Source organism: Ylistrum balloti, unplaced genomic scaffold (genome assembly GCF_031769215.1).
Source record: "Ylistrum balloti isolate Yb309-2 unplaced genomic scaffold, AGI_CSIRO_Ybal_v1 Utg370964, whole genome shotgun sequence".
Lineage (NCBI taxonomy): Eukaryota > Metazoa > Mollusca > Bivalvia > Pectinida > Pectinidae > Ylistrum > Ylistrum balloti.
The window spans coordinates 284,897-429,075 of NW_026782542.1; the positions used below are offsets into that span (position 1 = coordinate 284,897).

The 144,179-nt window shown below is 34.7% G+C and overlaps 7 protein-coding genes across 7 annotated transcripts in view; 6 read left to right on the forward strand and 1 right to left on the reverse strand.

Moving 5' to 3' along the window:
• Window positions 1–8,239: 8,239 nt before the first annotated feature.
• Window positions 8,240–29,837, reverse strand: LOC132559753 (uncharacterized). Its single transcript, XM_060224376.1, has 11 exons — window positions 29,775–29,837; window positions 19,517–19,606; window positions 16,012–16,302; window positions 15,254–15,508; window positions 14,900–15,036; window positions 13,384–13,495; window positions 12,464–12,554; window positions 11,228–11,437; window positions 10,962–11,098; window positions 10,378–10,498; window positions 8,240–9,242 (listed from the first exon to the last, which is right to left on the reverse strand). The coding sequence occupies exons 2-11, from the start codon at window positions 19,556–19,558 to the stop codon at window positions 9,115–9,117; spliced, it is 1,524 nt and encodes a 507-aa protein (XP_060080359.1). The 5' UTR covers window positions 19,559–19,606; window positions 29,775–29,837; the 3' UTR covers window positions 8,240–9,114.
• Window positions 29,838–35,316: 5,479 nt separating this feature from the next.
• On the forward strand, window positions 35,317–46,035 carry LOC132559780 (uncharacterized). The gene is made up of 8 exons (XM_060224407.1): window positions 35,317–35,382; window positions 36,554–36,705; window positions 38,266–38,380; window positions 40,523–40,607; window positions 41,777–41,974; window positions 44,556–44,692; window positions 45,068–45,203; window positions 45,923–46,035. Exons 1-8 carry the CDS (start codon window positions 35,317–35,319, stop codon window positions 46,033–46,035), a joined length of 1,002 nt encoding a protein of 333 aa, XP_060080390.1.
• Window positions 46,036–60,432: 14,397 nt separating this feature from the next.
• On the forward strand, window positions 60,433–70,774 carry LOC132559782 (uncharacterized). The gene is made up of 11 exons (XM_060224408.1): window positions 60,433–60,477; window positions 61,331–61,447; window positions 61,682–61,879; window positions 62,187–62,312; window positions 62,611–62,765; window positions 64,105–64,219; window positions 64,527–64,617; window positions 65,874–66,059; window positions 66,973–67,118; window positions 69,639–69,753; window positions 70,528–70,774. Exons 1-11 carry the CDS (start codon window positions 60,445–60,447, stop codon window positions 70,656–70,658), a joined length of 1,413 nt encoding a protein of 470 aa, XP_060080391.1. The 5' UTR covers window positions 60,433–60,444; the 3' UTR covers window positions 70,659–70,774.
• A 17,318-nt stretch (window positions 70,775–88,092) lies between these two features.
• Window positions 88,093–91,583, forward strand: LOC132559756 (uncharacterized). The gene is made up of 2 exons (XM_060224381.1): window positions 88,093–88,506; window positions 91,524–91,583. Exons 1-2 carry the CDS (start codon window positions 88,093–88,095, stop codon window positions 91,581–91,583), a joined length of 474 nt encoding a protein of 157 aa, XP_060080364.1.
• An 8,720-nt stretch (window positions 91,584–100,303) lies between these two features.
• On the forward strand, window positions 100,304–107,195 carry LOC132559793 (kyphoscoliosis peptidase-like). Its single transcript, XM_060224419.1, has 4 exons — window positions 100,304–100,714; window positions 104,066–104,181; window positions 105,373–105,489; window positions 105,893–107,195. The coding sequence occupies exons 1-4, from the start codon at window positions 100,304–100,306 to the stop codon at window positions 107,193–107,195; spliced, it is 1,947 nt and encodes a 648-aa protein (XP_060080402.1).
• A 13,246-nt stretch (window positions 107,196–120,441) lies between these two features.
• LOC132559783 (uncharacterized) lies at window positions 120,442–121,926 on the forward strand. The gene has a single exon (XM_060224409.1). It carries the CDS (start codon window positions 120,442–120,444, stop codon window positions 121,924–121,926), a length of 1,485 nt encoding a protein of 494 aa, XP_060080392.1.
• A 5,676-nt stretch (window positions 121,927–127,602) lies between these two features.
• LOC132559784 (sodium-dependent multivitamin transporter-like) overlaps window positions 127,603–144,179 on the forward strand; it is a gene marked incomplete at its 5' end in the record, with an annotated part of 18,505 nt that continues 1,928 nt past the window's right edge. Inside the window, 15 exons of the mRNA XM_060224410.1 lie at window positions 127,603–127,633; window positions 130,111–130,421; window positions 131,109–131,177; window positions 131,670–131,721; window positions 132,152–132,219; window positions 133,186–133,266; window positions 134,939–135,012; window positions 135,139–135,276; window positions 135,990–136,125; window positions 137,588–137,676; window positions 139,890–140,002; window positions 140,383–140,456; window positions 142,809–142,895; window positions 143,131–143,363; window positions 143,568–143,668. Of these exons, the coding sequence (XP_060080393.1) occupies window positions 127,603–127,633; window positions 130,111–130,421; window positions 131,109–131,177; window positions 131,670–131,721; window positions 132,152–132,219; window positions 133,186–133,266; window positions 134,939–135,012; window positions 135,139–135,276; window positions 135,990–136,125; window positions 137,588–137,676; window positions 139,890–140,002; window positions 140,383–140,456; window positions 142,809–142,895; window positions 143,131–143,363; window positions 143,568–143,668 (1,657 nt within the window). The remainder of the gene's footprint in view (window positions 127,634–130,110; window positions 130,422–131,108; window positions 131,178–131,669; window positions 131,722–132,151; window positions 132,220–133,185; window positions 133,267–134,938; window positions 135,013–135,138; window positions 135,277–135,989; window positions 136,126–137,587; window positions 137,677–139,889; window positions 140,003–140,382; window positions 140,457–142,808; window positions 142,896–143,130; window positions 143,364–143,567; window positions 143,669–144,179) is intronic.

Genomic DNA, 144,179 nt, shown 5'->3' on the forward strand with positions numbered 1-144,179 from the left:
CTTTTGTGCTTTATCGGTGTTACCTTCATCCTTTATCGGTGTTACCTTCATCCTTTATCGGTGTTACCTTCATCCTTTATCGGTGTTACCTTCATCCTTTATCGGTGTTACCTTCATCCTTTATCGGTGTTACCTTCATCCTTTATCGGTGTTACCTTCTTTATCGGTGTTACCTTCATCCTTTATCGGTGTTAATCCTTTAAATCCTTTATCGGTGTTACCTTACTTTACATCCTTTAAATCCTTTACAGGTGTTACCTTCATCCTTTACAGGTGTTACCTGAATCTTTTACCGGTCAGGGGCGTAGCTTCCATAGAAAGAAAAAGCCCGGGCTTACACATAAAAAAATCCGTGCATAGAGAATGTCGGACAAAGTTACAAAACTAAGGTTAAAAATAAACATCAGGGGTTGAAGTGTGTTGTTAAGTCAATTAAAAACTGTCTCAGAAAACGATTCAAAACATCTTTGAAATTCAGACCCCTCGCCTGGACTTACACATTTCTGCTGGACTAGCTACGCCCCTGCCGGTGTTACTTTCATCGTTCACTGGTGTTACCTTCATCCTTTATCAGTGTTACCTTCATCCTTCACTGATGTTACTTTCATCCTTTATCAGTGTTACCTTCATCCTTCACTGATGTTACTTTCATCCTTTATCAGTGTTACCTTCATCCTTTATCAGTGTTACTTAAACTCCAACTAGGGTAACCTTAACTTATAATCAGTGTAAGCTTCATGCTTTATCATCTATTTTTATTTCGGGTATCTCTATTTGGGGTATACATGTTTGCGGTGGTAAATTTTTGCGCTTGTGTATAAATGAGTACCACAGTATTCTGGCAAATGATAAATATAAAAAAGTTTGCGGGGTATTTCGTGTTACCTTTAACAGCCGCAAATAGAACGAAATTAAATCCTCTGTGAATAATACCAACTACACAATATATATAAAAACCTCTTCCATCTGAAAACAACCAAATTGTAATAAGTCATCTGTCTCAAATACCTCTTGTCTTTATTTCTAGGGTGCAAAACATTAGATAACCACTCTTTTTACAATGTTCAGTAATTACATAAGGTATCAATAATATTTTCCATGTACATGTAAAACAATGAGACACATAGACAAAACCAGAACTTACAAAGATCGTGCATCACTAGATTCCGGACATACCAATATCGTCTATCGACTTGGGGAAGTCAAAACATCTTATGGCTGGCGTAAAGTGCGCGGTTTTATAGCTTCTTACTCGCACAAACGCTTGAAAAGCATCTGAGTGACCCAGTTTTTGCAGCTATAAAGCCCTGTTCATTAAGCGGTCAGAACGAATCGTTCAAACATGCATCTATGTACTGAAAGCATATGGCTTAACTGATGATGGTGACTATAGCAAATACAGATTTTGCATTTTATTGTTATCGTCCATTATATTCGATAATAAAACAATAAGGCATATCCACATTTCATAAACCCGGGTTTAACAGGCAAAATCAAATGGAATTCAACGTGAGGCTACATGTTTAAGTGAGGATTTGATTTGTGTCCGAGTGTCCCTCACGGTGTAAAGTTACACCAGAGACATCTCTGTTTACGCTTTCATTGAATATGGTGTTATGTAATCACTCCTTACGGTGTTAGGTAACACATCTAAATGTGTTTTGTTGTAAAGGCTTAACATGTAAAGTAACACTTCTCAGAGACGATTTGGTGTAAAGACAGTCCTGCGCGGCCGTAAGATAACACTTCTCGGTGACGTTTCAGTACTGATTTGGTGAAAAAGTCATTCTCTTACTGTTTCAAGTAACACTTTTAGGTGAGAATCTGGTGTAAAGCCACCACCTTACGGTGTAAAGTAAAACTTTTAGGTGAGATTCTGGTGTAAAGTCACTCTCTTACGGTGTAAAGTAACACTTTTAGGTGAGATTCTGGTGTAAAGTCACTCTCTTACGGTGTAAAGTAACACTTTTAGGTGAGATTCTGGTGTAAAGTCACCCATTACAATGTAAAGTAACACTTTGAGGTGAGATTCTGGTGTAAAGTCACTCTCTTACGGTGTAAAGTAACACTTTTAGGTGAGATTGTGGTTTAAAGTCACCCATTACGGTGTAAAGTAACACTTTTAGGTGAGATTCTGGTGTAAAGTCACTCTCTTACGGTGTAAAGTAACACTTTTAGGTGAGATTCTGGTGTAAAGTCACCCATTACGGTGTAAAGTAACACTTTCAGGTAAGATTCTGGTGTAAAGTCTCTCTTTAACGGTGTAAAGTAACACTTTTAGGTGAGATTCTGGAGTAAAGTCACTCTCTTACGGCGTAAAGTAACACTTTTAGCTGAGATTCTGGTGTAAAGTCTCTATTACGGTGTAAAGAAACACTTTTAGGTAACATTCTGGTGTAAAGTCTCCCTCCAACGGTATAAAGTAACACTTTTAGGTGAGATTCTGGTGTAAAGTCTCCCTCCAACGGTGTAAAGTAACACTTTTAGGTGAGATTCTGGTGTAAAGTCTCTCTCCTACAGTGTAAAGTAACACTTTTAGGTGAGATTCTGGTGTGAAGTCTCTCTCTTACGGTGTAAAGTAACACTTTTAGGTGAGATTCTGGTGTAAAGTCACTCTCTTACGGTGTAAAGTAACACATTTAGGTGAGACTCTGGTGTAGAGTCACTCTCTTACGGTGTAAAGTAACACTATTAGGTGAGATTCTGGTGTAAAGTGACTCTCTTACGGTGTAAAGTAACACTTTTAGGTAACATTCTGGCGTAAAGTCTCTCTCTTACGGTGTAAAGTAACACTTTTCGGCGAGATTCTGGTGTAAAGTCTCCCTCCAACGGTATAAAGTAACACTTTTAGGTGAGATTCTGGTGTAAAGTCTCTCTCTAACGGTATACCGTAACACTTTTAGCTAAGATTCTGGTGTAAAGTCTCTCTCTAACAGTGTAACGTAACACTTTTAGGTGAGATTCTGGTGTAAAGTCTCTCTCCTGCAGTGTAAAGTAACAATTTTAGGTGAGATTCTGGTGTAAAGTCTCTCTCTAACGGTGTAAAGTAACACTTTTAGGTGAGATTCTGGTGTAAAGTCACTCTCTTACGGCGTGAAGTAACACTTTTAGGTGAGATTCTGGTGTAAAGTCTCTCTCCTACAGTGTAAAGTAACACTTTAGGTGAGATTCTGGTGTAAAGTCTCTCTCTAACGGTGTAAAGTAACACTTTGAGGTGAGATTCTGGTGTAAAGTCTCTCTCCTTCAGTGTAAAGTAACACTTCGAGGTGAGATTCTGGTGTAAAGTCACTCTCTTACGGTGTAAAGTAACACTTTTAGGTGAGATTCTGGTGTAAAGTCTCTCTCTTACGGTGTAAAGTAACACTTTTAGGTAAGATTCTGGTGTAAAGTCACCACCTTACGGTGTAAAGTAACACTTTTAGGTGAGATTCTGGTGTAAAGTCACTCTTTTACAGTGTAAAGTAACACTTTTAGGTGAGATTCTGGTGTAAAGTCAGCACCTTACGGTGTAAAGTAACACTTTTAGGTGAGATTCTGGTGTAAAGTCACTCTCTTACGGTGTAAAGTAACACTTTTAGGTGAGATTCTGGTGTAAAGTCACTCTCTTACGGTGTAAAGTAACACTTTTAGGTGAGATTCTGGTGTAAAGTCACACTCTTACGGTGTAAAGTAACACTTTTAGGTGAGATTATGGTGTAAAGTCACTCTCTAACGGTGTAAAGTAACACTTTTAGGTGAGATTCTGGTGTAAAGTCTCTCTCTTACGGTGTAAAGTAACACTTTTAGGTGAGATTCTGGTGTAAAGTCACCACCTTACGGTGTAAAGTAACACTTTTAGGTGAGATTCTGGTGTAAAGTCACTCTCTTACGGTGTAAAGTAACACTTTTAGGTGAGATTCTGGTGTAAAGTCTCTCTCTAACGGTGTAAAGTAACACTTTTAGGTGAGATTCTGGTGTAAAGTCACCACCTTACGGTGTAAAGTAACACTTTTAGGGGAGATTGTGGTGTAATGTTATCACCTTACGGTGTAAAGTAACACTTTTAGGTGAGATTCTGGTGTAAAGTCACCACCTTACGGTGTAAAGTAACACTTTTAGGTGAGATTCTGGTGTAAAGTCTCTCTCTAACGGTGTACCGTAACACTTTTAGCTGAGATTCTGGTGTAAAGTCTCTCTCTAACGGTGTCAAGTAATACTTTTAGATGAGATTCTGGTGTAAAGGCTCTTTCCTACAGTGTAAAGTAACACTTTTAGATGAGATTCTGGTGTAAAGTCACTCTCTTACGGCGTGAAGTAACAATTTTAGGTGAGATTCTGGTGTAAAGTCACTCTCTTACGGCGTAAAGTAACACTTTTAGGTGAGATTCTGGTGTAAAGTCTCTCTCTAACGGTGTAAAGAAACACTTTTAGGTGAGAATCTGGTGTAAAGTCTCCCTCTAACGGTGTAAAGTAACACTTTTAGGTGAGATTCTGGTGTAAAGTCACCACCTTACGGTGTAAAGTAACACTTTGAGGTGAGATTCTGGTGTAAAGTCTCTCTCCTACAGTGTAAAGTAACACTTTTAGGTGAGATTCTGGTGTAAAGTCACCACCTTACGGTGTAAAGTAACACTTTTAGGTGAGATTCTGGTGTAAAGTCACTCTCTTACGGCGTGAAGTAACACTTTTAGGTGAGATTCTGGTGTAAAGTCTCTCTCTTACGGTGTAAAGTAACACTTTTAGGTGAGATTCTGGTGTAAAGTCACCACCTTACGGTGTAAAGTAACACTTTTAGGTGAGATTCTGGTGTAAAGTCACTCTCTTACGGTGTAAAGTAACACTTTTAGGTGAGATTCTGGTGTAAAGTCACTCTCTTACGGTGTAAAGTAACACTTTTAGGTGAGACTCTGGTGTAAAGTCACCCATTACGATGTAAAGTAACACTTTTAGGTGAGATTCTGGTGTAAAGTCACCCATTACGATGTAAAGTAACACTTTTTGGTGAGAATCTGGTGTAAAGCCACCACCTTACGGTGTAAAGTAACACTTTTAGGTGAGATTCTGGTGTGAAGTCTCTCTCTTACGGTGTAAAGTAACACTTTTAGGTGAGAATCTACATCAGAAATGGTGGTACCATAAATCGTACACCAAAATAGGAGTGAATTTACACGTTAAAACACCATATATGGATGAACGCAACACTAAAAGTTTATAGTGCAGGACTTGGTCCATGTCCTGTTACACAGCTTCCAGGTAATCCAGGAACATTAGTACATTTCTTTGTAAACTTTAATCTCGAGCTGACTTTTACATTTCTTTGACCTGGGTTTGACCTTTTAACGTCATCAAATTTAGCATAATCAGACAACTAAGTAGTCATTATGACTAGTAAATAATACTACATTAGCATCTGACTAAAGAATGACTCCACGAGCAAGTCATTATTCTTAATATAAACATCAGTTATAAAGAAAACCAGAAGATGATAATGAAATTCAATATTTTATTAGGGAATGCATCCCAACATATTGAGACATAATTTACATTATCATTCTTATCAGACTAGTACTAGTTTTCACACTTCACTTTACTTTCTCATAACAACTATGAATATTTATACATAACAATACAATTGCTTCTACTTCTATTATTAATACTTTCTAGATAAACCCAAGTCTTTCTGTAGACACAGTGGAAAACACTGCAGTTGTATTAATTGTATAAATAACTTCCTCAAGTGTGCACACAGTGACACGTCATTTCCGGTAAAAACACAGCAAGGCACAACATAAACATCATCATTTTCTTCAATCACGACGGATAACAGCTATCAAGAAGCGTTTACACATCTTTAAGAAAGATTAAGATATTAAATTTGTATGTCGTTTACAGCCAAAATTCATCACCAAAAGCGTAATAAAAAGTAATACCGGGTGACAATCCTTCAGTTTTCTTTCAAATTTGCGATTTCTGCCGATCAAATGATCGATATTAATTCTGTTCCTTTCTATTCTTACCGCACATTTTGTCTCTCTCAAAACTTGACCTAATCTTAACTAAGCTGAAGCAGGTCATTATTTGATAGAGATAGACATTACCGGTCAGTCACAATATCGTAAATTTTCAATGTTTGATAATTTTTCAGAATGTCAAGGACGTGTATAAGTGTGCTACTATTCCTATGTCCACCAGCAGTATATACAACAGTTACCTTCCAGGCGAATTTTCAAGAGACTCACAAGTAGCATTTTAGTATTAGTTACAGTGTATGTCAAACGAAGTAAAGTACATCGTTCAGCTATTGCGACACTGCAACAAACGACTTTGAAGCACATGTAATTGTAATCGAATAACAATATACAATTTGTAAATACAAACCCCCGCCCACATGCTGCCACACCCCCACGCCCACATGTAACTTAAATGAAATATACCCATGCCCCCCCCCGCCCACATGTAACTTAAATGAAATATACAATTTATAAATACAAACGGCTGCCCACCCCCACGCCCACATGTAACTTAAATGAAATATACAATTTATAAATACAAACGGCATGCCCACCCCGCGCCCACATGTAACTGTAATGGAATATACAATTTATAAATACAAACGGCTGCCACACCCCCACGCCCACATGTAACTGTAATGGAATATACTATTTATAAATACAAACGGCTGCCACACCCCCACGCCCACATGTAACTGTAATAAAATATACAATTTATAAATACAAACGGCTGCCACACCCCCACGCCCACATGTAACTAATGAAATATACAATTGGTAAATAGGTGACCATAACGACTGCATATATGATCATTAACGATACTGTATATGCACTCTAAATACGTGTGAACATGGGGGATTGAAGTCAACCACTGAAGGTATAATATGATCAGACAGCAAACCTTCTGTTATTACTACGTAGGAAGACGTGTTATTGTCTCACAACCACATTCATTCATATTTCCAGTAAAAAAATAAAATAAATTGAATAATGCTATGTATATCAATCAATTATATGTACACACGGATTTAACTGCATCTTGAACAGAATTCGATAGTGATTTATTAGTTAAAGAATATTGAAACCAGCTTGAAATCGGACATCCATACACAGCGAAACTCCGATACAATTTCTGTGACAGTTCGCTATAAACACCACATCGGTCACGCTTTCATAGTGCTTGACTTAAAAATTGTAAATGAAAGAACGAGACTACTGTGGGTTACCATGGATGCAGTAAATTTAAAATATGATAATTTCAAACATGCAATATGATTATCTAAAAGAAAACCACACACACAAGGCATACAAGGTGGGACTGTGACGAGGGAATTTTCGAAGTTTCGCTGTAAACGACATTGATAAAACAGTAATTAAAAAGCTTTATTTAAGAAAATAAAAATGTTGTGTCGGTATTTTCGAAGTTTCGCTGTAAACGACATTGATAAAACAGTAATTAAAAAGCTTTATTTAAGAAAATAAAAATGTTGTGTCGGTTACAATATGGTCTTTAATAATCACCATATGCAGCCAATCGTAGATTGTCTTACGACCATCGAATTTCATTAACTTAGCATACTCTACAATCTATATCCAATATATTTCAGTAAAACTTATCCATCCTTGCTTTTGTGTGTACATATTCAACTTCTGTGACAGTTCGCTATAAACACCACATCGGTCACGCTTTCATAGTGCTTGACTTAAAAATTGTAAATGAAAGAACGAGACTACTGTGTGTTACCATGGATGCAGTAAATTTAAAATATGATAATTTCAAACATGCAATATGATTATCTAAAAGAAAACCACACACACAAGGCATACAAGGTGGGACTGTGACGAGGGAATTTTCGAAGTTTCGCTGTAAACGACATTGATAAAACAGTAATTAAAAAGCTTTATTTAAGAAAATAAAAATGTTGTGTCGGTATTTTCGAAGTTTCGCTGTAAACGACATTGATAAAACAGTAATTAAAAAGCTTTATTTAAGAAAATAAAAATGTTGTGTCGGTTACAATATGGTCTTTAATAATCACCATATGCAGCCAATCGTAGATTGTCTTACGACCATCGAATTTCATTAACTTAGCATACTCTACAATCTATATCCAATATATTTCAGTAAAACTTATCCATCCTTGCTTTTGTGTGTACATATTCAACTTGTGCAAGTTATAGGTAAAATAATTAATTTCATTTTCATGAACCACACAATACATTTTTTATTTCATTTTCACGAACCACACAATTCATTTAATGAACAAACACACATATACATGTAGTATAAATATCATTTTTTATAAGAAGTTTTCAATGAAAATCAATTTTGACAAATGCACAAATAGAAGGTTTCAAAAGATCTACATTTGAGGTTGATAAATACTCAAGTTGATGAAAAATATCAAATAAGTTACGTAAGTATAATTATTTCAATAGATTGAGAAACAAAGCTGACTTTACACATACTGTATCAGTTGTATCAACACAATAACAACAATGCGATGTTTGAAATAAACCGTAAGTCATTTTCTGTTTAATTATAATTTCATCTTTCCATTAAATCATTGTAGAAAATTACTTTGTCTTCATAAATGCAATTTCAGTTTCATTTAATGAAAGTTTAACTTTCATAGATTATTTTTACTGAAAATCCTAAAACAAAACGTGGGTAAAACTTTTTAAATTTCCATTCCGTGCACTGAACAGTAAAACGGTTTCAGATCAATTGAAACATAATTAAAATCTGAGATGGTATTACTTTGAATAAGTCTGTCGTATTTCATTACAAAAATAAGTCATGAAAACAACCACTTGAACGACGGCGACAAAATAATTCTATGACAGCCATATTACAAGGCTAATGACGGCTAATCTAATATTTGTAATACTGCCACTGATCGACGAGTCAGTAAGTCGTCATAGATCTGGGTAGATTATATATCCTGTCAGACGAAGGAACGGCAGACAGATCGAGGAACATAATGTCTAGATTTAATGTTGTCACGTCCTGCCATGAACAAAAATAGCTGCAGAACGTTTTCCTCCACGGCTATGACTTAACACTTCAATTCACGACTTAACATTCCAACTTACAGAACATGGAGCTATTGGGATAGTGTATTCAGTGCAAGTCACTTAACGTATAAATAGAAAACAGGAGATCTGATTGTCCTCCTCGTAGATTTTTGACATCCTCCACTCTTTTAATATCCATGGTTGTCTCTCTAGTATTCCATCGCAGGAACCAACCTGCATTGAATCGTTTACACTGATGGTAAAACAACTGACAATTGCTCAAGCAAAGGCAACAATCTCTTGGCCAATATTTCAGCAAGTTATTTACATTGCTAAAAATACACCATCAAAGAATATGTTATGTTAGTATTTTCTCAATATAATGTAATAGATATTCACCTGTTTATATGTAGGTCAGAATAAAAAAATAAATAACATGACGTCATATTTCAATACAAACAACATATATCAAATCAAAGTTTCGGTACTGGATTTTTGGCAATTTTAAAATGAAACGATTCTGACTACATTTTACATGTGTGAAAATAATTTTGCTAGTTCCCGTAACACTGCTATATAAGGGCGAGTGCCTAGGTAAACACCGGCAGTCTGGGTCATCTTAGGATGGGTGTCTAAGGATAAGTGCTATGGTCACATGAGGGCGAGTGTCTAAGGGAGATGCCAAAAGCCAGGGTCATCTAAAGACGGTATCTAAGGAACACTAACAGCCAGTATAAAATTTGAACAGATGTCAAGGGAGATATCCACAGCCAGGGTAACATAAGGAGGGGTGTCTCAAGAGTCATCAACAACCAGGGTCACACGAGGACAAGTGTCTGCAAAGACAGCTACATCCTAGCTATCATATTTCAATTTACTTATTATAAATCATCTCTATCAAATTTCACCCTTGCTATTATACATGCATCTTGTGTTTTATAATTCACGCTGACTGTCATACCAGTGTTTCAATTTACGTATTATGATAACACTCGACATCATATTTTAGCTTACGTATTACATTTCATCAACATGTCATATTGATTTATATCATTCATCATAATAAGTATATATCATCTAATGAATAAGAATCTATGCCATTTTAAAACAATTATATTGAGTTTATATAATTGATCTTCTTATAAACACTTACTTTTCCGGAACACCTGGTCTCATTCTCCTTGTTTTCTCATAAATGTCTTCATAAAAGCTTTCTTTTGTTTGTGTTATGCCCTAGTTTTCTAGACTTTAAGTGTAAGTTATGATGATGTTGAGATGTTGATGTTTTGCTGCTTTATCGTATCATAGTTGGTCCTAATCATTAGAATTCATATAATGTATGAAACGTTTTACTGCCTATCATACAAACCTTCATGATTAAGTGACTCAAGGTAAAAATCACATTCCCGCTGCTTGAATGGGTGGCTGATAAACATTTGGGGAAGTGGACCCGTTATGGAAGTCCTGTGTGGCCCAACTTCTTCGTTTCCCTGTAATTTAGTTTTAGTGTTAAACAAAGAAAATCGGGGAACGTTTGTTTCAATTTAGATGGAGATTGAAACAAAGGGAGCGGACGACCATTATCAAGAAACAAAGTTTTAAAAGGAGGATTAGATCAAGTATGTCACTACTGAAGACGATTTCTGTATTATTCACATTCATCCTAAAATCCTAGAAATGCATGATCTCAACGTGAGAATTTGTAAGGTTAGAACATAATGACAAAACCATGAGACTTCTGGTTTCTGCGTATTCACATTTTATGTGTACCACATAGAGTACATGACTTGTGAGTGATATTCATAAAATTTTAGTACAAAAGATTGATAACAGTTTGCTTGTTTTTTCATTCAGTTCTGACTAACATTGATTGTTTAGATATATTTTAGACTGCTTTCCCTCGCGGCAAATACCAATAAAATTTCCCAGCACAAGAAAAACGTCGTAACGTACCTTTAACTGTACATTGCCTTTCGTTCCAACAGAGATGAACTTATATGTGTCTTCGGACACGAGTGTAATTAGATACAGTCCATTATTGTTGTGCCCTTGCCTTCGAAAGCCGTGATATATGCATCTAGTGAACTGGACTACAAATTAACAAACATAAACTATTAACATTCTGTGTAGATATTTTCTTACGATACATAAAGAATTGTCGAGAGGTGAACATTTATCGTGCGTAGGTCACATTAAGAACATTAAAAAAATATACTGACATTTTGGTTCGTTGAAGCTTGGTAAGTTTTCCAGAGTTAAACTCCCAGACTGGCCATCCTTCGGACACAGGTACATTTTTCTACTGTTGGTGAAGTGCGATATCCAACACTTCTCCTTTCCATTATATTCCAGGTTATAAATTATCCGAAAACTTCGGAAAACTCTTGCAAGTAATCTGGTAGATATACCTATGGACTGCCCATTCTCACCTATAAAGAAAATATATCTGATCAATGACTTTATAACGACAGTACTGATAAGTGAATTATCAAATTTTCGAGGCAATCGACCACTTTATCAAGACGCAAATATTGCATAAATTACATCACATTTATGATACAGAAGAGATACAAAGGTATAAACTAATATAGCATCAAAAATGTTTTATATAAATCTCGGTATGTTGTACAATGTAGCCACTGAGCGTATATGTGATCGCCGCAAGTATATATAAGTAATGTTGCATACATGATAGAAAACACGCATTAATATATCATATTTATGCCCAACACTTATAAATAAATAATTCATCATTTATAGCAGATACATCTTATCATTTCAAAATTATACCGTAATAAATACATTTATAAAGAGTGATGATTTTTTGGTTTATTTAATGATTTAAATGGAGGAGGCCTTTTCCGGATCAAATTTCCTGCATATTGCTGTATATTGAATATGTTATTCAAGGAAGAGATACATTTACATCAAATAATAAATGCTTGTAATAGATCTATATCAGACCCATTTAATGTACTTTAGGATATACTGTAAAATCTTGTGTTTTCCATGTTAGCAACATGAGGAGCAGACGAAAATTGACGTGGATTAAAGGAGAAATTATCACTAGACTGTGATCTTTATACAAAACCAAGCGCCAATTAAAATCCAAAGTCTTTGTATAACCAAATAATTTGAACCCAACCAAAATATATAATTTTAAAGTATATTTCTGTATCAAATTTCTTTTGTGTTATTTGTTTATTAATTACACTACTAAATTTGAAAATGAAATAGTCATAAAATAATAGTAAATATTTATGTAATATATCTGTAAATTAAAAACGAAATAAATTTTCTTTCCAATAAAGGCAAAATATTTGTGATATTAGAATCATTCTTTCGTATCGAGTTTTCTGTTTATATTGCTATATCAATTCTAGAAGGAAATACAGATCATTTCAAACAATGATTAATCTTTTGTAATCGGTCTAAATATGAAAATATGTACTCACCATCTTCTTCAAGGAGTTCTATCTTGACTTCAAATGTTAGAATCTCAAACGTTTCATCATCCTCTTCATGATGTCGATGTATCTCTATCATCTACAGATACAGAACAATATAGATACAACCGGAAGCTTGATTTATTTTTTAACAATTGCAAAACAAGTTTTCCAACTTATAATCACTGTTGTTGGCCCGCACTGAAGCGCTGTCTTACTGTGGGAGTACATGTGGGTACCCAGCGAAGTTTTTCCACGTGTGATCAGGGAATCGAACCCTGGATGTCTAGGTGAAAGTCAATAGCGCTAACACAATGCATTCGGTCATCCGTGGACATGCAGTTTGTAATTATCTCGAGTCAAAATCTTCCAAAATTTTCTTTTAAAACTAACGCATTATCATATTACGGAATCAACATTTCGCGATTTTGATGTGAAAGACATCAATTTCACATGTGAGTCATTTATTCACGGATGAAACTTTCACGATTATCTCCATGGAAACAACCAGCTATACGAAACTAAATTGGTTTGAGGAGAAATATGACTAACTCTTACTAATGCAAACAAAAAACATCCTAATCAATGAACTGAACAAATCTAACATACATTTTACATATATTCTGAAACTTAGTTGTTAGTTAGTTGTTAAAATTAATATCAAAACCAGGCAGATTATTCCAAAATTGTCAATAAATGGAGAATCACGTGGAAAAGTAAACCAAACATTGGCACAAATATATTTGAAAAAAGTAGATAACTGTAAACAAAATGAAATGTCAAAATCAACGAAGAGTTAATTAAAATTGAAATATATATATACATATGAATTGATTAATAAATAGTTCGTTAACAAGCGATCACGATCTATCGTAATAAATTTACTATAGTGCACATATTTTTATGTTGCATATGAAGTAGACATTTACCATTGATTGATTCGTGTCCATCTGTATAAAGTTATACAATAATCTGACTACTTCCTGATGATGTAGGTTGCCTGTATCAGTCTCGTTGACGCTTATTAAGCGATCACCAGACCTGAAAAAGTAAATGATAAGTAGTAAAGCGATCTATTTATGTTGATTACGCCTGTTGGTTCCGGTGTCGTATACCTTTTTTCTCACTTAAGAACGTGAAATTACGTGCGAAGGCTGAACAAGATTCACACGGTGGTATCGCCGATTAAGCTCTCCAGCAACACATGTCTTATTTTCCTTGTACGTTTTCAAGAGTCTCAGTGTCAGTATTTTTTGTTTATATTTTGCTCTAGTTTTATTGAATTGTGTTAGGATTATGATTATGTTGACATGTTGGTATTTCCTAGTTTTATTGAATTGTGTTAGGATTATGATTATGTTGACAGGTTGGTATTTCCTAGTTTTATTGAATTGTGTTAGGATTATGATTATGTTGACAGGTTGGTATTTCCTAGTTTTATTGAATTGTGTTAGGATTATGATTATGTTGACAGGTTGGTATTTCCTAGTTTTATTGAATTGTGTTAGGATTATGATTATGTTGACAGGTTGGTATTTCCTAGTTTTATTGAATTGTGTTAGGATTATGATTATGTTGACAGGTTGGTATTTCCTAGTTTTATTGAATTGTGTTAGGATTATGATTATGTTGACAGGTTGGTATTTCCTAGTTTTATTGAATTTGTGTTAGGATTATGATTATGTTGACAGGTTGGTATTTCCTAGTTTTATTGAATTTAAGCTAAGATTATAATTTTGTTGACAGGTTGGTATTTCCTAGTTTTATTGAATTTGTGTTAGGATTATGATTATGTTGACAGGTTGGTATTTCCTAGTTTTATTGAATTGTGTTACGATTATGATTATGTTGACAGGTTGGTATTTCCTAGTTTTATTGAATTGTGTTAGGATTATGATTATGTTGACATGTTGGTATTTCCTAGTTTTATTGAATTGTGTTAGGATTATGATTATGGTGACAGATTGGTATTTCCTAGTTTTATTGAATTTAAGTTAAGATTATAATTATGTTGACATCTTGGTAATTATTTTTTTCACTTTACTCAGCAATACACTAAATAGTGTACAGGTTCAAACTGACCGCGAATTCCAATTACATCTCAACTCGTATAAAAATATCACACGATGAAATAACTAGACATATATAAATTAGAAATATCTAAAATGTTGATTTATATGAATTTAACACGTGTCTCGATCAATTAGACAGCATATTCAACCACTGTTATTGTCCGCATTTAGATTAAATTGAATGTTTTTATGGTCCATCATATACAGATAAACTTTGACCCGACAGGGACTTGTTGCGTCAGTCAAGTAGGTACAATGTACAAAGTATCCTTATTCTTCCTCCTTTAAATCATGTTGACAGGCTTCAAATATAGCTCAACTTTGTAAACACACTTTGAAAACGTTAATGAAGTAGTTTTAGAAGAAAACTCACTTAAAATACGGGAACTCTTGTGAACACTCTGATATAAAATGACCATCTGGTTGTGAATCAATCTGGAGCCATCCTTTATTCGAGTTCTTCCGTTTTATCTGGGACGTCTGTGTTGTAGGCAAGCGTTTTTGGTAACACTGACAATGAAGAACCATGTTGTCGATAAATGAAAGTACAGTGAAAGTACTAAAACAAGCATTAAGACAGGCATAGGGTGGCACGTCGTAAACTTACAAAAGTTACAATATTAAGCCGAATTATACATTCTATTCCATATTTGCTTTGGTGTAAACATATTAGAAATCAAAGTAAATTTAAATATATATACATAACTCCACCAAGAACGTATCTTACCTTACGCTCACTACGTGTTTCTTCCCTGACGATGTTGTCATAATAAGCACAATTTAGTCTCCTTACGCCGTCGGGTAAATCTAATTCGTCGAATGAAGGCGCTCTCTCTTCAACTGTATCAATACTGTCGCATCTGTTTTCGTCATGAGAGCAAGGTTTTTGTTCACGGCAAGACTCCTGTATCGGTAAGGTTTTCATGAGCTTGGTGGGACTAGGCATTGATTTATGATCTTCAATGGCAGGTTCCATGCGATCCTATGTCAATATATAAACATATATGTTGTCGTAGAAAATTTAATGAGAAATTTTCATTTTTCGTGAATATCGCAGATTTTCCTCGTAACACAGGGTTTCCAAAGATGCAGGTTGGTGAAAATTATAGGGATGTTTAACGGTCGTCATAATGATAAGATTGAGAAATTTCTTTGTGCGGTATGAAGGTGGAAGTATTTAATGATCGTTAGTTTGCCTGTTGGTTATGTTGTTGTATATATAGTTCTCATTTGAGTACGTGACATTACTTACTTGGATTGGCAAACGTTAATATGGCGGATGGCGTCGACGAATCATAAGACGATTAATTCTACTTGTACTTTTCCGTGTAAATTTGTCATTTTTTCATATGTTACCTTGTTTTACAGAATTAGGATGTTTTCTTTATGTTGATAGGGTGGTATACTATTGTTGTTTTTTCATCTCTTTTATCAATGATTTATGTTGTAAACAATTATGTTGCACGATTCGGAAACAAACCTTACCACTTGCTTCGTTGTAACAGTAAGCTTTCGTTTACAGCATTTGTTTCCGATCTGACGCAATTTCGTACTTTCATCAGTGTGTTCAATCCTGACATTACTGATGTCAGATACACAGCAGGCCTCATCACTGGTTTGGGGGAACTGTTCTTCCGAAGACATTGAGTCAAAATCAGTTGAATGATCTAACGATGAGTTTGTTGAGTTTGTTGTTTGTCGCACACTTTCATATCCGGATTCAAGTGATGAGCTCGACGTCATCGAAAAAAAGTCGTTTTTATATTCATTTGGGGACTGAAAATATAACAGAAATATCATGTATAATTCAATTCTAAACATATCGCAAACTATATCTGTAATTATGCCCTTGCTATGATAAAATCGATGAAAACAAACGCCGCAGATTATGCACCTACCTCACAGCAGAAAGCCATGGCGCCTAGCAAAGTCGGTACGTATTTAGGGTTTTAGCTTCTCAAGACCGCTTATATATATGAAAATATCTACTTCCGTATGTTTTGTTTCCCTGTGTATTCCGCAAAATCACAAGGTCAAAACTATATATGAAACATTAAAAACAGGAAGTTGTCAGTGTAAATCAAAATTGAGAATGAAAAACTTTTAAAATTGAAATATTATTATATTATATTATTATTATAATTCTATCAAAAATAATAATAGTACCTTTGAATGGTAATTATAAGGAAAAGAGTCGTTGGACACAAAGATAATGATCATTCTGTCATAGGGCTTATTAATCTCGAAAGATAAAATAAGATATTTTCAAACCTTATGTGTACTCCTTATGCCATTAGAACTTATATCATTGTTTCCACTTGTAAACTCCCAATAAAGAAAATTTGTCAGAGTTTGAAAAAAACTGGCACATGAACACTAATAAACAGAAAAAATATGTTATTTTACAGTGAAAGGGAATGTACATATTCATTTCTATATGAAATCGTCTGTATATACTGGAAGCGATATTTCTGGTTAAATATAATTTTCCATGTAGCAGTTGTGAACTTTGAAGACTCTTAATTTCAACAACATACCAAAACTTACTATTGCATAATCATTTAAAAAAAGGTTTAATTTCACTGGAAGAAGTCCTGGATCAGATGGTTTCATCGTAGAACTTTTCAATTTTTTCTGGAATCAACTGGATAGTTTTGTGGTATGGTCTCTAAATTCGTGGTATTTACAAGGGGAGTTATCAGTTACTCAGAGACAAGCTATAATCACCTGTGCACATAAAGGGAACAAACCAAAACACTTTCTGAAAAACTGGCGTCCAATCTCTCTACTAAATATTACATACAAATTAGCATCCGGAGTAATCTCTAGTAGAATAGCAGTAGTATTATACAAATGAATTAATAAGGACCAAACAGGATTTGTATCGCGGCAGTAAATCGGAGAAAACACAAGGCTACTATATGACTTGCTGTAATAAATAGAAGAACATGATATACCAGGTATGATTTTATATGGAAGAGATTGAAAAAGCATTTGATTCAGTCTCGAAGTTTTTTTTATTTATTTTGAATTTAAATATGATATCATTTCTTGATTAAAACTCTACATAAGAATATATCCGCTGCAATCAATCAGGGAGGCAATATATCTACTTTTTTTCGATATAAAATGAGGTTGTAGACAAGGCGACCCGATCGCACCATATATTTTATCATCTATGCTAAAGTGTTAGCTATCAGAGTACGAAATGACAATAAAATAAATTAATGGTATTAAAGCAGATGAGCTTCATATCCTTTTGTCTCAATATGCCGATGACACCCTTTTCATGTTAGATTGGACTGGTATGAACAGTCATTATCTGAATCTTTGAAAGAACTAAATACTTATGCAAGCATCTTTAGACTTGATCTAAACATTGATAAGACTCGGATCATATGGATAAGGACTAAGAGATATAACCATGAAAACGTTTATGCCAGAATTGATTCTGCAGCTGGGGCGGGAAAGATTAAATCTCCTTGGGATAGAATTTAACGTCAATCTTCATGTTATGCCAAAAATTAATTATGACAAGAATATAGTAAAACTAAGAGCAGTTATGAATACTTGGAAAAGAAGAAATCTTACACCAATAGGACAAATACACATGATCAAATCCCTTTTGATTTCATAGCTCAATCACCTCGTCATAGATTTACCAAATCAAGATGAAAAGACTTCTAACAAAATTGAGACCATTACATTTGAATTCTTGTGGAAAAGTAAAGTAGAGAACATTAAGAGAAATACTGGTGTGCAAGCTTATGTAAATAGTGGATTAAAAATGGTCAATTTAGGGGTTTTGCAGATGCATTGAAACTGAGTTGGGCTAGAGGACACCAGGGAAGTAATCCTCAATATAGTAAACATTGATGTCCTACTAAATGATGGAGGTGAGTATGTAAAACAAATGTCTAAATGGTTGTAACGATAAATTCTGGAAAGAGTGTGGTATAATTACAGATTTCAAAAGAAACGAGTATTAGAATGGAGAAGTCAGTGTTGGAAATACCCGACACTTACACCTTGGTCAATCTAAGAAATTAATGGCATGTTCTCAAATGAGGACAAAGTATACAACAACGGGACTAACAGGCAAACCAACTAGCATGAAATACGTCCAGCTTAATGTCGCACAATAAATTGAATATTGAAGTGAATTCTATACTCAATAAACAAATGGAATAAATAACGAGGCTCTATTATTTCAATGACTTGAAGACATTTGCAAGGTATCGCTTTTCGAAAGATTATGCAACTGACACAAGTAATTGCCAGTTTACAATACAGAACTAAAACTTCAAAACAAATCGTCTCCATAGTGAATCAATTGCATCGTACAACTGTCAGAGGTGCGAGCTGAGTGTTGAAAATCAATATATGTAAATATATATGTTTGGATTTGTACTAACCCAGTAATTTCTCAACTATCGCAATTTGTAAGATTAGATTATTAAAACACGTCTAGTACATACTGTGCGTACTGTCTGCAATTACAGATATAAAACCTGGCATATGAGGGTGCAGAGACTACTTGCAAAAATCGAACAGAATGGACACATTCGAACCAGCTGTCTCGCAACGCTTTTCAATTATTCAGTTTAATAGTAGTGAGAGTGGATAGATACGTCTGTAATTGAGATATTGCCTTCCTTTTCAAGATTCCCCTCCCCCCCCCCAAAAAAAACACAAGAAAATACCAATTTGTGAATATAATCATAACCCAAACTCAAATTGAATAAAGATGGGACAAAAGTGGCAAAGAAAAGTCAAATCTCGACGGAAGATGCGAGACTTTGATTGAAGAAATTTCGTAAATTTTATATATCAGAGGATTACCATCCATATCGATACAACAAATGTATTATACTGCATTAGAGATGTAACACTACTGGTAATTAAAAGGGATCAAATCGAAAGTGCTTACTCTCAAGATTGATAAACTGGTATATGAATTATTTTGTTTACCATAAAAAATGCTATTTACCAGATCAATGTCCATCACTCCGAGTTTTGTGAATGCCTCCATTTTCGAAATACGTCCCGTTCAGCATAAGAATTGAATCAAGTCTTGTTGCTGCAAAGTAAAGGAAAGTAGATCGAGTTAGTAGTCAACAGCTGATACACGAACCATCATACCTCAGATCGCTTAGACACAACAATTAAACAACGTGATATGTATTGTCATGTTTTTACTAGACCGGATGGACGATGTATCTTCCGGGTTATATTCGCAACGTTGTCGGATTCAGACAGGAGACAGTAAATGCCAATTCAGTGTATTACAGGACGCGATGTGATAGTGCTTAAGTATTAGATGGGAAAGATTATCAGTAAATATTTGTTTAGTGTTTTAATATTAGAAAAGAGAGATTATCACTTGATATTTATTCAGTGTATCGTAGGACGCGATGTGATGCTGGTTTGGTATGAAATTGGCGAGATCATATGACTGCTTTTTAACTGATTACGGTTACCAGTTAAATTTGTTCGCTCTCTCTTAGGTCGTGATCTGTGAATATTAGAACGCAATCAGTAATACATTTGGTTTTATATTAAAGAGATGCTTGGCATCCTGTCTATCGTTGTGGTTGTAGTATTGTCACGGCGTTTTATGATTTCTTCAACTGGAATGATTTTCAAAGGGAAAGTATTTATTTAAATAAAGTTAGACATAGAACTGTCGGTTTTTTTGTTTGTTTTTCCCAATTGCTTTTTTGTCTCATAACACTAGAATGTATTCATAATACTAGACATACCTCTGAGTAGTTGATGAATGGTTAGTGGTTATTCTTACTCTCTCGAATTGAATACGTCATAGGTGACGTCATAACAAAGCAAAATTACGAGAGAAACTGCAGACATCGTAACATTGTGTGATAATAATGCACATATATACATTTGTATGATACTTAATTTGTTTTAAGAGGATTTAATGAATTAGTCAAATAAACTGCAATCCTTAAGCAATATAGGTGTGAAACGAGGGACATATTTATCGCAATGCTATGGATAAATAGAAAAACGCGCACGGCATTGTATAATTTATGATATACATAATGAACAATACAGGATTTCCATTGGCTAATGTCCCATGATACTTTCTACAGTTTTACATCAATGCCTAGGTATTTGTAATAACTTATTGTCAAATTGTAGTTGTCTCCTGAACAAGGAATGGTCATGTTGAACACCCATTCCTCTTGCACGTGTTTCCTGGAACAGTCACTGAAAGCGAATTACTCCAAAAATGGACTATGCACTCGAAACCTTGACACCAGTTTATGGTTTGTTAACGGTATTTCGTTTGATGTATATTTATTTCTAAAGCAATCTCAGTATTTACTGAGCTTTTCATGTTTGGAATCCGGCACACACAAAAAAACACAAAGTAACAAAACGGAAAAACACCCCCCTTCTAACAAAATCCCACAATTGTGTATCATATATCACTCATCATAACTGTAATTTTTATATTGGTCCTATCCGTAATCAGGAGACGAGTATACTATCATCACTTCTTTAATTTATTATAGAGCAATTCCCTGCGACCATGCTGCCGTGCCTTTTGTATAATTTTTTTTATATTAAGAATACGTGAAAGCTGCCTGCTGTCTACCTAAAAATAAAGATGCTGAATAAATCAGCGTTTTAAAAATTTCCTCCTCTGAAGTGTGTTCAATCCTTTATCTTATATCATATACTACAACTGATGATATAGAAATTTTGCCCGACTGTTTATTTCCTGTTATGATTGTATTGGAGATCATTGATATTTAACAACAGCGAAAATGAAAGATTGCAAAAGGCAACGAAACAAAAACAAGAGATAAACTAGAAGTCATAAATTAAGGTTTCGGTACCTTTACTGCCAATGAAAACCGTTGACCATTGAAAACGCGTGACGGAGAGGACATGGTTATGTGTAATTATACCTAAGTATCTTGTCTGTGAATTTACCTTGTTGTTAGTTTAAACAATATGTCACATGTTCATACGATTGGAAAGTGAAATGCAAGTTTGTAGTTTCATATATTAATTATGATCAGCTGACAGTATTTAACTTCCGTATCCATTTTTCCAGCATGGTCAGCTAAACTATAACTTAACTAAATGTTTAGCCAAAAAACGTGATAAAAAATTGACCGAAAAGAAAAATAAGAGAAAAGGTTTGTATTAATATATAAAATTGCACTATAAACAAATGCATATCGCTCGTTTTCAGATTTTTCAAAATTTTTCATGAGCTTTTGAATCATTGCGTTAAGATAACAAAGTCTGAATGTTTGATTGATGTGTAAAACCGAAACAGTTTTACAATAAGGCCCTTTAAACTAAAGTTCCTTGCAGAATGTGTTAGCGACCTGGACGTTTAATTTCAGCCTTGTTAACCTACTAACGTTGTGTATATCCGGTGCTTCAAATATTTACATTCAAAGCAGGACAATATTCCTGCAAGGAGTGTAGAGAGCAAGTGATTGTAGACCCTGGAATATCGAGGTTGCATCAAGCACTGAAGATTCCATACAGGTACACTGTACTTTGAAAATTTACTGTTGTGAACACAGAGTAAGTCTATAATATGCTGTGAACAATAGGTGTAATGTATGATTACACTATACCAGACTGAAAATATGTACACTAGGGCGAGTTAGCATGACCGAGTTTACCGAGGACTAGCACTTACATTCACAACAGTATCAACGGTGACGAGTTGACATGAGTCAATTTAATAAGGGCAGTCAATTCGTCCCCTTCTTCAACAACAGTATATATGTGGATGTTCCTCTTCATACGTCATAACAAAAAATTTAGTTCAAATAATTTGATAATCTTTTTGTAAGACTTTTATATGATGATATATGTATAACGAAGTCCTGGTGAATTGCTAACCACAATCCGAAATAACTAATGTTACTCCTTGCTCTCTGATCTACTTTCACTGATTATATCTAAGCTAACGTCACACCCGCACTGTCACCTGGATGAATGACCAGTTATTGAACACCTGCACAACATTGTCTATTCCACATAACAGAAAACACAGAATAGGGAACACCTGTTCCACATAACAATTAACACAGAATAGAGAACACCTGTTCCACATAACAGATAACACAGAATAGCGAACACCTGTTCCACATAACAGATAACACAGAATAGCGAACACCTGTTCCACATAACAGAAAACACAGAATAGCGAACATCCGTTCTACATAACAGATAACACAGAATAGCGAACACCTGTTCCACATAACAGAAAACACAGAATAGCGAACACCTGTTCCACATAACAGAAAACACAGAATAGCGAACATCCGTTCTACATAACAGATAACACAGAATAGCGAACACCTGTTCCACATAACAGATAACACAGAATAGCGAACACCAGTTCCACATAACAGATAACACAGAATAGCGAACACCTGTTCCACATAACAGAAAACACAGAATAGCGAACATCCGTTCTACATAACAGATAACACAGAATAGCGAACACCTGTTCCACATAACAGATAACACAGAATAGCGAACACCTGTTCCACATAACAGATAACAGAGAATAGCGAACACCTGTTCCACATAACAGATAACACAGAATAGCAAACACCCGTTCCACATAGTCTAACCGACAACTCTGATAAACAAACACGTGCTCATCATAGTCTAACTGATCACATCGATCAGCGAACACTTGATCAACAGTCTGTCAGATTACACTGATCAGCGAACACTTGATCAACAGTCTGTCAGATTACACTGATCAGCGAACACGTGCTCCACAACGTCTACTAGATTACACGGATCAGCGAACACTTGATCAACAGTCTGTCAGATTACACGGATCAGCGAACACTTGATCAACAGTCTGTCAGATTACACTGATCAGCGAACACTTGATCAACAGTCTGTCAGATTACACTGATCAGCGAACACTTGATCAACAGTCTGTCAGATTACACTGATCAGCGAACACGTGCTCCACAACGTCTACTAGATTACACGGATCAGCGAACGATTGATCAACAGTCTGTCAGATTACACTGATCAGCGAACACTTGATCAACAGTCTGTCAGATTACACTGATCAGCGAACACGTGCTCCACAACGTCTACTAGATTACACGGATCAGCGAACAATTGATCAACAGTCTGTCAGATTACACTGATCAGCGAACAATTGATCAACACAGTCTGTCAGATTACATTGATGAGCGAACACCTGTTCCATGAAGCCTAATCGACGAAACCGATTAACAACCACTAACTAGGTCCACATTGTGTAACATTTTACACTGATTATTGAACACTTGCTTACAATTTACACTAACTAGCGAAAAATCAATATATCATTTCTAAAGAAAAATCTAAAAATTACTAAAACATTTTATATTAGTAAAATTTCAAATAAAATGTTTAAAAATATGAACATATGATACATGCAGTGAGATTTCTTCAGAAAATCAATGCTATTTAATCGTTAATATCTATTTCTCTAAGTTACAACACTAGCGACACCTGGTGTATGTATATAACACGTGAATAGAGTCACAGCGAGTAGTTTATTGTCAATACTTAAACAACATGGGGATTTTCAATACGTCACGGTATATTTTATGTCAATTAGTAGGTCTGTACTACGATTTCTTACTTGTGATATTGCCGCGTGACTCGATATCCTATGTAAATGTTCACAATGTTTTATTCACAAAGTAATGACATAAATTGCGTATTAGTCATTGTCGCTTGTACCGATGACTGGCTTAGCCAAGAAATTCTACAACTGTCTAACTGTTGCGCGACCACGGCATTCTAAGGAAGAACAACTGCCTAACTATTGCACCATCACGGCATTCTAAGGAAGAACAACTGCCTAACTATTGCACCACCACGGCATTCTAAGGAAGAACAACTGCCTAACTATTGCACCACCATGGCATTCTAAGGAAGAACAACTGCCTAACTATTGCACCATCACGACATTCTAAGGAAGAACAACTGCCTAACTATTGCACCAACACGGCATTCTAAGGAAGAACAACTGCCTAACTATTGCACCAACACGGCATTCTAAGGAAGAACAACTGCCTAACTATTGCACCATCACGACATTCTAAGGAAGAACAACTGCCTAACTATTGCACCATCACGGCATTCTAAGGAAGAACAACTGCCTGACTATTGCATAAATATTATTTAAGTCTAATTCATTATAAAGTTACCATGATTTAATACATGTGAAAAAGTAGACAAGGTTTGGACAATGTGAAACAATCAATCAATTTTCAATAAGATTCAGCCTAGTCACTGTTACGTCCAAGACGCACCATTGGGTTCAGATCCAATAGCAAAAACAAGTACAACGGTATGATATTTCAAAACGTGGTGTCTTCACTGCAAACAATCCGAGACGTGTACCCACACTCGATAGAAGAACAACTCCACAAAGAATCTATAGACCTGCCGCTGCAATAGAAACTAGATCAATAGGTGCGTTTGGGATCGGTTTTACTTTATACACACACACATATGTGTGTTTTTTAAAAAATATTGCTAACATACGGAGCCCGTTAACTGACATGCTTCATACTTATTTTATTTCGTTTTATCGAAATATTATTTCGTTTATTAGAAATATTAATTCGTTTTTTCGAAATAATAATTCGTTTTATCGAAATAATATTTTATTTCGTTTTTTCGAAATATTATTTCGTTTTTTCGAAATAAAATAAGTATGGAGCATGTCAGTTAACGGGCTCCGTACTAACACATTCATATACACATTATTTTTATTGTAAACCCGGATGAAATTCAATTGCTCAATAAATATAGAAGAGCTTATGTGTCGAACACGCACGAGTCGGATACATCGGATGAGTCGAACGTACAAACAATTCCATGTTTGTGTCGAACATTCAGATGCCACGTTGTCTCGGGTAAATTTTCCTGGTCGGTAACGAGTGTGATCGGTCAGCCGTAACGGTGGCAACAGGCCTACGTGCGCAATGTAACTTCACGGTATCGACCATCTAATCATTTTGTTTATACAGGTGCACTGGTAATTATCTCATTTAACCAAGAACTATGCGATCAAACAGCCATTGAAATAAAACATCTCATGTTTACTTTTTGCCCGTGAGTTGTTTTATTTCCAAATACTATAAATGTGAGTACAATATGTGTACATGTATATCTTTAAGTATTGTTTTCACGAAGTACCCAGTGTAACGTGCGTCTTTTGTTCAATCTTGTATGCATTATCCACGTGTTTGTGACTATGATGAATACAGTAAATGTCCTTAACCTACGATTTATTTGTATTTTGATAAAAAAAATATTGTTATTATAAAAAAGAGATGTTGTCTTGTTCTTTTCATCAATACCTTGCTATCAGACACGATCGTCGAAAATAGGGTCAGTTTAAATATACGATGTCTCGATTACAGGCGATAGACCAAAAACACGGTTGAGTCGAACCATCTGATAAGTCGAATATTTTACTTGGTCCCATCCACTTCGACTTATCCGACGTTTACTGTATATGTTACGTCACATTCTGTTGATCTCTCGTACATAATGACTATCGTGGTTATCCTGTTCGCATTCTTTAATAGACCAATAACACAATTATTCACATGGAATTATTCATTGACTGACTACAGGTTAATTAACCCGAAACAAAGCGAAATTATTTATGGAGACCCGGAGTAGACTTCATGTTGAATTAGAAACCGATGATGTTTTCATAATATATCGATATGTAAGCAAAATTAAAATCCATATTCGACATAAACAGGGCAAAATATTAACAGACTGAATTCTCGATTTTTTAGTTAAAATAAGACCAGAATATCCAGAAGGATAAGCGTCCTGGTCTTTGCTAATCAAAGTAGGTAAATTCACGTTCCCACATAGAACAATGGAACCAACAGGAACACTTAGGAGCACCAAACACGACCAACTCCGTATAATAAAAAAAAATAATTTCCCAACGACTGCGATCTTTAGGACGTCTGTAAAACTCTCTATATACCGTGTTTAATCTTCACAAGTATATGCAACTTCTATCACAGCACAAAATAAATTATAAAATGTAAAAGCGGTTTAAACTCAAGCCTAATTGAAGTGTTAAAAGTAAATGGCATTGAGGTAACAATCTATTAGGAATCATCAATGGTGACACGTGTGAAGTGTGATACCATATGACAACTTGGATGTTTGGAGCAATGTGACAAGAGGTGTAATGTATTATAACAAAGTACATATTTGGAACCATATGACAACAGGTGTAATGTCATATGACAATTTACATGTTTGGAGCTATGTAAGAACAGTTGTAATGTCATATGACTGTACACTTGTTTGAAGCCGTATAACAACAAGTGTGATAGGATTTGACAGCATACATGTTTGAGCCATGTGTCAACAGATGTAATATCATATGACAACAGATGTGATATCATATGATAATATTACAATGTTGAAGACATGTGTCAACAGATGTGATATCATATGATAACATTACAATGTTTGAAGACATGTGACAACAGATGTGATATGATATGATAACATTACAATGTTTGAAGACATGTGTCAACAGATGTGATATCACATGATAACTTTACAATGTTTGAAGACATGTGTCAACAGATGTGATATCACATGATAACATTACAATGTTTGAAGACATGTGTCAACAGATGTGATATCATATGATAACATTACAATGTTTGAAGACATGTGACAACAGATGTGATATGATTTGATAACATTACAATATTTGAAGACATGTGTCAACAGATGTGATATGATATGACAACAGATGTGATATGATATGATAACATTACAATGTTTGAAGACATGTGACAACAGATGTGATATGATAACATGACAATGTTTGAAGACATGTGTCGACAGATGTGATATGATATGACAACTGATGTGATACGATATAATAACATTACAATGTTTGAAGACATGTGACAACAGATGTGATATGATATGACAACAGATGTGATATCATATGATAATATTACAATGTTGAAGGCATGTGACAACAGATGTGATATCATATGACAACATTACAATGTTGAAGGCACGTGACAACAAGTGTGATATGATAACATTACAATGTTGAAGACATGTGTCAACAGATGTGATATCATATGATAACTTTACAATGTTTGAAGACATGTGTCAACAGATGTGATATCATATGATAACATTACAATGTTTGAAGACATGTGTCAACAGATGTGATATCACATGATAACATTACAATGTTGAAGACATGTGACAACAGATGTGATATGATATGACAACAGATGTGATATCATATGATAACATAACAATATTTGAAGACATGTGTCAACAGATGTGATATCATATGATAACTTTACAATGTTGAAGACATATGACAACAGATGTGATATGATATGATAACATTACAATGTTTGAAGACATGTGACAACAGATGTGATATGATATAACAACAGATGTGATATGATATAATAACATTACAATGTTTGAAGACATGTGACAACAGATGTGATATGATATAACAACAGATGTGATATGATATAATAACATTACAATGTTTGAAGACATGTGACAACAGATGTGATATGATATGATAACAGATGTGATATGATATAATAACATTACAATGTTTGAAGACATGTGTCAACAGATGTGATATCACATGATAACTTTACAATGTTTGAAGACATGTGTCAACAGATGTGATATCACACGATAACATTACAATGTTTGAAGACATGTGTCAACAGATGTGATATCATATGATAACATTACAATGTTTGAAGACATGTGACAACAGATGTGATATGATTTGATAACATTACAATATTTGAAGACATGTGTCAACAGATGTGATATGATATGACAACAGATGTGATATGATATAACATTACAATGTTTGAAGACATGTGACAACAGATGTGATATGATAACATGACAATGTTTGAAGACATGTGTCAACAGATGTGATATGATATGACAACTGATGTGATACGATATGATAACATTACAATGTTTGAAGACATGTGACAACAGATGTGATATGATATGACAACAGATGTGATATCATATGATAATATTACAATGTTGAAGGCATGTGACAACAGATGTGATATCATATGACAACATTACAATGTTGAAGGCACGTGACAACAAGTGTGATATGATAACATTACAATGTTGAAGACATGTGTCAACAGATGTGATATCATATGATAACTTTACAATGTTTGAAGACATGTGTCAACAGATGTGATATCATATGATAACATTACAATGTTTGAAGACATGTGTCAACAGACGTGATATCACATGATAACATTACAATGTTGAAGACATGTGACAACAGATGTGATATGATATGACAACAGATGTTATATCATATGATAACATAACAATATTTGAAGACATGTGTCAACAGATGTGATATCATATGATAACTTTACAATGTTGAAGACATATGACAACAGATGTGATATGATATGATAACATTACAATGTTTGAAGACATGTGACAACAGATGTGATATCATATGACAACAGATGTGATATGATATGATAACATTACAATGTTGAAGACATGTGACAACGAGTGTGATACCAGTTAACAACATAAATGTCTGGAGTCATGTGACAGTAGGTGTGATGCCAAAAAAAGAGGTCGAGAGGAGGTTAGGTCTTTTTCTCATCAGATTTACCCATTATTATAAACATGACATGAGTCCTCTTTGAAAGTAAAAAGATAGGGCGGGGTTTGAGGGGGGGTACTTTTTGGGCCGGGAGAGAAGGGGGGTGGGGTAGGGGGATTCGGGAGGGTGCCTCCAGAACCAAGGAACCTCCCTTATATTCGAGCCTGTAGGACGAACGGCATTCATTACTGGGTTCTGTTGTAAAAGTATTAGGTTAACATATCCCGTCACGTAATTTAATACATTAATAAATCTAGGAGACTATATATCGTCTGGTGTCGACCGAAAACAACCCACAACCCATGCCCTAGCACGATATCAACACATGAGTCATCACGGAATCAAATAGCCTCCATTTCTACCGTACATAGGTTAACAGGCCTATAATTACATAATCTTCTCTCTAACACTTACTGTTAATAGTGGCTATTTACAACATGGACATGCTTAATAGGATTTGTACGATTTCCGATCTAAGAAATAAGTTTTCTCTTGTATATAACTTTAAACTTACCAAGCGTGGATGTAAAATCCTTGGAGTGTCCCTAAAAGTGCTACAGTCATACTGATTCTATTTATAGACCTGTGTGATTTCCAAATCCCTCTGCACATATTTACAAAGTATGTTTGTGTATGTGTGCGACTTTTATCGATCGTGTTAGAGCACTTATGTTGTGAATGTCATCTTCCGTCATAAGTAAACATTTTACAACACTACACATAAGTATCTATAAGTATACTGACACATTGTGTTAACTTATATCAAATGATTTCTCTTCCTCTCCTTCGTACACCAGCGAATATTTATGATCTAGATAAAACGTCAGTTTAAAAAATGGACGTATATTTATATATTTTTTTTATTTTCAGAAGATTTACATGGAATACCTGATGACTGATTTTATATTAAACATATTTGTCAATATCTTGTGACTTGTATGGACCTTATAACATATTTATTTGACTCAGCGAGGTCAAGGCTATACAGTTCGCAAAATAAATATAACGAACAATGCAATAATAATAATAATTAATTATTATAAGACTCTTTTATATACGGGTATGTACGAGGGTTTTACCATATTTTGTGACCCTCGGAGGTGGAATATCCCTATCCTACATACACACATAATGAAAGAGTCTTTTTCTCTCATATCTTTACCAAAAGTTTGGGAAAAGGACTGTCGGACGGCCATTATCTTCATTTTTTTTTATTTTTTTTAAATCCAAGTTTTTTTTTTATAAAAAACGAACTGGATATTCTTAACGATCATACCCATATTTTACAAACTTTTAGTTTGCTGTCAAATTTCAAACCATTTTTCGGTATATTGCAGGATGAATATATTATTCGTAGATGAAAAAAAAACCAAAAATGATCTCTGTGTGATTATATAGTATGTGTACGTAAACATCCGCGAAAAGAAATTGCTCCGCCAAATACTTCAAAGAAATCAACAAGGAACGGATTTTTATAATTGAACATATAGGTTTATCATCAACAATAACATATTTGATCATTTTAAGAAATATATCAATGTATCTTTTTACTGTTTTAACATTTTTTCAAAATATTGTGACGCTGACATGACGTCACCATAGTCACAGGAATTCCATTCATAAATTCAAGGCGTGACGTCACACGATCTTCTATTCCGAGTCGCTGTCGCTCTCGATCACCATGATTCGACGACGTTTGGGTGGTGGAACATTTGTGGTGATATTTACGGTGATTTGGCAATTTTCAATGTGAGAACCAGCAAACAAGGATTCGATGCGAGTTTCAGATTGTTTCTGTGACACAGGATTTTAGGTGTTAAACGTGTTTTCTTGTTGTGATGACAATGGTAAACACACTGTGACATCATACGTAGGCCTAGTAACTGTTGAAGTTGATGAAATGGTGGCAGAGAATGGTGTTCGGTTTGAGGGAATTAATTCGGAGCGTTTTGTGTTTGACAACATATTGGAAATCATGTACTTCTGTCTGTCATTCAGTGTCCTGTAATTATTCAGCGACTGTGTGTTTTTATGACCCGTGACGCTGTAAGAGTTGTTTCCCCTGAACACAGTTACTCCGCGCACGTGTTTGCCCATGTAAGATAGAATTTTCTTACATAGCTATCTTATATGGGCAAACTCTATCCAATATGGCGGGATATGAGAGAAAGAACTATCCTATGTATTTCTATTAGGTTTCCATTTGCCTTTTGACTTCTTCGTTTTTTGCTAATAACAATTTTTTCTACCAAAAAAAAATTTTGATGGCATTTATGAGGACATTAAGATTCAAGGATTTGTAAGACATCTACATTTGTTGTGCTTGATAATTATTAATTATTATTATTCACATAGCTACAACGTTTTGAGAATATTCCAAAAAGAAAGGAATTCTTATTTAAGCAAACGGAATTAAAAATAAATAAAACACGCTTACAAATCTCTGAAGATAAGCTTGACCCTCCCTACATTCCCATAGACAATAGTTTCAATTTCCACATTGCAAAAAGTACCTAGTGGGTTAGGGTGTAGTTATACTTTATATAGAAATGTATTGGTATCCAACATATGATGTATTATTCTAACTTGGAACCACTGTAACTTAGAATTAATGGTTATTGTATAAGGTATATTTTTATCACTTTCCATATTGATATCAAACTCTTGGTTCCATTGTCTTGTTCCAGTAGATATTGACAGTGGTGTAATAAATACAGTTATAAAAATCTTTGGAACCTCTTCTTTTCTTGAAAAAAATATTTCAAAAATAAGCAGTATAATGTGTTGTGAATGTTTTTCTAAATGAAATTCTAATTTTCCTGAAACCTTGTCACTAGCCCATGTTAATGAAGAAAGTTGGTATTAATTTGGAAATGGTGCAGCAAATCGTCAAATGTATGAACATCTCCAGCCCTAGACCAGTTTGGATAAAAAAAAACCAAACGAATTATTAAACTGGATTTCTTTGTTATACAAAAGAGCTATTTTCAGGATAGAACTTTGTTGAGCAATTCTCATGGATTCAGAGTTGTTCAGAATACTCCAAAGATTTAAAAACATTTTTCCAAAATAAGTTGCGACAGTACATTCCACATAAACTGATATATTCTTTCCCACAGTTAAACATCAATAGTTGACCTAAGAATCAGATTCCATTAACCAGATGACTGAACTATTCTTCTCACCCAAACGTGCTAAGGTGAATGAATGCATGTAAATCAACCATTTTAAAACCAGCATCTGTATAGTTTTGAATAATAACATCACTTATTATTTCAAGGAATTTACTATTTCATATGAAGTCGATTAATAGAGTTGGCTTGCTAAATCAAGGTATCTTTCAATTGTAAAATTGTGATTTCATGACATTGATTTTACCTATTTGAGTTAAACTCAGTCTTTCCATGTATTAAGAAGTGCTTTCACTTTATTGCTCGTCATATCGATATCGACGAGTCTAGAACAACAATGATCTCCCTTTATTGGCCGAACAACTTTTATAATCAAATTACTGATGCAAAAGACAGTTTTGGAAATGAGAATACTTTATAACCGTAAATTTGAATGAATTTATAATGAATCCGAATATTTAGATGTAGTGAAATCTTGCATTGAAAATATTAAGTAGCAGTTTTGTTTCCATGTTTATTATTTAAATTCTCGGAGTGAAATTCATGAGAGTGAATTACGATTTCCAATAAATTAACAAGTCATTCCTACAAACTCTGTTAATGGGAATAAGGGGTGAACAATATCTGATGCTTCTGTTAGGAAAACACAAATTAATTTGGGAGAAGATTGTCTTAAAAATTCTATTGCATTTTTGTCATATAATAGACCACCAAGACACGATGTAAACATATCACGAACTCTCATATTTGGATAAATATTTCCCCCTTTTCCACAACAGTTCAATTTGATAATGTATCTTCAAGGTCAGGAAACATGAAAATTTATCTTATTCCTCGGCCTTAGATCAGTGTTTATTGTTCATGACGTCAACAAAGTAAACAGATAGGTGGTGATCATGTTAGGATGTCAATATTTACGACATACCATTGCTGACACATATTATGTAAAGTAGTTCCTTTAGGGAAGTTGAACCTTTTGAATGTCCTTCCGTCATTTTAACAAATAGCCTGCCTGACGACGTTTCCGATATTCCTTTCAATCTAAATTTAGAATTAGATACATTAATGCCAGATGTCTAGGGCTCAACAGTGATGATAAGAGCCTAAATATAGATATCTACAAGGTCAAAGAAGAAATTCAGTGTTTGACGAATAAAATGACAAAAATCTAAAGTGCAAGTAATAAGATAAATTTCGTATATCTATCTGCCGGATAAACTCGACATAAATGTGCATTTCTGCATCGTTCGAATAGATTTAAACGTGGCCTGCATATTGGGGCTCTGATATAGACCCTCGGAGACTAAATGTATAATAAAGTATAATCGAGGATATATAATAGAAAGCCTACAACTTAAAGTGTAGGTTACGATAAAACATGGTATGAAACTTCTAGATAAAGGAGAATTTAAACAGTGTTTTATGGTCGTCACAGGAAGACTGCATTTTTGTAGTTTGCCTTAGTTTAATCAAATTTCATAAAAATAAGGAAGAAAAGCTGTTCTGAAACGACAATCAGTACTGTATACGTTTTATTAGGTAATCGAGAATCCTATTAAATAAGATATCACTGATTTGGAAAAAAAAGTCTGTGAATAGGACACCGCTGTATTATGTTGACGATAAGGAAACTACTCACCCACCCAATCATTGACAACAAACAGGTGTAAATTGCATGCTACCAATCACAGGTGAATGTGTATAGTGGATATGACCCCTGGGGTCAGAGGCATCAGGTTATAAACCTCAATATTTAAGTTCATTAAAGCACGGGTAAGCGCAATACATCAGGAAGCAATCTGAACAAGTAAGTATTTCTTTTTTAGCTTTTGCCATTATCATCGCCTGATAATTTATCGATTCTTAAAACAAAAAAGATTATTTGAAATCTATGAACTTGCTAAAGATATTTACAAAACCTCGAGTGTTATATAACATATATGAAAAGGAGTCCGGTATGTAAGAAGTGTGGATGAATATGAAAAATGCTGACAATTTATAAACACTGATGAGATATGTTGGTAGTTATTAAACATCTACTTGTTATTGACTAGCATGAAACATGATTATAATCATCACAATGACATGTAGCAAGTGGGAGTTGCTTAAGATATTTATCAAGATAAAAAGATAAGAGTGAAATACATCTTTCTATGGTTATACTGACTGAGCATAGACAAAATTAGATGCAATAATTGATTTTATATCGATCATTTATCACTAGAAAAATAAATGCAGTTGTGCTAAGTTTCTCTTTTTCAAAGTTTATATAACATGTCTTTAGGTAAAACGAACCACAAATTAACGATTTCAGTTTCCCCAAACATTGTATACTTATACAGCATTTTAATGTATATCTATCTCAACTATCACGAGGGGAAAATGATACCATTGTATTATAATATAGATAATGACACACAATTTTTCCCTATTTTATGACTTGTCTCGCATAGAAACTTTGAAATAAGTTTCTTATGTCGCGTTTATACTTGATATTCGTTAGCCTTCATGTTTTTATTGACACTGTAGGGATGTTATTTCATTGTTGAGATACGTCACTGTTTCAAACATATTTACCAAGCTAGGGGACAGTTCGGATTTATATACGTGTAAGCATTGATATAAATGTGTTCAAGCTAGGTGTTGTAGGCGGAAGATTTACCAGAGAAAACATCTTTATGACTCATCACTTCCTTTATTTTCTGCTCCCTTGCGGATGTATTTGTCTAACACCATTTACATCGACAGGTGTTTCCAAAGTATATAAACTTTATGAATTGGATTGGGCATTCGTGTTGGACAAGGAGAAACACGTGATCATACATACTCTTTTCTATCCCTAATCTTTCTTGGAATGCTGTATTACAATATTGTACATTGTGTACACTCTTGCATCATACTTGTGAAACTTTGACATTTTCAGAAATGGATACAATTTCACAACGAAGTCTGTTGGATTACAACGATGTACACCTGGATTCAAAGAAAAAGGTAAGACATCTGACTAGAAACAGACTTTCATGAGAAGGTAAAATACCCATTCTCAATGTAAGAAAAGTACTGTATATTGGAAAATTTTCATTTAAGATGGGGCGGAAAGTTGTTACACTGATGTGACCCGACTCAAGGGTGAAAATCAAGCAGGCCAAAACAGTATAAAGGATACAGTATTTAAGGAAGTTGAAATGCATTGAAAAATTGAAATGTTCAGACAAATACACGTCAGCATGTATTTGATGGAAGAGTTTATAGAGTTTCTTTGAAGAAAACCAATCACAGTGAAATCAATCATGAATGAAAGTATTTGAGCGATAACTTCTCTATAAAACCTTTAATAAATGGGAACATTAAGTGACGTAAATATGCGTTTGAATCAGTGTGTCTGAAAAGTGACATTTGATAAAAGGATTTTTGGCAAGTATGCCACATGATAAGAACGACCTGTTAACAACTTTTTAATTCGAAATCTATCAAACAAATCATAAACGAAGGAAAGACTGAGTATCTCGAAAGTAAGAATAAATCCTGTGTTCCAAATTTCATATGAAAACAATATTTCCATAACAGGACCAGGTTGGAATATGGTATGGGTAGCAGACAGATTGGAAAAATCAAAGTGTTTATAAAATAAATTATTTTCAAGAACAGATGTTCAAACGTTATGTGGATTCCTGTAAAATCCACATTACATCAGCTCAGACTAACTTTGCTGGCGCTAAAATGGCAATAAAATTTGTCTTGATAATTGCAAGAACAGCTGGATAAGCAAGCAATAACATATTCTTCAATATAAACAAAAAATCCGAATCCTGATCCTTAACCAGTAGTGTGATATAATGTAAACCTGAAGTACAATCAGCTAATCTTCCTCTTTCTAAAAAATAATAATATGACGGGTATAAATAATTGTAGTGACATAGATACATATCTTATTACAAAACACTGCATACTTAGACATGCCTGCGTTATATCTTTAGTGATAACTGGGTTGTCAAGCATCATATATAGATTAACTTAAGTACGTAATATATATGACAATCTAACCGTTATCTGATGACATTTTCTACAATCTCTTTCCACTTGATCACCTACATACAATACCATTGTTGTAGTAAATGTATCCCTTACAAATATAAAACCTATATCTAACTTTCTGTTGAAGGATACGATAGACGAGACCAGGTCCGGCATTGTGATAAGGGCAAATTCAGGACAGTTAGTCGAGGCTGGATTTCAGCTGTTGAAGTGTGAATCTGGATTCAGAATTGTAGTGCTGGATCCTAAAAATGATTTTCTCTCCGCTTTACAGTTGATGTGAGTAGATTGTTTACACATGTATAGACATTTTGCGTTTTAATTAATTAGGTTGGTTAGGCGATGACGGCCGTGTTGAATGTTGAAATTTCATGTAATGCGTTATTAGAGTAGGTGACAGTCCCTTTGTACTAATAAAACCAAGTGTAAACATTTTATATCGAGTTCACATCACAATACTTCAATCCAAATAAGATTTTCCCTCGTTTTTCCTTCAGAAAATTTCGCTTAATGTAAACGGAACATGTTCTATATCAAAATCTATCATATTTTTACCTCCTGTTCCCAATGTATTCTAATCTGTGACTTCTTACTTTGTATACAGCAAACCTAGGATAAGTCGAAGTCGATGGGACCAAGTAAAACATTCGACTTATCCGATGGTTCGACAGTGTTTTCGTCTATCGTCTGTAATCGAGACATCGTATTTTTGAAACTGACCCTATTTTCTCCGATCGTGTCTGATAGCAAGGTGTTAATGAAAAGAACAAGACAACATGTATATTTTATAATAATTGTTTTTTATTAAAACACAAATAAATCGTAGGTTAATGACAGTTACTGTAATCTTCATTGTTACAAACACGTATCTTTCACATCAAGCTTCCTCTTCTGTCCTCTTCTTTCTTCCGCATTCCTCTCAAATGATCCAGTTATCCCCCGGATGACCTGGGTCCTTTACTCGATTGCTCATTTGAACTCATGATTGAGAGTGTGGAATGAATGACAAATCCCGAATTTTCACCCTAATTTATAGCCCCTTTCGACACTTCCACTCAAATGTTGACATTTTCACTCAAATAAAATAACAACTCAAGTGCAAAAAGTAAACATGAGATGTTTTATTTCAATGGCTGTTTGATCGCATAGTTCTTGGTAAAATGAGATATTTACCTGTGCACCTGTATAAACAAAAGGGTTAGGTGTATCGATACCCTGAAATTACATTGTGCATATAGGCCTGTTGACACCGTTACGGTTGACCGATCACACTCGGTACAGACCAGGAAAATTTACCTGAGGCAACGTGGCGTCTGAATGTTCGACACAAACATGGAATTTTTTGTACGATTTAGAAGGGACGGACCACAAAATATATTCGACACAACCACAGTATTCGATTCAACAGTGTGCGATTCATCCGTGTTTAATTTACTAAGATAAAGAGGAGAAAAAATCGGGACCGAACGAAACGTTCGACTCATCCGATGTATTCGACTCATGCGTGTTCGACACAAGTGAGTTTTACTGTACTGTATATGATATCTAACATCTTATTATTAGCACGTTCATATTTAATTTTCTTTAAACAAAACAGAGGAAATGAATTTACAGAATTTCCGAAAGAAAACCATACATTTTTTTCGTTTTTAACACAAAAAAGGGCGCTATATCCTTGTGTATGCACATGTTTGAACTTAAATGACCATCTGAATCATACAACTGCAGAGACTACCAATAGCATATACAAGCTGTTGTATGTGCTGCTTAAGCCAATTTGAAACCCCACCTTAACCTTAAATGTCCGTTAAATTCTTTCACCTTCTAATTGTATTTCAGGGGCAATGACAAACTCCTAGCCATTCACAATGTCGATATCAGAAGCTGGGCATGTGACCTGGTAGAGGACTTCATCATGCATATGTTTGACCAAGAACGAAACAGATTGACATTGGTAAGTGTTTTGGCTGTATTCTTGTGAGGATTTGCAATGCATTATATGTATTTATATGACAGCGTCGTCTAAAAAACGTTTACTTCTTGGCATCAAAGGCATGTAGTGCTTTCTTTTTTTAAATTTTTTTTTGCTTTTTTTGATTTTCTTTTTATTCAGAATTTTCAGCAATATATGGTATTGATTACATTCATAGCATAACATATTCACTCAGACATCACACAGCTCACATGTACACTAGCTTGCAACATTGATAAAAAATACACATATATTACCTTATTAAGAGAAACCGAGGGCGCCAGTTTTTGATGAAGTGTCTAGGTTTATTATCTTTTGGTATACAAGTAATGACACCCTGTCTTTGAACAATAGAAAGTTGGCCTATTTCATAACCAAAATTAATAAATCTAACTACAAAATCACCAAGTTGTCTCCAAAAACATTTTAAAAATTCAGTAGTGAAACCATCAGATCCTGGGCTTTTATTATGCTTCATATTTCTCAATGTCGCAGAGGCTTCGTCAAGTGTTATATAACCTTCTAAATTATTCGATTCTAACCTATTCAATTTAGGAACTTGAAACTTTTCTTAACACTCCTCAAGATCAATATCATCTATGTTAATCTCTGCTGTATATTTTTTTCATAAAATAATTTAACTTCTTCAAGAATCTCTGTTTGATTTATAACAATATCCCCATTTTCTTTTTCTAATTTATAAATAACTTTAGATGTAAAGTTTCTACTCTCTAGGTTAAAAAAATACTTGGTAGGCTTTTCTCCTTCTTCTAACCATTTAGCTCTTGATCTTACAATACTTCCCTTAATCTTATGTAGTCGAATATTTTCTAGCTCTGTTTTTTTCTCATTTAGTTCTTCAATATCTACACTATCCCTGTCTTCCAAATTTTGTATTACTTTTATTATTTCCAATTCTCTAATGTTTTGTTGTTTTTTCTTATGTGATGTGTAAGAAATAGTTTCCCCTCTTATTTCCATCAGAAGAGTATCTAAAAGTTTATCATAATTGTAAACTGAATCAAATCATTTGGGATTTCCAATAACCTATTAATATTATAAATAAGTAGAGAATACTGTAATTTAACTCTAGCAATAGTTTTATTAATAATGCCAAGGTAGTCTCTATCTGATAGAAGAGAGTTATTAAACTTCCACAGCCCCTTTCCCCTCTTAAATACATTAAATTTTAAGGAAATTTTAGGAGAAGAGTGGTCCGATCTGTATCCTGCATCTATACCTACATTATTAATGCCACCCAACAAACATTCTGAAACTAAAAAGAAATCTAAACGTGCTTGCTTCAATGGGTTCTTCTTTCTCCAGGTATATCTTCTTGTATCAGTATGATGCTCTCTATAAATATGTACTAAACAAAATCTATCTATAATTTCTAAAACCTTATCCCCCGCCCTTGTAGTGCTTTCTTAAGAAATTGTTAGCTTAGGATTGGTTTAAAGGTCTTCTTATAAAAGGCAAACACACCTGTAACAATGAACACAAAACCGCTTTCTTACATTAGTTTGTCTGTTAATTCCGTTGCTGCCTACCTTGTTTTCATATTTGAGAACGTGACTTTATTCACTTGGTGGGTGTCGTTGATGAAACATAGGATGCTTGCTGTTCCGGAACATCTGACTTATCTTCGTGTACATTTCTCTTTATCAAATTTTGTTTTAGATTTCCAGGAGCTTTCGTGTAAATCTGTCTTTTTTCATATCATGCCCTAGTTTTATTGAATTTGAGATTGGATTATGATTATGTTGACATGTTGACATTTTCTCTTTTTTTTTGTTTTTACGGCTATTGTATTCATGTCTTCTTTATCAAACTGATGCATTGTTTTGAAAATTGATATTATGTATAGATATACAGGGAAATGTAAATATTTATGTTTTGGTCATACCTGCTATATATCCATCTCCCATTATCTCCTTTCTTTTCTTTCTTTCTTGGGGATGTTTGCCTTTCCTAAAAATTAAAATAAGCATGCCGTTTTAGCTTACAAGATTAGTCAGTTAAGTACTAATTTTTCACTTTTTGAAAGTCAATTTTCTGTTCAAAACGGACAGGTTTTATATTTCTAATATCAAAATTTTAATTTGAAACTGGTTTTAACTTCAGGTAATTGAAAGGCAAGAGCAGGTTGATGCCAAGAATTGCACCGTGACCGTCATTGAAATAGAAGTGGATTTTTTCTATCCACGAGGTATGGATGTGAGAGTTATATTTAACACTGGTTTCCGTATAAAATGGTGTGATACAATTTGCATTTAAAACATAGTGTAACACTGGTTAATATAAGAAGCAAAATACTTCTTGGCCATAGGGTTCTCTTTTGTCTGGACTAGAAAGCAAGAGGTTTTGTGTTCAAATGCTAGCGGAGGCAATGAAATAGAAAAAAGACATACTAACAAATCAAATAATAAATTAATTCATAACTAATCGTCCCTGTTATTACTGCAAACTTCCGTAATATGAATAAGTGTAATGGCCGTAGTTAGAAACCTGCTCCTTGCATTTTATCTGGCGTCTCAATGTTCCGAATATTTTGAACTATTTTCATCGCGTGTGAGTATGAAAAATAACAAGAAAATAAAAAAACAAACGAACATAATAAAACATTTAATAAAACTAAATATGGCAATAGAAATACGCACACAGAGATAAGACCAGGTGTTCCGGAAGAGTAACTGTCTTCTGCTTCATCGATGACACACACTTTGTAAATATTTGTCAATCCGAAGTAACTAAAGTAATATTCTCAAATGAGGACAAGGTATACAACACCAGTGCCAACAGGCAAAACTAATGGCTATTAAAAACGTCCAGTTTCATATCGCACCAAGGAATATATTATTTCGCAGTGAGGTCACTAAGAATGTCACGCAATATCCTTAATAAGGATTAGCTCGACTTGTCAATTTTTGCTTTATTGTTGTAGATAGATTATGATTGATGGTAGGTTACTATTGTTTCCATGTTGATATCATTAACAGCACATTATCATGATGTCGTACACTTCCAGTTGTATTACAGTGCCATAAAATTGTTTGGAAAGGTAGATCTTGCTTCTATGGCAAACGATTCTAATCGATTATATTAAACCTCAGTGTCATAAAATTTGTCACCAAGCGATAAATTCATCTAATCAGAGTTATTACGCTAAAACAAATATCTTAATTTATCAACATGATACCAATATAGAACTCGAGTGTAGATATATGCATTTTAAGAATAAATGGAAAAGAAAGATCCTTATAGCAGAGAAAAGGATAACTTTAATTTGTTTGTTAACTCCTTAAAATGAATTGGAACAGAAAGTATGAGATGACTAATACTCGTCATATTTCAACATTAATTGATTTTGTTTGACAGGCCCAACATCAATGATCAGCTCGTGCAAAAAAAGATTTCTGAGCTCATTCACTTTTACTTCTGTGTACTGTATGCAGATCACGGGGACTGATGATTGTCTGGTATCAGTAGATACTCTCATGTCCAAGGTATACTTGAAATGTGAGACGGACGGAACATTAACAATGGATAATCTACCTTCTCGGACCGATACAGCATGTATGTCACTAAGAATCATCCTGGTAACCATGTCTTATAACCGATAGTCCTTTAGCATATTTCCAGCAAATATTAACTAGGTTTTATGATATAGATAATGGGCACAGTCTAAATAAGATTTGAAGGTCATATGGGCAATGGTATCTATTCGGAATTTTGTAGTATGAATGGGTCTCATTAACTAATTGATATTTGTAGTATAAATTAGTCTCAATTACTAGGTAGTATTTGCAGTATAAATGAATCTCACTACTTAGGCAGGATTTGTAATATAAATGGATCTCACTAACAAGGTAGTATTTGTAGTATGAATGGATCTTATCGACAAGGTGGCATTTGAAGTATGAATGGATCTTACTAACAAGGTAGGATTTGTAGTATGAATGGATATCACTAACAAGATTGGATTTATTGTATGAATGGATCTCACCAACAAGGTGGGATTTTATTGTATGATTGGATCTCACCAACAAGGTGGGATTTTATTGTATGATTGGATCTCACCAACAAGGTAGGATTTGTAGTATGAATGGATCTCACTGGCAAGATGGGATTTATAGTATGAATGGATCTCACCAACAAGGTAGGATTTTATTGTATGATTGGATCTCACCAACAAGGTGGGATTTTATTGTATGATTGGATCTCACCAACAAGGTAGGATTTGTAGTATGAATGGATCTCACTAACAAGGTAGGATTTGCAGTATGAATGGATCTTACTAACAAGGTGGGGTTTGTAGTATGAATGGATCTCACTAACTACGTAGGATTTATTGTATGATTTGAACTCACCAACAAGGTAGGATTTGTAGTATGAATGGATCTCACTAACAAGATGGGATTTTATTGTATGATTGGATCTCACCAACAAGGTGGGATTTAATTGTATGAATGGATCTCACCAACAAGGTGGGATTTTATTGTATGATTGGATCTCACCAACAAGGTAGGATTTTATTGTATGATTGGATCTCACCAACAAGGTAGGATTTGTAGTATGAATGGATCTCACTAACAAGGTAGGATTTGCATGGATCTTACTAACAAGGTGGAATTTGTAGTATGAATGGATCTCACTAACAAGGTGGGATTTATTGTATGAATGGATCTCACTAACATGGTGGAATTTGTAGTATGAATGGATCTCACTAACTACGTAGGATTTATTGTATGAATGGATCCCACTAACAAGATTGGATTTATTGTATGAATGGATCTCACTAACATGGTAGAATTTGTAGTATGAATGGATCTCACTAACAAGGTGGGATTTATTGTATGAATGGATCTCACTAACAAGGTGGGATTTATTGTATGAATGGATCTCACCAACAAGGTAGGTTTTGCAGTATGAATGGATCTTACTAACAAGGTGGGATTTGTAGTATGAATGGATCTCACTAACAAGGTAGGATTTGCAGTATGAATGGATCTTACTAACAAGGTGGAATTTGTAGTATGAATGGATCTCACTAACAAGGTGGGATTTATTGTATGAATGGATCTCACTAACAAGGTGGGATTTATTGTATGAATGGATCTCACTAACAAGGTAGAATTTGTAGTATGAATGGATCTCACTAACAAGGTGGGATTTATTGTATGAATGGATCTCACTAACAAGGTGGGATTTATTGTATGAATGGATCTCACTAACAAGGTGGGATTTATTGTATGAATGGATCTCACTAACAAGGTGGGATTTATTGTATGAATGGATCTCACTAACAAGGTGGGATTTATTGTATGAATGGATCTCACTAACATGGTGGGATTTATTGTATGAATGGATCTCACCAACAAGGTAGGATTTGTAGTATGAATGGATCTAACTAACAAGGTAGGGTTTGTAGTATGAATAGATCTCACTAACAAGGTGGGATTTATTGTATGATTGGAACTCACCAACAAGGTAGGATTTATGGTATGAATGGATCTCACTTACTAGGCGAAGTTTAGTCGTGTTTAAGTAACGGATTAATGTGGAAATGCTATACAAATGGTTCTTGCTACCTAAGTTAAAGTATGAATGACCTCATTATCACTGTGGTATTTTTAGTATAAAAGGACTTCGCTATCTAAGAGAATCTAACCTATGTAGTTTAAATTATCCTCACTACCTGGAGGGGATGAAAGGGGATGGTTGTATTTTAAATGGACCTGACTTTGCAGCTGGGTCGATCTCACATTCAGTCGTGGTTTGTATTATAAATAGACCTGTCTATCTAAGTGGAATTTGTAAGTCTAAAGGAATCACGGTATCTCGGCATTTAGGATTAGTGGGTGTTGCCTCCAACGGGTAGGGGGGATACCAAATCAATATTTGGTATCGTTTCATTGATCTTTAGTTAATAAAATACCGAATTGATTAACATTTTTCAATTTCGTGATTTTCTGTACAAAGGAAGTTATTTTATAAATAAAAATAGTATTCTATAAATAAATAACTATATCATCAAATTGTAAAGTAACCCCTACCAATACGATATCAAAAACATATTTTATCTACTGAAATAAAAGTAACTACATATGAATGGAAATAAATTGCAACTTATCAAAATCCTCGTCGTTTTCTTCAGATCATTTCCGAAGAAGGCTATTTCATGGCTTTGAAAAGAGTAACAGTGAAAATCAAAGTTGTTTCCCTTGTGTTCTGCAGTCGATAAAAACAGGAAAGTACGTATCCGTGCTGAACTGCTCGTCTGTAGGTTTTACGGTAAGTTTTTATTGATGAACCAATATATTAAAAAAATGGTTCTTAGAAATATTGTCGATATGGTTGCGAAATTCACATATCATGTATTAGTAAAGTAGTATAAACACTATGCTCAAAGTTCTTAACAACGGAATCCCTAAAAACAAAAGCTTAGCTTATCATTATAGAAAGTTACACTGTTACATCGAAAACTAAAAGTAAAAATCGAGGTCAAGTTTAGGAAAATGTTGATATGAGAAAAGATTAAGTGTATATGTCAGAAGGTCTGCTCCCATTTCCCTTCTCTACCGATATGACCACTACTTAACTTCGCTTGATGGTTCTATATACATGTATTTAAAGTATGAACTAGTCTTATTATATTTTTCGCTTTAGACAAAGTCTTCACAAGATGACTTGAATGACATTACAGCGATGACATCACTACGGTCAGCTGATTCAAGATTTTTCTTCTTAAAACTGAAAACTTCAGGACGAAGTGAATATGTATTGGAATCAACGATCTTAAAAGGTAAAGGATACATGCAATATGTTTTGTAGAATGAGAAATGTTAATATCATGTGTACGGTTTTTCGCTTATCCATAGTAAATATAAATTCGTTGTTACCAAGATCGAAGTTACTACATTTAAATGCCTCATACCGCCATATCTGTCGAATGAACCTTTTACATTTTGTTGGCTGATATCCCTAAGATTATCTGAGGAAGTCAAAATTTGTAACCAAATCTTAGCTAGCCACATTTCAATATGTACATCATAGAAGTAAAAGAACTATGTAGACCTACCGAGACAGTAAATCTAATTATGAAACGTCTGACGATTTGATATAAAGTGTTTATGTTTTCCTATTCAGAAGTGTTTCCAATTTAATCATTCTTTGGTATATATATTCTCTGTATATACGATACACAAAGTTTTTTTTTATCTTTTTAAAGTATATATATATATACATCAAATCACATTAAATAAAATGTTCTTAATTATTGTGTGAAAACCCTTTTGAGTGAGATACAGTTTAGCCAAGCAATAAATTCCACTGCATCAGACAGTTCTTTCGTCTTCATAAATCTCGTCATCAATGTTATGTACCCTGTCAAAGACAACGATACAAATATATTTATAAGTTATAATATATCATTTCCTTTATTGATTTACCAAACGTTTACGAATATGCATCATTAAGTCGAAGTTAAAGTGATAGATCAATCGTTAATCTTTATATATACAGACAAATACCTTTCCTGGGATTGCGCAGAGAAGAGGATGAAATTGGCTGCTTCAACAGACACTCGTGGTGCTCATCAAACAACACTGTCAGTGTTTCACATTTATGTACTGTAAGACACTTACCTTATTGGATATAAAAACCAGGGTTGAGATATGAAACAAAAAATGGTGGTGGTTTCACGTCACCTTCATGACCAGAGGGTTGTAAATATTTTTTTACATCAATACTTCTGATCTGACAAATTTTGCTGCAAGAGAAGGGGTAGTTAATTATATACCAAGACTATTGAATGTTAATAATGATATCAAATTGGATTTACGATTTACGTTATGTAACTTCTAAATATTTACAATCACCGTCAGTATATATAATTATATACAATAATGTAAAGTACCAATATAAAATACCAATAATGTAAAATCCAGCTTATATTTTAAGACATTAGTCATTTATTCTATTTATCGTGCAGCATTTGATGAAAATGAGATTATTAAAACATCAACAATTTTGTTGTTCAATCTGTATTTACGTGATGTTGACGTTAAGCTGAATTTTGCATGACGACGAACACCAAATTAACAGTAATATAGTTCCAAACTTCATCGGATATAACAGTAATTCTATTAATTTTCAAACATCAACATGTTCATAAAAACATGTAAAATAGCTTATTTCAACAGCTATTATTATTTCTGCACATTATCTTTAAGTAAATTTAAAGAGTTATTCTGTTGAATTACCGCACGTGCTGATATATGGCTGTTTTCCGCCACTTCAAAAACACATAACCAGTGTTGAAGTAATTGACGGTGTTAGCCTAATTGAGGTCCAGATATATAGTGGAAGCCATACTGAGATCACAATATACAACGTTGATGTCAGTGTCAGTCTTATTGAGGTGCAGATATACAGTGTTGATGTCAGTGTCAGCCTTACTGGGGTGTAATATGCAGTGTTGGTGTCAGTAACAGTCTTACTGAGGTGTAGATATACAGTGTTGATGTCAGTGTCAGTCTTACTGAGGTGTAGATACACAGTATTGATGTCAGTGAAGTGTTGTTCTTACTGAGGTGTAGATATACAGTGTTGATGTCATTGTCAGTCTTACTGAGGTGTAGATACACAGTATTGATGTCAGTGAAGTGTTATTCTTACTGAGGTGTAGATATACAGTGTTGATGTCATTGTCAGTCTTACTGAGGTGTAGATATGCAGTGTTGATGTCAGTGTCAGTCTTACTGAGGTGTAGATACACAGTATTGATGTCAGTGAAGTGTTATTCTTACTGAGGTGTAGATATACAGTGTTGATGTCATTGTCAGTCTTACTGAGGTGTAGATATGAGGTGTTGCAGTGTTGTCATGTCTGAGGTGTAGATCAGTGTTGATGTCAGTCTTACTGAGGTGTAGATATACAGTGTTGATGTCACTGTCAGTCTTACTGAGATGTAGATATGCAGTGTTGATGTCAGTGTCAGTCTTACTGAGGTGTAGATACACAGTATTGATGTCAGTGAAGTGTTATTCTTACTGAGGTGTAGATATACAGTGTTGATGTCACTGTCAGTCTTACTGAGGTGTAGATATGCAGTGTTGATGTCAGTGTCAGTCTTACTGAGGTGTAGATACACAGTATTGATGTCAGTGAAGTGTTATTCTTACTGAGGTGTAGATGCAAAATACAGTGTTGATGTCTTTGCAACAAGGAATAGCCTTTCAACATATATGAATGTGTGTATGATATACAGTGTTGATGTCTGTCAGTCTTAGAAGATAACAGATATACAGTGCAATTTGTTATTGCATGTATTCATTGTCACTCATTTTTCAAAATTTATTTAATAAATGGTTCAAAATGTAAAATAAGTTTAAAAACAACAGGTGGTAGCGATAAAGCTTTCTTACTGCTTTTCCGTTGTAGATATACCAAGCAAAAAGTTGATGTTAAAAGCAAGTTAATAATATAGTATTAAGGTATTAGGTGAAAATATTTTTTGATATACAGTGTTGATGTCAGAATAGTAACAGCTCTCATTCATCTTGTGTAACCATACCCGCAGCAACCTTATCATTATCTTTTGAACAGTGTATATAAATATGAAATGTTTCATATTTTAACTGCAATTTGTAATATGCGAAAGGTGTAACTGTCTGTGTCTGATTTAACCATTTCAAGAAGTGAAAAGTCATCTTAGATACACAGTGGAATTGATGTCAAATGACTGAATTTGGTTAACATCAATATTTATGTTTTGTAAAAGGAAATTGAATACCAAATATGGAATGGTTTTTGGTTTGCCTTGAAAAAAGGTCTTATATTCTGGATCAAATACAGGGAAAAAGAAGGATTTGAAGTATTTGACATTAGCTGAATGGTGTATTCCAAAGCCAATTTATTTTTAAGCTATATAGTGATGATTCGATAGCCTCTACATAGAGACTAGCTGTAGGTGTGGTCTTAAAAGCTCCGAGAGCGAGCCGGTCACATCGGTGATGAACAGTGTCTCATAATCTTAAATATGAAGGTCTAGCAGATCCATACACCATGGAACCGTAATCCAATTTTGATCTAATAGAGTCTTAGCAAAACTTTTCTATCGGCTCCCCAATCAGTGTGGGACACAACCTTTAGAATATTTGATTTACCAAACGTTTACGAATATGCATCATTAAGTCGAAGTTGAAGTGATAGATCAATCGTTAATTTTATATATACAGACAAATACCTTTCCTGGGATTGCGCAGAGAAGAGGATGAAATTGGCTGCTTCAACAGACACTCGTGGTGCTCATCAAACAACACTGTCAGTGTTTCACATTTATGTACTATAAGACACTTACCTTATTGGATATAAAAACCAGGGTTGAGATATGAAACAAAAAAATGGTGGTGGTTTCACGTCACCTTCATGACCAGAGGGTTGTAAATATTTTTTTTACATCAATACTTCTGATCTGACAAATTTTGCTGCAAGAGAAGGGGTAGTTAATTACATACCAAGACTATTGAATGTTAATAATGATATCAAATTGGATTTACGATTTACGTTATGTAATTTCTAAATATTTACAATCACCGTCAGTATATATAATTATATACAATAATGTAAAGTACCAATATAAAATACCAATAATGTAAAATCCAGCTTATATTTTAAGACATTAGTCATTTATTCTATTTATCGTGCAGCATTTGATGAAAATGAGATTATTAAAACATCAACAATTTTGTTGTTCAATCTGTATTTACGTGATGTTGACGTTACGCTGAATTTTGCATGACGACGGACACCAAATTAACAGTAATATAGTTCCAAACTTCATCGGATATAACAGTAATTCTATTAATTTTCAAACATCAACATGTTCATAAAAACATGTAAAATAGCTTATTTCAACAGCTATTATTATTTCTGCACATTATCTTTAAGTAAATTTAAAGAGATATTCTGTTGAATTACCGCACGTGCTGATATATGGCTGTTTTCCGCCACAGCAAAAACACATAACCAGTGTTGAAGTAATTAACGGTGTTAGCCTAATTGAGGTCCAGATATATAGTGGAAGCCATAATGAGATCACAATATATAACGTTGATGTCAGTGTCAGTCTTACTGAGGTGTAGATATACAGTGTTGATGTCAGTGTCAGCCTTACTGAGGTGTAGATATACAGTGTTGATGTCAGTGTCAGTCTTACTGAGGTGTAATATGCAGTGTTGGTGTCAGTAACAGTCTTACTGAGGTGTAGATATACAGTGTTGATGTCAGTGTCAGTCTTACTGAGGTGTAGATACACAGTATTGATGTCAGTGAAGTGTTATTCTTACTGAGGTGTAGATATACAGTGTTGATGTCATTGTCAGTCTTACTGAGGTGTAGATATTCAGTGTTGATGTCAGTCTTACTGAGGTGTAGATATACAGTGTTGATGTCATTGTCAGTCTTACTGAGGTGTAGATATACAGTGTTGATGTCAGTGTCAGCATCAGTCTTACTGAGGTGTAGATACACAGTGTTGATGTCAGTCAGTATTACTGAGATGTAGATATACAGTGTTGATGTCTGTCAGTCTTACTGAAGTGCAGATATACAGTGTTGATGTCATTGTCAGTATTAGTGAGTTGTAATATGCAATGTTGATGTCAGTGTCAGTCTTACTGAGTTGTAGATATAGTGTTGATGTCAGTGTCAGTATTACTGAGGTGTTGATATACAGTGTTGATGTCAGTGTCAGTCTTACTGAGGTGTAGATATAGTGTTGATGTCAGTCTTACTGAGGTGCAGATATACAGTGTTGATGTCATTGTCAGTATATACTGAGGTGTAATATGCAATGTTGATGTCAGTGTCAGTCTTACTGAGTTGTAGATATACAGTGTTGATGTCAGTGTCAGTCTTACTGAGGTGCAGATATACAGTGTTGATGTCAGTATCAGTCTTACTGAGGTGTAGATATATAGTGTTGGTTAAACAAACCAAAAGGTAAAAGACAAATGTTAAAAATCTTAAATGGGTATGTTAACACAAAAGATTAAAATGGTACGTCATGGTCTATTATATAAACCACCATCATTCAGGTAATGTAGAATTTTACAAATCTCAACAGTTTCAAAAAGGGATTTTAGACATGTAATGTTGCGATAAAAAAAGTACTCGAGTAGACAGAAGGTCCCTACAGTCCAATGCAAAATGTTTAACGGTGAATGGCTCATCACATCCTTTGCAACAAGGAATATCTTCGCCTTTCAACATATATGAATGTGTAAGGTATGTATGACCCATCCGAAGACGGGCAAGGACAACTTCGTCTCGGTGGTTGTCTCTATAGACTAGAGACCGATAACAGGTTTAACGGAGTGCAATTTGTTATTGGCATAGGTATTCCAATCCTTCTGCCACTCATTTTTCAAAATTTATTTAATAAATGGTTCAAAATCGGTAAAATAAGTTTAAAAACAACAGGTGGTAGCGATAAAGCTTTCTTTGCGGCACGATCTGCTTTTCCGTTGCCGGGTATTCCCATATGCCCAGAAACCAAGCAAAAAGCAATACGAATGTTAAAAGCAAGTTAATAATATAGTATTAAGGTATTACGGATGAAAATATTTTTTCGATATTTCTATTGCTAAGACTTTGTGGAACAGTAAGAGAGTCTGAATAGATAACAGCTCTCATTCATCTTGTGTAACCATACCCGCAGCAACCTTATCATTATCTTTTGAACTTTTGAATCAGTATATAAATATAGAAATGTTTCATATTTTAACTGCAATTTCGAGAAGTATGAACGAAAGGTGTAACTGTCTGTGTCTGATTTAACCATTTCAAGAAGTGAAAAGTCATCTTCAGGTGAATTCATGAGCCAGGGTGGAATTTCTATCGTTCCAAATGACTGAATTTGGTTAACATCAATATTTATGTTTTGTAAAAGGGTGGAAATTCGAATACCAAATGATGGAATGGTTTTTGGTTTGCCTTGAAAAAAGGTTTTATATTCTGGATCAAATACAGGGAAAAAGAAGGATTTGAAGTATTTGACATTAGCTGAATGGTGTATTCCAAAGCCAATTTATTTTTAAGCTATATAGTGATGATTCGATAGCCTCTACATAGAGACTAGCTGTAGGTGTGGTCTTAAAAGCTCCGAGAGCGAGCCGGTGACATCGGTGATGAACAGTGTCTCATAATCTTAAATATGAAGGTCTAGCAGATCCATACACCATGGAACCGTAATCCAATTTTGATCTGATAGAGTCTTAGCAAAACTTTTCTATCGGCTCCCCAATCAGTGTGGGACACAACCTTTAGAATATTTAGTGCTTAAGGCATTTGGCTTAAAGATGTTTTTGGGTGGAAGGAACTACAATTTCCTGTCGAATATTACAACTAAGAATTTCATTTGCTCAACAACCGGAATGGGTGCACCACAGAGAGACAGATTTGGATCGTCGTGTTGTTTCCTAATTGGACAAAAATGCATACAAACTGTTTTTGATTGTGAAAATATAAAACCATTTTCATCTGCCCAAATTTGTAGTCGATTCAAACATTGTTGTAATTGTCTTTCAATGGTATTCATATGCTTAGATAGATAGCATATGATAAAGTATTTGACATAAAAAAGCGCCCTCCATTGAAGGGGATAATGTTTTGACAATACTGTTAATTTTAAGTCCAAAAAGTGTAACCGAAAGAATGCTACCTTGCGGTACACCCATTTCCTGCTGATGAAAATCGGAAAGGGTCGTTCCATTCCGGACTTGAAATACTCCATCTGAAAAAAATAATAATTGGTAGATTACCTTTAATACCTATATCGTGCAGATCTTTCATTATGCCGTATTTCCACGTTGTGTCGTAAGCCTTTTCCAAATCGAAGAAAACAGCAACAAAGTGCTCCTTCTTTAGAAAAGGCTCACGCACAAAGGTTTCAAGTCCAACCAAATGATCCTTGTTACCTCGCTTAGATCTAAAACCGCTTTGTAGGGGTGATATTATGCGATTGGATTCCAGATACCAAATTAATCTTGAACTTATCATCCGCTCTAGAGTTTAACAAATGACCTCGTAGGGGGTATTGGGCGGTAACTGAAGGAATCTGTTGTATCTTTACCCTGTTTGGGGATAGGAAGCAAAGTTGTCATTTTCCATGACTTTGTGACATTTCCCGATCTAAAAATATAGTTAGAAATATCTAGAAGTTTTTCTAATGATGACTCTGGTAGATGTTTTAGGAACTGATAGTGAATATCATCAGGTCATGTTGCAGAGTCATGTGATTTTTTCAACGATTCTCGAAGTTCTAACGTTGAGCAAGGTTGATTGTAATTTTCATTGTTTTCGGAAGTGAATTTCAATTCATTTTTTTTCACGCGTGGCCTTAAGTTTTTGATTTTTTTTTGGAATTTTTGGAAAATCCGATCCTAAAGCATTTGTAATATCAAATTTCGATGTGGCTAATTTTCCATTAGTTTTCAGATGTCCCATTGTTTTGAATGATGTTTTACCACTGATTCGTTCAATCATACCCCATACCTTTTTGGTGGATGTGTTGGAATTTAATTTGGACACATAAGAACTCCAAGGCAATTTTTGTGTAAGCGTTTCGCCCGAATGATTTTGTAGTTGTTTAAGCTATCGCTTGTGGGGTTGTTTTTGAATTGCTTCAAAGCGGTTTTCCTATTTCGAATAGCTTGATCACAATCTTCATTAATGCAAGGTTTTTTATTGCGTTTTCTTTTGTATTTTTGTATACATTCTTCGGCTATCTCAAGAAGTTCGGTAGTAAAGGATTATATTGGGTCTTCTAAATTCAGGAAATCAATGGTATTGAGAATTTTGGTACTGAGATGTTCAAATTTACTCCAATCTGCTATATATAATTTCCAATGGGGTACATGATCGCTCTCCGTTGATCCACAATTTCTTAAAGATATTGGAAAGTGGTCGCTTCCAGAGAGATCGTCATGCAAAGTCCATTCGAAATCGAGTAACAAAGATGTATGACCTAAGGTTAAATCAAGGTGCGAGAATGTTCCGGAAGAGGGATGCCGATAAGTTGGAGATTTATTATTGTAAAGACAAAATATATTTTCCAACACATTTTGTTCAATTTTTGTTCCTCTGTCATCAGTGTTGAGTGAACCCCAAAGGTTTTTATGACCATTAAAGTCACCCAAAAGTATGAAAGAGGAAGAAGGTGTTCGTCTAGTTGGTTGTTCGTAAAGAGATTGGAGGGAGATAGGTGGAGCATACTGTTAGCGTTTTATGGAGCGTAACAGCAGTCGCCTGGAGGTCTGTATTTAATGGTATGTTTCTGTGAGGAACTTGGTTGTCGACCAGAATAGCAACTCCGCCGGTTGCATTTATTGCCAACATAACCGCCTCTCAACCACCAGGATCCTTTCTCCCAGTACTAACGGTACGTAACCCACGGCAGACAGGTTGCCCCTTTTATTGGACTTTTACGACATGCAGTAGGACACAGCGCATATATTCTAACTCCAATCCGCATGGGATACTTGTGTAAGTAAAGTGAATATTGACATTAAATTGATATGTGGCAAATTGAGTTAAAATATTTTATTGTATTGGTTCAAATCAAAATAATCAAGAGTTGAAAGTTTTCATACAATGTACATTCCTTATGCTTAGGTTCATATTCAATCACCATGGCCATTAGTTGTTTTCTCACTTCAATTTACTTAGTTCACAAATTATCAATTTCCTGCACAAGGCAGGATTTAGTTCTTAGAAAATCATTCGTATTTTGAGGAATTTTAAAGTCTCTGTATCCATTAACAGCTCTATTGTGTACAAGAAACAGAATTTGGTTTATTTCAAAACATCACAAGCAATTAGAAGGTTTTACAATATCGAATCGTGTAATTAACTCAACAAAATACACTGAATATGTTTCTGATGACATAATGGAAGTAAAAGATGACATATTAAAAAAGAATGATTGATTGAAAATCAAATAGACACACAGACCTCTAAATATGTTGCATTTTTAGAAAATAGACAACGATGTCTTTTGACCTTAAAATGACAATTTTACCGGTTCTCGATTTTTCTGAAATTTTCACAATAGGTAGACAGTAATAACGATCCAATTATTTTGTAAAGATGTTTGGTGTGCCAGAACCGGAAGTACGTGCTTCACTTCCGCATTGTTATCATATCTTTAAAAAATGCTAAACAATGAACTTTTTTACCTTTCAGTATTTTGTCACATATTAGACATCATTTCCTGGTTTGTCTCTCAAGGTGCAACAAATAGCAAACAATTTGGTTTAAATTGGTTCGTGGGCAAAATCTATTGTTCCTGTAAGAGGTCCTTTTCTACAAAATTTTGTATCAATATGAAGGGACAAGTCTACTCTTTACAATACTGTAGAAAAAAGTATGTGTAACGTCACTCGTGTCGTCAGTAGTTACTCTAAGTGGAAAAACCAAATGTGCTTCAGAACCTGGTGTGGGCACCGATTTCATGAATCCCTGCATGAATAATCTCCTTCATATTCATGAGAACACTAATTAGCATTGAAGAAATGTTCTATTCTTGTGTCAATGCTGCGATCGACCGGGCGCGGTTATTTGTGGGTTTTGATATTTCCTACTACGCCTGTCCAGCTCATCCCTCATATGCTCAAAGGGAGACATGTCAGAGCTACATGAAGGCCATTCCAGAGACTGAACGTTGTTTGCCGTGTGAAAATCACGACATATTCTGGCAAAATGCGGTCTAACATTGCCTGGTCACCCTCGGCTGATTTTAGGGTAGATTGTCGGGAAGGAAGACAATTCTTGATGTAATACCTGACCAAATATTCCATTATTTCCTTACAACTAAAGTGTACTGCAGGAGGAAACTTTGTACACTTCTTTTGGTTTTATTGAGTTTACATTGTATTGTAATTAACAGCTTCGGGTGACACTCAAACATAAAGGTAATAACAGGAAGTGTAGGAAGATACATCTCCGTCTTTGTCAAGGAAAAGGAAGTTTAAAAACCGGTTATCCCGCTTTCCGCTAAAAGGAAGTAATGTTCATGTATAAATTATGTGTACACACGGACAGTATACTGTTAGGTGACCGTTGAGTATTTACTACATAGCAGTATCCTTCCGTATCAAGGTAAGTTTTAAAATCTATTCACATTTAAGTTTGTGTAATCTCGAAAGAAAACTTTTCCTCTTTTCATATTTTTATGTCGTACAATAAGAATTGAGATTGAGGCAATATACGATGATACGAAGTGATATGCATGTATTATCAACACACTACATTACATATTACACATGCAAAGAAAAATCGATATCACAAAGTAATCATACTAATTAGTTTATATTGTGAATGCTACATATCTAAAACTTACACAAATGGTGGTAGATTTCTAATGTGTGACCTTAGTCATTTTGTGTTAATTCTTTTAATTGATTAATGATAACAGAATTGATTCGAGAAATATTTTTATTTTCGTATATGATCAGACCATCACTAACATATAACACCGGAAATAAACATCCTGTCAAAATATCAAATGGCGAACTGTTGGTTATTTTGCCTTTGTGTAGATTCAACATCTAAACCTATTAAGTCACTAGGTACAACCAACGCCACCTCTGTGACACTATCAAGTAGATCACTCTGTTGTTAAACCGGAAATGGTTATATGAACAGGAAGCAGTATTTTATTGTATATAATGTTGGTTGGAAATTTGAAATATAAAAATAATAATTTTCATGAATTAATTGTTGTTTAATTTAGCATATAACATGAATTGAGTGTTAAATATGTACATAGTATATTGCACCAAATATTACCTTTACATGTCCAGCACTGCATAGGCAAGTAGGGACTTATGTAAACAATGGTAGCCAGAATTCATATAAACAAATGTGATGTGTATATATAAACAGTGCAGTACAGTTAGAGTAACGATGATTGTATAAACATTACGTAAAATATTTCAAGGTCATGAGAAAATAATAGTTTAGATAGTGAATTGTATATAGTTGCTTAGTACAGCATTATGAGTATGTAAGGTAAACATGACCGATTTAGCAGATGTTAGGTTCTGCGTAATTGTTAAGTATTTGATTATTATATATGTAAATAGTGACCAATATGCGGTGGGTCTGAAGACTGGTAGTACCAATTGTCATTCCAGACAATAGCTTCCAGGGATTGGGGAATGGACCAATCAACGGTCGTTGCACTAAATGTGCATCCCCAATCCATCAGCACTTATCCCATACACAATAACAAATGGCGCCAAGATTCTGCATTTTGTGTTCAAATCGGTATCATTTTGACAGAATCTTGATATGGTTGGGTCGCCAGGATCAACCATTGTTCATGAGAAATTTCCACCTGCGGAGTTGGCCGACTTTTGGCGTCCCCTATAAATACTGGGCAGTTTTCGCTGCTCATTGCACTTAGATCTAGGGATGCCAAAGGGACAACTTCCGGTTGTGGGACTGACTCTACGGAAGCGTGATAGGGAGCGAGCCTTCTTGTGGACTTCACTGTGCTATATATAAATAACAAATAGAAAGGAATTTAGACTTGGCTTTTTCTCCGGGAACACAACGCGAGCGGGGGCACAGTGGGATTACACCCCGCTGTCTTCTGAGAAAACTGATATCATGTCATATCTTACACGGAATTGTAAGAAAATATACACAGTCATTAAGTTCATTGGTACCAGTCTCTTCACTGACCCATGATTCTGTGTAGGATGTGATTTCAAGTATCTCAAGTATTCACAAGTCCTGAAATTGTAGTTGCCTGTTATTGAGTGGATTTACAAGGCATGAAGATTCATTCAGACTTTGAATTTTTCAACAAGGATTTTTTTTTAAATATGGAAGAATGGCTATTTTGAAGAATGTGTTGAACTGTTGGCATTTTGATTTTCGTTTCTCCCATTGTATGATATTATCGTATTTAGCTTAGTATCTGATTGCTGTAAAGAGACAACATACAAATTGTAAGATAACTTTGAAAAAAAGAAGTGGAATACGTGTCTGTGTGTCTGTCTACGTGTAATGGTGTATTAAAATCAATCTGAACCTTAACACGGTGTTTCGCTCCTTAAAAAGGGTCTTTCTTTCTTCCATTGTTTAAATTGATTACCGGGTCAGTTTACATGATATTCATCAATGTATTTTATAACTTTGTTTTATTTTCTATAAATATGATGTAAGTAACAATGTATCTAAAGTAATGTGGAGTTGATAAAGGGGTGGCGGGGTGCATATTGCTTCTAAAATTTTAAAATTGCCTTAATTGTACTGTCATTATTACTTTATTGATTATATGTGTATTATTAAATATATAATTAAAAAGATAGAAATGTCAATATGATTCTCAAATTATCTCGTTCGTACGATTTCTTATCTCGATCGAACGACTTCTTTTCTCACTTGAACGCTAAAATCTAATCTCGTTCGTGCGATTTCTAATCTCGTTCGTAAGACTTCTAATCTCGGTTGTACGATTTTCTAATCTCGGTTGTACGATTTCTAATCTCGATCGAACGGCTTCTTTTCTCACTTGAATGCTAAAATCTAATCTTGTTCGTACGATTTCTAATCTCGTTCGTAAGACTTCTAATCACGGTAGCACGATTTTCTAATCTCGTTCGTACGATTTCTAATATCGTTCGTATGAATTTTTATCTCGTTCGTATGACTTCTGACCTCGTTTGTACGATTTCCAATCTCATTCGTACGTCTTCTGATCTGATATGTTCAACTTCTAATCTCGTTCATATAATTTCTAATCTTATTTGTACAATTTCTAATCTCGTTCGTACGTTTTTTAATCTCGTTCGTACGATTTCTAATCTCGTTCGTGCGACTTCTAATCTTATTTGAACGATTTCTAATCTCGTTCGTATGACTTCCTATCTCGTTCATTTAATCTTGTTAATACCAATTTTCAAAACGTTGGTATAAATCAATGGCATTCTATTCATCCGGGAATAGTGGCACGTGCAGTTGTACGTCTTAGTCGTTATTGACCCCAAGCTTAATGTTATGTCCCAGGAAAACAGTTAACAAATTCAAACATGAATAAATGAAACCAGGAAGGAGTCAAGATAAAAGTCGATTAAAATAAAACCTAATTTTCTTATTTATGATCAAAATTCAAATTATCAGGTTAAAAAGTAGACCGTGAAAATTTTAAAGTTATCTTTTTATAGCATGCATTGATAAACACTTTTAATTAAACGGGAAAACAAAGGAAACGTGGGTCATTCCTTGTTTGTATTTTTCGAAACAGGAAATAAAACAAACACTTTACTAAATGTAATTTTAACTCTCCTGAAAATGTCGATCAAAAGAAAAATCTGCCGCATAACTGGTAAGATATATTAGTTTTAGATAACGAGTATGTTGCTCCTGGCCACTAGAGCTGGAGAAGGTGAATGTGTTAGGTCACAAACGTATCTTGTAATGATATTGATAGTCGTCATATTACAATTCCATACAGGATTTGAAACTGAATGGGCAAATCTTAATCTGCCGGAGTTTTGAACCCAATGTTTATTTGTTTGGTTTCAATTACATGTGTGGTCAGGTGGTTTTATTTTATTTTTTTTACTTCACAGCATTGCTTAGACACAGATTTCACCAATATTTGTGATACATGTGTATGTACTTGACATTTCAGTCATTAAATATCTCTATCGATTACAATATATTTCCTTTTAGCTAGTACGACTGGTTGTTAGAATTATGAAAAAAATATCAATATAAAACCTCGAAAATTCTGAAAAGAGGAGGAGAGCAAAATATGTAGAAGTTTAACACTGATGCTTTTGAAAGTGCACCTGTTCGTTTAAGATATGAAACATTGTGTGGCTAATTACTACACTAATATCGCAACGCTTTCCTTGGAATTATCAATCGTCCTTTTCATATTACTCACTATGTATGGAATAAATACGGTGCTGACCTATGGGCAGTTTTACGTAAAGAGTGATCTGACATACTTGAAATTTCCTAATATACGTGGATAATACGTCATTGATGGAACATGACAGTTCAGCTCTTTGTCAAATTTTCGTTGCTGTTTGTTTTCTGTGAGAATAACAAAGGGAAATATTTGTATAGGTTTGGAAGAGTTGATGTGGATAACATTTTCAATATTTTTTTTCACATGACCTGTAAACCCAGTCATGCTTAAACACGACAGAGTGCCTCTACAATACATTACAATGTACATTTTGTATTTGAGGACGAGCAGGGCAGTGAAATACGCGTGTATCGATAGCGTAATATAACCTCATCTAATTTCATCACTTACATGATACTTTAGGATGTACTTTATAATAAAATTTCATTATATGGACAGATGTTAACAAATGCCTCTCCTGATCAATGTTTTTACTTTTTAATATAATTCCATGTTTGATCTAGGACCTTTGGAATATGTTCCAGACTTGATTTAAATCTAAAGTGGATGTTTCTAGTATCAGCAAACACTTTTATTTACTTCTGTCAGAGCTCAACATTCCTTTCTAGGGTCTCTAAGACTTTTATGCCCTTACCATCAAGAATGAGTCCTCAGAGGACAAAACAACTGTATGATATAGTTCTAATACTAAATTTGTATTGATCGATACTGTTCGTTATCGCTAATGTTTAGCAATATATTTGTGTATTTTGTACCATTCGACTTGTGATAAGAGATCTATTAATACCCATAATATGTCACATGTATGCTTGTCGAAGTTAGCGCTATCTCTAACCACCCTGTCAACAGTCACCAAGAACTACAGTTTGTAGAAATTCCTCATGTCAAAGAAAACTAATAAGAAAATGGATGGTGGTTCTATATCATTGGATTCTGACAATATATTTCATATTATCAACCCTAAATGCCCTTTCGGAGAGGAAATGTTTAATTGGATAATTTTGAAGCAAAGCCTTTGGCTAACTATATGATATAATTTCTTTCTTTTCAGAATTCACTGGGTAACGAGGCGTGTATAGACAAAACGTCTATGATGGCAAATGCTGAATTATTTTCTGATGAGGTATGAAATCACACTGAAACTTTTTTATATATATTAAAGCGTGAATTTATTTTAAAGAACTAATTATTTCAGATTAAGTAAGACTATAAATGAATGACAAAGCAAGACATCAGGACCAGTTTAAAAACTTTAAAATCAAAAATTGTTTTTAATTTCATAGAAACATAATTAAATCAAGAAATCGATAGTTAGTAATCGGCAATGATTTGTACTGAGAATGTTTTTAATTGATGATGGAACTGTAAACCAGATACCTATCAATGCGAGATTAACATTTCTCAAATACTCCACAGGTTCTGTGGTTTCTAGGAATGGGATACCTCTAACTCACATAGGGAAGGAACGCTGATTTACAATTTTCAAATTTCATGGGAAATTGATGATGGGGCAATGATAAGGTTTCACGACCTAAGTATGTGAAAAAAATCAATCATAGTTTTTTTTTCGTGGATAGGAATATCTTTTCACTTATAAGAATTTTGCTGGTCAGCGCTCGGCACGCAGCCTTCTGACCAGCAAGAGTCTGGCATTCGGGTTTAGATATCTATGCAATGGAACACAGCAATATAAGATTCTATTTATCCTACATGTGCGTTCCACGTACGATTCTTCAAAGGAAGCCTGTATCTTGTCTTCGACGATGTGAGGGAATTTATGAACTCAATATCAGGAAGCAAAAAGAGCATTAAGGGGCACTGCTGTAGTATTTGTTTACCTAAAACATTATTTTGTTTCAATTAATTTTGAAATGTGCAATTATGTCCATGGAATCTTAACTTGAGAAAATTAATGTTTTGCGCTTATTCTTAATTGTTCTTCAATAAAATAGATAAACAGTACAATTTGTTCTCAGTTTTTCGGGTTTGCCGTGCCAGACTATGCTCCCTCGCCAGAGCCTGAACATCACTATGACGGTTTGACTGATGGCATAAATAGATTGTCCGTGACAGATTCTGTATTGACACCAACGGTAAATATATCAAATTGATGTCAACCTAGATGCACGCATTATGAAACAAGTGAAATAAATATAAGGAGCTTATGCACCGAGTAAAGTGAACCTGGTTTATGTTAATGCAGCCATTTGCCAGATTTTGTTTTATTTTCCTCGTCTTATCTATGAATGTCAAATGGATAATCACAATGGCCATATCAACATTTAGGGGTATTACAACAACATATCTTAATCCCTTCATCCATTTAGGGAGGCAGTCTTAGACCTTCAAGCGGGCCAACAGAGCATGAAATGACGAGGAATGAAATAAGACGTTCACTGCGACCTACCAGCGGTCCAACAGAGCATGAGATGAAGAGCATCGAAGTAGACTCTCCCAATAGCAATAATGACACAAGTATTAATGATGTTAGATCCGACATACATGATAGCATGTGTTCTGACAAGGTAAGACTAAGACTTAAGACTAATATTTTAGCAGTAATAAGAAAATAAAGAAGTCAGTCCGAATATCGGTCTCTATTTTTTGTAAACATAACGAAACCAATGGGTTTATATATTAAGTTGCCCAATTCTGTTTTCTTCACCGATTGCTTTTGAAATGTATGATGTATGATATGAAAACTTTAGTTGTAATATCAAATTGTTTTCACAATTTCTAAATTAAAACTTTGTACATCAACTTAGTTGTAATATCAAATTGTTTTCACAATTTCTAAATTAAAACTTTGTACATCATTCTTTTGTGAAACAGGATAACCTTGACGGTTATACACCCGACCTGCTAGATGGTGAATGTAACAGTGATTTTGACACAAGCAATAGTGGATATACAAATGAAGGAGGGGATGATTGTGAATGTGGGTCGGTAATCAATGAGGTATGAACGAAATTTAAAAATATAAGACAAAAAGCATAACTGTAGGTTCCATTTTTATTTTTCAAATGTGCACGTAAACACTACTAAATAAAAATAATTCTATGAATGAAAAAGGATTATAAACATTAGTGCTAATCACAAGCACTTTCGTTCTTGATGCTTAGATGCTCACCAACAATAATAGTACGTGAATGACGTCATGGCGAAATAGTAATTACAGTAATACGTATGTACTATATACAAGTACAAGTAATTATTTGAATTCGTCTTTAATTTGAAACATCATTTTACATTCCAGAATGATGGATGTGAAGAACTCAAATCTAACATCGAGTTTCAACTAACACAATCACACAAAGAAACTGGTGGGTTTAGCGTGACATCAAGATCATTTAATCATACTATCGACATTCACGACAGCAGTAACAGTCACGTGCAGTACATGAAACTTCAGTAAGTGTTTACGCCTACTGTGTAACAATCTTATGTGGAATTGATAAATAATTTATGCTCCAGACTCAAGAGACGTTGCTTTTTTTATTACGAATTTATATCGAAAAAATATTATGAAAACGCTGATAATATATATATAGAAAATAAGATCTTATCTCAGAACCAGTAAGAAATGTATGCTTGACAAATCGAAGACTGGATTGACGCCTTCACCAGACAAAAGTCTTAAGTGAAGTGTATTAAGGCATATTGAGTACGTGACAGTGATGAATTGACAAGACATTTCGGTTGTATAAAGATATTTCCCACGCGTGATAACGAAGTACCATGCAGTGACAGTCAATTTGGTTACCTTGTCATGGATGCATGCGATTCGTGGAATACACAAACAAGATCGGATACAAGAAATGCGACAAATAGTATTTCGGAGTTCGACTTGATGAACACCTGTAAAAACATAGAAACATAAGAGGACAGGAAAGGTTCTGCAGCTGTATTCCTTGTTCTTATTTTAGAATGTTACATTACACACTCGTACTGAAAAACGTTTACATGTCGTGTGTCATCGATGGAGTCGGAAACGCTAACTCTATCGGAACACCTAGTCTTATTCTCTCTGTACTTTTTATAAGTATCCCTGCAAATCTCCCTTTTGTTCTTATTTGCCGTAGTTGTATTGAATTTGAGTTTGGATTATGATTTGTGTCGAAATTTTGGTTTTTTTTTTGTTTTTTTATGCAGACTTCATTAACCATGTCACACAGCAAACCTATATCATTGACTGGGACTATTCCTAAGCATCGGATAGGGGGAAAAACCATTCGAAACGGCAGCTAAAAACACCTCTTGATCTCAGTAACTAATTCGTTCTTGAGAGTTGCAAGGATTCTTATAGACTCTCACACATATGTGTACAGGTTAAACACAGTCCCTAGTCGAATCGACTCTGATAGCTTTGACAGTATATTATGACTAGGTGGGGTGTCCTGCTGGAACCCTTAGGTAGCATGCATCAGTGTGGTAGCACGTAAAGTCAGCTTCAGTTCCGTACGGCCAAAGCACTCAGCAGCACAAACTGTTAAGAAAGTAGTGTGTCCATTTCAACTGACATTTAAACAGAAGCTCTCTTTTCTCAGCATGATATTACACGATATCAGTATTATTGTTTATTGGAAGGATATCTCACAAGTAGTGTGAAGAACAAGAGCAAGTTGTGACTTACCACAAAAATAACGGTAACTCATTACGAAGCCGTGAAAACACTGTCCTGATTCTAATAGTCCAATATCTAACGAACATTCAAAATTTTTCATCGCAACATTGATACCTGTGTTTGTAGGACTGGTGACTGCTTAATCAGTATTAAAAACATAGACGTCCGCCATTATGACCATTACATCTTGGTGTCCACTCTACAACACATCTATGGAGAAGACGACGGAGCTTTTAAAATGGTATGACTAGTTACATACAAATTAGTTACCGCTGACTTGAAGACGTGTTTTTGATAATGCCATCAAAAACAAAATGAATTAAGCGATAGCACGCGAGCTAATCAGAGGTAGAAAAGCCTTCAAATATCAATTGCTCTTTTTAAACTTAAGATAAATCTATGACGTATGTCTGTTTTCTTTTTATTTTAATTCTTATCTATTTATCTATGAATTGTTTTCTCTTTAAGTGTTTATTTATTTGTGAGACATTTCTCATAAAAATGTTCTTTTTTAACTGCGTGGAAATCTATTTTTCTGTGGCGATTAGGTGATTGGTAGAAAATTTGAAACGGACGACACCGGAAAGACCGAACTGCGATACATAGAGATTAATGTACATTTTGAGTTTCCTACACGTGGTAAGTATAATAAAATGTATATCAAATATCCGTGTACATAACATATATGTGGAATATATGGATTCCTTTTCCGAAATTATTCTATTTCATTGTCCATATCAACGCCATATGAAAAATAATACGATTTACTTTTATAGATAAATTTATTATTTAAATGAAGAAAAATTGAGTTAACGGCGAAGTGGAATACAATTGTCCGGTATTGGTAACATAGAAGATCTTTGTCTTTAACAAAAAGGAAATATACGAAAGAGGAAATCTTCAAAAATGATCGAGTTTCTGGTTGATAGCAACTTCGTCGGGTTTGGTGGTAAGGTCTTCCAACAGACTGTTGGCCCCTCTGTTGACTGACTTGTTTTTTTTTTTTTTTTTTTTTCATACGAGGCTGAATTTATTTGAAGAGCTTATCAAAATAGGTCACGTTTAACTTCACGTTCAGATATATTGAAGACGTCTTGTCTTTAAATAACAAGATATTTATTGACTACGCCTATCGGATATATCCTCGAGAATTGAAAATCAAAGATACGACCATCTCCTCTACATCAGCTGCTTATCTCGATCTTTTCTTACAACGAAACCAACTTGAATAGCTTTCTATCAAGTTTTATGATAAAAGTGATGATTTCAAATTCCATTTCTGGATAGCAGTATCCCTTGATATCTAGCCTATGGTGTTTACATGTCACAGTTGATTCGATATTGAAGAGTGTTCTCAATATCACGATTTTCGGTGCAAGAAGTCGTCATTTGATTAACAAACTCGTATCACGAAGGTTAAAATCTTGCAGGTAAATTGGTTATGGAGAAGTTTCATGGTCGTAATTATGATCTCATTGACAAATGTTCTACTTCTGTGTGCGACATGATGCTGGACGTATTTGATGCTGGTTGTTTTGCCTATTAGTTCCATTGTTGCACACCTTGTTTTCATATGAGAACGTGATATTACTTATTTGGATTAACTAAGATTTACATGGCGGGTGCCGTCGATGAAGCAAAAGACGCTTATTCTTCCGGAACATCTGGTCTTATTCTTCATTTTTAGGAGTCTCCGTTTAAAGCTTGCTTTTGTTCATATTTTGCCATGGTTTTATGGAGTTTGAGTTTGAATTATAATTTTGTTTTATCATCAGCGTATATAGTCAGTTTCTTAGCGTTTGCATAGTATTCTATAGCCCCAAGACTGAAACGAATGTTTCTTAAGAAAGTATCCTTGAATATTGCATTATTAGATCATCTGTTTTTCCGTACAGGCGAACCTATGCCGCACATATCCGTCGATGTCGTCTCTTGCACGTCTTTAACTTTCACGAAAGTTATCTGCGTGGAGTTCAAAGACACCAAAGTGTGTTGGATTCGGAGTAACGACCAGTATATGAGTGTCCAGAACAACGAGTTGACCATGAATAACCGCTTGACCAGCAAATCAGATAAAAACTGTACGTAACCTTACTTTGTTAGTCATTGCGCAAACAAGCGCTCATATATTAACACATTTTAAAAAATTTATTATTGTAGATGAGCATTTATATTTAATCGAAATAGATGCATATGAAAAATGAAATGATAAAAACATAAAATAAAACTATATAAATAATTTTGTACGAATTTTAGCGGACTTTGGTGTGGCATCTGACCATGTTTTTTCGCTCAGGTATTTCATCTTTTTTTGATGCTGTGGTATTCAACATCATGTTTTGTGCTTGACAATAGAAACGGTAATTTTTGAAAGCTAGCAAAAGTTGTTGTTTATGATAAAGATAACTATCTTAGATACTTTTAAACGTTTTTTGACGCTCTGGTATTCTAACTTATTTTTCGACGCTGGCCATTGACACTGTGTTTTGACGCTGTGATATTTTCACTTTATTTTCGGACGCTATGGAATCAGACCATGATTTTACATTGTGATATTTAACCTTATTTTTGGACGCTATGGCATGATACCCTGTGTTTTGAAACTGTGGGATTTGACCTTATTTTCCGACCCTTTGACAGAAGGCCACCTGTTTTGACGATGTTTCACTTTACTTTAATTTTCCGACGCTATGGCATAATACCCTGTGCTACGCTATTTCATCTTACGTGTTGACATGATTGATTTGACATCGTGGTTGGTCACCTAAGTATTGATTTCGTGTGTTGGTGCTGTGGTATTGACAGTTGTATTGACGTCAAAATTAATCATACATTTCACTTTTGTATTAACGAGACAGTCAAGTAAGATGAAGTGTTCCACAGTGTGGCGAAGTGGTAACTTGACTTTGTGTTGTAGTACAGGTAAATATACAATGTTGTAAACTGTCGTATATTATGTGTAATTCTCAAAGGAGTCGATTTTTCACACAATAGTTCAGTTCGTGTATACCACGTTTCACGGTCTGGAGGCTCGAACGGTTGGTAACACAATGTGTCCTGCATTATTCTTCTGCGCTTTCGAATCTGCTGCCAGTGGCACATTTATCTTGGCCATGAGTACCAACAGAGTTGGGCTGGGGGTAAGTAGTATTTGTTGATGGTAGAGAAATGAGTAATTGAACTTGCTTAAAAGTTGATGCAGAATAGGTTCATTATTGCCTATACCACGAAACATATGGGGAACAATTTGAAGTCAATATTTAAGTTAATTCATTGTGGATATATAGAAATTACACAACGAGTGGGTGTTGGATACGGCGTTTATTTCCCTCGAGTTAGTTATTTTTTAAAGCCCGTGTCTTTGGTAACTTTAAAAAAAAAACTAACTCGAGTGAAATAAACGCCGTATCCAATAACCACTCGTTGTGTAATCTGTTTCTACCATTCTTATTTCGAGATCACAGGCGGTAGGCGAAGACCAATACATGTATACGTGTGTAAACAATTTGCTGACATATGCAAATGTGGCGTAGAGATACTCGGAGTGAAAAGGCTACAATTAACATTCAAAAATATATATGATGATAAATAATTTCTCGGAACTCAAGATATTCATTACTTTCAGAATCTTTACATAATTTCTCATCACCCCATTGCATGTCTCGGTGTTCGGTAGCGCCGCGCATTCCAAAATATACCGTATTGTTCTACTAAATTGTTCTAAGCAAACTTTCGGCATTACTATAGTCTAGCTGTCCAGATTCGTATAATTTGTCAATCTCGTCATCAGATATAGCATCAGCCCTGTTTTCACGATTCCCTTTGCCCTCACGTTTCAGTTTATTTAGTTTAGACCGGATAACATTAATAACTTTAGAAAACTCAAGGCTTATTGAAATTTGTTTCCCGTATTCTTTTGGCTTCAGGTATCGATCTAAACTACAGGCTATACATCTGATAGAAGCTGGTTCATATTCCTGGCCATTTAGATTCTGCACATTCATGAATAATATACACAGCAATTTGTTTAAATGCGCAGGGGGTATAATTTTAATTGGCCGCACTTCTCTAAGGACGTTTTTAAGGTATTCATGGACTTTCTTGGCGTCACTGTTAGTTTTTTTCTTTGTGTTTTTGTTTACCTCCGAAGCAATAAATCCATCTCAAAATTGTCAAGAGAATCATCAGACAAACCGTTCTGAGTATCGATATTTTGGGAAAAAGTAACGGTTTCAGACAATGTATGAGACAAGGTCATGTCGCGGCCCGGACAAGCCGGTATCACGTCGAAACGATACCTGGCTTCTGTTACAGTCTTTCCCGAATTAAGCTCTGTTTGGAAACGATCAAACCCAACATTATTATCTGCTTTTGAAATTGCCCGGATTACACCCTTTTCCCCATCACATAGTCTTACTTTATCACCTACATTCACCTCAAGCCTATCTAGTTCAGCCATGTTGACAGCAGACGATATTAAACAAATCGCACGTGGAACAAATCACGCGAGTGAAAAAAGTAGTTCGGGTCAAAGTTCACCAATCATGTATCCGGAAGGCCATATACCACTAGTGGAATATCATTTATATTTATCCAACACCCGCCATATTTACACAATGGCCTGAGAGTGGAATAAATTAAAGTAGAATGGTAGAAATCAGAATATCTGAATACCATATTACCATCTGTGATAAGAGAATTGGACTAAAACAGCGGATCAAATATAGAACAAGTAAATACCACCATCATCATGATCATAATCCAAACTCAAATTAGTTAAATCCATTATGAAGAAAGACCACAAAAGAATAAGGCCAGGTGTTTCAGATGAGTAAGTGTCTCATACTTCATCGACGACACCTGCCATGTAATCCTTTGTCAATCCAAGTAAATAATGTCACACCCTCAATAGTGAAAAAAGTATACGAAAAAGGAACCAAAAGCCAACCTAACGAGCATCAAATACATTCAAACACACCCAGTTTCGTATAGATCAAAGAAATAGAATATTTCTCATTGAGATCACAATAACGACCAATCTTTTCCGTAATTTTTATCAATCTGCATCTTATGAAACCATTATTACGAGTTTGTCAACGCGTTTGCTACTCTCTTTGATAGAACTACATTATTTAGTAGTAATATGCCAGTGATTTTTCTAGTATCGCATTCTTTATAAAGTGCTAAGTTGCAAATGGAATGTGGAATATAAAACTTGTGAATGACAAGTTTAGTTAAATGCATGCACAGTATTCTGAGTTTTATGTACGCCAGTACGAAAATAGCATTATTTATGTAGAGTTGTCAAGACCTATCTAATTCTGATTGGCATCGCTGGTGTTGTAATTGTGATCTGAAATTATGAATACGTTTTACAGTCGTCCTGGTCATCACATTCGGAATTATTGCATTACCTAGAGTGATATGAATTCGGATATGTTTGGTGCGAGTTAATTTGCCTGATATGTTCGTTGTTGTCTCATTTGGGAAATGTACTACAATTGAATTGATTGAACTAGATTTTTCACGAGTCTCCATGTAAACGTTTCTTTTGTTCATATTTTGATCTAGTTTATTGGAACCTGAGATTGATTCTGTTGACAGTATTTTCTGTTGTTTCTGTATCTGATCTGACTCAATATGTTTCATTTCACTCACAGGGAAGTTCCCTACTACGACGTGACATGTCAGGAATACGGAAGCCAGATTGCCGATTCTTCAAAGTCCGTTTGATATCAAAACATATTTATCTCCTGGAGTCACTTGTATATAAAGGTATGTCAGTACAACATTGTCATCATTTGTATTGGGTATTGTATAAGGTATTGAAGGACTTTTGAGATAATTTTCATGTTTGTTGGTATGTCAGAATACTTTGTGTGAGGCACGAGTAGTGATTTCCTGCAATGTTTTGGGATGTCCCTATAATTCTTAAGGGAAGTGACATTTACGTGAAACTATCTTTCTTAAATACAGATTAAGAGGTGCTTTAAAGGTAACTGTAGGTTCGTCTTAAATGGTTATACAAAAACAATAAAAAACATAACAGATCCTTTGCAAATTAATATTTTATTTTTGTCTTCATTTGGTAGAATATATAGACACATGAACTGTTGTTGGTTGTAGTATAAAATATTATGTACACTATCCCGTCATAATGCTCCTCACTTGAGTGTACATACATTTATGCTACAGCTGAAAAAACTTTTTTTTACCACCCATTTCATATAATGTATAGAAACGCTTCACACTGTTCAAATGGCCGGTGAAGGTTATGGTGTAGTCATCGAAAAATAATAAATTCATTTCAAAATGATATTTATCGAACAGTTTTGATTATGTAAGTACTTTGACGGCAATACATAAACATTTTACATTATTAGATGAATAGACAAGTTCTTCGTGCTGGATAGCTGATTTGTGATATAAGAACTTCTATCAAATATGACTATTGTTTATATATAGAAGTATTTTGATTTTTCATTCATAATGTTATGGAGAATAAATATTCCATTAGGAGATTAATAATATCAAAATGGCATGTTGTAGATATGTACCTTAGCTGTAACAGGCGTGGACTATCGATGAAAAAGGGAACTTCGCACATGGACGATATCTTCCGTATCCCACGGGAATTACAGTTTGAAATATTGACATCAATCGACCATTCTTTGATATAGAGGCTTCAAAAAGACACTGCAGTTGTATATGAAGACCATATGATGAAACTCGATTGAAAAGGTTCGCAAAGTAATAAAATACAAATTGAATATTGTGAAAAAATCAAAGCTGTGGAAATATCTCGTAATATGTCTCCGAAGCTGACGGTTGAATTAATATATAAGTTACCCATATGATGTGGGGTTACCCGGATGAAGTATAACTGGAGACATTCTACATTAATTTATTGAAGACATCAATATTGAAAGTCCCTAAAATAATGAAAGGGACGACAGCAATTTTTATGCCATATTTCTATAAAAGAATTAACATTATTTTGCTTAATGCTATGGTAAACATCGATTTTTTTAGTGTATTCTTCAAACATCTGTCTGTTGTTCAGATCAGAACGATGTATATATTTCACAGGCAAAGCGATTTACACATTGGATAAGTTCTATTCTTTGATAATCCCATTTATTTATCTATGTCTGGTTGCTTGGTTGTTGTTAACATTGTTTTCATTGTAAAAAGAGGTAGTAATATCTTGAATTTACTAATATTTACATATTAGTATTATTAATTTACTAATATTTACATATTAGCCTTTGAAGAGATATCCTTACGCGACGCCTATTTTTTTTTTTTTTTTTTTGTAAATATTTCGTTTAATGATTTTTTTGCCCCAGTGACATTGTATTTGAGTATCAATTATGATTTTTTGACATGTTGGCATTTTCTTGTTGCTTTCTGTTTATAAGCACATGTTTTAAAGCCAATCACAATTTATATATTGTATTAAGTTTTGATGTATTCACAACATCGCTTTATTGTCAGATTTGTATAAAAAAATATTGTCATACTTGAATTAATATCAATATCTGTTGTCTGTTTTCAGTCACTGATTTGTAAAAAAAGAAATATTCAAACTCTGAATAATGCATAAATGCATATTTAATTTGTATATAGTGCTGGCTGCCTTTAGGATCAGTGCTAGTGTTAGAACCCTTCCAGAACACCTGATCTTCTTCTCCTTGTACTTTTGCCGGAGTTTCCGTGTAAATCCTTCTTCTGTACATATGTTGCCCTAGTTTTATTGAATTTGAATTACTATGTGGATATCTTTGTATTTTTTTTTCTTTAAGCATGTGTAATGGTCTTTATATAGCCTTATGTTACATAGGTGATATACATATTTAACACCAGAGCGCTTACGTTGCAGCAACGTTTTGTACGAACGTCGATTACAAATTCTGTTCGGGTGCAAGGGGATATAACGTCTTAAGCATTTCTACTACCATGACGTAAACAAAACCCATTGACTTGACGATTGTACAAAAGATATGCAGGTCAATAACACCTTTTAATAGAAATTTGAAAAAAGATACATTATGGCCAAAAGTGAATAAAGCTCCTTGATAAATTCAGCCTGGTATGCCAACAAAGGGACAGTTTCGTTCCCATGACTATTCCAATGGTCTGTTGGAAGATCTTTCCACCAAACTTGATGAAGATATTGTCAACCAGGAACTCGAAATTAAACAAATTATATATATTTATATATATATATATATATATATACATATCAAATTCAAATAAAAATGGGCTTTTTGGAAAGTTTGGAATGTAGCTACATATTTTAATAGCAGATTCTATATGCCTAAGTAAATAATTATTTGCCAAAATTCAACGATAACAAAACGAAACATTTTAGTAACATTTTATTGACCATTTTAGAAATTTAACGAGCCTTAAATACATAGGCACCAGAATGCACAAGCATTGTAACATTGAGACAGGTTGTCTTATCACTAAAAATAACTGAATCAATAATAAGTGTGAGAAGGTATAGTCTGTTGCTCTCTATGTATATTATTGAATAGAATGTTTAAAACCGGTAATCACCACTAGGAAATAACGTTTAAGTATATATGTGAACATACACACGGAAGTTGACATTCAGTTAACTGATCGATGCTGTTCTTACTGCACCTTATCAAGGTATGTTTTTGTCTGGAACATTAATGCAAACTCTATTTACTTTTAAATCGGAGAAATTAGTTTTCCCTCTTTTCTTATTTTCTGTCAAAAGCAATTGAGATTCTGGCAATAGAGGGTGATACCAAATGACATAAATGCACTATCAACATAGAACATTACATATTATGCATGGAAAGAATATCGCTATCACAAAGTGATCATACTAATTAATTTTCCCTGTGAATATAACATCTCTAAATATTTACAAAAAAGGTGGTAGATTTCTAATGTAAGGTCTTAGTCACTTTGCGTTTATTCTTTAAATGGATATATGCTAGCAAAATCAATACATGAAAGTAAAACATTGCCATCTTTTGGTTATTCTTATTTTCCGATTTGATTCGATCAGCAGTTTTTATATAAACCTAATAACAAACACTACCTTGTCAAAATATAAAATGACAAACTTTTTGTGTTGGTGTTTGTTTCCATGTAGAGTCAAAAACTTAACATGCCCAACAAGGCACAACATAAGCAGGGCTCAGTAATAAGCAAATGTATACAATGAAATTCTTATATATCACACACACACACACACACACACACACACACACACACACACACACACACACACACACACACACACACACACACACACACACACACATATATATATATGAAATGTACTTACACAACAATCATATGACCTTGTCGTCTTCTGAGAAAGTGGAGATCGTATGGTGTCTTACACGGAATTGTGAGAACATTTACCGAGTCATTAAGTCCATCGGCTCAAGTCTGTACTTTGACTAGTTAAGGAATATGTACTTTATTTCTCAGGCACTCTATTTTCTTTTTTTAAATTGTAACCATTTATGTTTGAGTGGATTCACAAGAATGAAAAGTTATTCGGGTAATGTAAGTTATAGATTTTTTGCTTTGTTTTTTGGAAACATCTCGGTGCAGTATGGTAGTATGGGTTTTCAGCCATACTTTTTTTCATGAAAATAGATAAAAATATTTTGTTGCTCTCGGCCAAGAAGCGTTGTTACAATGTCTTAAATAACATACATACAAATGGTCAAAGTGAAGTATCCATATTTGAATGACACAGTTCAAGTGTGTTATCTTATTACGAACCATATGGTACACCCACTCTGCCATAACGACCGACTAAATAAAAGTGTCCCAGCTTCCTGGATCGCAGATGCAAGATAACGGTGTCAGGAGTCTGGCGTCGATGTGGAATAGTGAATCGGCAATACATGTTTGTTAATAAAATGTGATATATAACCATCACAACTGATTTCCGTTGGACGTGCATCAATGCCAAAGTTAGTTAATTGCAAAATGAAGGAGTGATTCAGATTAAAGTCCGAAGGTAGGCTGGGATATTTTCATATACATCTTTATCATTCCAATATTTTTTCTAGTTTGTTTGTGATCCCTTAATATTTCCAGTATCAAACTGATGAATACATACATTAAGTATCTATCGTTGAGTTTTAAATAATTTTAATTTTCAAAAAAAATTGTACGCTGTATCAGGTGTCACAAATTCCAAATAATAGTTATATATAAATACTTACTATTACTAATTTTGGTGCTTAAGACAAAAAAGATATAATGACTGCTCTGAGTACATGTTGGCTAAATTAGCTCGCCTAGACACGAGGGGACATTGTACAATGTTTACTTACCGAAATATGCGTTATTTAGATTCCAATTCAAGCTGTCTTTCCTTTAACAAACATTAAGTAAACGTTCTATTTACATGGAATATTATGAAATTGATAATGATTAATAGAGTTAAATCACAATCAATATAGCAAACATACACTATTTATCAATTAAATATGACCTTTTAAACATTCTGTTTGCGTTTTGCTATATGCTTTCACGCAAATATACTAGCAACCGGAGTTCTGGAAAGCTAGTCTTCGGGATTGTACTACATATTGCAAATGGCGTAGTAGTAGAGATATGGTGATAGTGAGCACAATTTCACTAAATTACGTATAAAAAAGATTTCGCAAACACAAACGTAGGCTAAACACAGCAAACAGGTGATGATGTTATATGACCACACGGAGACATTGTACAAGGTGTACTTGCCAGATTATACGTTATTTAGTCCCAATTTAAAACGTCTGTTCATTCATTAGTCGCCATTTTGTTTGAAGCACTATTTAATGGCTAGTAGTTGATGTATATTGTATAGCAAACACTCGATAACTTCATGGTCCTGTAGTTATATAGTTTTAAATAAGGAACCTTGTCGACTACTTTTACCTTGATATCAGTACTTAAAGGTATGTTTTAAACAGGTAACTTTAGCTCAGTAGAGCTGGGTTTATTGGCTAACTGCTAAAGTACTGTTGAGCAAGTAGTCGATAAAATTCACAGCGCCGTACGTGTTTGGTTCTTGAACTTGTCAACAATGTGACCAAAAGCAGGTAATGACATCTGAATGGTTTTTCCAACCGATATCAGCGGAATTCGTGTTTAGCAATTTTTACATCGAAGATATTGCATCCGTATCCGAACGTTACTTTCAGAAATCATTCTAGTGGTTATTATGCAATTTACAGCACAGATTTCATAGATGATATAAATCAGTGCATATTGTCTTTAATTACAATAATATTGATGATAACAACAATCTTTTTTTCAACCGACAATTCGTACAATTTAATCTCTAAAAAAGAAACAAATCTATTGACACATGTACGGCAATAACCTTTTAAATGGTTACTACGTACTTCAGACTTCATAAGGAATAAAAATCCCCTCTTTACAAGAGAACTGATACAGACAGGTTCTGTGCATATGATTCTCACAATCTATTTCGTATCTTCAACCCTTTCGAAGAGCAACGGTTTCCTTGGATTATTTTGGGAAATTGGGCAGTATGTACCGGTATACAGGTAAACATTTGTTGTCAAAGGCACCACTACTTGCCACTATCTGAGTTGTGAAAATATATACGATAAGACTAATTAATGCAGGTCCAATATCATTTCGAAGACTATCGAATTAAAAATAACTTTTATAATCACCGAGCAATTTTAATGTTCATGTGATCGCTATTTAGTAAAAACTTTACGACTTTTCAATTTAATTTTCAATTTGTAAAATTAACCAACCATGTTTACAAACCGCACAAAATGTACAATCCTACCGTATACTGTATCGTGTATGTATGCGCATGATGTATGCACGATATGCGTTTTTGGTGCGTTGTGCGTTACCACATCTGCGTTGACATGTCACAGTTGATTCCATATTCAAGGATCTGTTACCATTATCACGATTTTCGTGTACAAAGTCGTCAATTGACTGACTCGTAACACAAAATACAGGTTGATGAAATCTATGGGGAATTTTTCTGATCGCCATAGTGATATTGGAAATATGCTATTTCTTTGTGTGACATGAAGATGGACGTTTGATGCTCATAAGTTTGCCTGCTGGTTTCGTTGTTGTATATAATGTTTTCATTTGAAACTTTCTTGGATTGGCCTAGGTTCTTCGTTTAAATCTTTCTCTTCTTAATGTTTTGCCCTAGTTTTTGGAAGTTGAGTTTGAATTATGATTATGTTGCCATGTTGATATATTCTTTATGTTGAAACAGGAGAGTTGACAGTAATATATACACGATATAATTTCTTCATTGTTTTTCAGGGTTCATCAGGTACAGAGACGTGAATCGCCGAAACGTGTATGATGGCAGATATTGAGGTATTTTATGATAAGGCATGAGTTCAGACTTATCGTGCTTGATATGTTCAAACGTTTTATTGTTTTCCAGATGATGATTTCAACTTAAGACCATACATTAATGGAAAACAGGACATCTAGTCTTGTTTTAAAAATAATTTAAACCCATTTTTATTTTATAGAAAGACAATTAAAGAAATCGATGACTGCTTATCAGCAATAATTTGTACAACGGATTTATTTTAATTGATGGTGAAATTGTGAACCAGATCGCATATCATTGCGAGGGAGGATTGTCTCAAATACTGCACAGGGTGGTGTCCTCGAATTTTACGGATGAGATCACACAACTGACAAACAAACTCGTAATACGTTTTTACTAAAGATGTAGGTTGATGGAGGAAGTTTTTCGGTCGTCATGATAATTTCACTGAGAATCATTCTTTATCTTTGTGCGATATAAAGCTGGTAGTCGTTAGTTTGCCTGTTGGATTTGTTGTTCTAAACATTCTTCTCATTTTAGAACGTGACATTATTACTTAGATTGTCCAAGGTTAACCATGTGGATGTCGTGAGTGCAGCAGAAGACGCTTAACACATGGTCTTACTCTCCATGTACTTTTTTCAGTGGTTTTCATGTAAATTTTTCTCAAGTTCATATTTTGGCCTAGTTTTATTGAATATGGTTTTGGATTCTGTTGACATGCTGGTATTTTTTCTTCACTTCTCATGGGGTAGGAGTGGCACGCGTTAAACCACTACTCAATTATGTTGCAAATGGATAACTTCCTCAACAATGAGACCAATGTCATGGAGAATTGGTGATGGCGATGAGATAAGGTTTCACAACGACATACATTTATTAAGTATTTGAAGAAATAATCAAACCTCTTCCGTGGACAGGAATATCTCATCACTTGTTATTTTGTTTGTCAGCGCTCGGCACGCCTCCTTCTGACCAGCCAAAGTCTGTCATTCGGTTTGCGATATATACATCAAAAGAACAGAGTAATGTAACATTCTATTAACCCTATTTAGCGCTGCACCGAACAAAGGATGTGCTCTGTTTGTAACCTTGGTTATACTTATTCTAAATACACAAAACCAGACTCTGATTGAAATTGAAATCAACTGTACTTAATATTACCCAATCAGAGATATCCTAAAAATATACCCAGGACTACAAAGATGGGGATCAAATTACGCCATCATATAGCCAAACAGTTCCATTATTGTTGGACTAAATTGCTAGCTATATCCCCCATCCACAGTAACCATATATATATATTCCCATGTGCGATTCCTCCTAGGAGATATGCAATACGATGAAGCAGAACAAAGAGTATAAAACAACACTGACTCCCTGTAACTGACTCTCTGTTGTCTTATAATTTTTTTTTCAAGAAACATTCCTTTGTTTCAGGTAATTTTCAATAGTGCAATTATGTTAATAGAATGTAAACTTGAGAAATATCTATGTTTGCACTTATTCTATTCTTGGATATATTAATGAATCAGAAGATGTTGAATATGGGTCGATAAGCAATGAGGTATTGAACAAACATACAGGGAAGTTCTACTGTATATGCCTTTTTGATTTTTGAAATGTGCGTGAACTTTTATTAAAAGAATATCTGAACAGATGGATATACGATGTACAATATTGTGTTTTTTCTTTTTGTGTTTTTATTTATTTGTAACATTTTTCTCAAAACATTGCAACTTCTTTTCACTGAGTCTAATTCTTTTTTCTATTGTGATTAGATGATTGATATAAATTTTGAAGCGGACGACACCGGAAAGAGGGAAGAAATAAAGACAAATGTATATTTTCATATCCCTACACCTGGTAAGTGTAAAGCAATATAAGAACTCATGAACATTGCATGATTAGATTATCTACTTTGAACACGACTTGAGCAGAACACACTTAATACTGTATACCAATAACATGAGCTATATATTGTAAAGGAATACTTAGTCGCGGAGGCCATGCATGAACTACCGTATTCTTTGGTATTTTCTGGTTTCAATGTATCTATTTTTGCAGTTTTTATTCCATGTTTGAAAACAATGAAATACAATCCTCAACGACAACAATATTTAGAATCTTTGTATGTAACATAAAATAGATATATTAGAAAAAATAATATGTTTTCCTTCAAGGCGTTGTCGTCCCTCGCCCGCGTTTGACGTTCACGAAAATTACCTGTGTTCAATTCAAAGACACAAACGTGTGTTGGATTCGGAACAACGGCCGGTATATGTGTGTTCAGAACAACGAGTTGAGGACGAATGACAACTTGACCAGCAGATCTGATAAAAATTGTGAGTAATCTTATTGTGTTCGCTATTGCGCAAACAAGCGTTAGAACATCTTTTTTTTTATGAAAGATGAGTATGTATCGCTAACTGAAGTTGATACATATGAAAGTGAAAAATAAAAAAGTATGATAGAATAAAATGATACCATGTAAATTATTTGGTACGAGTTGAATTTTGGTGATTGTCCTTGTATGTTCGCTGCGGTAATTTATCTGGTGTTTTGACACTGTCATATATAAAAAAAATTGCTCTTTGCTTGCGATTTTCGAAAGCTAGAAAAAAAACAAAACGCTGTTTATGCAAAAGATAAACATCTTGGATATCTGGTATTTTGTTTTTGACGCTGTGGTATTTTTTGTGCGTGTTCAGATCGAGATATTTTACCATCTTTTCTGACATTTTCACATTAGAACCGGTGTGTTGACGCTGTGGGTTTTTACCTTGTTTTCTGATACGCTTTAGCGATAGATCTTCTGTTTTACAGTTACTGATTCATCGTGCTTTGTCAGACTGGTTTTCAACTTCGTGTGTTTGGTGCTGTGGTTTTGACTGTGGTTCGATCAGAAGAGTTGAACGAAATCATACATTGCTCTTTTGTAGTGCATCACACAATGCTGATGGAATACTTTATCGGTGTGTTGTGAAAATGTTATACAGGCGTATGTTCAATTCTTTAGCCTGTCGTTCAGTTATTATACGTTATTCTTAAAGTAGTTGATCTTTTACACATTAGTTCAGTTCCTGTGTACGACGTTTCACGGTCTGGAGGCTCGAACGGTTGGTAACACAATGTGTCCTGCATTATTCTTCTGCGCTTTCAAATCTGCTGCCAGTGGCACATTTATCAAGATCAGGAATAACAACGTTGGGCTAGAGGTAAGTAGAGGTGGCAGACAGGAAAGAAAGGAGTAATTAAATTTGTATAAAAGTTGACATGTTCATTATTGCCCAGACTAGAAACATATTGGGAATAATTTGAAGTCTAATATTTACGCTGTATATGAGTTAATTGTTGATATATTACTTTCTTGTCTTAAAAAACTTTTAATACCACGCTACCTATCCTCCACTGGTAAGAGAAGGGAATTGAAATAGCGGATCATTTGTAGCACATTCTACCAGTTATCGCAACAAATTGGAACACGCCATCTAATGTGTTTTTTACTCTCTTCTATTGAATATTTAGTAGTAATATGCATCAAATTAACAGTATCGGATAATGTCTAAGTGGCAATAGTGTCGAGTTTCGGAAGAAATTTGCAATATAAAAGCTGAACAAGGTATGTTTAGGTAAAGGTGTGCACAGTATTCGGAGTTTGATGTACACCAAGATGCCGAAAGCATTATTTGTGCAGAGTTGACAAGACTTATCTAGGTCTTCAGGGCATCGCGTATGTTGTAATTGTCATTTTGAAATATCCTGTGTATTACGTCATTATCAGTATGTTTTACAGTCGTCCTGGTGATCTCAGTAGGAAAATTGCATTTCCTAGAGTGATATAAAGCTGGACATATTTGATGCTCGTTAGTTCGATTGATATTTCCGTTTATTTTGTTCTCGTTTGGGAACGTGATATAATTATTTTGATTGAGCAAGATTTACATTGCAGGTGTCGACGAAGAAACAAAAGACGTTTACCCTTCCGGCATCTAGTCTCATTCTTATTTTCTTTTCGGGAGTCTCCATGTAAATCTTTCTTTTGTTCTTATTGTGTCCTGGTTTATTCTTGAAATGAATCGAAACTTGAATTAACATTCAATTGACATGCCGGTATTTCCTTTGTTGTATCTGTATCTAATTATACTTAATCATACGTGCAGAGATGTGCTTCCCTTCGTCGCGACATATGGGCGGTACGGAAGCCAGACAGTCGATTCTTCAAAGTTCATTTGGTATCAAAACATACTTTTCTCCTGAAGTCACTTGTGTACGAAGGTATGTTATGTCCCAAAATTCAATACAACAGTTTCGTCATTTCCATTTCTTTTAATTGAATATAGAACCTTTATCGAGTTTCTACAGTAGCACTCTAATCTGTGTTAAGTGAAAATATTTCACCTATTGTTAGAATGTCCGTGAGGTTCGTTACACATAGAAGTTCTTATATCACGACCAGTTACATTTATTTTTGTTTGACGTTTCGGTGATTATACCAAATAATTCTACAACATATGCAAGGTTGTATGGTATTACAATTTTTGGTTTCTTTTGGCGGAACATAGAGACACATTAAATGTGGTCTTATGTCATATGGACAAGAATTTTTGGCTGTTGTATAAAATCTTGTGTACACTATCTCATCATACTGCTCCTCGCTTTACTGTACATAGTTTATACTACGACCGAAAAGCCTTAATTACCTTCTCGTATATGGTATATATATACGCTTTTCAATGGTCATATAGATGATGAAGGTGATGGTGTAGTCATCGAAAAATCATAAATTCATTTTAGAATAATATTTATCTCACAATTGTAATTATGTAAGTAATTTGATGGCAATACATAAACATTTTACATTATTAAGTTATACGGGATGTAAACCCACTCTCCACAGTTCTAATGATGGGGCTATGAATATACAAGTTCTTTGTGCTAAATATGTGATATACGAACTTATATCAAATATGACTATTGTTTATATATAGAAGAATTTTGATTTTTCATTTATGATGTTCAAGCGATTTTGATTTGATATGACTATAAATATTCCATTAGGAGATTAATAATATCAAAATGTCATGTTGTAGATATGTATCTTAGCTGTGACATGCGTGGCCTATCGATGAAAAAGGGGACTCCGAACATGAACGATATCTCTCTTATCTCACCGGGTTTTAAGTTTGAAATATTGACATCTTCCGGCAAATCTTTGATGTAGAGATTCCAAAAAGACACTGCAGCTGTAGAACGAGGAGCATATGACATAACACCTACTCATTTGAAACGGTTTGTAATGTAAGAAAATACAAACTGAATATTGTGAAGACATTGAAACTTTGTGATTACATGGAATATACAGAATATACCTGTCACTGTCAAGGACCCTGAAATATACATATTGTGTTTCTATTACTACGGAGTCAGGATTATTAGCATTGGAAACGATAAGGTTCTTAGTTAAAATCGTTGTGTCTACTGTCTTGCAATGAGATTTTAAACGATACAACTGACACAGCTCTGTAGGGGACATTCTTAAGTAAGAGATTATTTGTTCGGGATAGGATCAGTCTTTTACGCAGATAATGAATTTTCAAACACCTTTTTCCCTCTCAAATGATAACATAATGATGTATTCTTAAAATATCCAACCATGAGCGTTTATGATTCTGCCATAGTAATCTAATGAAGTTGTTAATCTGTAGTTCAGATCATAAAAATCTATGTATATTTTCACATGCACGTTGCGTTTGATAAAGACTTTAATCTTACGTTATACATAGACTTTTTTCGTTGTACACATTTTCTTGTTTCTGTACATATAAACCAAAATGTACATGTTTTCAAAGTCAAACCAAAATTTATATATTGTGTTAAGTTTCACTATATATTCACAACATCGTTCAATTCTAAGATTTGTGTAAAAATATTTTTATACTTGAACTAACATCAATATTCGTTGTCTGTTTACCTGAAGAGAAAATCCATAAACCACAGTTAGTTGCTGGAGTTACAAAGGCAAGTACGTAAAATACTGAGATACGTTATAGACTGTAAGCCAACACAACTTCATATATAGTATTGAACTTCATAACCAGAAATCTGTTTCATACGGAGCCTTTATCGTATAAAGTGTATATATGTTTAAAACAGGTTGTCTGACAATATCAACATCCTGATTTAAATGAAATGTGTCACATAACGTCCTGTTTTCCCCTTTTCTATAATTTATGTTGATTTTTCAGGAACATGCAGTAACTGAAATAACTTTGCCCGTCGATTTGTAGAAAACGAGAGCGTTGTTGTCAATGGAACATAATGTTTATTTTCCTCATGGCTCATACCGCCTTTAGCATGTCCTAAGCGTTATAGTAATATAAGATCAAAAGACTTAGTGTACACAAAATGAATTATTTAAAAAAAATTTTCTGTTGTGTTATATCATATAGGTGAAATGCTTATTTAACACCACAAAGTTTACACCTACTTTTACTTTGAACCAACTGTCAGTTCATATGCGAGGGGAGACAACCTCTCCAGTGTTACTGCTACAATGTTTTAAACCAAATCCGTTGTGATGCTTACACCAGGGACGTGTATTATACGTCCCTACTTCCACACAGAAGTGAATACCGCATTTTACAGATTTATATAAGATAGAGTAGAACCGAACAGAATTCAATTGCATCCTCCTAGGACTTACCATTGATGCTAAGGTCCTTAATTGTAAACCTAGGAGGCAATGAAGAAAATACAGAAGCGATCGAAAGAAATGTCAGAGGAAACATCATTGAAGGACGTCGAATAATCGTTTATCTTAAACTTGATGTTTTAATAATTGATATTTTTCAGACTAGGAATATTTAAATTTTCACTGTTGTTTCAACCCTTCACTCGGTTTAAAAATTCTGTTTGGTTTTTGACGAGTAGTTGTACTTGATTAACATTGAGTCATCGTACCTTGGATTCACACATATGTTATCTAAATGTTATTTTAGAGATGAATTTATCATGGACGTGTATTGATATGTGTTGTCGTGTTTAATGGTATGTTTAAGAGACTGACTAATTCGGTCTGTCAAATATCATACGTTCCCTTTCTTACTGTGATTGTTATATCAAACGATGGAACGTAATATTCTTAGATTTGTTAGCAAATGTTATCCAACATTCAATTATTTAAGTTTTAAATATTGAAATATGTTTTATTTTCTGTAAAGTTCTGTAAAATTTCGTAACATTTCAGATCAATGTATGCTTGTGTTAAGGTTCGTAGCATTTATTTGGTTGATGAGGTGTGTGATAAGTTAATGATAACAGTTTGGATGATACTATCCAAACTATTCGGAATGATGATGATGATGATGATGATGATGATGATGATGATGATGATGATGATGATGACTGACGATGATGATGATGACAACGATGATGATGATGACTATGGTGATGATGATGATGATGATGATGATGATGATGATGATGATGATGATGATGATGATGATGATGGTTTCTCGTCTCCGCGACTCTGCCCATCGCCGGGCATAGTCCAATCGACGTGTGTCGATTCTCTGGCGACGTGAGGGGGTGCTCCCCTCATGGGTTGGAGTCTGGGGGTTGACTGGTCTGTAATTTGGAGACGACTCCCTGGTCTAAAGGTAATCTTGTGGTGATGTGTCTGGACTTCCGGCAGTGGAGGGGGTTCTTGTCCTCTTTTCCTGCCGAATCTCCAGGCTGTCCGACTATGATTATTAATTTTTGTTTATGGGAAATTGAGAAGTCCTTTCCTAATAGAATGAAAATGACATTAGGCCGAATGTTAATATGTTTATTTGGGCTCCTGGGCAGTGTTAAGCGCCTACTCTTATTATCGATAACCGCAGGAAGATTTTGTTTGTGCGAGGTTGGAGAATTCTCGCATAGGCCACCGTTTAAAGTCCCGTCCGCTGGACTATGATTAGTTGTAAGGTGGTGCTGGTGTGAGAATTACTACTTTACGTCCTATCTGCTTAACCTCCCGTCCACTCTGCAAGTAAACTGCTCTGCTTTCCAAAATGTCTATAGCTCTCTGCAATTCCATTCCGTCCCTTCAACGTACATTGTTTCACCTTACCGATCGCAATCGGAAATACATAACCCTAGAATTTATACTGAAGACCTCTAGATCATACAGCATATTGACAGAATGTAATTTACAGAAATGCATTTAAAGTTATTGTCCTCCTTACACGTAGTGTATTTTGATACGAGTATAATAGATATATTAATAAGCTGGCTATATTTATGTTAGACATATGTATATATCAAGTTGATAAATCAAGAATGGTTTTCTGATTCCTGTGTGACTTTTGAATAAATTATCAATTTTGTAATAAGATTATAAGCAATAATCTTATCAATCATAATAGAGTTCGACACAATGTAATGAAGCACATTCGAATATAAATACAAACAACATATACATATACATTACGTGTTATTGTAATCGTGTTTTACAAGAAGCAGGATAAAGAAAGGATTTATATATAGCCAAATATATGAAAACGTAGAGCTCTAGTGAGCTACGTTTACACACGCGGTGCGCGGAATATTAGCTCTAGTGAGCTTGACATAAAAACGTGGAACATTAGTTCTAGGAGCGTGACATAAAAAACGTAGAACATTAGCACTGGTAAGCTTCACGTTGAAGATGGGAATAAGCTCTAGAGAATTACACACGGAAACGTAAAACATAGACTCAATTGAACTTGAAATAAAAAGAAATAGAATATGACCTCTAGTGAGCTTGTCATAAAAACATTGAATATTAGCTCTAGTGAGTTTCACATAAAACGTGGAACATCAACTATGGTAAGCTTTACGTAGAAGATGGGAATTACACATGGAAACGTGAAACATAGGCTCAATTGAGCTTGAAATACAAACATCGAACGTGAGCTCTAGAGAGCTTGTCATAAAAAAACATTAAATATTAGCTCTAGCGAGATTCACATAAAACGTGGAACATCAACTCTGGTAAGCTTTACGTAGAAGATGGGACATACGCTCTAGGGAATAACACATAGAAACGTGAAACATAAGCTATTGTCTAGCGAGTTATACATCGGAACAAGGAATAGTAGCTCTAGAGAGCAATACAGAAACATAGAGAGCTATATATGGAAACGTGGAAGATTTGCTCTGGTGAATTACACATATATATTTCTGCTGTCTATCAACGAAGACAAAAGTTCCACACAACTGGATTTTTGCGTCATGAGGAAATTGTAAAAATTATTTTCTGATAGTTGTTACATTTTAGATGACAAATACTCGCATGAATACGGCAACAACATGTTTCATGAAATAAATATATAAAAAATCCCTCTGAACGTTTTACAGAAAATTTGTCCTTTTTTGTATTGACATATTTCGAACGGTTTTTTTAATGGACTAAATTTTGTCGCGTACCTTGAAGTTATAGATATTGAGTGAGTAGTTTCCGCGAAAAGTTTAGTCAGCTTTCTCGTTTTATATCTGTTCCAAATATGCTAGTATTTTACCGATATTTAATTTAAATTTTAGTATACATAATTATATAATTAGATATCATTTAATATATTTGTTATTACGGAAGACACTATTAAATATCTTCTATATACATATACATAGGAAATGATTTATGTGTATAGAAATGTAACTCAAGGGAAGCAACTCCTATCTACCTGAACATGTTATTGTGTAATTATAACGTTTGGAATATATAGAAAATTATATATGTATAGTAGTAGGCACTTGGCTATATAATAAAAAATATTACATTTGTAATTGTGATACAGTAGTAATGAAAATTGTCTTATCTGTATACCGTACGTGTTAGAACAATTGTGATGTGATTTTATCAGAAACAGTTCAACTGACAAGTGTAACAAACCGTGCAGAGAAAGCCGGAGGGCAATTGACGGGAAACTGTAAATATCTTTAATCAAAGCCTACTTAGATGTTTTGACACAAATACGTCCTTTTGTTATCTTTCTGGTAAACAAACATTAAGAAAAACGTTACATAGTTAATGACTGTTGTTTATCTAAATTCCAGTATAAGACTATTTAAATTACATATACGTATTATGATAGTACAAGGGCGTATAATTTTATCATACGCCAATGGTATTTTAATGTTAGTTAATTAGTAACCAAAACAAATGTATGTTTATCTAGTAAATAAATGCTAATCTTTAATTAAGCAAAATAAAAAAAAACTCGTACTTAGATAGAATCTATCCGTTCACTATATTTACAGAACAATAGACTATATCTTCAAAGTATGAATGAGTAGTTATATAACAGAAACACAACATTCTATTGTTCTCTGGTGCATGCTATACGTATCAGATTTGATACATACTGCTATCTGACATACCCCCACCTCAGATTTGCGCCCAGTTTTAGCAGTATGACAAAACGAATTTATTTTTGTACTCAATTTTGTAAATTCATCAGGCCGTGATTGTTGTTAAAATATTAAATCGGGCGCATTTTCACATTGTCGTTTCTTCTTGATATTAGACACACAATTTGTATTGAGGATGAGTGTCACCATTACCGAGTAAAAAGTGTGTGTTTAATAGAACCGGTTTTCTATAGATGCGAGAGTGTACAGTCTCGGTGTTAGACACACAGAGGCACACACGAATATAAATATACGACAGAGTACATACATACTACACTGACTATCGCCAGGTGACACTTGTCACTATAAAATGCCACTTACAGAGGAAATAGCCTAGGTTCATGAAATATTATAAGCCTTCAGATGGACACGATGGCCTGGTGTATTCGGCCAAAGGGCTGTGATTAATTTGACAATACCTTGCACAGATATGCAGATTTTGGGATTCATGTGACCTATTTTGGTTCACCTGACAGCTGTCTACGTATGTGTTCACGTCACAAAGACACACCTAAACGGGAATACTATACAAAGCTAATTAAATATAACAACAACAACAGGCGTGTACTGATTTTTGATGGATCGTCACATGGATGTCTAGTAATTACCGATAAAACGAAAATTCTACCTATGAGGACAAGATGTGGGGTTTTATGTAGATCGTTTACGTCAGCAACGTAAGTAAACAGCCAATGGAATTTTACATCCCTATTTTACCAGATTACATACGCAGTAATACACTAGCTACGTAACTACATGTATCAGTTAATTATTTAATATTAGATATAACCCATACTTCTGTTCAAATAGATAGCATTTCAAGCGATGTGCACATATAAGCCCTATATAACTGTATGTCAATATATGTATAGTGTGAAAAGGTAATTTCTCTGAGCTTTTACCTGTTTAAACATCAATCTGTACAGTGTTAAACTTTCTTTTATGTCGTGAACACGTGGGTGATTGCAGTGATTCATAGTTAGATTGAGGAAGTAGTGATAAAGTGTATTGTGTGGTTTGGATTTACCTGGTGTATAACGATAGAACACAACGAAAGGGATTTACACTTGCTAATAGTCAATTTTGAAACGCTGATCATCAATTGCGGTTTTCCCCTTACAGAGACGTCTCGGCAATTCGAGAAAGGACTTAACAGACATACATATTGATGAATATGGGAAAAATCGAATTTGAATAAATTCAACAAGTTTGATTATTCATTCCTATACCATTCATCAAAACGCTGTTGGGTGACGAGTAAACTGCTGGGAACGGGACGAGAAGAACAGAAAATATACAGTTGAACATTAAAATACCGGAGAAAGACTGATATCAAAATGGGCTGTTGTGAATCGAAGAACCTGAAATACAACATTGGGGATGGTGATAAAAACAGTGATATTGCAATTACTGATATAGTAGCCTACGGGAAAACGTTTGACACTGAGGAGAAGAAAACCAAAACCTTGTCTGACGATATCAACGGGAATGTGACGGAAAATATGGACAAAAATGTCACAGAAGACGTAGAAAAAACACGAGATGAAACAGAATTCAGTGATGTGGATTTAAATGACCAAGAAACTGACCATTTTGAGTCGGCGAAATTAGAAATAAGTGATGTAGATGGGAAGGATACGGAAGCTGAATCACCAGTATCCCTACCACCTCCGAGGCCTCCTCAGAAACTTCGGAAAGATCTCGTACCGGATGTCAAAGCCTTTGCCAGGATAGACAACATGGCCGACCAGGTAACTTCAAAATATTGATTTTAAGATAACATAAGATACATCTATCAAAGAAACTGAAATATCGTTGAATATCATTGACTTTTTACAAAAATTCAAATACAACGTCAGGACATGATAGGTTATAAAGAATTCTTGACACGTGACATCTTAACTTGTGCGTCGTGTGGTACCAGAAATACTCGATAAACCGGATATGTGTTTGGTTCATTTCGTGTAGAAGTGTCTTTGTGAAATTCATGTTGTTTTTCCTTTGAGTGTCATCCCGCTCTCTGTATTCATTTCATTCAGCTTCCGAGTAATTTAGATTTGAAATTAAAATAATGGAGTCTACTTTTAAACTTTTTCGTCAGAACTGAATTTGAAATAATCTTAGTGGGATCATGTAATGGCAGAAACGAACTTATTGTTTGTAAATCCGGAAATACAATATAAAACTTATTATGTAACAAATACATTCAGTATACAGCCACTTATACCGAATTCGGTACTACAATGTACTGTGATATTTCACTCTATAGTATGGTTAACGGGTATGTTGGAAACGTTTATGATTTCTATCATAACCTGGTTTAGCTCGGTTGCAGACCTTTATGGCTTTGAAACAATTCCAAAATGTCCTATGGATCATCTTCATTGACCCTTACATATAACTTTATTCACTTATTATCCAGAGTTCGAGATATGTCAGTTGAAGCTCATTCTGTCTGTGCGTATTTGTTATACAGATGTATTATACAACCGAGAACACCTTTAATTGTCATTCAGATGTATATATACTGAACAAAATAAGTTAAGGATCATAAACTTGAAACAGTGCAGTTTTACATACAAATAATAATATGATTATATTTTAAATTTTAATGACAGAACATTCATTTTAGTCTTTAATTACACAAAACAAATTCATTTGTGGTAATTGCTACCAAGAGCAGATAACCCTGAGTAACAGCACCCTTGAAATCAAAGTGTAAGAGGAAGTAGAGCAAGTTAATCATGTAGACAAGGAAAACTCATCAAACTGCAATTGGCAGTTTAATAGGCAGTATGACCTCCGTTGACATCAATAACTGCCCTGCAACGTCTGCACATGCTCCTTATTAGTCGTCGGTGGCTGATCTGTGGGATGCGCTGCCATTCCTCTTGCAGAGCAATCATAAGCTGTTGGCGGTTCTGTGGCGGATTAGGTCGAGCTGAAACCCGGCGTTGCAAGGTGTCCCAAGCATGCTCGATAGGGTTCAGATCAGGAGAACGACTTGGCCAGTCCATGCGAACGATTGCTTCACGTTGAAGATAGTCGTTGACCACACGAGCACGGTGAGGACGAGCATTATCATCCATCAGAATAAAATCATGGCCAACAACTCCTGCAATGGGCCTTACTATAGGGTGTAGAATCTCGTCCCTGTATCGAACAGCTGTTAAAGATCCATTGTCTATGATGTAGAGGTCTGTATGGAAGTCAACACTGATCCCTGCCCAAACCATCACTGACCCACCACCAAAGCGATCATGCTGGACAACACAGCAGTCTGCATAGCGCTCTCCTTGGGTTCTCCATACCCTCCTCCTACCGTCATGGAAGTCAACACAAAACCTAGACTCATCTGTGAACATAACATTTCTCCAATGACGTAATTGCCAATTCAAATGATGAGTGGCCCATTGATGTCTGGATTGTCGATGACCTCTGGATAAAATTGGTCGGACTGCTGGTCTTCTAGCTCGTAAATTAGAGGCATGGAGTCTGTTTCTGATTGTCTGGGATGAAATCCTTAGATTTGTAGCACGCTGAAACTGAAGATTCAAGACAGGAGCACTCAAAAACCGCTGACGTTGTGCCGTGATGCAAATGAATCTGTCCTGTCGGGCTGTCGTACAGCGTGGTCGTCCAGATCTGGGGCGTTGACGGACGTTATTTGTCTGTTGATAGCGATTCCATAGCCTACTAATCACGCTCTGAGAAACATGAAGCTGTGCCGCCACATTTCGTTGAGTTTAACCAGTTTGAAGGAGCCCTATAGCTCGCGCGGCTTCCATATCATTTAAATGTCTTCGCATGATTAGTTTTTCAAGTTTTCGTTACAAATTGATTAAATGTTTCCAAATTCAACTTTTTTAGCTTAGAAGTAACAGAATCAAAACCTGCAAGATTCCTCTGTAGTAATAGACCAGTCAGTTTTTCACACCACCATAGTTAACTAGAGCGGAACGGCAAGACCTTCAGATGCACGTGCTTTCACCTTTGACATGACTTTAGGTACATATTGGAGAAACTACGAGTGCAATTACCGGCAATACATGATTTGAATTTTTAAAGATATTATGGTCACAATTTATGATCCTTAACTTATTTTGTCCAGTATATATTGGAGAAGATGTCGTTGATGTCCTTATAATCTGTGGCCATTTCTCTTCTTCCCTTTTTTTTATATTATACTGATAACGATACTTGGAAGCTACCAACGCGCCGAGTGATGATACATAACACCACATTCTACTGATAAAACAAACCCTTTCTCATGCAGTCTATATCAGATTCGGCAGGACATGGTCGTTTGATGTTATTGTCCGAGTAATTGATATGTGGTTTTATTGTTTTATGGTATATTGATGTACGGTGTAGTAACCCCATCTAAATACACGAAATCCCTATTAGGCTCGTCACGTGACGTCACAAACTCATATCGAAAGTGAAACTAGTTTGATTTATTTTTAGAATTAATAAAATCGGAAATGTTTCGTAACTGCTAGTATGTAAAAAAAAAAAAGAAAAAAAACAATCTACGATAAGATTTTCTGTTAATATGGTTTATTTTCGGCGAAACATGGCTACATACTGTTTACTTTGCTTCTTTCATTTTTTTAAAACAAATATTTCCGACCATGCTTCATTGATAACTTCCTTCACACTATTCCATGAATTTATTTTTTTTTATTTTGAATATTCAAGGAAGGCACACAATTTATTTGGAAAAAAGAATTTTGTCGCTAAAGGGGCCTTTATTTTGTTTTGCCAGGTACCACAAATGGAACACGAGACGGTGGAAGCCCTCGCCAAACATCTCACGGATGATTAAACATGCAATCCTGTTTTACAAGACTTAATACGTGGTTAACACCTGGGCTAGTACGAGATTCACACCTGGACTCTTTTATCAAACCGATCTGGTGTATATAAACTGGTTTTATATAAGGACGTACATAGAGTACATCAATAGGCCAAGCAAACACACGACATGGTTCCCGGCAACACCGATCTACGGGGATTCAGAAATACAATCAATTAGCTTGTCCTTAAAACTTGATTATCTCGAATCGTGACTATGTATAAAAACTTATATAGATACGAATTTATGTATGTCAGCCAAAGATTTATTTACAACTGGTGGTTATTATCCCAGAAATTGTGATATTAGTTTTCTGAATTTTGTAACTACATGAAAAACTTGATATTTTTTATATGATGAAGTTAAATTTGGGGAAAAAAAATAAGTTAATATATCTTTTATTCTGGTAAATTATTTTATACTCAATGGTTGGAAACGTTTTCCCAAATACTGTATTTTAATCAATAACTTTGCAAGTCATACAAAAAAACAAAAAACAAAAAAATCATACCAAAAACAAATAACGATATTCATGTAAACGTTTTACGACTTCGTGAAATACGCATGTTCAGTCTACACGAGGTTGAGATAACGAGGTTATACTTTTGTCGTAGTGATGACCTTTAAACAATTGCCAAATTTAGAATATACTTTTGATATTTATATAATAGAATTTTTATATGTTTATTTTCTATAGATAACACTTTTGTGTTCATTCTGTTGTCACAGCATCAGTGATTAAATTGTGTCGTATGTTTTTAATATGTTCAAAGTACGGTGCAATAAGGAAGGAGTTTCTGAATTGAAGTGTAACAACAGTATGTGAGGCCTATTTTCATCAGTATTTACCGCTTCGTATTAAATTAGGACTTTATTTTCCTACATTATGTGTAATTTAAACGGAAAAGAGCACACCCACACACACACCTATCCCCTCTACACACACATATATATAAATACATATTGCACGTTTAGTTTTGGTACCAATTCATTTTACAGGTTCGGTTTATGTACGAAAAAGCCGTTTTTGCTATTTTATTAAATATTACTGTGTAGCTGATAATTTTCACGGGTCCAATTTTTCGCGATTTTGATTTCAAACGATCGAATTACATTTTTATATTTTAACGAATAAACATGTAGCAACCTGGATGTAAAGGGAAATCTATTCACACGTGTATCTTTATTTTACGGATTATATTTTCGCGATTACATCAATGTACCACGAATAAGCGAAAATATCATCCACGCGAAAATAATCGGCTAAACGGTATGTCATAATGGATTTCGGTATCGGTCCGTCCTTGGAAGGAATCGGGCATTTTGTTTTTATCATTTTAAGAAAACCGCAATAAATAAAGCGTAAATGATTTAAACTTGGACGTTCATAATTCATCACATGTAACTTTTTATCATTTTTATTATACAAAGTTTGTTGTATTTGATTTTATAAGAATATACAAATACCTTCATTTTTCATGACTTTGTCAACACATTCATGAATATATGGACGAAAGTACACATATGCTTGGTGAGTGAGTGAACAATTGATCGAGTAAGTGAGTAAACGAATGAGTCAGTGAGTCAATGAGATTGAACGAGTGAGGGGGTGAGTGATTTTACTGAGCAATTTTATAAATGTATAAAAACTTAATAAGAAATTTCGTAATAAATATTGATGATAAATTACAGTATTTGTGTCAAAATTTCGTCATATCTATCTGTGAAAAAAGCGAAATAACACATCATAAAAATGATGTGACAGTCCTTTTTTTAAATTGGACTATAGCAATTACGAAAAAAATATTATATTGTTATTATTCATACAAGGTCATTAGGGCCATCAACCGGGAAAGTACACAGCGATCCAAAAGGAAATAACATTAAACAAACCAAAAGGTAAAAGACAAATGCAAAAAATCTTCAATGGTTACATTATCACAAAAGATTAAAATGGTACGTCATAGTCTATTATATAGACCAACATTTTTCAGATAACCTAAATTTTATAAATCTCAACAATTTCAATAAGGGTCTTTAGACATGTAACGTTACGATAAGAAAATTCTCGGGTAGACAGAAGGTAAATGCAGAATGTTTAACGGTGAATGGCTCATCACATCCTATGCATCATCGCCTTACCACATATATGAATGTGTAAGGTATGTATGACCCATCCGAAAACTTCGTCTCGGTGGTTGTCTCTATAGCATGGAGACCATTCACCGATTATAGGTTTTACGGAATGTGATTTATCATCAGTATATTGATTCCATTCCTTCTGCCACTGAGCTGTTAAAATTGTTTGATAAATGGTGTAAAATCAATACAACAAATGCTTAAACACACGCATTAAGTTATGCTAATACCAATCGAAGCTTGATGAAAACTGATGAACCAACGTTTTAAGTGAAAAATAGCAGAGGGGCCATACACTTGCCTGAATGCTTCTTGTTTACAGTGCACAACCCTGTTGTAGAAAGTCGTAACGGGAAAATAGAATTTCCAAAAATAGCCTCAATGTATAACTGCGATCTTATGTAGAAAACTTTGAATACTAATTTCGCGATCGGTTTTGATATAACCTAGTTTATTTCTTAAAGGTATTCTTAATTTGGAATAGGACAGTAGCATATGTTTATTTGTTTTAAGGTACAAACAAGGATTTAACATAAAATATCAACCTACCATTTTATGGCACACAGACAGAAGACGGTTATGCTGTGTCAGTGGTCGGGAGCAAACATATATATACACGGTGTGTTGGGGTATTAATAAAATACCTATGAAAGACATACCGATCTAGCTTCCCAATCACGCACTAATCTATCAAAAATATTTAAAAGCCAAGTAGCATATCACGTGACAGTGTCCATTATCAAAATAAGTACGGACCCCGACACAGCCGAGGTCATAGGTCAACAACTTTAAACTTCTTGTGTTGCTAGCAATTTACCAATCTGTTTGGTGTTACTTCGTTGTCTCACCGGATATACAACAGTCGGCATGTGTGCAAGGCAATCTCTGCAGTAACAAGATACTGTCAAGAGTGAATACTGAACGGCTCATAGTTAACACTTGTAGCGTAAAAAAACTGTGTTACCTTCAACACAAGCCTCAATACCTATGTGTGGTTGTTCTAATGTGCCATGGATAAAGTTCATTACAAAAACCTATGGCAGGTACATGTGTATCTGACAATGCTGGATGGCGACACTTAGTGTATACCAGTATTAGAAAGTAGTCTGTGGTGTTGACGAGAGGTAGGTATAACATTATGGATTTAGCATAGACAGGTAAGTTAAAGGCCTTGTATTGTTTGATGTAACCATTGTAAGCCTACAAGCATTATAACCGTAGTCCATTTGTCTGTTGTTCTATTAACAACTCTTCAAGTGCTCCAACACAACTAAACATTCCATTAATCGATTTGTAGCAATCGACAAACACAGAAATTATTTATATTTACTCAAGACTTAAGTTCACTTGCACGTGTTTACTTTGTATATCTCATATCACAATTAGCTGTCATATGATATAAATACGACGAAAAACACAAAAAGGAGAGAAATATTCAAGAATATTTTGCCATTTGTGGTACTTATCTGGAATGAGTTTGGGCTCTTATCATCATTGGTGAGTCCTTGAAAGATGGAAGAGATGTATTGATGCAATTTACTTACCTGGCTCTGTTGTATCTTACAGTAAATTTATATTAAATGGTACTATTCAACTGTGTAACTTTATGTGAAATCTATGAAAGTGAAGTGAAAGCTGTATTTATAGAAAAACACCTACCTTAGGAAATGATCAATATATTTGCCTTAGTAATCTGCTTTCTTGGATGAATAGAAAAGATTTTAAAAAATACAAAAAGGTGAATGACACCCCAGCACATATTTGGAAGATACAATAAAGCCAAACAATGAGATAAATTTATACTACAGCTGTTTCGTCTGTCTAGAACTCATCAGTGATGCCGAAAGCTTAATGTGTTGAATTAGAGGGCGAGATTGAAGAAAATCCAAATTGTTTCAGGAAATGACAACAACCAGATAAGAGAGTTGTGGTGATTAAAAGTCAATAAATGTCTTAGGTATTAATAAAATCTTTCACTCTTTGATGAGGTAGAAAAACTTCTTGATTCGTAACTCGATGTAGGTTCTTCAACTACACATTCATGAGCACAAGTCCTAACTTGGCTGGAAACTAAAGAATCTGACAGAACAGTGCTCTGTGATGTTTGCAACATTGATGCTACCTGTCTGCTCTTCATGTGTTGAAGTGAATGCAATGTTGACGTAACGTCATGACATTGTTGTCACTGCAGATTCCTCATGACATTGTTATCACTGCGGATTCATCATGACATTGTCGTCACGGCAGATTCCTCATGACATTGTTTTCACTACAGATTCCTCATGACATTGTTGTCACTACAGATTCCTTATGACATTGTTGTCACTGCGGATTCCTCATGACATTGTTGTCACTACAGATTCCTCATGACATTGTTGTCACTACAGATTCCTCATGACATTGTTGTCACTGCGGATTCCCCGTGACATTGTTGTCACTGCAGATTCCTTATGACATTGTTGTCACTACAGATTCCTCATGACATTGTTGTCACTACAGATTCCTCATGACATTGTTGTCACTGCGGATTCCCCGTGACATTTTTGTCACTGCAGATTCCTTATGACATTGTTGTCACTACAGATTCCTTATGACATTGTTGTCACTGCAGATTCCTCATGACATTGTTGTCACTGCAGATTCCTCATGACATTGTCGTCACGGCAGATTCCTCTCACATTAATTCTAAGATGAGGCAAAGATTTCAAGTAAACGAGAATGAAGACATCTCCTGGGATAACTGTTGTTATAATCTTATGTCTTATTGCACCTGATAAGTACCTTTATTCTAAATTCAACACAAAATGACGTCACAATCCAAAAATGCAATATCTAATTGAACTGAATTTCCCACACGTTGCATCAAGATTTGAATTGGTAATAATACATATAGCTTTTTGATGGAAAATTGGGAGATCTATACACGAAAACAAGAATGGCCGACCTTTTTCTGTTGAGAACGGATTATCCGAGTCTCGGTATGACTTATTTACAGAATACTAAACCTCGACTGTAATAGATTTATCTTAAACACATACAGGTAACACATCCTGTGTAATCTCTTATCGGCGAAAAAGTGTGGATATTCTTTCCCGTGGCGATCTGTAAAATGGATGTAAAGGACAAGTTGATAATTTCTTGACGTTCTCCTGTTTGATAAATCAAGAACATATATAGTACATACATGTACATGTATAATTCTACAACAAAGATATAATTAAAGCACGAACTAACACCTGCAGCTATACATAAAGGTCTTAATTCAATAGGTCGCTATATTTCTTGGCAGTGCATTGCACAGAAGCACACGTGTGATGACGCGATCAGGACCAGATCTGGGAAGATCTACATATTTAATATCATAAGATTAAGTATTGCAATCAATAATAGATTTGTATATAAAATGACATCTGATGGTACGGTCAACTCTTAATGTAGCTGAATTAATGGGCATTACATATAGCTAAGTTGATGGGTATTCTATGTAGCTGAGTTAATGTTATTTTATGTAGCTGAGTTAATGGGTATTACATATAGCTAAGTTAATGGGTATTTTATGAAGACCTAAGTGAATGGGTATTCTATGTAGCTGAGTTAATGGGTATTTTATGTAGCTGAGTTAATGGGTATTACATATAGCTAAGTTAATGGGTATTTTATGAAGACCTAAGTGAATGGGTATTCTATGTAGCTAAGTTAATGGGTATTTTATGAAGTTGAATAAATGGGTATTTTATGAAGAGCTAAGTGAATAGATATTCTATGTAGCAGAGTAAAAGGGTATTATATGTAGTTGTTTTAATGGATAATACAGCCGAGTTAATGGGTATTCTATGAAAAAATGAGTAAATGGGTAATTTATGTCGAGCTAAGTAATTCTATGTAGCTGAGTAAATGATTATTCTACGAGAGTTTAGTGAATGAGTATTGTATGGAGGCTGAGTAAATGAGCTTTCTCTGATAAAAGCTTAGTAAACGGGTATTCTATGAAGAGCTAAATAGACGATTATTCTGGGACTTGCATTAATGTGTTATGAATTAGACTTGAACATGTTTCAGATTAAGAATTAAGCGAGTTAGCATTTAACAATAACTGACCTGGGGTGGTTAGTATTAGGTAGTCTGGTAGATGATTAAAATACAGAAGGATTATAAATATGCGGAATAATGGAAAATCGTGAGAGATTATACTTTAAGAAGTACTGACAAAAATATTGAACGAAGTCAATACGAAAGTAGAAATTACAAATACTGAGTGTCACATACAATAGTTCATGAAACGTACTTTTTTTTATACATTTGGGAACGTCATATAACTTACTTTGTCAGATTAATATTTACATGACACGAGTCACCGACGAAGCAAAAAATAGATACTTATCTTTTCTGAACACAGGGTCATGTTATCCTTTTTCGTGAATCTTCGTGTAAACATTTCTTTTGTTCATCCATTGCACTATTAAAAATCGAATTTGAATTTGAAATAATTCTCTGTTGCGATGTGGGTATGTTCTGAGATGGTTATGCATTGGATCAATTTTAAGAATATTAAAAAAAATTAATAGATTTAAACAGTGATAACTTAGCACATTACAATAAATATTATATTAATTGATAAAGCAAATAATAGTTGATAAACCACAACATATATAACAAATATTGTTACAGAATAAGAACGAAAATCGTACCGGAGTATGTATTAGCAATCATCATAGAAAATGCTTCAATATTTATATACATCAGACAAAACCATTATTGCAAAAACAACACCTCATTGAAAATACAGTAAAACCTTCATAGCGTATCACAGTATATATGATGGAACTAATTATAGACGAATCCTAAACAAGCTCATCACGCATTAGACGACCAGATAACATACATGGATATGCAAAGAATTTGTACTAATCATTGTTAAATTATTTCCCATGACATCGACAAAGATGAAATGGCACATTTCCAGTTTCATCATATAACAGACAATATTGATCGAAACTGTTCATACAAACTGAGATAATTTTGTCTGAACCTATTTATATTATATGATCATATATTACTATCTAATTGACGTGGCCTTTTATAAATGATAGATAATGTTATAATCTGAACCTATTTATATTATATGATTATATATTACTATCTAATTGACGTGGCCTTTTATAAATGATAGATAATGTTATAATACACAGAAAGTGTCCTTTATATTTTTTGCTTTAAGGTCTATCTATCGGCACTGTCAAACATCGTGTAACTAGACACACTGTTGAGCTGCCTTCACTAAAGTTTTCACTACAGTATGTTTAATGCCTCTTGACCTGTTTTCGATTATCATTAGCGATTTACAAGTATTTCGGTCAAGTTGGACTTTCCTTATTCTCTTCCTAAACTTAAACAATTTAAGGCCATAACATTATTGACGAGTCATAGAAAGACGAAACAGCTGTATAATGAAATTTAGTTCAACTTTGGCTATCGTGTATCTGTTTCAAACTTTGAAAGGCGTTATTCACTTGTGGCTTTACTGCATGATTGCGGAATTCAAACGTGTTACATGAGCGATAATGGAGGCGTCTGAGGGAACAAGACACCGGATGACACTCCCCAACCCTATTTATCACTGCGAACTTATCAGTTAAGACATATGATATTTTAATCCTGTCAGATATTCAATAGATCTTCGATTTCGTAGCTGAAATAGACACGTCCCTTTGTGTGGAGACAAAACCTCAATGTAATGATATACTTAAATTGTCATACAAGTGACATAACATAATCTATGTATGATAATATCTTTGACACATAGTAAGTAAAACATTTCTTGTGTATTGATACCAAAGTATTCTATGTTGAAATCGTACATGCTTTAAGAGCCTTATTTAATCAGATCATTTATTGTGTATTTTAATACTTGATTAATATTTGGGTGAGGTAGAGCTTTGATCATGTTCTTTTCGTTTGTTAACGAGAACACCAATCGTTGGCCTGCCAAGGTTATGTAAAGTAAGTTAGGCGTGTGGTTACTTCTTTGACTTATTCAATATACATGTATCATAGCGCATACTCAACCGTCCCAAATACAAACTGGCACACAGACAAAACTGAAGACAGGTAGAGTGGTGGGTTGGGAAGTAGAGATGAAGGCGAATGCATAACTTGTATGTCGCATTTCTTATTTAAAGAACGTTGCATTACTAGAAAAAACGCTTATATCCAGGAACAAGCGGACTAATTATCATTGAACGTTTTCAAATGTCTCCATACTAGTCTTTTTGTCCTTATCAAATCGAATTCGTTGGAATTACGGTTTTGTTTACACGTTTGGTCTCCTGTGGTTGTTTTTTTTATATCTATCGTTACATGATTTTGAACGAGTCAATGTTTTGATCTCATTACATTTTCATAATGCCATGATATGAATTATGGGATACAAGATAAACAGTTGGATATTATTTTCCTAGTTCAAGCGTTCAGTATTCCTTTATGTTGACTGAGACTCAAAATTTCTGGTATATATTGTAATTTTTCAGATATACTTCTATATCAAAATAACCATGGGCTGTGGATCATCAAAATCAGAGTTCATTCAAGTAGTGAATGCACCTTCAACGACGACTTCTACAACAGACAGACCAGAACGCCATGTCCATTTTCCCGACCCTGAATTTGTCCTTCATAAGATACCAGACACCAGACAAAACGGTATCAGTCACAGCACCAGTGACAACCGACCGGTCTTCAAACGCGTCCAGTCGCCCAAGATCCCTGGCAATTCACGTGCAGCTAATTTCAAGATGGCTCCACCGCTAGTACCGACCTCGCCTAAACTGTCTGTGCCAAGAAAGAAACCTAAAGTACCCCTAGCGGACGTGGAACTGCCCCCACCGCGTCCTCCAGCAACCAAAAGGGAGGATATTATTCCAGATGTAACGGCCTTAAACAAAGTGGACGAGCACGCCCTCTCTGTAAGTGCAATTGCCTTCTTAATGAACCCTCCATGCAATGTTTGATGACTTTTGCTTAACATATCAAAAATGTTTTAGTTTCAATTATTCTTCTATACATGATATGTGAATGCTGTTTTTGCAACAACAAAAAGATTGCTTGTTAACGGTTATCTATTTAAGTGATATTACAGATTTTCTAATTCGGTATCATGTAGATAAGTTTCCGGCGCCTCTAGTCGTCTATTGGTTTAATTTCTGTTACTAGTCACCATCACTTCTATATAACTGTTTCTGTCACTTATTAATAGTTATAATTTCCCTCTTGTCATCTACGCATGTTTAAAAGCTTTACTTATGTGAATCATAAAAGGAAGTCGAGGCTTTAACAGCTACAATTAAATAACTGGAAAATGATTAATTCTGAAATTTTAATATTACGACTGCTTATAGCATTACCGAGCTATGTTTAATTTGTTAGGAATTCCTGCATTGCATTGAGTCAAAGTAGATTGCGATGACGTCATACTGTATTGTAAAAAATGAGAAATTCATCTGCTTCATGTAAAATATTTGGAATAATTTTCGAGAGTTTATTTACATTATGAATACATTTCATTTAACATATGAATACATATTTATAGTACATTATAGTAAACCCCATGTACCTGTCCTTTCTTTATTCGAAACACATTTTACAGCACAGTGTTAGTGTTTCTAATTACTCTATTGTCAACACTGATATATAAAACCTGAATTTCATTTGATCAAAACTGCCAGGATATTTAGTTCATCTCATTTACTATTTCTAATATCATATCCATACCTGAGACCACAACAAGTATGGCCTTAAGATCAATAATACATATTTTTAAGTAGACGATTCTCTAAAACACAATGATAAGAGTAAGTTATAAAAAGAAAGTGATGTATATTTATCATTTTCCAGCTCACGGTACACAGAATTTGTGTTGTGGTTATGCTAGCAGTAAGGATAAGGTAAAAACACCCTCTCATGTCATAAATATATACACGTGACTTCTTTCGTTGATGCCAGTTTTTAGTGATTTTACTTTTCTGTATGCGTACGCACCAACATGAAGTATTCTCTACCTCTGCGTTTGAAAGATACGTGTATCCAATTTTGAATAACCCTGCAAAGTAACTCTGTCTCATGTAGATACGCGGTGTAAATCATGTCTTTGGAATGACATTTATTTCCAAAATAGGCAGTGAATATTGAGTGACTTGGTGAAATTGGCGACACTTTGTTGTTTCACAAAATTCGACATAACGAAGTATACATTTGTAGGGATGTCGGTTTGTATCCAGCTAATGGTGTGCATTGATATCACTTGTTTATCTTGTTTCAAACAGCCCGACCTTAAAGTAGTATTACCCAGCTATAGAAACTTCGAAAAGATTAAGACGGACGCGGTATTATTAAAGGTTGATATGACCTTGACCTTTGTGATGGTGAAGGCTTGCGTGTCCTTGACCTTTGTGATTGCGAAGTTCTTGTATAGCCCTGATTTTGCAATGTGAAGGTTGAGATAATAATGGCCCTTAAATGGTGAAGGTTACTTGACCTTGGTAATGTTGAAGGTTGAAATGATATGAACTTTTGTTATGGTCCTGGTAAAAATGTGTGTAATTTTCCTGGTGTCGGTGGGTGATATTCCTGTGATTTTGTAGATTGTACAAAATGCATACAAGTGAATAACACTTTTAAGAGTTCCATAAGTATAGCAAAACATTACAGCTGTTCCGTATTTCTAGGACTCGTCAGTGATTTAAAGGACCTAAATTTTGAAGCCTAAGAGGCGACCGAGCAAAATCGAAAACGACATGCCAAAATCCATGTACTGGTACCATAATTCAAAACATTTTTTTGGTTATTTTCATGTATCTGATAATTTTATAACAACATCAAGTATATGTGAAAAAGGATCTTTTCTAAAACTATTCAGATTTGATTTATTCATCTTAGTCTATGTTTTGAAGAAAAAATAATTCACATAATTATTTAGTAATGTTTAATTTGCACTATTATGGTATAAAATTTCATTGAATCGTGATTGAAAACGGTTGATTTAGAGTCTAATTTGTGATTCATAAGTTTAAGGATCATTCTTAAAGAGGAACTGAGAGAAAGAAATAAATAATAAATTAAGAAAAGATATATCTAGCTCTATTCGTTTCTTCAGAGTAGATATGTTACAAATTCCTTATACATTCGAGTAGCGGAATGTGACGGACCTATATATGAATCTTTTCTGCAGTCTTTTGGCGTGTAACTTATTAAAACTTTTCATATTTATGATTTTAAAGAATATTTAAGGTATCGCCTACTTTATCAAATATTTTAATCAAATGAAAAACATCCAAATATATCAATTATCCATTTAGCTGCTTTCAGTTTTGATCACGATGTTTTATTGCATGTGCATGCTGTTTGATGGAAATATAGGTAACTTTAGCTTGACAGTAATCCAGGTATATACGTTTGTTTTACTAACATCTGTAAACTATTCAAATATACAAAAATAGAATAAAGCCTAAACTTAAATATGAAAAATATTAAAATAGTATGATAGTACAATAGAATAAAGTGTAAATAAAGTATATCTCTAACAGTGATTTTGATAAGTCATATAACAAAGATATCGATACGAAATATTATTGATATTTATTTATTTTAATCACCATGATTATATCGATTAATGTTGTCCAATTGAAAAACAACTAAAATCCGTCGACACAATTACGAAGTACTGCATTTCAAAATTAGAATAAGTGTAAACATTTCCAGATAAAGCAATGATGGCGAAATGTCACTAGAATCAAATCAAGTTAGTAGATTTCTGATGCTAAAGTAAAAATTCCTGACAATTCAAATTTGATAAATCAGGAAATATATTATCTTATGACGGGTTTGAAACAAAGAAAATACATGTTCGGTAGCTATTTGTGTAATATATGACTAAATACAAGTTTGTATAAGAATGTTCAAAGGTTGATTGGTGACATAGATCAATCGATTTTCTGATAAAAAAACTGTATATAAAGGTATAGATATAAATTAAAATAGCAAAAAGACGATCAAAACTATGCAGGGGAGTTATTTGTCAAAATAGATGTATAATGTCAGGGGTCTACTTTTGTAGCGTTTGGATAATGTATCATGTAAAAAGAAGACAAATAACAAAGCTTGGTTTAAAATATACATGATCAGTGGAATAAATGCATGGTTTACTTTACATAACAACATATTTTTAGAATGTGTAGATACACTAAGTAGTCAAATATGCACTGTCAATGTGGGACTAAAATCATTTGTCATTTATTTTTATATTCACACAATATTTGAAGGCTCCAAGATCAATGGAAGGGTCGCTCGAGATCCTAGCAAGATACCTAATGTTACCGGCACAAACTGACCTGGAGAAAGTCCGAGGGTTTTACAGATGGATCACAAACAACATAGCGTAAGATGGCAAATGAGTATTACATGTAGGAAATAATACCAATTAAATATGTCATCTACGTGTCTCATTATTAAAACTGTTAAAACAAAATGCATTTTCGTATATGATAAAATTCTTAGGCATATAAATTGGGTCAATATTCGTTGATGTGAATAATTTCTAATGTGTTGATGTGTTGTTATCTTAAGCTTACTCACAAGACCTTACCTTGCACTGTGCATTCACTGAATGGTTAACAAAGAGTGGCTAACAATTTACAATACAGATAAATCCTATATTTGTTACCATAAGCATGTTGATGATTACATATTTTGTTTAACACTGCGACAGTGCAGATGACAAAATCGTAACATTGTAAAAATCTAACTTATTGTAATTTTCTTCTCTCAATATACTGTTAAGTATCTTGCATAATGTCTTATACAATGCGATAGTTGGTCACTTGTTCATTGTAACAGAAAAGTCTTACAAAATTACTAAAAATAACACGCAATTTAATCTTTACGTTAAAACTTCTCTTACTGAAGGCATTATACAGATAATAGCATTTCCGAGCTATACTTAATACCTTTTCTTACACAGGTTATCATGCCTTGTACTCATGAATAAAGCAAATTCATATAAAACGAAATATAATAATGATGTTCGGGGATCAATATGCTTCTAAAGTTCATTGCACACTATTTTATAAGATGGCTTGATATTTTCTATTTGTTCTTTTTAGATTAAGCCACTTTGAGATATCAAGGAATATTTTTTGATTCAATAACTGGACACGTTTGTGGGGTTAACGTATCACACATATAGATAACACCTATTCATACAAATTTAAAATTAGATACAGTAGAGTCAAGCAATGAACTAAGTTGCATTATACAGCTGTTTTGAACTCATCAGTGATGCTAAAAACCTAAATATTCTGTCACCTGAGACGAATGAAGACTTTACAAAGTGATACCAACAAGTCTACAAAAGTTATCCTAATTGTTTCTGTTTCCGATTTTGTTTTTGTTTATTAAATTTGATATTCGCCTTGGATCAAGTCACAAATCAGCACAAGTCAGTGATGTTTCGAGCTCTGTATCCATTACAAAATCTCACAAATGCACCAATTAAATATCTTTGACGGAAGCAACATGAGCATTTCCGTCCAGTCATAAATTTGTTTTGACTTCGCCTATCCTTTAACAGGTACGACACTGACTCCCACTTCCTGGGAAAGCGGAAGCCGGTGGACGCTGAATCTGTTCTCAGACTGAAGAGAGCCGTTAGTTCTGGATATTCCAACCTGTTCGCAGGATTATGCAGGTCAGTTCTTCGAATGTTTCCCAGTAAAGCGTTATTTCATATATTTCACTGACGCCGTTGTGGGCACGAAAAATAATGGTTTATGATTAACGTAATGTTTAATAAAAGTTAATACTAAATCATCATGCTGTTAACATTTACATATTCAACTATGGGACCCAGATGTATGGTAGGTTAAAACAAAACCCAAATTCTGATGAGATACAGTTTAAAAAAACTATTTGCCACTAACATCAATGATTTCAGAGTTTCTTCAGTAAATAGCATAACTCGTGCAGTATTATAGTTGTCTCATAACGGACAAGCATTTCTGCATTGACCTCCAGATAAGAGAATTTGATTAACAGAATAAGGAAAAATTGCTCGACCTTAGAAGTGTCATTATTGTATTATTTTCATACAGAGTTGCCAGGATCCCCGCGAAGTGTATCCATGGTTTTGCAAAGGGCTTTGACTATAACCCGTTTGAGAACTTTCATGAGTTGGACACTACTAATCACTGCTGGAATGCAGTTTTTGTGCAGGATGACTGGCGATTGATCGAGTGCTCCTGGGGCGCCGGTCACCTCGATTCCAACAAAAAATTCATGTACGCATACAAAGAATTCTATTTCATGCCAGACCCTGAAAACGTCATATTTGCACACTTTCCGTGTCTGAGCACAGATCTAGAGGAGAGCAAACTCTGGCAATTTCTTGAAAAGCCAGTGGACTTAACAACATTTAATAAAGTTTTGAAACCTGTATACAGGGCCATTGATTGGGGAGTGCAATTCGTGTCGCATAAAATAAGCGTGTTGGACGTCTGGAAAAAGGTTAATGTTACTATCCAAAGTGGCGATAAGGTTTGTTTAGGAGTTGTTAGTGCACAACTTATTCAGAACGAAAAAGAGGTCCGGCAACATATTATGGTTTTAAAGTTGTCAGATGGCAAGTTTCAAGTGACGGCCCGTCCACCAACAAAAGGTAAATACATTTTGAAAATACTTGGTAATATTGATCCTGACGCCACAGAAACTCTCGGCCTTGTAGAATACTACCTTCGGTGTCATGAAGCTATACCAGACTGTCAGCCCTATCCGGATCATTTTGGGCCATGGGGTCCTGTCCCAGAAGTGAAGTCATTTGGGTTTATTTCCCCAGAATCTATAAATCCTTCGATTGTTACAGACAATGGTCGGGTAACTTTTAGTTTGGCGACAAGTAAATGTATGGAAGTGGTCACACGACTCAGTTATGGGTTAGGAAACATCGCAGACATTGATGACTACGCAATGGTGGAGAGTACAGCCAATGAAATTCACGTAACGGCGCATTTCCCCAGAGAAGGTTTCTATAAACTCAAGCTAATGAGTAAGTCGGACAAAGATGAGTATAAACAAGCCATTAACTACATCATCGAATGCCGTAAGACTATAGAACAGTGTTCACCCCTTCCTAAAGTTTACAAGTTTGCGCGGGAATATCAATGTCGTCTGCTTGAACCATTGGATCTCCTAGTGACAGGCAGAACACAAATTATTGTGCGGTTTACGTCTGTTAGAATAAAAGCAGCGTCTATTCTCGGACGTAAATTTGAGAATAATAATGATGAATGGGAAGCGGTAGTGACGTCATGTTCACCTGGTGAGAAATTTATCATTTACGGAAGTATATCCGGTACTTCAGGATCATTCAAGAGTTTGTACGAATTCAAGATCATCTGAACTACTGTGATTTAGTAAATCGGTTATGAAATTTCATTTCATCACGCATTCATCGAAGTCTGGACTAATGTGTTCTCAGTTAAAAAACAAAACTTTGATATGAATTATGCAAATTTCTATTTCATCAATGTTGTTGGTGGTTTCATATGTAGGGCTGCGTTTTAATGATAATGTCTGTGTGTCCTTTTCACTGAAGTTTGATACGTGGCAAAAACATAACCATACCCCACTTTCATCAGATTTAACGATTGCCCCAATATGACTTATATAGTTCATTCTACCTTGACTACAAAAATGCCATGAATGTTCTGTAAACATTGTAAGTTCCAATCCTGTTAAGAGCTGCACTGAATATGATAACAGATAATGGCAAAGCCTTTGCTCAGTCATTGAAAGAACTATCGAATTAAATTTAATTCAAGCGATGACGTATGTCGGAATTGAATAAAGACCTGAGGCAACAAAAACGGTCATATTTATGCGGTAAAAGGGAGGTAAGACTAGTTTCGTAGCTGCCGAAGTTCATGTTATACAATGTAGGTATTTTCGGCATTGATATTTATATCTGATATTTATTCATAGCAATAATTCGAGGTAGGTGAATAGTAGTATACGTCTTTAAAACGCCAAACTCTAATTCTACATATTTATATATAATTCAGTCCGTCCTCTTTTGATTCCCATGTGCAATAACATTATAAACTATTTTCAAAATCATCACCGAGGAAGCAGGTGTTGTCATGTTTTACAATAACATACATATGAATAAAGTAGAAAATATTTTATTACATACAAATGTTTATCAGAGGTTCATAATGACGACAAAAATACGAAATACGTTTATCATCTTTCGACATATTTGCGAGTATCAGATAAGAAAAGGGACAAGAATTTCAAGAATTCACTTTGGTTATATTAGTTTGTATGAAATGAGATGAAACATTTATCCTTGGACTAAACATCCTACCGACATTAATTGCTGCGGAAAATATCGTATTCCTTAGCAATACATTTTCGTGTTAATCTCGTGAGTATGCACGACGAAGTTCCCTATGTGCAATAATATCATGAACCATGGTTAAACTAATTTCTCAAGAAATGAGATTGTTATGTTTCTTATATAGCATGGTAATCATGCCATTCTAATAAATAGCACCTTTCGAAAAAAAAATTATAATTAGATGTAGTTTTGTTTTGGATAAACAACGAACTATTTCACAGTTTGATTTGTTTATCATACTTAAAACATGGCAACTGTCAAAGTCTTTCATCTGAACTATTCATTACGTTCTGATCATTGACTATATATTACGGATACATCAAACTAATGTCGAAAAACACAAGGAAATGCAGACATATGAAGAAAAATCAATAAAACTTTATTATTATTATTACAGCCCGTCAACACATCAAAGGGCATTAGGACCATCAACTGGTGAAACACATTGCGATCCAAAAAGGAAAAAAAGACATCATACAATCTAAAAAAAATTAAAACGTATGGGAAAAAAAAAAATACATCAAAAAAAAAAAACAAAAAACAAAAAAACAAAAAACAAACAAAAAAACAGGCATATTAAGTTTTCGCTTTTATTGATATCGATGTCCAGGGGGATGCCTATTTAGACGGATGAGCATAAGGTTGGATTCCTGGTGATGCCTGACCAATTGATATGTAACAGGAAAACAGACAGCGTGGTAAATGTTGCATTGTTTGGACAACAAAGATACCTACCTTAAAGTAGGTTAACAATTCGAATTTTGGACATATATATAGCCACGTTGGGTCATCAGTCTTCTCTTGCGGGCATTTCGGTATATGGCGTAGTGATACAGATCGAGTGTTAAGTCAAAGCATCCCGATTTTTTATAATTTCTCATAATAATAGTGAAAGTAGAGAATGATAAACTGTTTAAAAATAGCAATGAATTTTGATGGTTTTAAATCCGAAATTTCAATTCGATGCGTACTACTTTCTGTCACTACGTATTCTTCGTATTCCTAGATTTCAGTTTCGTTTAAGAAAAGAATGGCAGATGTTTAGACAAGTCCAACGTGCTGCATGAACTTATCTTAATTCGGGACAGGAATCGAACCTAAAACCGTTCTCAAAGAAGGAATTGGTCTTATACGAAACTCGTATTAAAACTCGAGTTCCGTTTCACCGTAAACCGGAAGAGGAAACAATGTCCTAGTCCCTTTTAAGAAAAAGTTTGTGATTCTCAGGTTACCCCTGAAAATGGAAATTAAATACTGAATATGATATTCAGAATCTTGTAGTATTTACTGTGTGTTTGTGGTAAACGATTTACAATTGTATAATTATTACTATTATCATTACAGTCTTTATGGCCAGTCAACACATAAAAGGTCATTAGGGTCATCAACCGGTAAAACACTCAGCGATCCACAAGGGAAATAACTTAAGGGGTCTGTCGTATCTTAAAACTGTTTGGTGGTAGGAATCACAGTTGCCATTTTCCATGACTTTGGGACATTAAGCGATCTAAAAATATGACTGAAAATATCATGAAGGTTTTCCTATGATGACTGGTAGATGTTTTAGGACCCAATAGAGAATATCATCAGGTCATGTTGCAGAGTCATGTGATTTTTTTTCAACGATTCTCGAGGTTCTAACATTGAGAAAAGTTGATTGTAAGTTTCATAAAGGAAAGGTATTGTACAATGGCGATAATTCCGTTCCGTGCCACCATTATGGGGTAACGTTACTGGACAAAACACTGGGGTCATTACTAGAAATTATCACTAGACTCCAATACTTGGATACGGTTAAAGGAGTCGCTGACCACTGAATGGCGGCATCGGATTTACGTCAAAAACTAAAATGTCCTTTAAAAGCCTCTCGCAAGTAAGACAGCCAATGGGCGACTGGGATTCTGTTGTACTCTGTTAAAGCCCTACCAAAATTGAGGCCTTTAGGGGGGTTATAATTCATAATATATGGTTTAAATGTGCATTTATTTGGCGTCCTGAGAATATATCTAAGGCGGCTTTCGTGTGAACCTCCTAATGTTTGATCACTTCTCACCCGGGCGGTCGACACTCCGAGACCTCTCCCTGACCCCACCCTAGTGACATCTTAGAATAGTGTTCAAGTGTCGACATCGTATTAGATTAGTATAAAATTCCAGTTTGCTTTTTAGAAACGATTGTATATAGTGCTGTACTACTTGGACTACATATAATAGTGTTACATAGAATCTATTTTCCTTGATAAACTGTGTTTATCGCACTTTATTCTCGGATTTAAAGTACGTAATAGTGTGATTCCTTGGAGTCTTTATATACACCTATAGTAACAACAGAATCGGTCATCGTTCTAAAACCCAGCCTCCGGGACGGAAATATAGGGCCCTACATAAGTATTGATAGGAAACGGACAATAGGGGATATTCAGTCCCATGCAGGTGCCCCCAGGGTCCTATTTTTACCATCGCAAGTAATTCTCATCTGTGTGACCGCAATATAAAATTAAGAGGGGTATTTGTTTAAAACAAGTGTCGGGACTCCCGTTCTCACCCTATAGCTCCAGACCTTTAGACAGGAAATCACCAATCCCCTTTGAACCTCACCAACACACGGAACACCAAACAGAAACAAACATGCAAGGACGTTGTCTACAGGATACCTCTCCACAAATATATCTGTAGGCATTTTGATCATAAGGGAAACACGCCTGGTAAATTTCACAGGACAAAATCTTTATCCATCCTTCTGATATTCAAAACACACCCACACCACCATCCATTATTATAGACGGATATAAAACATTAAAGGTGACACCTTTTAGAACAACAAAAACAAACTGTACAACACACAGTCAACATTAAGAAAGCATAAACTGACGAGATAACAATCACTCCTGTCACCAAAAAGACCATTAATACCACGTGTATTTAAAGCACCCTAGACCAATTACAAATTACACAAGCTGGCACGCCAATCGGAAAGGAGCCAGTGACAAAACAACAAACATAAACACAACTAGCTCACTATTGACAGTACTGGCCAAACTCGACAAAAGAGTCTGTTCGAAACATTAAACTCTGTACTAAAAAAGAGTTAGATTTAGGTCTAGACGAATCTTACATAGGACTGGAAGTACAGAGTACATTAGACACACCCACTTCCTCACAAAAACACTCCCGAGACAACGCCAAACAAAACACCATTTAAAACAATATCCCATTAAAAACACAAAAACTAGACCACAATCACCTGTAGGAATTAGGTCCTCTAACAGAGCGAAAAGACAAAAACAAAACAAAAAACAAAAACAAGAGGCCCATGGGCCTTAACGGTCATCTGACAAAAAGCAAGCCAAACCTAGAAAGTGGGTTGAGGTCATTCATTTGAACAAACTTGGTAGCCTCTCCTCCAAGCATCTTACAGGCCCAATATCAGCACTCATGGACTTTTGCTTGTTGAGAAGAAGTCGTTTGTATATTTTAAAATATTTGACCCCTGTGACCTTGAAAGTGGGTTGAGGTCATTCATTTGAATAAACTTGGTAGCCTTTCCTCCCAGCATGCTACAGACCCAATATCGGCACTCATAGACTTTTGCTTATTGAGATGAAGTCCTTTGTATATTTTAACATATTTGACCCCTGTGACCTTGAAAGTGGGCCAAGGTCATTCATTTGAACAAACTTTGTAGGGCTCCATGCCAGCATGCTATGGGCCAAGTATTAGCCCCCTAGGCCTTCTAGTATTTGAGAAGAAGCTATTTAAAGATTTTGACATATTTGACCCCTGCGACCTTGAAAGTTGTTCAAGGTCATTCATTTAAATAAACTTGGTAGCCTTTCCTTCCAGCATGCTACAGACCCAATATCGGCACTCATAGACTTTTGCTTATTGAGATGAAGTCCTTTGTATATTCTAACATATTTGACCCCTGTGACCTTGAAAGTGGGCCAAGGTCATTCATTTGAACAAACTTTGTAGGGCTCCATGCCAGCATGCTATGGGCCAAGTATTAAGCCCCCTAGGCCTTCTAGTATTTGAGAAGAAGTTATTTAAAGATTTTGACATATTTGACCCCTGTGACCTTGAAAGTTGTTCAAGGTCATTCTTTAAACAAACTTGATAGCCCTTCATCCCAGCATGCCAAAGGCACAATATCAGCAATCTGAGCCTTTTGGTTATTGAGAAGAAGTTGTTTAAAGATTTTAACATATTTGACCCCTGTGACCTTTAAAGTGGGTCAAGGTCATTCATTTGAACAAACTTGGTAGTCCTTCATCCCAGCATGTCACAGGCCCAATATCTACACTCTGAGCCTTTTGGTTAATGAGAAGAAGTTGTTTAAAGATTTTAACATATTTGACCCCTGTGACCTTTAAAGTGGGTCAAGGTCATTCATTTGAACAAACTTGGTAGAGCTCCATGCCAGTATCCTCTGTGCCAAGTATTAGCCCCCTAGACCTTCTAGTATTTGAGAAGAAGTCGTTTGAATGAAAAGTTTACGGACGGCGCACGGCGGACAGGCGCACGGCGGACGACGACGGACGAAGCATGATGACTATAGGTCATCGGACCCTTCGGGTCAGATGACCTAAAAACAAAAACAAAAACAAAAACAAAACAAAACACTTGGGTACTGCTTAAGACCAAATAGGGCTTCCTTGTAGAATACCCCTGCAATGGCCGAAGTCCCATTTGGGCAAGTTGTCTTGTAAATTAGTGAGATGCCCTGAGACAGGTCGGCCAGCCCAAGATCCAATGTCAGACAGACTACAGTTTAGTGGATATCTGAAGGGACGGATGTGTACATCTCCGACGACCATTGTAGCCCCTTGATATAGGCCTAATCCTGCGATTTTTACGGCCTCTGCAACCTCTGTTGCATTTTCGATGTTTGTTAAGTTCTCTCTTCCACTTTCCCCACAACTCCTATACCAATATAAAGATAAAATACATGGTCAGTGTTTATACATTTGGAGTCTCAAGAGAGCTCAAATTAGAAAATTTCGGCAAAAAACGAAAAAGTACAACCTGCAACCGAAAACATTGCAACTGTAATAACTTTCCGAATTCAACCGTACTATTAGTGTTTGTCTAAACTTATGTTTATCTCGCCCCTACCCTCAATATCTCCGGTAAAAGAAAAAAACTTGAAATGAACACTGTTCTGTCGGTAATCATCCACATGTCAAAATTCTACCTCTTAATTAACTGTATGGCAACGCTCTTACGGAATAATACCTCGAAAGAGCTCTAAAAAGAAATTTTCGTAAAAAGAGATTTTAAAATCTTCATTGTTGAAAAAGTTTCGACCGTTAGTAAAATCTTGCAGCCTACAGTTTCATATCAGTGCAAATGTGATTTCCTTTTAACTATGCAGGTCTATACTAAAAAACCAAGGGACTTTATGTACATCTCCCCTACTTTTATTTTTGCGGTAACAAAGAAAACGTAAATTGTTTACTGTTCAGGCAGTGCTCAATCAAATGTTAAAACTTCTACCACAATATTAAATGATTGGCAACTTTTTTTCCAATATATAAAAGTTTAGTCTTTTACCTTATATTTGGAGTCTCAGAAGAGCTCTTAAAAAATATAAATTTTCGGCCAAAAAAGGACGTTATGAATGTTCGAAAAGTTACAAAGTGTAAATTGTAGTTACAATTAAGATATATCACTGTAAAGGAAAGCTAATTATCGGTTGCATGTCTTAGTGGTGGTAACAAATATTCAAACAAGAACGTTTTAGACTGAAGTTGCGGAGGATTCCTTGTGAACAGCAGTTGAATACGGTCAGTCAGTCCTAAGAGATAGGTAAATTCGAAACGGGGCCAATACTTACACTCAAAAGGCAAAAGGAGAGTAAAAAGGTCTACAATAAATTTCAAACCGAACATTGCTTTTTTTTCTACAATTTATCGAAAAAGCGAGGTTCAACAAAAAAAAAAAAAAAAAAGCGAGGTTACAAACAAACAAACAAACAAACAAACAAAAAAAAAACCAAAACATGTCATCATAATCCACACTGATTGACGACTCATTGACTACACCAACTATGTAAATCACGATCAATTTAGGTAAATAATGTCACGTTCTCAAAAGGAGAGCAAGGCAAATATCATGGTGAATAATGGTAACTCCTGATTGTGAACATGTAAGTCAATCTCTGCAGTTACTGATGGATATCAACCTTAGGGTTTACCATGAAATCATGTAGTGATATAGTTTAAATATAATTTACATTGAATTATTAAAAAAAAGGTTGATATTCATATCAGGAATGCATTGTTTCACCTGGCTGTGGGGAGATTCTTTTAATTGTAGATATTGTTTATGTTTATACTACCTTGGGATACTAGCCGAGGTGGTAAAACCATATATCTCCATATGGTTAACTTTGTATTTTATTCTATCAAGTTTAATAAATGCCAGGGGAGAATGTCACGGTGGTCAAACTTATATATACATGTAGTTATATATATTGTTTGGCCAGTAATTTAATTATTGTAATATATAACATATATGTTAATACTTGCGCTGTGTATTGTGTGCCTGTGTATAGTACTGTGTATGAGAGGTGGGTGAAAGTGGTTAGATGAGTGACCTGCTCTTTGATCATGCATGACTCGGTCCTTGCACGTGAAGTTTCCCAAATTTCCTTACCTGAGTGAAAATTCGGATTATTGTGCGCCAGGCTGCAGTCCTGTGAACAGACTTAATACTATATACACGCACTGATATTGCCTGTGTGCATTACTCCCACAGTGCAGGTAAGTGTTGTTTAATTTACTTTAAAATATTTGAAACTATATTTAAATATTACTCTACTAAAATATTATGTAAAATATTACTTTCATCTAATTGACCGTCCATGTTTTAACTGTTTGATATATTAGGCCATAAATAAACACATACGTGGACAGGTTCTGTATAACATAAGATGGGGTCAAAATAGGAGTTGTAATTGTAAATATATGTCTCTAATAAAATATACAAGTTGATAAATGTCTATAAATATTTTATACTTTACGGTATTGAATATTGGGTGTTACACGTTTATGCGCGTAAGTTCTATATAAAGATATTGTATTTTTATTTCAGGTGACTGTCTCCGTGTATATGTGTTTAAATGTTCAATAAACTGTGTGTCGTATAATCGGCCTTGGATTGTTGTGTTACACATTAAGCTGTTGAGTGGAAAAACCCACACAACCACAAGCATATTTTGCTTTCAAAATTCCTGCCCTGGTCACTATGTATTCGGGCAGGAAAGCTGTAGCGGACAACAAAATGCTCGTACAACACCCTTGCGGTGGTACTCGCTAACTGGTTCCTGGTTGGAATTGCTTGGGCATAGCGGGTGAAATGGTCAGTGATAACCAGTATATTTTCGAATCCACCCTTTGACCTTTCCAAGGTCAAATAATCAATGCAGAGTAGCTCCATCTGACGGGAACTTTGGATGTTAACCTGCTCTGCGCTTGGGACAGAAGGGGTTTTTCTACGAACACACCTATTTTTACATTTTGCAACCCAATTATTCACCTCAGCATCAAGGCCTGGCCAGAAAAACCTGCGCCTTGCCAACCATCTTGTACGGTCACGTCCTTGATGGCCTACATCTTCATGTACTCCCCCGAGAACTCGTTCCCGGTATGCCCCAGGAATGACAAACTGCTAAACAGGGTCACCATCTACTATTGTCTCTATACAAAACACCTTTGCGTAGCCTCAGCAGCCGCAACTCCCGCATATACAGACACACCTCCTACATTACTTAAGTTTATGGTGTTGTTCTCTGGTTTCCAGGGATGGTGTATTTGAGAGTATCGGTCTCTGCTACAGGAAACTCTTCCCTAGTGGATAAGGAAGCGCAGGTAACTGCTCTCACTACATTTGGGAAAACGTGCTCATGTTGATACGGTCGTCTTGATAACCCGTCGGCGTCCGCATTGAGACGGCCTGCTCTATAAAATAACTTAAAGTTATAGTTTGAGAGTGAGGCTAACCATCTATGACTTGCTGCGTCCAGGTTTGCTGTGGTCGTCACATAGGTTAGAGGGTTATTATCTGTACGTACCTCAAAAGTGTTGCAATACAGGTAATCATGGAAATTGTCAGTGAGCGCCCATTTGGTATGGTATGCCCCTGACTTACAATTTCCCTCCAGCTGCTTCTCGAGAGCCTTGATTTTATTGAGCACAGTATTGATCTGCTCAGTCAGCAACAAGGAGCTTCAGTAAGTCCCCTTTGCATACCCAGTACTCTCTAACATACTGGTATACAGTCTTCAGAAGTACCAAAGAGATCGTAAGCAGTCGCCGGTTATTTATACTAAGTCTTCGGATGCCTTATTTTCTGACCGCATCCGGAACGTTTTCCGCACATAGCCAGGCATTGAAAAACATTCTTCACTACTGACCCAGATAACAAATTTGAGGGCAATGCAGACGGGGCCAGCTGACGTTGAGATATTGGTTATATGAACGTTATGATGACTAGGCCTGAATCTCGTTATGTTTAAATAAACTTATTCAAACCACAAGTATCTATATTAAACACTGATACTCGTATCCTTAAAAAAATCACATGCTGGAACAATGCGGATAAGCTTGTCAATAACTTGGATGAAGTAATTTAAGGGTAGTTGTTCCCTGAAAAATATCCATCTGTATAAACGAGCGTAGTAAAATGTAACCACCTATCTAGTTTTTGTGCACGAACGATCAATGTTTGGTTGCACTGTCACTTGCCAGCTTGTTGTTTGTTCTAGGTTTGTTAGGGCCATAAATAGTGTTTAGTGTGTTGATGAATTGTTGGTTTGTGATTGGTGAGTTTCCTATTTGAGGTGGTGCTTGTTTGATGTGCATTTGTTGGTTTTTCTCGATTGTAGATTGAAGGTTGTATCAAATGTTTTTGTGTTGGTAATTGTGTCGGCGTATGTTTTGATTTTGTTGTTTTTGGCTTTTATGGGTTGATGTTGGTTTTGTTACCTCTTGTTTTGTTTTGTATGGGGTTAATAAAATTGGGCTAAACCGGGATGTCAGCTTGCAAAATGGCCGTCTACTATGACATGCTCTGAAATACTTTCATATGTTTCGTTGCCTGGAAATGTTGCTTGTTCTCTTTGCCATTCTTTGGCCCAATCGAAGGTGTTTGGCTTTTCGGTGATACTACTCATTTGGCTGCCGATCTCTTCTGCGGTCTAGAAGAGGAGAAAATAGCTGGTGTTTCATCTCCAGTGTTTTAGTTTTGTAGTAGTGTCCCATGTCCTGTTTGTACATCAAGACTGTATTAAAATGGTCTGTCATACTTAGAGTTGTTATGGTCATCAAACGGTAAAACACACAACGATCCAAAAGGAATTAACATTAAACAAAAAGGTAAAAGACAAATGTTAAAAATCTTAAATGGGTATGTTAACACAAAAGATTAAAATGGTACGTCATAGTCTGTTTTATAGACCAACATCTTTCATATGTTAAGATGGTAATGATAATAAACATCAGGATACAAATAATACACATAACAGTAAATATGAAATATGAATCATAGATTCATCGAAAATCTCCAGTGAAAATTTATGATTACGCAATAGTTCATTGCAAATAAAATTGATACAGTAAATCATGGTCCGTTTTTGACTAAGAGTCCATAAAGACGTTATCACTGCCAATGTTTTTTGTTTTTTTTTGGTTAAAATGATTTATAGATGTAATTGCATCATGATAAAAAGTACAGCCTAAAAATACTAATTTATGACCTCCCCTGCGTTGTTGACACTCTTGATAAGTTTTAACTACAGCTTTATACAACGTATTGGCAATGTGTCAAAATTTACCTTTGCATATAAAAATCTGGAGTTCAACAGTTCAAACGTTTAAATATTCCTTCAAGTTTACAAATCTGTACAGGCGATTTAATCATAATATTGCAGTCATTTAAACATTTTAACAACACAGGCATTTATCGCCATGGAGTAAAACGATATATTTTTAAATGGTAACGACGGTTATATACCTAAAACAGGTGAAAAAGCCTACCCGTTGCATGTTTTTTCGAAATTAGTAAAGAAAACTAGTAATACCCAATACGAGGTTGCATATTGTTTGTGCAAACTGACGGATTCATTTTTAAAAATGCAGTTGACTTGGTACAGCGCAAAATTTTGCCTTTGTGGAAAACGTACCATGCTAATTTGAAGAAAATGATAAAAAATAGTCTTATTAGTTATACTGGGTCAAAGTAGAAGAAACGTGTATGAGGTAATCTAATTACATGTATATTATGTAATGTATCTTATTCTATACTTGTATTGAAAGTGCTTTCTATTTGAGTATTTTGAGCATTATTTAACAATAAGCTAATTTTACCTAAAAGTCGTTTTTACAACTGCCGTTAACAATTTCTTTAAACCTTGTTTTTTGGTTTTGTTTAAAAGATGCTTTTAAGCCATATGATTGATGTATATATACCTATGTAATGTTAGGTAGGAATTATTATTTACACCATGATTACATTGTTCTTGTCCTGCGAATTATCATTATGACATTCCTAACAACCCATCAAAACATAAGATGATTAGGGCTATCTTCCAGTAAAACACATGGCGATCCAAAAAGGAAATAACATTAAACAAACCAAAAGGTAAAAATCTGAAATAGGTATATTAACACAAAATATCAAAATGGTATGACATAGTCTATTATATAGACTAACATCTTTCAGGTAATGTAGAATTTAACAAATATCAACAGTTTCAAAAATTGTTTTTAGATATCTAATGTTATGTTTCTGCGAATGATAAGTTGTTTATTTACACGATTGACTTCAGTAATGGCCTTCCGCTTCATTGTCATGGTTATTTAACTTCTCATACTTCCAATGTAATTTTAAGTCCGGATTTTGTACGCATCTTTTTAATGAAAGCTCAGCCATCATAGATAAATCCAAAATTAAATAAATTACCAAAATAACTATGCATTTAACATGGACTCTTGCGGAGATACATAACATTTGTTCCGTGATTGTGTATTGGGCATTACGATCGCCGAATACGTTGCGATTTCGTGTACCGACTGTTCACATTACAATGAGTTTCATCCCCTTGTCGGAATGCTACTCTCAAATAGCGCTTTTAGAAAATTGATATCTCCAATGTGTATGCAAATTAAATGAAACTTTGTATCAAATGTTTAGCAGTACTAGTGAAAAGCAGAAATATTCAAAAGCGACATGTCAGGAGAAAAGTGAGTCATCTTTACTTTATTCCAAATTTTATGAAAATTCCAATGCATTTTACTAATTAATTTTTGAGGCGCATATCATCACTTAACGTTATAACGAAGTTTTACAATTTAAAGTGCACTTAACCAATTAAAGCGACTCTGTTTACACACCGTGCGCGTTTGTCATTACACGGTATACAGAGTGTTTCATATAAGCTATACAGGACCATTTATGTGTTGACGGGCAGGTAGGAATGTCTTGATACTATACAGGAGTGGCAGACAAGCCGGAAGGTAGGTACATTTCTCAAGTTGTGAGAAAGTGAATCGTATCTTTTATACATCTAGCAGTTGCACCTGATAGACACATTCATGCATTGTTGATTCAAGGATAATGTCACAACATTATTGGTAATGTACATTATGTAGTTAAATGAGGCCGAGTGGCGCGATAACTCTTCCATTTTGTCAGTATTTGCTCAAATACCTAAATCAAGATATTTAAAATAAACTATTTAGCTATTTATTTCAAGATATATATGTTCCTGTTTATGTTATGAATATTTATGAGAGTCACAAACTTAGGTTAGAGCTATCTTTAGCAAATTAACTACTCGTCACTCGCTCAGAATCACCCCACAAAATACAGTCCCATTTTATCCATGTATTTTAATAACCAAAACTAATTTATCAAAATTCTTTTAATTTTCAGGTGCTGTTGTTGGAAATATTTACGAATAAACTACTTAGGTGCTGTTATGCTCCAAACAGACATTTTGAAGTATATATAGATATTATATATATATCTGCGATTCGTGTTTACGTTTCTCACTACAGCCGAAATGAGTCAAACACGAGCACAGGATGCCGTTTGTTGTGTTATGTGTTTAGCTAAAGAACATAGTGTGAACTGGTATTGTATCGATTGTGGGAACTATCTCTGTGACATATGTAGAAACAAACACACGCGAACAAAATATACTATAAACTGCAATGTCTTACCACGACATTTGATCGACCTTAAAATGGAGAGTGACACTATCACCTCGGGAAGCCCATGTCCGAATCACAGCAATGAGACTATAAAGTTCCTCTGTCAGGGATGCAACAACGTCAAGGTATGTTTTCAATGTATTTTAGATGAGCATTATCAAGCTAGTCAACACAGCGTAAGACTGATCGTTGCAGATACAGCTGCAAGGAAGGATGAAAAGCGTCAGCTGGGCCGAAATAAATTGTTGGAAGGAGTTTTGAACACCAAACTACGTCTATGTGAAACAAATTTAAAGCTAAACAGGGATGAGATAGAAAGACGACAGCAAATAAAATTGGATTTGCAATCTGCGATTGAGGCTCGCGAGGAATCATTGAAACAGGAAGTGAGGAAAGCGAAAGAAAAGATTCTGCTACGTGTAGATAAACTTTTTTCAGATAGTAAGAGTCACCTGGAACATAACGCTGAATGTTGTGAAAACCTTCGCCGTGAGTTGGATGAGGTGAAAACACACCTTCAAATAAAACTGGAATCACGCAATCAAACTGATCTTCATATTTTCATAGAGGAAAACATAGCCAAGTATAAAAAGCAAATGCTTCCTGATAAACCCGATAACAGTTTTTACTTTACATTATCTCCAAACGGAACTGTTGAGGACATTTTTGGAAACCTTTCCAACGAACCCTTCAAACCTGAAACATCAAAATCGGTGAAGGAAATCATAAGCGGTGCTGTCATTGTAAAAACTTTACATACTCGGTGTTCAAAAGGGATTGGAAAAATATGTCCTGTATCCAACCAAATGGCGTGGATTGCATATTCTAACAGAACAAGCATAGAAAAAATAGACACAGCCGGAACAATTGTTAAGGTGATAGAAACTCCATGTCCAGTTCAAGATATCGCTGTAGATGGTGACAAGGATATAGTTTTGACAGGAATGTCAACAGTTTGGAAAAAGAATCTCTCCGATGAAAAGTCAATATTCTCAGATATTAAGAATTTCAAGCCTTTCATAGTGAAGGGCGTCACCCTGGCTACAGGACAGGATATTTTAGTTTGTGCTCAAATGGAAGGTAATCCAGGAAAAGTAGTACGGCTATCAAAAGAAGGAGAGATACTATTGGAAATTTGCGACGTCATAGGGAATCCCTACAGGGTAGCTTACAACATTTTTAATGACGATATTGCCCTGGCCTGCAGTGAAAATGTACTTGTGTATACAAAATCAGGGCAATTAAGAACGAAATGGACAGGACTTCGCTCTCAATTTAACCCCCATGGAATCGCGTATGACAACTACGGAAATATTTTGGTGACTTGCTATAAGAACAACCTCGTCTACATGTTGAAGGAAGACCAACAAGAGGACGGACTTATTCTGCTTGATGGAAAAACACAAAAAATGGTAACGAACCCGTGGTCTGTGGCTGTTGACGTGTCGGGGAAACTGTGGTTGGCTGGCAACCAAGGTGTTATACACATTATCAAGTATTCCCCCAGATACGAATAATCAATTATGTTAAGGTATCAAGTAACAATTAGTATAGCATAATGTGAAGATTTGTGCCTGGCTGGTAGCTTGAGGTAGCTGTATTTCTGACGTGGAATGTATATACCAATGTAATCTCGTTATTCTGACAACAATTAAACTAATTATCATTATTAACGAGTCTTAGAAATATAAAAGAGCTGTATGACGTTGAATTTGGCTCTATAATATCTTGTGCGAAAAAGGTACTGATTTTTTGGAAACGTGACTTTAATTACTTGGATTGACCAAAATTTGCATTAATATGTATCAATTATAAATGCAACAGTATAATTTGGCCTTTGTGAGTTGTTTGTTTGGTATCAACGTCTATGTGTAGTTTGTAAATGATTTCGTTTGTCAAGCTACTTGCTTACATATTGTATGGTATGACATTAACATCCAAAAATGATGCTCTTCAAAACCTAAACATTATTTGACATCAAACCTTTTTACCCTTAACCTTTAAGTCGACACTCTCACCAAAATCTTGACAATTTATTTGACGCCACAAAAAAAAAAAAAAAAAAAATTTAATAATTTCAAAACATATCGAAAATCATTTTCTTTCCTTAAATTTCATTGTCATATTCACGGAAAGGACATTTAAATCCCACAAATAACATATATCAGTATCTTATTACATATTATACAATTCTCAGGTAATGTACTTACTTACGTCCTTACTCTTTCACCAAAACCTGAACATTTTATAGTCGTCTACATTTTACTGTCAGTGGGATTGTATTTATCAATCTTGGCATGGCGAAGTTCTATTTTCATCTTCATTATAATTTATTTGTCTCTTAGTCCATGGTTTCACAAGATGAAGCCAATGGATGTCGACTATCGATCAACGCCTCAATATTCTCTGCGGAAGCGCGAGCTATCCAAGTAAATATTTTCTTTCGTAATACGTTATTACTATATCATGAACTTGCCTTTAACTTTCGTATTGCTTCTTGCTGGGTTCCTGGGCACATGGGAATACCATGCAATGAAAAATCAGATCGTGCCGCAAATGAAGCTTTATCGCTACCACCTGTTTTTTAAAACTTCATTTTACTGAGTTTAAACCATTTATTAAACAAGTTTTAACAGTTCAATGGCAGGAGGCATGGAATTGATATACCAATAATAAATTGCACTCCGTAAAACCTATCATCGGTAAATGGTCTCCATGCTATAGAGACAACCACATAGAAGTTGTCCTTGCCCGTTTTCGGATGGGCCATACATACCTTACACATTCATATATATTGAACTGCGAAGATAATACTCGGTGCAAAGGATGTGATGAGCCATTCACCGTTAAACGTTTTTTATTGGACTGCATTGACCTGTTTACTCGAGAATTTTTTATTGTAATGTTACAAATCTAGAAAGACCCTTTTAAAAACTTGAGATTTCTAAAATTCTAGATTATATGAAAGTTGTTGGTCTATATATTTGACTATGACGTACCATTTTAATCTTTTGTGATGGTATACACACTTGAGACTCAGCGTTTGTCTTTTACCTTTTAGTTTGTTTAATGTTATTTCTTTTTGGATCACTGGGTGTTTTCAACGGTTGATGGCCCGTAAGACCTTTTATGTGTTGACGGGCCGTAAAGAAGATAACAATGATAACTGTAACATGTAAAGAGACATTATTGAAATACATAAATGAAGTATGTGTAGTACCTTTGCAAATTAAACCAAAACTGATGTATGCATATCCTAATCACCCAATGTCTAGATAAGTATTACACATATCATGTTTCAGTGTCTGATCTAACTGAATATACATTACATTGTTATCCATGTTTATTAGCATATAAACCTATGACTCAATAACAGTAGACCACTTGTATAATGAACACATAGGAGTCATACACATCACTAAAAGGTGACGAAAAAGATAAATATCCCGGTTATAACACATTACACAGAAAATACACGATATATCCACATTTCTATAACAGGTATTATCTAAAAATTTGTTTAATTAAGGTAGAATGTCGCATGTATAGGTAACTTAACAGTGGTGTGTTTGTGCATTAAAGTTTCGTTATGACCAAAAATCGATTTCTCGCAATTCGATAGGTGATCATATCCAGCACCACAGATGATTTTACCCAACCTGATCTAACCAAACCCACGATTTTTATCAGGAAGGTGGTTTTTATGATGACACAATACACTCCTTTACCGTTTACTGTTCATGACAAGCACTCTAGCTATGTAGTTTTTTATATATACTTTTGCAAGTTTATACACAGTTTATATTGTCAGTTGGTAATCGGATATGTAGACGTACGTCATAAAGTTTTGTATTCTACATATCAATTGAATATACATAGGCCTTAGGTTTGTTGATTTTAGATAACACATGCATGTCTTGTGTGTAGTGTCACGGTTCAGCATATAAACATGTAATTTTAGTTAATTGCCGCCGTTTTTTAATCTAAGATGGACAAAATAACTGTATAGTGCAATTGAGGTCATCGTTAGGCTGTACTGCATTTAAATCTCAGTTATCAAAATGTGCTATTCGCTTGTGTGTCATTTTTACAATCTTAAAAAAATAACGTAGAGTTTGAAGTGTGTTGATGACACCACAATTGGTGATGTTAAGCTCCTCCGCATTGAATAAACCAGAAATCTACTATCCTAGCTGTTTTTACCATATATGATTTATAATGTGAAACCGAATAAATCGATGTCTTTCTATAACGAACAACTGACAGGTTTAAACTCATACACCCAATCTTCCTGTGACATGTATGGGTAGCTGTCAAACTAGTCTCCCTCTGCTACATGTGACGAACATCAAAGCCTTTTATACTCGATCTCCTTGTCATGAAAAACAAACAGCTGCTCGAACGAGATAAACTAAACTAATTGAATTCTTGTACTACGTATGTGGGGAAAATAGTAGAAGTTCTCATTTGTGAAAACATTAAATAAACTTAAAGCTCTTTTCAATTACTGGAGTAGACGGTTGCTAACACTTATTGGTGAACTTTATGTAATGAAATCTTTACTTATTTCTCAGATGAATCTTTTGTTTTTGTTTTCTTACCTTATGACACAGCTGATAGCTTTGCTAACGCTGGTTATAAGTATCAAGATCTAGAGCAAGTTGGCCAGTTGGTACTTAAGTAACCAAGACATCTTTGTGGTATGAAATTGAACTATCGGAAATAACTTTTTATCATGAGTAGTTAAAATCGGAATTTTGATAACCAATGACTTGATAAAGAATAACAAACTTTTCTTTCTTGTTTAGGAGAATTTTGTTAATCAAAGTTTTGATATACCCAATTATACCGCGTCATCATGATATAATTCTTAAGAGGAAAAATGGATCACAAAAATCTTTAACACACTTATTCGATAAAATGTATCAATAACTGCACACTCTAAACGAGGGGACTGATTTTGACTTCTAGTTAACTAGTATAAGAGTGAAAAAAATAAAATGGTTACAATTCAGAATTAGCCATAATATTTTAACAACCAGTTTCATATTCATACAAGATTGGACTTGCAAATGATATCTGCTGTATTTATGTCTCGTTGGAAGGGATATAATTCCTAACATTTAATCGAAACGCACGGACGTACAGAAACGTTTTGTTAGCATTTGAAAATTTACAATGAAAGCATTGTTTTTGAACTCAACAACCACATGGATTTAAAAATGACATGATTCCTTATATTAAACTGTTTTCAAAAATAAATGTTTACGCAAAACCATTAATGTTACAGCTCTTGATAATTATTAATTGGAAAAGGAGACGACATCTTAATAAAATAACTTCTGAAAAGCAAACAAATAGTTATAGTATCTTTGATTTGCATGACCATGACAGTCTACATTATACATATGTGTGTGTGTTTATTAGTAAGAATAATTCTGTCTACCTACTCCAACATTTCCGTTTATTCATGTACATATATTTCAATTTCTACCCAAATCAGACTCAGTGAAACTACTAAATGGGATCTGTTTCATTTACCGATGAATTTGATAAGATTAACATTGCCAGTGCGTATGACTACAAATGTTAGGTAAGGGGAGGAAACTCCCCAATTTCTAATTGACTGGCAATATACAACAAGTATGAGATTTAAAAACATAAAAATAAAAATTTTAAAAACTATTGAAAATTATTAATAAAATAAAAAAAAATGTGTATTCAACATTTAATAACTAATTTTTAAGTTTCAAAAGATGTGAAGCGACTGAAGCCTAATAATTAATTAAAGAAATGGCCGACACCGCTTTGTTTGCGAACCGGTGCACCACGTCTAAACGTTATTTCTCCGCAGGGAAAAATGCATACTGTCTTTGTTGCACAGTATTATTTAAATTTTCATTAAAGTTGTCGCAAAATATATTAAATTTTGTTCTTATTTAAGTTTCATTTAATATAAAGTAATCACGCTGAAATATATTTCAACCTGTCACAATAATCTGTCTTCAAATGACGGACTATTTGCTTGTATGACGTCAAACGATATGATGACAAGAAATGAAAATGAAAGTAGAAGATAAATTGCGTCAGTACCCATGCTATAGAAAAAAGAAAAATGAATTGAAATATAAGGATAGAATCTTGCTGATGTCGATTTCATGGGATGGTGAATTGAGTTTGTCTTGAGACAAATTCAACATGAACTGCTTCGCAATTCATTAATTTGTCTCGAGACCAACTCAATTCATCATCCTATGAAATCGACAACAGCAAGATTCAATCCTTATTTATATAAGCAGTGTAAAGTTGTGTACTTACATTTACTTAAGAGTTTACATTGTCCACTACAGATCTCTTTTTCTCTCCATTGATGAAATTTGCAGCAATGATAACGGCAGTAGTAAGCTGATAGTGTGTCTCAAGTTCGTGTTTATTATAGCAAGCTGATAGTGTGGGTCAAGTTCGTGTTTATTAATTTACACTGACATTTACTTTCAAGAGTGCACTTAGAAATTAGGCAGTTTTAATCGTCAAATGCAACTTTTCTCTCTGTCTCTCTTTCTTTGTGTGTGTATGTGTAATGCTAAATCCCGTTGTTTTTAATTTATTTCATCCTTTGAACCTGACTTTCTCAAAAATGTTTTAATACTTTCAATGTCAATCGATTGTAATTCAGATATTGAGACCAATGCCCATGTATAACCTGTTGGTTATCTCTTTATGCCGACAGGTGTAACTGCTACTTAATACATTGTAGTCGTGGAACATTTCGGCCGATCACTGCCCGAGGTCGCCGATGATTTTTAAGACACCTTCAGATAAACATCAGTCGCAACTGTACCTGTATTTTTTGGTCTATGATAGACGTACATTTTGTTGTCTTCTGATATAAGGTTTTAGATCGTGCACATAATTAACTGAACATTTTATTGCTAAGTATGTGTAATAATTTTGTAAAAAGAACTACATGATGTGTAAATAAATAAAGTATTTAAGTCTGATAGGGCTTCCGTACTAGCATGTGATACAGGTAAATAAACATCAAGCCCTAATGACATTTTATGTGTTGACGGGCCGTTCAGACTGTAATGATAATAATGACAATGTCCGTGTGTTTCAATGTCTATTTTAGACCTGGGATCAATAAAGAAATCAGATAAGGATGATGAGGTCTTTTTTATTACAAACTTTAATGTGGAATTTTGTCAGGCTTTTTAATTTTCAGTTTCGAAATAAAGGAAGAGGTATAGGGGTATAGGAAAAAGGACCAAATTCGAACTTCCTTGGATAAATTATTTGATTTTGCTCAAATTTGGCGCGAGGCATTCTTTGGTGAAGGGGAAATGATTTTGTATAAACTGAGTCCCATTGGGCTAAAGTGACCGGGCCAAATAGCGGAAATAGAGCAATGCTTTAAATATCCGTCTCCTCCAGTTGGAATATTTGTCCTAATTGTCCATCCTTTAGGCGGGGCCTTATAGGGGAAATAGAGCTAATTCTTAAAATGCTTAACCTCTTTTTTTATCTTTGATAACTGACATAGTATATGTGTTGCACGTTTTGTTTGGACATTTGCCCAAGCTGATTTATCATTACCGCGGCACGTTTATTGAATGATTATATTAATGATTTATGCTCAAGCAGACAAAATACATTGTTTTGGGATGAAAAGATGGATGGGCACGTCGGTTTTAACTTGATCTGTAATATGACTTTTAAGTTCTGTATAAAGAATGCTATAACAACCAGCGGTAATGGATGGTAAGTTGAGTTGTTGTTTTTACCATAAGTTCCTGTCAACATATATATCAACTATGCTATTCTACCCAGTTGACGTTTATTTTCTTTCGTTCCGCATTTTCCTCAATGTCCCTTTGTTGTTGATTCCTTTTGTTTGACTGAAGTGTTTGTCTTTCCTCTATTTTAGTATCGTTTCCTCAGTCTTTTATTTACTTGTTTTTAAAAGGTTTTTCTCGCATTGTCTTTTTGCATTACGCTGCTCTGGTGGTTTTTCACTCAGCTGTTAAGTTATTAATTTTTTATGAATAGAGTAAATTATATTTTGTTTGGACTTTGTGTTCAAATTTTTATAATATATCTACTTGGCCGTAAGTTAAGGACCACTGATATGTTTGACTGTTAGGCTGTAATTTGTTCGTTGAATCTAAAAAAAAAACAATGACGACTCAACAGGATATATAAGAATGTTTTTTATTCGCTTCTGACAAAACTATACAGAATCAGTGGGAACAGAATTATACACGACAGGAAATGTTGTATAAAAAGACGTGATCAAAAAGGCATTTTCAACGACTAAAAAGCGTGAATTCAACTTTCATATTAACGGATACGTCATCAAATCTATGTTACTTGCCCAAGTAAATTACTAAATCAAAGGTATCTATTAAGTATGAAAATGTCACTATCGGGTATAGCCACAACGCCTTTTGTACCATTCGTGTGCTCATCGTCCGATAATGTTGACAAGATACCTTAGCCGATGAAACTGCCACTCCTAAACCAATACTGCCCTTAACTCTGGAATTGTTTGGCATTTCGAATTTCGTGCATTAACCTTTTGTCCTAGATAGTCACCCACATGCTCAACTAATGTTTACTGACATTGTAAGCAATGGGATCTTCCCTAGCACTTCTTGTTAAAGATAACTTTGCACTAGGCAGTTTCTCTGAAATTTGGCATTGTCGTCGTCCATTTAAATCGGCCAATCCGTCAATAGAAGGTCATCGAAATCCTGAACAACTGAAGGTCGAGGATCTGATCATGTTACTTTTTTCCATTTATAGTTCCAACAAAGACGTTGAATCGCCGCATACAGTTGAGAGAAAAAAAAACATTCCCAAACAGTACCATCGCAAACACCCAAACAGTACCATCGCATACACCCAAACCTGTTTTATGAAGATGATAGTATACCGTATTTACTGGGTTTCCAAACGAGACCCAGTCATCTGTTGAATTAAGTTAAAAGCAGCTTCATCCGACCAGTTGACATTTCGCTAAAAAAACTGATATTAAATGTCCGGTGACCATGTGTCCGATATAGTCTTGTTTGTGCTTTCTAGTCAACAGTGGACGTACCACTGGTCGGCGAGAGTGAAGTCACATATTGTTTAAAGGTATGCTGATGGTCCCCCACCTAACGCGACGTTCCTCGGAGCCTTTTGTAAATGCCTATTTAAACAGACGTACATCTTCCCTATTTGTAGACTTTGGAGGTCTGCCAGACATGAGACTCTATTCAAGGTGTCTGTTTTTTCACAGTCGACACATTTACCAAGAAATAGCAGAAGGGTTGACATTAAAACGTGCAGCTACTTGCCTGCATGTACTAATTTGAACCATTCTAGAAGCCATTTTCAAGCGTTTGTCAATTTGTTAGACTTGTTATTCTAAATACAGTATAAGCCTTGTATTTCAATTACAAGTAATACACGTGCAAACACTAGTTAAAAAGTAAACAGATATGATACATATTACAATGAGTACAAGGTTTAGTTTTAAAATTTTGATAAAAAAAATCAAACTAAAATTGATAGTTCCTAACCTATGGCCAGGTTCATGTTTGAAATAGGCTCTGTCATGTTTGATCAATCCATTGGATTTGGTATGGAATTGATCAATGTAATAACCTTCAATTGTTATACAGACGGACACAGTATCCCGTCGTTGGCCCTGGCAGATTTTATCGTATTTGCAGCAGCGTTAGTGATCTCTCTGGGTATAGGAGTATACCATGCGTTTTCGGGCGGACGACAGAAGACAACAAATGAATACCTACTCGGGAACAGGAAGATGAGTATTCTTCCGGTTGGACTGTCCCTCATGGTATCGTTTGAATCCTCCATCATGATGCTAGGCTTTCCGGCTGAAATTTACACCTACGGCATCATGTTTTGGTGGTTTACACTCGGCTTCATGTTGGCGCAACTGATCGCCATCAGGATCGTCGTGCCTCTAATCCACCCTCTCCATGTTACTAGTGTTTACGAGGTACGGAACATCAGGTGAACCTTTTTCTGGCAGTGTGTAGTTCACTCAAACGTATCTATGTTTCTTGTTGCAGCAATGCTATATGTTTGAGACACTACTATGACGTCACGTATTCTAACAAACATTTTTTTCTTAAAAGCAGATAAAGGAGGAAAAAAAGCAGATAAAGCAGAGGATAAATTTGGAAGGATTTTGTTCGTGCATTACGAATCAAAATTTGTTACAGCATATTGATTGAATTTTAAATATTTATACTTGTTACAACAATTGTGAAACAAAATATCGGGGATTATTATTTGTTTCAGATCCTTATCAGTCTATTTCACATACATTTAATCTTTTCGTACCGGCTTTCGTTGAAATGTTTAAACCTTTGTAGTGATACCGTTAATCAACCGAACATTTTAAATTGATCGATTGAATACTTTGTTTTATATCAACCACTATTGTTTTGTTTCGATACAAAGAATGAAACATATATAACACAACTGATTTCTTTTCATGAATGAAACAGCTGATTGGATTTTTTAACGTTAAAGAAATAAATACATGTAGGTTTACGTAGTAACCGCTAAACTTGAATTAGTTTGAATAAAAAAATTGGACCGATTTATTGCCGGGTTAATTTTGTGTTAATTCTTCGTAATCTGAATCTTGTTGATAAGAACGTTGAGTTTTGTGTTTCAGTATCTAGAACTGCGTTACAGCAGTCGTTTACCTCGACAGATAGGAACGGCCATGGGAATGTTATATACGGTACGAAATTCTTATCTATATTTCTAAATTAAATAAATTAAATAAATTACATGAAATAAATCTAAGAATGAAATAATAATAATGCTGATATTTCTGTTCTTTATCATAGCATCTATTTTCAAACAAATAACTCAAATTAGTTTTTCTGTTAATGACACGACATTTTTGCAAAAGAAGTAAACAGATGAATATCGACGTGAAAGATACGACTCTGTGGTATACATATTTACGAAAAATAAATATTTAACGTTTATTTGATTCCTGTTCTTCTGTCTTTTGTCCAATATTCCATCTTATCATTTTTCTTGATTCGAAGCTCTTTTCCGATTATCAGACAATCGTGTAGATATGCCCAATTCATTCATAACAATTAATTTCGTTACTACTTACTTTGAAAGCAGGCGTCGTAATGTTAACGATGTTCCTGAAAATTTCTAAATATAGGACAGATATGAATGAACCTCTGTATCAACCTTTCCATATTTTACCCAGATTTTCTATATGGGTGTGGTTCTGTATGGGCCTGGCACAGCACTGGAGGCAGGTGAGTATTTTACCTTTCAATATACCTCCATAGAAACATTTGTGTACAAAAACATGCTTAATCTATAAGTCGATTTTTTAAAAGAAATTTTGTATAATGCATTTAAACAAGAATTCAAAAAAATGGTAAGCATGTACTAGCCTTTTTAATCTCTATTCCGGACACCTCGAAATATGAAATATTGAATAGAAACTAAATGAAACAAATTTTAAATCCGTTTTATGATACTAAACCTTTTGGCAAATACTACTCCAGTCTCATTTTTCGATGTCTCTCTATTTGTTATACACTTGCATTTCATTGTTGGATTTTGCAATTTTTAACCAATTCATAAACCTATGTTGATATGCAGTTTTTTTAACACCAGGACCAGGTAATGTAGTTATATACATTCAATTGATTTGCTGATCAGAATGTTTCCTCGTTACAGTGGCAGATCTCCCTTTGTGGATTTCTATGGTAGTGATCATGATAGCTGCTGTCATCTACACTGCTATTGTGAGTTACACTAACGCCAATACAATTATATATATGTTTAATGGTAACAGTAAATATGTGAGCCTTGGATTAGAGAAAGTTGTCTATCAGATCTTTATATTTAAAAAGTTAATTTCAAAACTGTTTGTTTTAGCTCTTTAGACATACTGTAACCAAAACTGATAGTGTTGTCATCAAGTCAATCACAATAATACAAAAAACATGGACTAGTATGAAAGCAGGTTATTGTGACTTAGTTGTTCATGGTCCAACGACTTATTTCTCTCGCATACGTTTTAAAGTTACAGGTCAAGAACTTGTTAATGGAAATTTCATAGCAAATCAAAGAGAACGTAATGTGGCCGACTTTCTAAATTGCACTTTTTGTTATATACATTTTCCGCACATACGGGTTTCTTCTAGCTTTGGTAGCAAAAGGAAAGCTGCTTTACTTTGTCTGCTCTGCTGACAGGGAGGTTTTATGGTTATTATAATGATCATATTGGGAACAATATATTTCGTAACGCGATATGAAGTTTGACGTGTTTGATGTTCATGCTTATGCCTGTGGGTCCCGTTGATGTTATGACATTACTAACTTGGATTTACAGCTTCTTCCCAGAAATATATCGCACAATTAACGCTGTTAAGTATGACCCTCATTATTTCCACTCTCCTGCTGCTTTAAAATACCTTGCGAACAAACATGTGGATTCTGATAACATATCTATTGTTATCGTTAAAACAGAGGTTAACAGAAGAGCTTATATAATACTCTGTGAACTGAAAAAAAAAAACAAAGACGCTTACTCTTCCGGAACTGCCAAACTTTTTTCATGAATTTCCATGTACATTTTTTTTCATATTTCGACCCAGTTTTATTGAAATTGAATTTGGTATATGATTATGTTCACATGTTGGTATTGTCGTTTTCGTTTATTATATAAAATGTAGTTCATGACCATGTTACCATTGTCTTCTATACAGGGAGGCATCAAGGCAGTGATATGGACAGACGTGTTCCAATGTTTGGTCATGTACTGTGGAATAGCAGGGATTATCATCAAGGTTATTAGATTATTATATCTGCATTTTTTACACATTTTTATGTCGTATTCAAAATTTAATTTCAATTCATTATCGGCCAAGTCACTATCGAAATGGAGCAGTCATTAGACTGTTAAGTGGCGTCATTTTTCTGATATATTCATGACGTCATAATTGACAAACGATATCATTTGCAATTTACACTTTTATTTTCCTAAATCTGTCCAATCTTTGAAGCCTTTCTCGGGTGAAGGGAAATCTTTTTTTATAAACGCTAGGTCTCGACTCCCTTGGGCTGTGGGGCAAGGTCCAATATGAGTGATAGAGCAAACAGTTATAAACACTTCTAAAGGAATATTATAATCCTGTCCAATTTAGTTCAAAAGTAACTCTGGGTGAAAGAGATTCAATAGTGTATCAGCAGTGGGTCTCGACCTCCAGGATTGAAGGGACCAGTTCCTGTAGACCAAATAGAGAAAGGTCAATTTAGTCAGAAGCGTATTTAGTTAAAGAAATCAATTTTGTATAAACAGATGATCTTTGTCCCCTGGTGTGCAATTCAATAAAGAAAATTAAGTCAATTCTTTATAATTCATATTTTTGTCTGTTTAAAAGTTTGCCTCTAGGTTTTTATGGTGTGTATTGGCAGGACTGATAGGGAAAAATGTCAATTCATTGAAATTGTTCGTTGGCAGAAATGATATTAAATTGTCCAAAAGTAGTTTGAAGCATCCATAAGCAAACTAGACTTTTGTTTGAAACAGTTGGGCTAACTCTCTTTGGGACAGAAGACATTGATTGTAAAATAAATATTAATCTTTAGGTACCACATATTTTTTAGTTTGTTTAAATCAATACCAAATGAATTATACGGTCCATATGGGCCTTTTATATTATAGTTTTGTTTTGACATGTATTCGAATACTGTTGATACATCATACACTCCAGTAATCTAATACTACTGAAATTCAAACGATCTCTCAGTGTTGAATGCTTATCATTTCATGACCGATTCAGAGTACAGATGAAAACAGCTATAATTAAATTTCACGACAATAAGGTATTGTTAAGTATCATACTCTGATAAGTAACACTATAAGATGACTACATGTCAAGAGTTCCATTGATATTTCATATTATACATAAATATGTCCACACATGTGTTAGATAATACGCTGCGTCTCATTCAGCTCAGGCATCTACAAATACATTAGATATAATTATGAAACATGGTTCGCATTTATCTGTTAATCCTTATCTTGATATTCATAGTCACCGTCTTTATAGGTTATTATATCCCACGCCTACTTAGGTAGTGGTAGGGGTGGTGACTAGACTTTATATAGTAATCAACTTTTCTGTGTGTCTGTGCATGGGTCTCTGATAACCTTGTATATAATGTATCTCGTGAACCCCACATTTGATTTATATTCACACCAAACCGCCATGCAACAAATATCTACACATATTATGATTTTTGGTTGTCAGTGGTCTTGGTTAAAGTCAAAGGTCATTCTTGACCACTTTGATTCCCTTATTTTTTGGTTTTCGTTGCATTAATATCAATGACCCAAATATAACTATCCGCTGCATTTACTGTTAAAAATATCAATTTAGACTTTTAACTCGTAACGAAGGATCTGAAGTATTCCTTTCCTTACATCAGGAGATCAATTTACTCTCTGTGTTAAAGGGGTGTATGGTAGCAGGGGGATTCGGAAGAGTCTTTGAAATCAATGGACAACTAGGCCGATTAAACTACTTCAAGTAAGTACACAACATTATATTAATTATGCAATGTGATACCAGTCTCCCATTATTCCACATTCACCAGAACTTTTCCTGTTAATCCCACGTACTTTCAAATCCATTTTCGCGTCTCTTTCTATTCAGTTTCGATTTGGACCCAACAGTTCGTCACACTTTCTGGAGTCTTCTGTTTGGTACCGCCACTCGTCTTGTATACATCACGTTTAATCAGGCTACAATTCAGCGGGTATGCGCTGTTCCTACCCAACGAAACGCTACACAGTGAGTATTCAAAATTTGATTGTACACAAACTGACAACAGGATACAAATTCACAGAAGTTATTGAGGAAACAGAAGAGGCTTCCTCATCCCGATCACCTAGTCTGTTACTATGACGTACCATTTTAATCTTTTGTGTTAGTATGCCCATGTCCATTTAATATTTTTAGCATTTGTCTTTTACCTTTTTGGTTTGTTTAATGTTATTTCCTTTTTGATCGCTGCGTGTTTTATCGGTTGATGGCCCTAATGACCTTTTATGTGTTGATGGTCTGTAAAGAATGCAATAATAATGATACATTTTGAGGTTGTCCTTGTAATTTGTTCTTTTTATGTTTTTCCTCGAGAAATATATTTTGGGTTCACTTTATGATTTTGTTTAGTTGTCAGTATTATTTCGTTGTTATGTATAACTCTTTGAGATGTTATTAAATTTCTATATGTCTCGCCAGCAGAATACAGCCTCTATATAAATGGTGTACAATGTATGGGTATTTCATATAAAAAACATATGATTATCTGTTTATGTAAACTGTTGTGGGGCCGTGATAGCTAAGCCGGTTAGAACGTTGGTCTATATGATTTGGACGGCATTCGACTGCCACTTAGTGATAATTTCAGCAAACAAACAGTCAATTTCTTGAAGTTATGCTATGATAATTGACATTTTAATTCCTTGTTTATATGAATTTTGAACAATATATGTATTTCACAGAATCTTCCTGTTCGCGGGACCTGCGTTTTTCTTGACCTTCTCTATCGCTACCTTTGAGGGACTGGTAGCTGTAGCTTATTTCTACTCCATTGGATGTGATCCTCTTGCCTCTGGACAAATTAAAAACCCGAATCAGGTCAATATATCTATAGTATATATCTAAATACATACATTTATGGAAGAATATTCAGATTAAAGAATTTACTTTGATATAAAAATAATCTTTTCTGTTCACATATTACATATATAGTAAAATCGAGGGTTTAGGTAAGTTCAGAATCGTGCAGCTGCACACAGTATTGGTATACAAGATAGACAATCCATGCAAAAAACTATCTTTTCTCAATTAAAGTGGAATATTAAAAAAGAATTAGCTTGGAACACGTTTTTAAACACCTGAAGAAATATTCTGCGATCATATAATATTTCGCCGTTGCTACATTTCATTTTTTTTCCAATACAGAAAGTCTGATTGAAAATTAACAAGTGTTTGATATAGATAGATTATATATAAGAAAAAGCGTTTCTTTAAGGTATGGATGCGTGAATTATTTCTTGGTGTATGTCAGCGTTCCACCCCGTTTATCGCCTCGTGAACACCTAGGGTCATTTTGATGTGGGGGGATCTCCTTTTATTAGGTACATTTTAGGTTGCTACCTCACTGAACGACATACGGGAGTTTCGTCGCATGCCTCCCACAGCAATTGGGGTTAAGTGTTTTGCCTAAGGACACCATCAGTTGAGTTCTAGGCAAGTCATACATAAGACGATGATGGTATAGACTTAATAATTTGTACATTGACTGAAATGTCATTACACTCCTGGATTAGTACAGATCAATTTTGTTAAAGGAAATGAAGGTTACCTTAACACAATACAGTCCTGCATACAGCTATTACACAAGTTCAGAAACCAAAGCTTGATGCATTCGATATTCATACAGGCAAGCAACTTTATTGACTAGCATTGACGCATGTGTACATATTCAGAAGATTTTTACCGTTTATATTTTTTTGTCCTATGATTCAAAACAGTCAAATTATTAATAATACTTATTGATAACAGCAATGTTAATATGTAATCGTATTAACATGTAAAAACTGTCATAGGCATTCAGATAGTATTGCTAAAATTGGTGTCATATATTTACCATACTGATGGGTGTGATATGTCACTTCTTCACCTAATTAACATTAGTGATGTCACATCTTAATCTTTGATATGAGTGATGTCATTTAAATTTATTGATAAGTGGGATGTCCCATCTTAACCATTTTTATATGAGTGATGTCACATAATAACCTCATTTATATAAGTGATGTCACATCTTAACCATTTCTGTATTAGTGATGTCAATTATTAACCCCATTTATATGAATGATGTCACATCTTAACCTCATTTATGTGAGTAATATCCCATCGAAAACTTATGAGTATATTATTTTATTTTCTGATAAATTTTAGTAAACAGTTTCTGTAATTCGGCGTGATGACATATAGCTGAAGCAATAGATATATAATTTCCTATACTATTGATATCTATATGCTGGATTAAGTATCACCAATATAATCCACATACCCATGTTTTCCGTTGAAGATCATTCCCTACATGGTCATCTGGCTGTTTAAGGACAACCCAGGCATGTCGGGTCTGTTCATGGCTTCTCTATTCTGTGCCTCACTAAGGTAAGGTCTCATTGAGCTTTTGTTCCTCTGTACCCCATTCAGCTAAGTTGTCAGCCTTTTCAGGTGATTTATTTAATTGAGGTGGTGTTCTTGTCTCATTCACATTAATGTGAGTTGACTGTCGCCTTTGAATATATTCAAAGAAACACAGTAATGAGTGCCGTTATCCATGCAGACTCTCTTTCTGTTCTACAAACTCTTAGCAATATTTCGAAAATATACCCTAATGCTATATAATGCACTTGCTTTTAACTTTCGTATTGCTTTTTGCTGGGTTCCTGGGCAAATGGGAATACCAGGCAATGAAAAAACATATCCTGCCGTAAAGGAAGCTTTATCGTTACCACCTGTTGTTTTTTAACTTCAATTTTACCGATTTAAGCCATTTATTAAACACATTTTAAGAGCTCAGTGGCAGGAGGATTGGAATACCTATACCAATAACAAATTGCTCTACGTCAAACCTGTTTTCGGTGAATGGTTTCCAGGCTATAGAGACAACCACCGAGACGAAGTTGTCCTTGCCCGTCTTCGGATGGGTCATACATACCTTACACATTTATATATGTTGAAAGGCGAAGATAATCCTTAGTGCATAGGATGTGATGAGCCATTCACCGTTAAACGTTTTTTATTGGACTGCAGTGACCTTCTGTCTACCCAAGAATGTTTTTATCGTTACGTTACAAGTCGCAAATCCCTTTTTGAAACTGTTGAGATTGTAAAATTTTACATTACCTGAAAGATGTTGGTCTATATAATAGGCTACGACGTACCATTTTAATCTTTTGTGTTAACATACCCATTTAAGATTTTTTAACATTTGTCTTTTACCTTTGGTTTGTTTAATGTTATTTCCTTTTGGATCGCTGTGTGTTGTACCGTTTGATGGCCCTAATGTTATTTTATGTGCTGACGGGCTGTTAAGAATGTAATAATAATAATAATAATAATAATAATAATAATAATTTTTCGCATTAAGGAGTGTTGTTGTGTCTCACCGAGGCGATAGTTTTGCCTTATCAGGTATGAGCTGTTGTCTGCTTATTTAGGTGATCTGTTGTACCTCCAAAATGAGAATTGTTTTGTTCTCGTTAATTTGAGTTGTTTTGTGCATAACTGTACCTATCTTTATAAAGGTGGTTAAATGGACTTTAGCCTTACTCGTTTCCTCTAGTTGTTTTTGGAAATCTTTTTTGATACCCATGAGGGATGCTCAACGGTGACGCTGTGGCCAAACGCTATAGTTAAATGTACGTTTGATTTACTACTTTTTCAACACATCTAATCTATGGTAGACTGTTGATATATTCTGGCATCCGTCAAACCTCTGAGTATCAATTAAACTGATTGAAGACGTTCTTTCAGCGATAAAACTTTGTCATGATTATAAAGAATTTTTCGTGATCAACAAGACAAAGATAATAACGGGATAAAGGAAAGGGTCTTTGTTCAACAAATCCGATGTCAACGTTTTTTTCTTTACATAACTTTTATCTTCGGTTTGACTATGAATTTCTCGTTTGTCTGATCAATGTAAGTAGTTGTTCAGGCAGGTTAATGTGTTGAAAATTTTGTTGTTTTTAATTAATCTCTCTCTCTCTCTCTCTCTCTCTCTCTCTCTCTCTCTCTCTCTCTCTCTCTCTCTCTCTCTCTCTCTCTCTCTCTCTCTCTCTCTCTCTCTCTCTCTCTCTCTCTCTCTCTCTCTCTCTCTCTCTCTCTCTCTCTCTCTCTCTCTCTCTCTCTCTCTCTCTCTCTCTCTCTCTCTCTCTCTCTCTCTCTCTCTCTCTCTCTCTCTCTCTCTCTCTCTCTCTCTCTCTCTCTCTCTCTCTCTCTCTCTCTCTCTCTCTCTCTCTCTCTCTCTCTCTCTCTCTCTCTCTCTCTCTCTCTCTCTCTCTCTCTCTCTCTCTCTATCTCTCTCTCTCTCTCTCTCTCTATCTCTCTCTCTCTCTATATATCTCTCTCTCTCTCTCTCTCTCTCTCTCTCTCTCTCTGATATATATTTCTGGGACAATTTTAATTCCTGCGGTCGCTTATCAGACCTTTAGCATCACTGAATAGACCAAGAAGGACGAGATAGTTATAGGATACAGTGGAATTCATTACTTGTCTCTATTGTATCCAATTCCAATGTTTTATAGAGAGTTATTTCACAGGAGCGTCTTTTTTAACCTTCAAAGCGGAGTTACGCGTTTGCTTTTTTATTATTTCAGTACTTTATCGTCAGGTCTGAGCAGCCTTTCCGCCCAAACGGTAGAAGACATGATCAAACCTTTGTGGCCTGATATTTCTGACAGAAAAGCAACAACAATTGCCAAACTGTCAGGTAAACGTTACAGATGTTAAGGCTACCTGTAATCATGTACACATTATGGTTTCCTGATTGCTCCTGTTTAGTACGTCGTATAGATGAGATGATATTGACAACTCTAGGTTTACTCGATCTTCCATCATTTGAACAATTCCGAATTGTCTTGATTTTTGTATCCAACTAATACGTAACTATAGATTTGCTTTCCCTTTGATTTGACTTATCGATAATATAGTGTATGTATATGAGCATGACAACATTGTAAAACTGTTCTGAGGTTGGCATTGATACTATACTAGAGAGATAAAGATCTAAAACATTATTGTAACGGGACAAGTATCCTCGATGAATTGGTCTTAAAAGATTTTTCATTCACAACTACACACTTTTGACAGTGGTATTTTACGGAGGACTATCTCTGGCAGTGTCGTTCATGATCGCTAACATCACAGGATTACCATTATCTCAGGTATGTATTATCACCGCATTCTGTGGAATTTTAAGTTATATTCAAAATTATCTAACGTCGAAAAACGAAAGAGTGAATATGCGAGTGTATGTGCTTCCAACATATCAACATTTGATGTGATTCGCATTAGTTTTGGCGCAACTGTACAGCGAAAGCGAGGCTAACTTGTTATTTTCTTTCGGCGTCATAGAAATATTTATTACAGCAACAACCAACTTCGGTACATACTAACATCTTGGGATATAAAACGAAGGAGAGAATCTAGATATGTTTTAGCGACACGAAAGCTCAAACGGCAACTCCTGAGATGTGTGTAGGTTTTTATTGACCTTTCACTTGGTGTATTAATATTTTTGCAGATTGTGTTGACCATGCTTGATATCAAAAGTTGATTATCAATTAAGAATAATGATAATTTGACAGTTCGAACGCCAAGTGTAATAACTATGACAGCAAGACAGGTGATAGTAATATGTTATTAGAGCACGCATAAGTAGACACAGACCATCAATACCACTGTGTCATGAACTACTTCAAAATCAAAACTTACTTGGAATTTTGTATGCTTTTTCCATGGATATATCACATGTTCTTTGGTTCCTTTGGTCGGTTTTTTTGTGTTTATGGTGTATGATGTTTTCAAAAAAGAACAATTTTGATCTGCTGCTTAGACACTTTTAGAAGTACAAAACTTAGTAAACAGATAATCTTATGGATTGGTAAATCTGCAGCAAGACAAAATGTCGGGTTTGGATTGTGATCTATTTCTTTGCACACATAAAATATTTTAAAACCCGAATCTCTTTATATTTTTGAAACACGGCTGAAAAGGACGACGGATAAATATATATTAATATGATATCTCATTACTTTAACTACCGGTTTTTTCTGCGTTTTTTTGTTTTAAAAGATTTAGTTTAGTAAAAAGTCAAAACAAGGACGGCGAGATATCTATCATTTCATGGAATTGTTTTAATTGCCTTCATGACTGGCTTCCCACACTACTGTAGCGGAGAATTCTCTCAGAAGATAAAATAGATGCGTGATGAAAATAAAGACTTTATTCAGCATGTGTAACATTATCTATAACGAAAGATAATATTAAAATAAAATTTAGTGACCCGATGTATTTGTTAGTCTTATTGGTCTGTATTATAGACTATGACTTACAATTATAATATTTTGTGATAATATAACCAATTTTGTAGCACTTGTCGTTTACCTATTAGTTTGTTTGATATTATTTCCATTTTGGATCGCTGTGTGATGGCACTAATGACCTTTTATTTGTTGACGGGCCGTGAAGAATGTCATAATGATAATAAAGACAATTATTTTGTGCGTTTACGGGTAAATGTAATTCGTTGTGGTAACTGGTCATTGATGAGGTGCGAATATCATTCCGTGTAATTACTGATAACAAATACAATACTTTTCTTTTATGTAATTACAAGTACCACATAGAAAATACATTATCAATGTCTTAAAATATCAGCTCTAGCGAGCCACTTTCGTCTTTTCTGTCCCGAACCAAAACGCAGCTTATATCTTAAGACAATGACCATATATTATACTTATCCTGCAATATTGAAAATCAAACAATCAAAACTTCAGCTGTTTTGTTCTTTGATTTTTGTTTACTTAACGTTGCCGTTACGCTGAATATCGACTGATAATGTATGTCAAAAAATTGCTCCGCACAAACATGTAGTTCCATAATTCAACAGATATAACAGCGATTTATAAATTTCCGCAAATAAATTAATTCATTACAACAAAAACTCATTTTAACCGTTATTTATATTGTTAACTTTAAAGGAAATTCAGAAAGTAATTCTGTCGAATTACTGCACGTGCTAAAATACAGCTGTATTCCATCACTACATCAAAGAGACAACCACCGAGACGAAGTTATCCTTGCCAGTCTTCTGATGGGTCATACATACCTCACGCATTTGTATATGTTGAAAGGCGAAAATAACCCTCGGTGCATAGAATGTGATGAGTCATTCACCATTAAACATTTTTATTGCACTGCATTGACCTTCTGTCTGCTCGAGAAAATTTTTATCGTAATATTACAAGTCTTAAGACCCTTTTGAGATTGATAAAATTCTAGACTGTAGACCATGACTTACAATTTCGATCTTTTGTGATAATATAACCATTTAAGAATTTTAGTATTTATGTTTTACTTTTATATGTTTTATACGTTAAGAATGTAATGATGATAATAATGTCATATGTGGAAGGAGTTATTCGACAATTGCAGTGCCAGTTGAAGGATGAAATACTTTGATTTTGTGTAATTACAAGTAACAAATGAAATATTATTATTTTGTGTAATTACAGGTAACCGCCCAGGTATTGTCAGCCTTTGGAGGGGCAGCAGGGGGCATGTTTTTGTATTCGATATTTTGCCCTTGGGCAACCAAACAGGTAATTTACACTTAGATTTGTCGGAAACTGAAAATACTCGTACCTGTCAGAATGATGAAACCAATAATGCATGCACCTTATTCTCTCATTCTTTTCTTCTTATTTCTTCAATATTTCTATGTATATATTGATATTTATTGATGGATACTCATATGAACATATGTATATATAACTTTTATATAATTATATCTGGTTATTCTACTTTGAAATGATGGTTAGGTATTATTCCCGACAGGGTGCCATAATTGGTGCTATATTTGGGATGATATTCATCTTCTGGATCGGAATTGGTAAAAGTTTCTCTACGACATTATACCACGAGCCGCGCCTCCCTCCTGTCTCGTCAGGATACTGTTACTACAGGGATGGACTAAATGTCACCAGTGACATCACTAACGCTACAGATGCTTTCACAGTTACCATGACATCAGTGGTGACTGAATCTCTAACAACGTCATCCCGTCAGAAGTAGGTTTGGTTCTACAATGTAGCTGTTAATTCATGATGCTATCATGTACGGTATATCGACTTTATGTATTACAAAGTTTTTCGCTTTATACGCGATTGCCGAACTCGCTCCTCATTCCGAATTATCATGGGGGTCTAGAAACAGTCAATGTAACTTATACATTCTGTGTTGTACCAATACCTATTTAACGTGTCTTTTGTCAGTGAGGGTCTAGACAGATTGTATTCCGTGTCCTACCAATGGATCGGCTCCATGGGAATCTTCAGTACCATTTTCGTAGCTAGCCTTGTCAGTCTCGTCATTGGTACGTCATCATAACAACACTATTCCACAGAAAAGTAATGACGTCTTTTTTATCATTACCGTAGATGATTTCTGATTCAGTCAGTTCGTCAGAATTTCATATTGACAAAGTAACGGAAAGCAGGTAGGCTACTCTCAATAAAGTGAAATACTTAAAATGTAACCAAACACACTTCTATGTTATAGTATATTGGCTTAACGTTCCTAGTGGGTATGATGTTGGAAATGGTTCAAATAAAACATAAACTGAGTCAACCAATGGCTACTATTTATGAAGTTAAAAGCTTACGTTTATTAATAAAGTAATAACGACAGTACAGACAAGTAAATTTGCAAATTTTAGAGAACATCTGTCCCTTTATCAAGACACAAACTATTACGTAAGTTACATATCACACATACACAGAATATAGAACAAAGACAAAATTACACATTATAATCGTGAATGGTAGTGCAAATTTACGTCTCACGGTCATCCCGTCGGTGATGGACTCCACTGGCTCTTTATAATT

Coding starts and splice junctions, on each gene's coding strand:
- LOC132559782 (XM_060224408.1), top strand. CDS start 60,445: ATGATGGCAAATGCTGAATTATTTTCTGATGAG. Junction 67,119..69,638: donor CCAACAGAGTTGGGCTGGGG/GTAAGTAGTATT, acceptor TTTCACTCACAG/GGAAGTTCCCTACTACGACG. Junction 69,754..70,527: donor GGAGTCACTTGTATATAAAG/GTATGTCAGTAC, acceptor GGCATGTTGTAG/ATATGTACCTTAGCTGTAAC.
- LOC132559756 (XM_060224381.1), top strand. CDS start 88,093: ATGGGCTGTTGTGAATCGAAGAACCTGAAATACAACATTGGGGATGGT. Junction 88,507..91,523: donor TAGACAACATGGCCGACCAG/GTAACTTCAAAA, acceptor TTGTTTTGCCAG/GTACCACAAATGGAACACGA.
- LOC132559753 (XM_060224376.1), bottom strand. CDS start 19,558: ATGGAGGCATTCACAAAACTCGGAGTGATGGACATTGATCTG. Junction 16,303..19,516: donor GAGTGATGGACATTGATCTG/GTAAATAGCATT, acceptor TTATATTTTCAG/TCCCCAAATGAATATAAAAA. Junction 15,037..15,253: donor AAACACGTAGTGAGCGTAAG/GTAAGATACGTT, acceptor CTTCATTGTCAG/TGTTACCAAAAACGCTTGCC.
- LOC132559780 (XM_060224407.1), top strand. CDS start 35,317: ATGGATACAATTTCACAACGAAGTCTGTTGGATTACAACGATGTACAC. Junction 38,381..40,522: donor AACGAAACAGATTGACATTG/GTAAGTGTTTTG, acceptor TTTTAACTTCAG/GTAATTGAAAGGCAAGAGCA. Junction 44,693..45,067: donor GCTCGTCTGTAGGTTTTACG/GTAAGTTTTTAT, acceptor TTTTCGCTTTAG/ACAAAGTCTTCACAAGATGA.
- LOC132559783 (XM_060224409.1), top strand. CDS start 120,442: ATGGAGAGTGACACTATCACCTCGGGAAGCCCATGTCCGAATCACAGC.
- LOC132559793 (XM_060224419.1), top strand. CDS start 100,304: ATGGGCTGTGGATCATCAAAATCAGAGTTCATTCAAGTAGTGAATGCA. Junction 104,182..105,372: donor TGGATCACAAACAACATAGC/GTAAGATGGCAA, acceptor ATCCTTTAACAG/GTACGACACTGACTCCCACT. Junction 105,490..105,892: donor CTGTTCGCAGGATTATGCAG/GTCAGTTCTTCG, acceptor ATTTTCATACAG/AGTTGCCAGGATCCCCGCGA.